Genomic DNA, 144,179 nt, shown 5'->3' with positions numbered 1-144,179 from the left:
CTTAAAGTGTATGTAGCTGGGAGAGACCCTATGCTGGGACGGAAAGCCGTCCACCAAATTTTGAAATTTTGACCTTTTGTATTATAGACTGATATAATAGATTTTCTTTCCCAAAAACACCAAAAAAAAGGAAGTTCTTTTTTAGGGAAAATATATTTTCAATAAAATTATGAAATGTCAAGATTTTTAGTTGGTGGGCGATTATTGGCTTCTTTGACCATATTTTGACACCCCCCCCCTGTTTGCCACCCCCCAGTTCTGAGACAAAAAACCCAAATTACGCGCGGTAAATTTCCGCTTTTTGCGGTAATTTTGCACAAAATTTGTTGATTTTGCCCCTCCCCAGAAATCCACCTTATCCCCCCCCGAAAAAAAAAAAACATTCCTGGTGCCGCCACTGTTTGACTCATTTCCTATATCGTATAAATGCACGGTATGTTTTAATTAAATGACTAAAACTGGCCAAATTTAGATCTTACCATCCGACTTGCCTTAACATGCTGGAATAGTAGATATTCACTAAAAATAATTCCATACTAAGACAAAATTATGGCCCAATTAAGGGCTGGGGTATGAGCCTTTAGACAGTATTTATTGTGGGACATTAGAGCACATCATGCAGATATATCGAATTGCATTCTAAATACGAAGAATGTCTTTCTGATATCAAATAATTTTGATTTTTTGAAATTCGCAATGCAATACACATTTTATGGCAAATGATTAAAAATTGATATTTTTGCTATTTAACAGTACTCGAAGTAAACTTTATAAATCTGATAATATGTACTTAAAGTGTATGTAAGTGGGATGAAAAGCCGACGATCAATTGAACATTTTGACGTTTCGTATTGAAAACACCAAAAAAATAAGTCTTTTTGGGAAAAAAAATCCATATCTTCAATATGAAAGGTCAAAATTTTCAATTGATCGTCGGCTTTTCCTCCTAGCTACATGCACTTTAAGAATATATCATTAGATTTATAAAATTTACTTCGGGGACTGTTATAGTATATCAAAAATGTGAAAAATATCAAATTTTAATAATTTGTCATAAAATTTTTATTATATCGTGAATTTCAAGAAATGAAAATTATTTGATATCAGAAAGACATTCTTCGTATTCAGAATGCAATTCGATATGTCTGATGTGCTCTAATCTCCCACAATAAATACTGTCCATCCCTTAACATACTGGAATAGTAGATATTCACTCAAAATAATTCCATACTAAGACCAAATTATGACCCAATTAATCTTGTGTAGTATAGAATACCGACGACTATCAACTTGCACGTGCATCGGTTTTAAACAAGACAATGACATTAAATTTCATTTATTGCTGAATATTTTATTATTAATGATTTTCAAAGGTTTTCAGGTAATGAGGATTTGATGTATAATAGTGGTTTCTAAAATATTGATAGTTATGCCTGAAAAGATTTATTATGTTTGATCTATGCTCAGAGAGAAATATGAGTTCGAAGTCATACTGGAACTTTGAACAATTTGCTCCAAAAATGGTCAAAAAATGCTTAATTTTCAACAACAAAAAGTCATAAAAAAAGCACGATTTTCGCCCAAATTTAAAATATTTTTGGTTAAGTTGGTCAAAATTATAAAATAAAATTTAAAAAAAAGGTTCTTAGATATTTTTATCTAGTTTTTAAAAATTAATAAGAAAAAAATGGCTAAAGAACTTTTTGCTACGTTTAACGAAAAAGAAGTGGGCCAAAAAAAAAGACCTCACAGATGAATTTATCACGTCTTTGCTATTCTAAATATGTATACTTTTATATACTTTAGAACAGTAATTTAGCAGTTATGAGGCACGAAAGTTTCCATAGTTCCAGGGTTAAGACCAACCTTAAATCCTGTGACAATTAGGCTAATAGAACGCGCGAGTTACACATTTGACAACACAGCAAAACAATTCGTCCGACTCTTCGGAACATTTATTATGATTTGACCATTTGAAATAATTATGTCCCAAAGAAATCTGATGTTTCTCATTGTAATTCATCCTTTGCCGGTACATCCCTTTTAAAGGATTTTTATTACTATTGGACGCAGTCTCTGCTCATCATGCTCATTGTGGGTGAGTCAGGATATGACGATTTGACTGACCGTTTACCATACTGACCATATCGAATGGTGATGATTACCTGCATATCAGAATACGGTGGAAACTTATTTTCCGCTTAATTTATCAAGATTGACATGTTAAAATAACAAAACCTTGCATTTAGCGTGTTCGGCTGACCCATACCATCACTGTATGTATCGTATCTATATAGTACTATAGGAAGGTATATAAAGGTATCCTTAGCAAGGCTGCGGCCGACACCTCTTCGTTAAAGATAAATGTTCAAAATAGTACGCTATATAATATAACGGTACTAATGAAGAGCTTGTTACCAAACCATATAAGTTCACAACCACCATGACCACATGCTTCTCATTTACTTGTGTGATACAATCACAACTAGTGGCAAATGGTGGTCATAGACCACAAACCTAGCTGGGGCATGTTGGTGTTTTAGAGGTATCTGACCCCTGCAAAATGTTCCAAAAATGATCCCCTGGTCATGAGGTTTGGCGTCACCGAGTTTGAGTCCCATACTCCTTACAGATGCCCAGAAAATTAAATTCTAAGATTTGACCTAGATAACCTTTGACCTGACCCCTGCACAGCGTTCCAAAGTGTTCCCCTAGTCAGTAAGTTTCTTGTCATAAGAGTTTGAGCCCCGTATCCCTTACAGATGTCCAGAAAATGCATTTCGAAAATTTGACATCTGCATGACCTTTGACCTGACCCCTGCAAACTGTTCCCCTGTTCATGAGATTTGTTGTCACCGAGTTTGAGTCCCATACTCCTTACAGATGCCCAGAAAATTAAATTCTAAGATTTGACCCAGATAACCTTTGACCTGACCCCTGCACAGCGTTCCAAAGTGTTCCCCTAGTCAGTAAGTTTCTTGTCACAAGAGTTTGAGCCCCGTATCCCTTACAGATGTCCAGAAAATGCATTTCGAAAATTTGACCTCTGCATGACCTTTGACCTGACCCTTGTAAAATGTTCCCCTGATCATGAGATTTGTTGTCACTGATTTTGAGCCATACACCACTTACAGATGTTGAGATAAGGCAATTGTAAGATTTTACCCCCTTAATGACCTTTGACCTCAATTCTGAGTGCAAGGTATGGGCACTGGGTAAAGCCGATGCACATGTGTAAGTGACGTCATTGTGCTATGTAATATGTGGCAGAAGAAGCATTTTGAAGGTATTTGGTTATATACCGAAAATGCCCCTTTAATGACCTTAGATCCCAATTATGTTTGCACCCTATGGGCACTGGATATAGCCGATACATATGTGCAAGTTACGTAATTGTAGGGTGTAACATGTAGGAGGAGAAGCATTTTGAAGTTTGTTGGCAGAAGAAGAAGAAGAAGAAGAAGAAAGAAAGAAGAATCGGATAGCAAAACAGTACCTAGCTTGGGGGGTTGAAAACCCCCCAGCTAGGTAATTACTTTGACAAGTTTGACATTAGCAACATTGAGTTGTACCATCAACAAGACATTATTTACCACAACAATGTGCTGCTTAACAACATGCAAACTATTGTTCTCATTTGGGAATCAAAGGCCTCACACACAGTATTGTTACTGTGCATCCATCCACTGTTTGCTTTGTAATGGTGCATCCAACTGAAATTAGTCCTATAGTATCACAACCCATTGCAATATCGCATAGGTAAATCAGAAACATGTGTTTGTGGACTTAACATGGTTTGGAACCAAGCTCTTCATATACATAAATTAATTCTTAAATAAGTCAAGTTTTATTATCTTATCTCATGTCTCAGCAGCTGCATAAATAGTAATTCCATTTAAAAACGGAAATATACTTTTCGGCTTAATGCATACTTTTTACCATACACCGGGTTTGAACCCGGGACCACATGTTGGGCAAGTACCTACATGTATATATTACATTCTCCCTACTGCGAAAAAAAAAACCATAACTGAGCTACATAAAAGGTAAGCGCCTTATTTTCCGTAACTGAGAAATAGTACATCGTAGGTCATCATGTCAAAACCATATGGAATATAAGAAGGATTGTAATGAGGAATAGCTTTGTCATGCCCGGACAGATGAACAATGTCCTTAAATGTCCATCAAATTAATAAGAAAAGTGCAAATGAGTGCAACAAGACATGAACATTATCTTATAGCTGTTGAGGGTATGGGATGGGGCTTTGGGAAGCACTACGGTAGACTAATGGTTTAAAAGGGCACGAGCTTCATAATCGAAAGAAAGGTTGCGGGTTCGAGCCCCGCCACAGCCAGTGTGTTGCGTTCTTGGGCAAGACGGCTTAGTTTCGAATTGCTTCACTCCACCCAGATGTAAAATTGGGAGCTGTTGGGGACAATCACAATTCAAGTCGGCTTAGTAGGCCTCCCTTCGCATCAGTTGTGGACCGTGTAAGCCGAAATGATTCTGCCATATCCTAATAATCCTTACGGTAGTTTTTACGGAACAATATTGTTTCTACAACTTTTTTGCCCAAAATTTCCGTGAAATAACAGCACATTTTTAGAATGTAAATTATTTTCAATATTATCGTGATGTCATGAAGATAACACAACAACAGATTCTCTGATAAAGCATTTCGTCTCTTGTAACCAATGTTAACATTGGCCTATACCACGAATGTCCATGGCAAGGCTATAATTAAAAATATGCATTAACATCATTTATCTATTTGGGTAACGCTGTCGGGTTGGCGCAAAGATAACAATTACACTCCCACTTGAAGCCCTGCAAATTACGGTTTGAAACTACACGTTCTTGTATAGGACATTCCGTATGCTGCAGAGTATGGGAAGAATGATCTTCTTGGAGAGACCAAGTTGGGATTTTTAGCCTACAGCATGATCGTGTGAGATTTGGTGCTTCACGAGTAAATATGAAGCCCAAACAGGGAATAGGTGACTGCGGTCTCTCTCTCCTTAGCCAGCGGTCCGGTATAAGGTCGGGTAACCGGTATTTTTGCCAAATGCCGGCATTATTGCCGAATGTCGGTGCTTTTGGACATCTGAAAGTCTTCAGTTTGCAGTTAGGAACAGTCTTCTTTCCATAAGGTTTTTTTTATTTATCTCATTAATGTTATTGTAAGATTCCCTTTAATTTTATAATAGCAAACAATGATCATTCAGATGAATTAATGTAATGATGACAGCAAGCATAAACACGTTAATGAAAGATACATCATTAAAATGAGAACATTAAAACAACATTATCCACCATTACATCACCTTTGTGTGTCCTGCATGTGAGGACATAGACTTTATAATAATGTGTTTTATTACATCTGGGCATATAGTCTCCTTCACTATCTATGATCTGGGTGAAGTCTAACAATTAAAACTTCTATGCTTGAACCATGGAAGTACTAGTCTCTAGTACTTCCATGCTTGAACTAACCGTTATCCGGAATTGGGAACTTGAATCGCTACCACCAACGCGTAAAGTTCCGTGAAAGTAGCAGTTCAATATGGGGTGTTAGTAAAACGAGGCTCGAAAACTTAGGCTCGTTCAATATGCGACTCGTTAACCAAGTCACTTGTCAGGAAGACGGATACAGAATTAATTGAATTTGTCAAGCAATGGACAACGTATTTAAAAAGTATCTAAATTATAGAGTGAAGAGTTAGGATGATATGACAGGTAAATATAACTGCTGCTTAAAGCTCTGCGTGCTAGCCATAGGCTTTAACATAAAAAAAATACAAGTTTTGAGATATTTTTGCAAAATATCAAGAGCTATCTTATAACCACTGAACCAATACTAAGCTTGTTTGTACTCATTTTTATGCATTTTTTATGCTAATTCCAAATATGGTCATGAAAATTTACAATTCTGAAATTTTTGATTTTTTTTAAATTGAAACTTGTCGTCTGCAGTCGACACCCGCGTGGAGAAAGTTAAAGTCTGACAATGACGATTAGGATCAAAAACGTCACTGATCATTCAATTGGGTTTGGTGGATATCAATTGGAATACTAGACATAAACAGATGAGTAGGCTGAGATCAGAAGAGAAAGTACCGTATCTGGTTTCTATCAGGTTTTCCAGATTTAGGTCGAATTTAGGATGATATCATTTAAGGCTAGTTTAAGATAGAATTTGACCGTTATTGACGTTTGATGCCAACCCGGGCCGCAATAATTTTTTCCGTAAAACATTTGAATAGGAGAAGTATTTGTATATGTTTCCAAACCCTAACCCTATAACCCCCTAACCCTAGGGTTGTGTGGGACACCACGTATATAATACAGTTGCGACGGTTCCCTATTCAAATGTTAACTACGGGAAAATAATTCGCGCCGCAATTTATCGGCGTGTGTGCATTTAAGTTAGAAGACATCTCCCATTCACCGTGTGTGGTGAATTGACTACGTAATAATCACACACTCAGGGTATAGGCCAATAATTGCACGTATCCACTCCTTTCGAAAGTCGTATCTTGCTAAGCAAATGTATTTAGGCCAAAATATCACAATTAATATTGATTTGAATCAATTATGTTATCTTCATATTACATGCAAAAAAATTAAAAAATTAAAAAACCGAAACAGGTACCTGATGTAATTTCAACCATGCATTTCACTGTTTCGTAGTGAATGTGGATGTGGATGACGGCGTGCTGCCATTCATACTACAGTTCATTTATAAAAAATATCAAACTCACTCGATAGTATCAACCATAAAGTATATGGGCATGAAACTTGGTGGGTACAGTCACCATTTCGAGCCCAATTTTGGGAAGGTCATTTAGGGGTCATTAGGGGTCATATGAGGTCAAATAAGTACAAATTGTTGGATGGGCATGAAACTTGGTAGGTATGTACAGTCAGGTAATCGTGCCCAGCCGAGAACCGCCAAATACGGGTAACCGCCTACATGCCTAGTAAAGTATATTCTAGCCAAATTTGGACACGTTTGTTTCCTTTTTTTAATTAATTGTGCTTAAAGTTATGACCATTCAAACTAGTGAGCACTTTCTTTTTTGGAGGTGTTTATATCATAGCAAAGCAGAAGACAGAATGTAAACAACGTTTTAAATGCTGGGAATCTAATGGACCAATGTTCTCATAATAATGCACAGATAACTACGGATGGTGTTGCTGTCTTTTCACACTTCATTTAACCTGTTTAATTAAGTCTGCATATAGACAAGAATAACCAAGGTGATAAGCCTCCGACACTGTAATTATCAATAATTCTAAATAAAAATGTTGCTTCCAAAAATTATCTATTATGTCCTTAATAGTTTCCAAGTACCTCCAAATAGTCATGTTAATAGGTAACAGCCAAATGAGAGGAACACACTTCATTTAACATGTTTAATTAAGTCTACATATAGACAAGAATAACCAAGGCGATAAGCCCCGGACACTGTAATAATCAATAATTCTAAATAAAAGTTTGCTTCCAAAATTATCTATTATGTCCTTAATAGTTTCCAAGTACCTCCAAATAGTCATGTTAATAGGTAACAGCCAAATGAGAGGAACATGCAATCGTCACACTTTTCCAATATAAATAACCAAAGCTAATTGCGAAATTTAAGTTCTACGGTTACAAAGATGTTTTACTTTAGTGGACCTCTGTGACGGGTACTAACCATGCTAACTGTTCTTTATAGGCGTGATAGGGATGGTTCTAGATCTATAGGGAGCAGCATTCAAGGAATCGAACCTGTTACCTCGAGGAGTCGAGGTTGCTAATTATTAACATATTCATTCATTCATTTTTTTTTCACTCATCATCACTCATCAAATAGCAAAGAATTCATGATGCAGTCATGTCTACAGTAGAATTCACCACGACTTTTGCAGGACTTAAACCCCATTAAAAGCTATTAAACCAAGATAATAACACTCATTGAAAACAGCTCAACTATGTTACATCAGATCTTCTCTGGTTAAATCCACACTACACATGTTTCTGTTTTACCTGTGCAATGAGCAATGAGCTGGTATTATATAGTTTCAGCAATCCAATCGCAAGGTAACAATACTGTGTGGGCCTTTGTTCACGAAATGAGACAATAGTGTGCATATTTTTAATATAACCAGAATTCTTGAAAATGGGAAACATAATGGCTGTGGACCGTAACACGGTTTGGAAATAATTTCTTCATATTTTTTGGTGTTATCTGTCGTTTACATATCCTTCCTAAAACACAAAAGTGCGAATATTTCCAAACACCTAAATTAGCTAAAAATTTAGGACATGTTACAAAACTATATTTTCTAGAATTTCAGAAGAATACTTTAAATATTGGCCGGTTATTTTTCACACAGCGACGTTAACTAGGCAATTGCCTATACTTCTAACATACACTATTTGTAGAGGTTACGCGTCAATGGTGAGAGCACTGACAGTAACTGCAGTATGTAGAATACATACAAAATCATAATATATATATAAGTGAGAGTGCAGGAATCACAGGAAAAGCCAAGAAGAGGCCTGAAAGTCTGTGATCCCTTGTTTGGTTAATTCATCATATCATTCATATGACATGGCAGCAGATTTGTCATTTCAATGAAGAAGTAACAGTAAGCTGTCATATCTTACGATCATGAAAGACAAATGCTTTTGCTGAATCAAGATTCACTCCTTGATTGATAATAATTTTTGATCAAATAAAACAGAATATAAGCCTAGTTGTTACTGTAATAGGTTTAATCATAATTGTATATAGGAATGTCAATTGAACCATCTTTTTACGCGAAATGATCTGTGATTATAAAACGTTGATTTTTGTCATTGTTCCTCATTTTTTTACCAAATATCACAAACAAAGGATAAATGTACCAGAAAAACAAATATTTGACATTAAGCTTTACCCATCCCTACTATAATGTAGTAATTCTGATGTTTGATGGATTGCACAAAAAAGCAAGATTTTAGCAAGTTTAATATTTATTGGCCAGCAATCAATATCGAGGAAGAACAACTAACAATGTTTATATTTGTTAATGAATGGAGGAAAGACCTCATCATTCTTAACCTTAACAATATAGAAATGCCCCTATCATATATCAGATCACCTCGTGCTGAAATTTCTCGTGGTTTTAGAGTTGTTCAAATCCATGATCAAATGAACCATGATCCCTAATTATTGCCGCTTCTTTGGGCCCAAATTTGCCAGAAGAGCCTTGGGTTAGACTTGGGTAAAGTTTCCTATTAGTGAAGCCATGCGTTTTTAGCCCAGGTTATTATACTGCATGGAATGTAGAGGTGGTCTGAAAAGTTTTATTTTACAGGAATCATAAGAATTACCAATTACAACGTATAACACTGGTATGTCTAAATTAGAGTGCGTTATAAACACTGGGACGATAAAACAATAGCACAAGTTCTGAAATGCATGGCTAAAATTAACACAGACCATGCAGACCAACGGGATCTGAAAATAATCTTGGAGATCACCCGCTTTGTACACTCAAAATACACACATAGCTGCGGAAAAATAGAGACTGCCATAAAGGTCCAAGTTCAACTCTTCAAAGAGACAAGATATCACAGTTGTACACAATGCATACCAACATGACCGATACATACAGCCTTTGTATCAGGGCACGGAATAAGAATTCCCAATTTCTTATTCCTCTTCTTCATCTTCTTCCTTATTAGTGCCTCCCTCATATGTATGCGTATTATCGCACTGCGTACAGACAAGCTGTACACATTTTTTACGCTGGAACCTAGAGTTGATGTGAGTATTTTTGAAGTACAGTCAACAGTACCGGGATTATCCCCTGCTCTTTTCGAATAGCCTGTGACGTTCTTTAACGTGCACACCCCCGGGGTGCACACACTACATTAATGTGAGAAAATATGCATGTACACGGGACCGACAGCTTAAAAGTGCCCTCCGAAGCACTAAGCAAGTAGAGTGAAGTGCCTTGCTCAAGGACACAAAGAGCCAGCAGAGCTCAGGCGGACCCGGGATTCGAACCCTTGACCTTTGGATTCACAGTCCAACGCCTTAACCGCTAGGCCACGCTCTCCTCGACCCAAGGCTAAGAGCAAAATTTACAATTGCTTGTTGGGAGTTATTCTCTTTTCTTCGCTTTTGTCCTCGATCCTGTTTCTTCATTTTTCTTTTCATATAGGCCAGCATGCTTATACGATTTTAATACTTGTCTTAAGCATTTTGCTTGAACCTGGTCCAATCAGGACCCAAGTGCGACCTTTAACAGAATGCTTCTGTGAGATTTTGGCCCGAAATTGTGCTCCAGGAGCAGCTGCTCCAGGAGTAATCTGGAGTAATATTTGTTATATGTTCCTGGAGCACTGTGCATTCAAAACATGCTCCTGAAGCATGTAGGATATGCTCCTTGAACATTGGGCATTCAAAACATGCTCCTGGACCATGTTGGACTTAGAATATTACCCCAGTTTATTCATGCTCCAGGAGCATATGCTCCCGGAGCAGCTGCTCCTGTAGCATAATTTAGGGCCAAAATCTCACAGAAGCTAACAGAATGGCCTTTACTAATTATGTTTGTCTACAAACCTAAAACACCATGAAAATGATTCAATATGGGTTCCCTTTACACAGATCAGAATAAAACACAGATCTGGCACATTATAGAATAGATGGGGAAATGAAATTCAGAATCACGCAATGACCTAATTGATAATATATGGTTTTTTATTAAGCCCAATATTCCTTTTTAAAGTTCCAATATAGAAGGGCCGCGCAGGGCAAGAAAGCACAGTGACCTTGACACCATAGAATATATATTCTACTTTTTAAACTTCGGTATTAAAATAACAAACATTACTCCACAATGTCCGTATATCATTCATGATTCTTTCCACCAATTCCTAATATTGGCAACTTGGAATCGCGACAGAGGAGCACCGTAAAATCAAACAATAATTTGGCTAATGCTGTATGTATGTGTGTATGTAAGGGTGTGTTTATGTATTTGAAAACCATGTGATGAGGACATCATTCTATACTGTATGTACAATGTGAGGACAGTAAAAAAATGCGAGGACTATTTTGATGTCCTCACATTACTATGGTGTGAAGGTCACTGGGCTTTCTTGCCCTGCGGGGCCTTCTATATTGGAAAGTACTCGGGAGTGTTTTGATACTGGACCCCCAATATCAACAAAAAACATGAAGGCCGCAGGGCCGGCAGACCCGAGGCCGGAGACTCCCATACGGCGACTAAACACTCCGCAGGGCAAGAAAACATAGTGACCTTGACACCATAGAATATATATTCTACTTTTTACACTTTTACCCCCATAACTTTCCTCGTTTTTCAATTGTCCGACAAGGCCCGTAGAGCTGGCAAAGTATTTGTTCGCGGGCAACTCAACCCAAACCTCCACGTGGTGTCGGATGGATAACGCTAACTTGGGCTCTGGGGAACAGGCTTGGATGCGGGGAAGTCAAGCTAGCGTAGGATCATGCAAAGTAATTTGACCACGTTTTAGCCCTTCCTCGGCTGACTCAGCCTGTGGTGGCTCTGAAGAGACACTGTTTGGTTTTTTACCACGTCGACAAGGAAACAAATTTGGATTCATCGTACGAGCAAACAGCAAAAGATATACAACGAGATAGGCATGAAGAAGATAGAAATAACTAAGGTGCAGTGAAGCAGATAATTATGTATTTTGACTGAATGGAATTATACAGGTGCAACTTGACAAAGGAGTGAGTACTGGCGCAAATAACCTCAGTAGTTGCAAGCGCCATACAAATCAACCAAAAACAAACAAAAAAAAAAACTCGTTTTTCAAGCCCCGCCCTCCATCGGGGGCTAATTTATAGTTTAAGCTTCTTGGAAGTACATATTTCGCGGTTAGTGGTTCTTTGTTGCCCTGCGGGGCACTATAGTTGGATAATATCCATATTTTGCGGTTAGTGGTTCTTTTTTTAACCGATTGACCTTAAACCTGGCAAAATTCATACAGGGGGTCGAGAGAAAGTCGAGGAGTGTTATAAACTACATTTGGTGGAAATCAGAGGTCAATGGTCAAAGTTCAAACTTTGCCCGATTAGGCTAACACTTGGTGAGTGGTATCATTCGAGGTCAAAGGTCATAATGGGGCCATGCTTTGACATATTATGTCAAATCATGCCAGATTTGGGCATAAACTTGGTAAACAAAGTATAGCAAATTGAAATTTAATGTTCAATGGATGTGTGCTGCCATGAATATGGGCATATCCAAAAACATCAAAGAACGCCAAAGTGCAACCCGAAAATAATTATATGCACAATCACATATTCAACAGTGTCTGTTAGATGGATAATCTCAATAACGACCTTTCTTTTTGCCTTTTTATCAGTTATCAAAGATTCCAAAACATAGATCAAATCTCTTCCAATTTCTTCAACAAAAATTGTTAGAAATCTGTAAGCATATAAAATCATTCGCGTCATCTTCAAGTTTCTTGCAGTTTTCTTGCTTAGGTTTCTTTTTCTGCCTTTTACATTTTTTCTAGGCAGCCTTTTTTCATCGAATAGGCTTATCTAGATTCGTCCAACATATGAATGATCATGATACACTCTGTCATTTTTATTGCGGCAATATCATGACACCCTTGGTCATCCAGGAACAATGAGTAGCATCATTGTTACTATGACATTGAATGTCCACTTGTAGTAATTTAAATTATCCTTAAAGGACACATAATATAAGCATCGTATATCATTCATGTTAAATATTGGGTCCTTAGTATGATTTATACCGTAATGTTTATATAAGTAATCAGATATACCATTATACACGTTCTGTGCGAAATTTGCTGAAGACAACATGAATGTTCTGATTGTCTTCGACTGTCATGTTCGACGAATCGTTAAAACGTCAATCTCAGTCAATCTTTGCGATTTAATATACCAAAACGTGCCTTTGAAACCTAAGCCGGAAAAGCTTGTATTTAGATATAGATCAAATAAACTTGTTCAGTATAATCAAAATAATAAGAAATTTTTTTACACTTTTCGTCACATTTTCAAAAGTATCACCTCAAATTTAAAAACCAAGATATCATTTTATAGCTTGGTCTTTATTGTTTCAAGTAAAGGTAAAATCTCAATACTTTCAAAGGGATCATTAGGCACCTTTTGATATGACATGTCACTGGATGATGTTTCATTACGCATGCGTAGATGAAAACTGAAAAGCCACCTTGGTATAATGTAGGAAGTAATAGCATGTTCCAATGCAATTGGGCGTGTAACTTTCACACCGGCTGAATTCTATCAACTTCAGATCAATTACAAGCTCTTTAGATCAACGTAAAAGATCGACACACAGACAGTTTTCCACCAGTTGCGTTTTTGGCTCAAAAGAGAAACTACGTCGAAAACACACAAGAAGAGACTTGATGTATGATTTTCAGATGTAGAGAGTTTTATGAGTATACCGAGTACTAAATGTGAAAGCCTGTTGGGGCATGGTAATAAGTCATCTGAAAAAAGCAGATAGTGAAATCCAGTTATTGTGGTGTTTTATCGAGTTTATCGGCAGATGCTGACCAATCTCTCCTGAATGAGGTTGGCTTCATATTTTTGCTGCGGTACTACCATTCATTGTATGTTGTAGCTATTTACTTTGGAAGAAGTTGCGGGGAAGATTCAAGGATTATCAGTGCATTGCCCCTATTATTAGTTATCAGCAAGATGATTCTTTGCAATTATCTTACTCACAAGTAACCAACGCTGGGGCGAACGAAACGCATTTTACGTGTTTGACATAAGGACATTGAAAGTCTGGTTTTGGAACAAACATTTGTAAGTTCATCATGCTGCCCGGTAGGGACTACGCAACCATTATAAATATTAACATTAATGACGAACATGATTTTAGCCAACATGATCATGTTAAACTTGACATTGACGATGGCGAGTCAACTTCACCAACATACAGCCGAGGACGACGGAGAAACACTTCATCCAGCGGTCGCCGAAATGCGACGCGGTCACCGATAAAACCAGTGCAACGTAACGCAGCAAATGCGCGAGAACGAGCTCGAATGAGGGTGTTAAGCAAGGCTTTCTGTCGACTTAAAACAAGCTTACCGTGGGTACCACCAGATACTAAGTTATCAAAGTTGGACACTTTAAGACTTGCTTCTAGTTATATTCAACATTTAAAGAGGATATTAGACGATGATAGTTTAGAGGGACCGATGGTTCATCCTCTGAATCTGGTAAGTAAGCTTCTCATTTCAGCATGGGCAGTCAACAGAATCCGTGTGAAAAACGGTGAAAAGTGAAAAACGGTGTTTTGGGTGAAACAGCTAGAGAAAATATAGCCATTCTGAAATGGGAAACGGTCTCTCTAACTAACGATCCAAAGTGTCAGATAAAACTATGTATTTAAAACACATAAAACAATAACAATCTTTATCGCTTACCACAATATCGTTTTCATATCCATTTTCTCTCAAAAATAAAGAAAAAATACTGAGCTATAGTATAAATTATACCGTCCTGTTTAAAAATAAAATATAGGTATAACTAGTACGGGTGAACTAACAAAAGTGGTCTTACAAGACCAAAAACTCTGTGCCGAAATCTCGGGCACTTCAGCCACATATTTCCGCATTGTCGATTTGCCTAAACTAGTTTTGCCAGTTGCAATGCATCGTCAAGCCGCGTAGTTGAAGGAAAAGAAGTGACATAAATGGTTTTTTTTTTAATTTGAAAATGGTTCCAACATTCATATATGAATTTTGAAATCAAAAACGATATCAAAATCATAAAACAACATAACATATTTTGCGCAAAAATAAAAGTAAGAAACATGTTTCAAAGTTGAGCCAAATAACTATGGCACGAATAGACTTGAACAAATAACAGCGGCAAAATATTTCCTAAGTAACTTGAACATGGGAACTCTTTTTATAATTTTAATCTCACCGAGGTTGTTATTCTAAACTGATATAATTCTTCAGTTCTTTATCAATGTCACATTATGTAAACTCTAATGATCATGACTTTGAAGACCGGTATACGGTTTGTGTCTATCTCAGCTCAGACTAAACAGTATGCAACAGCTATGTTTACAAATCCATCATTATAAATGATAAAATCTTTAAATAATTCACTATTGAGAACATTATTACAAGTTAATAACATTCTTATACTTACCATTTTGGCGTGTATCTTTGCTGTAACCAATGAAAATCATGAAGTTATCAATCGTATATGCTTTCCATCTCCATAATGACGTTCTTTAGCTCGTCTTTGAGAGTCCATGTTTCGGGTCAATATTCCTGTGCATTGCGTCCATATCTTACGACCTCATCAGCCTTTTATAGATGCCATTTAAGTCATTAGATGATTTTAATTATTATTCAGTGTCCATTAGACCGAAAAATGCTCATGTATACTAATTTAGCATTGCTATAGTTATCATGATCATAATAATAACAATGATACCAGTTCATCAAATAGCTATAGTATGAACTTGATGAAAGTGAATGAGTACCGAAACCCCCAAAAGCCGGTAACAAATGAAAGCGACGCAGAAGAATTTATGTTGAGAGTATAGCTTCATCTACTAATAGCATACATGATCATCGTTTCCAAATTAATATGTTTAGAAATCTCCTTTTAATAAGTGTTTATAGTATACACATAACTTTTTAAGTGTGTCAGATACTCAGTCATTTACCCCTTTTAGAAGTTCAATTAAGACACTGGTGCACTTCGTTATCTCTCCCATTTTGGTGTTATTTGCGTGCGGTCTGACATTGACTGATTTCATGAGACATTTACGCTAGGTTTTGTTATGCTATCGGTGCAAAGAAGTCAAAAGCTAACCCTGGACTTGTGTCAATTACTACAAACTAGGGTTTAAACATGATCAAATGAAAATCCTAGTTTAGTGTTGATATGAAGGTTAATTGTACTTATTTGTCCATTGTTACCACGAACAAGATTGATTTACCAAAACTCATAATGAGGTAATTAAAATCGCACCAATCAGGTGCTAATGGTTGAGCATAAATATAAAATGGTAGAAACATGCGAATTATGATAACGGTAACTATGGTAACATATCGACAAAAATACACAATTTTCCTGAAAACAGTATAGCATTCTATTCGACCCAACATCAATACTGATGTTCTCAGCACCATTAAGTTTTTATCAAAAACTTGTATTCTTTGAATAATCAAAACAGATTTACAGAGCACAAAACAGATCCAATTATCACTATATTTGGTCGTTACTTTCTGCAGTTACACATACATTTTATCATCATCATCATCATCATACAAATTTTTGATAAACACTTGATGGTACTGAATATATCAGTATAATAATTATTGATATTGGGTAATGCTATGGAAATCGTACTGTGAAAATCGTATAAAACAGCACCGGTGTCATGCAATTAGACAGGTCATCAAAAATCTTGCCTGAAAACATGATCTATAAAGATACACTCTGTGAAGACTGTTTTGAAAATATTTTCTATTAAGGGGTACTACACCCTGGCCAATTTTGTGCCTATTTTTGCATTTTCTCAAAAATTATAGCGCATTGGTGACAAGTAAGATATGTATATTATAGGGTAAGGACTACAACTACTGCACTGGAAATTTTGTTTCAGCACCACAGACAACAGTTGTGGAGTTACAGTCAAAAATGAGGGAAAACCATTATTTCAATATTTGATCAATAAATCAATAACTACTTGTCTTGAGTTACTGAAATTCCAGTGTAGTAACTGGATTCCTTGCCCCTATAATATATCTTTTGTTACCGGTGTTTTATTTAAGCCTAGCCTATATTAGTATATGCCTATAGGCCTATATATGTGCCTATTAACGAGTTGCTCGGACAAGAACGATTTTTTCTTTTTTTTCTTTTTTAATTTACATATCTATGTTACAGATATTTCAAATCAAAAGGAAAAAATGAAAAAGTTTAACAAACTACCCTAAACATTCAGTCTGATATATCACTGTGGACCACAATGGCCTCATCCCAATGACATTGTTCAATAAACTCAATAAAACAATCATAGGGCAAAATTTGACCTTAAGTTGAAGAGTATGAGTTTTTGGACCCAAATATTCAAAGGTCATTCAATGAATGTATAAATGTATTGGGGTTAAATAAATGAGCCCTGAGAGATGACCGTGTTGTGGATCCTAGTGCATATCATGTACATGTGTATTGCATCATGCTTATCAACGAATTTTTACGGTATATACACGACATCAGTTCTGCCATGCATGAGTTATATAGACACGTCTAATATTTGAAGCAAGTTTAAAGACACGTCTTTACTTTGTGTCTCTGGTTAGACATGACTTGCTGGTAGACATGTCTTAATTCATTCAATCGAGCATGGAGGATGTCTTCACCCAAGACACGTCTTTATTTCCAAGACACTGTTTCCAAAAGCTAGATCTTTTAATGCTTACTCAAAATGTCCTGTCAGAAAATCTAACTCAAAAATTATATAAAAATTTCTTCTTTCATCCGTGTTGCTTTCTCTCGGGATCTTTTCTCTTACAAGTAAACGCGCATTTATCTGGTATCACTATGGACCACAATGGTCTCATCCCAATGACATAGTTCAATAACCTTAATTTAACACTTATAGTGCAAAATTTGACCTCAAGTTGCAGAATATGAGTTTTTGTACCCAAATTTTCAATGTCATTCAATGAATGTACAAATGTATTGGGGTTAAAGAACTGTGTCCTGATGGATGAGAATGTTGTGGATCCTAGTGTATATGTGTTATTCTTTTAAACATGGTAAATGGTTGGCATTGGAGCGTACGTAATATTTGTTTTTACATTGATAATAGGACATAAATGTTAGGGTCTGGAGTTCGATGTCTGGTAAACCTAAACATTAATAGCCTTGTTGATAAGAAATGAGTGACGGGGGTAAAAGCTTTTCTATTGCCTAAACTGAGTCTATAAACTCTCTCCATGAAACAGGAAAATTACTTGATAAGTAACGTCCGTAAGAATGTTAAAACATTTTTAATTACTGCTAATACTAATAATCATGCAGGTTTAATTTTCCTTCCGATATTATGTAAGAGTATTATTGATGTCAAGCATCAATGGTAATGTCGTCGTCCTGGTAGAATAGAGGAAAAAGAGTTCACTGCAAATATTTAAAAACGTTTTTCTTTACTTCACTTTGTAAACGGTTTTAAATACTAAACATGTCAATCGTACATGAGTATTGATGGATAATGTTTAGCCATTGAACATTGATGTTTAGAGATTTCATATGCAAGTCCTCCGATTGTCGAAAGCCGTACCCTCTTGTGGCGAGCGTTAACATCGCGATAACTTAATTGTTCAATATTTTCACAGAGCAGGGCTATATGGTGTACCGATTTTGAGGACTTACTTGACTTGACAATACCCGACAAACACCGACAAACAGAGGACTTTAGGGCTACAATATTTTTATCATTTTTCAGATCCTCGAAAATATACACAAATAGATACAAGGGGTTGGTGTGTGGGGTATGGTTTGTTTATGTGTTTGTTTGTTTGTTTGCCTGTTTATTTGTATGTAGTGGGGGTCTACACACAACACCAATACCCACCCTAAATACCTAGGGCGTACTTGCCATAACATAATTGTAAACCATCTATTTTCTGAATATGAGTAGGCCTACTAAAATATATATAGGGATGGTATTAATACAACGAAGCTTTCTTTTCCTCTTTATCATGTTTATGCGGTCATAAATATCGTCACAAACAATAATAGTTCTGCAGGTGCAGGAGCACAAGACAATAATTACAAATATTACCTAATAAATAAAATGATAGACCTACTCGGGTTGCATTATTATAGGCTCTATGAAATGATATCATGAACAAGAACCATATCGGATATGCATAATTATCGTTAAAACTAGTGAGGTTAATTTTTACAATGTTTTTCATTATCTTATAAATATTCCAAGCACACTCGCATTATATTTTCATATTAGATATAGTATAGTTCTGTTGCTTTATATCTAATAAATTTGGTTTCAATATTATAATATGAATAATATAAACATCTCAAAAAAAGCGTATTATTATTAAAAACGGGGCTATTGTATTACAAATCTGTAAAATGCGTTGGAAGCAGAATTTATTTCTGCGCATTTTGACACCTCATTTGATACGATAGCCCAGAAAACAATAAAACACCGGTTAATTTAATGTAGTGAGGTCCAGATTTGAAAGTTGCACTTACATACAATGCAAAAACACTCAGAAATCATTGCACAGATTTCCTTCCAATTATACTGAATACAAAAACAATACAATTTACTGTAACTTTCAAATCTTGGGTTACATTGATTTAAATGTACGCTGTGGCGTCAATATTTAGTCAATTGCTACAAATGAGGTGTTAAAATGTGCAGAAATAAATTCTGCTTCCAACGCATGTTACAGATTTGTAATACAATAGTCCCTTTTTGAATAATGACCATTTTTAAGGGGGGTTAGTTACTTTTTTTTGAGGTGTTTATATCAAACATATTACCATTGGTGTCCTATAGATAGAGCGATTGAAGCAAATCTAGACTCAAGAAAATTGGCGCTCCATAATTATAAGTCGCAAAAAAGTTTCGATCTTAGCTTTGCACAAAAATTTAACCTTAAGGGCTCGGATAGTGACGTTTGCACAGTATTTTTTGTGGGACCTGAGAGCACATCAGACACACCAAATTGCATTCTGAATGCAAGGAATAGCCTTCTGATATCAAATAATTTTATTTTTAATTCGCGATATACAAATTTTATGACAAATTATCCACAAAAAAATGAAGTAAACTTTATAAATCTAATGATATGTACTTAAAGTTTTTGTAGCTGGGATGAAAAGCCGTCCATCATATGAAAATTTTGACCTTTCGTATTGAAGATATAAATTTTTTTCCCAAAACGTCCTAAAAATCTTAGGTCTTTTTGGATATTTGAATGCAATTTGGTGTGTCTGATGTGCTCTCAGGTCCCACAAAAATACTGTGCAAAGGTGGGTGACCGACCCCTTAACTCTTTGTAAAAACAAATGAGTAAACTGTTTCAGATATAATTTAATCAATTTATACAATTTATTGAAAGTTGCTTTGTAATTCCAATATTGTTTGTTTATTGTGTTGCACTTTATTATGTTCCGTTTGTCTGATCATTATGATTAATGCATGGTAATGAAACACAATCATTTGATGAACGGAAACCGTAAAAATAGAACCCCATTTGTGTCATCATTCCGATCATCCGATCAATAGGGTACAGGACAACAAAAAGACGAATGCACATTGCGCAATAGTATCAATTAACCGATGGATCGATCAATCAATCAATAATATTAGGCCCTAATCAATCAATAATACCAATCAATCAATAATATCAATCAATCAATAATATCAATCAATCAATAATATCGATCAATCAATAATATCAATCAATCAATAATATCGATCAATCAATAATATCGATCAATAATATCAATCAATCAATCGATCGACCGCTAAATCAATCAATCGATCGATCGATCAATGAAAGTTTTTATAAAGTTAAAAGAAATGAACAGAGTGAAAATCACTCCTAAATGAGTGAAAATCGCTTCTATATAATTGCGAAAAGTTACCAAAGGTTTGGGGGAAAAGTATCCGTTGAAAATTATGATGTAATCTTAATTTGCAGCATTTCGTGTACTAAATAAATTAATCGTATTTCTTTTCTTTCTTTTTTCCTTCTTCTTCTTTTCTCTTTTCCAGACTTGGCCTTTTGCTATCAGTGCAAGACCACCGGCAGACGAGAACGCATCGGATGAAACGGATAGAGACCAAATATCTGAGATGGGAGATGACGGCTTGGAACAATCACCATGAAAATATCATCAGAACAGGAAATAAACAAGAAGAACATCGCCGGAACATCGCTAACAAAGATCCATTAAGATCATTTATTTTGTATTCTGTTGAACTGAAGATGTATTTTGAGATGAAGAGAACTCAAACGGTGTCTTTTAATAATGTAGATCACAAAGAAAACAAGAAGTAGAAAAAAACAAGACTTGAGAGAGACTATGACTTTTATTATATATGTTATTTATTAAGATCAAAAAATATTGAAACATTTCGCGAGCTGTATGTTCGCGATGTTGTGGGGTAATGATCACGATTTTGCATGGGATGGGAGTACATCAATGCGTCCACCGTGGCACGAAAAACTGTGTCATTTTCGATGTTGAGTTTTAATTAGTCAAGGAATATTGCTCTATGGAAACTGGGTTTTAGCGACTGAACATTGGAGTCTATATCCTCTGGTTATGAATATAACAAAATGGATGATTATTGGATGCTTGAACAAAACTTGGCAGAATGGTCGACTGCAGATCCGTCGGATAACGCTTTTTCAATGGGAAATGAACTTTGCTGCTTGGATGATGTCACGATGAGGTTAGCATTTATTCCGTATGGAAAAGCGTGTTCCGACAGATCTGCACTCGACCAGCCTCTTGGAGATCCACTTGAGAGGTATTGGAATCACCCACCATGCACAATTCCTTGTAAGGATCCATGCGATTGAACATGGACGACACTTCTTAGGTATCATGATGGTGATATGCGGGATTATTATTTTGCAAGTAGCTGTATCACAAATGCATGCATGGTGATGAATCGGTTTACATCATTTTATGCAGCATCCGTGATGATTCTCGCAATTTTATTACGCAATTAATATGTGACCTGCTACCGCGAAATGAGTATAAAGTCGCAAGTTGGTAGTTTCGAGATATCCTGGCTACTGAGTTGATGTTCTTTGTTTGCCGCACACCTGTACAGAGGGTCAGCTTGAACAGGTGTGTGTGACACAAAGAACACCAACGCAGTAGCCGAGCGTCTCGAAACTGCCAACTTGCGACTTTATACTCATTTCGTATACATCGGCAACTTTCAATTGATGATCGTTATTCCTGGCATAAGAAATTAGGCATACATCACGAAAGTGTCTTACCAAATCCAAGTCATACCACGAGAGATCACCTTGCAGAAAGTTTTGGGAGATGTCGCACAAACAGAAGTAATCGCGTATATTTATTTGTTTATTAAAAGTATTTTAAATACCGTTAATTTATTGTCGTATGTCATACTAAGGTGTAAACTATGGATGATAAATATGTTATCCAATTATTTGTAAGGGAATTTTTAGCAAGCATAATTTAATACCTGATTCGTCCCGATTTCCGCATATCAGTGAATAGCAGATTAATTGCATGGGCTGTTGAATAATCATGAGCCCTCTGGGGAGGGTAAAATAGGGGGAGCCAAAAAAGGGGCAAGCAATCTTTGGCGGATCAAAGAAGGGTTAATTTACGAAACATTCAAATGTGCAAAATTTCCTATAAATTTTATCTAACCCATTTCAGGTTTCCAAATTGGGTTCTCAAAATTTAACATGTGAAAAGAGGTTGCACTGATTCTTTGGCAGGCCGAGAGGGAGGGGGCACCCAACTTTTATAGACAACTCAGTTTCCAAACCGTGTTATGATGACTTTAGCTTCACCCGAAATAGGCCTATTAATGTAATGTACACTGTGAAAAATCAACATTACATTAATAGGCCTATTTCGGGTGAAGCTAAAGTAAAATGTCATCATGCATAACACGGTTTGGAAACTGAGTTGTCTATAAAATGAAGTAAATGAGACGGAAGAGACGCGATCAGATGATGATGATAAGTGGATGTGTCGGTAGTGGAGGACGGTCACGACCTCCGCTAGACCATTCACCTTTTTCACCTTTTCTGTAAAGGCCGCTACATAGGCCTACTTTTTGAATGTAAAATATATATGTACCCTGTAAAAATGATGTCTTGGCAAAAGACACTTTATGTGTCATCTATTGGGAGACATGTATCTATTTAGACACAAAGTCATATCTCTGTACAAGATATGTTCAAATGTAACGTCTCTTTGCAAAACATTTATTCACAAGTCATATTTTTATGCAATACACTTTGAGTTTCTAAGACGTGTCTTTTGTCATCAATTGGGAGACGTGTCTGGCTGGAAGACGTGTCTTTATTTCTTAGATTATGTTTTTATTGGTTCTATTATCTTATATTTCTATTGTTCAATACACGTCTATTGCCAAGACATGTCTTACGTATGACGCCAAGACACCATTTTTACAGTGTATACGTCGTCGTTATTCAATCTATACCCATTCTATTCCCAGTAATGTGTAACTTCTACATGTTCTAGCGAATGTTTGATGACTTTAAATCGATAATATATTTATACCAGACATTCGACATAACATAGAATTGATTTTTCGGCAGGCATTCGTTAAAAGATAAAATTGAATTGAAATAGATTTAATAACGAATACTTGTTGAACGAATACTACGCCGAATATTCTGAGTCTACATGGCCCTTAATACCGAGAACCGACCCTCTCGAACCAGTTACTTATCACACTGCATGATTTTTAACGGAAATAAATATTATGTCGAGTTTTTCTAGATTCTGATGTTAACATTGGTTAAAGGAAAGGAAAAGAGCCCCTTAATGTTCATAGTACATGAGTATTATGTCTGCTGGTGCATGGGTAACATCGACAAGACGTTTTTCGGCATGTGTCGGTAATATTTTCTCTCTGCTAAGTCCTAAGTCTTCTCTTTTCGCTAATCTTTTTTCTATTACTTTTTTCTTCTTCCATTAGTTCGTTCTTCTTCTCCTTCCTCTTCTTCCTCCTGTTGTTTCCTCTTTTCGTTCATTCTTCTTGTATTCTTCCTCTTTTTTCCGATTTTATCCTCTTGCTTCTCTTCTTTATCTTCTTCCTTTTCTTCTTCCTCTTTTCTTCATCTTCTTCTTTTTCGTCATCATTTTCTTCTTTTCCTTCTTAATTCTTCAACACAACAAACAAACGTTTGTGTCGCTTAATATTCACACATGAAAACCTGAGCGCAAGAAGACCGTAAGTCCACTTGGCCCCTCAACATGTATACACTCAAGTTCGTATAGTTTCGTATAGTTTGGTAATGTTTTATACATGTTCAGGGACCAAAACAAATCTTTCACAACCTTTCATGATGTTTTCACCCTGGAACATGTATTAAACATTATAAAACCCTAAGAAACTATATGCGTAACTTTAGTGTATACATGTTGAGGGGCCAAAACCATACATTTTATGCACTTTTGTTATCATCGTCCATGTTCGTTTTTGTGTTGTTCTTTAAACGTGATAAAGTTATGAAACAATATTTATCTTTAAAATGTATATTCATGTTGTATAAATATCCTTGCAGATATATAATATAAATAAAATATTGTAGAAAATAGTTTTCTGTTGAATTTCGTGTGAATTTATTCAGAGGTGTCCAAGAACAAAAAACATTAAGTGTTCTGAAACATTATTGTCTTATATTTAAAAATTACAAGATCACAGAATTCCAATCGTATATTAATAATATGATCCTTGGCAACACAAGATTTTTACCAAAAACCCTCAGACCTAACTCAGTGGCGTAGCGTATGTCATCATGGTGAGGGACCATGATGGGGGGGCACCGGGTCTGGGGGTGCACATGCCGTTTTCGGCAATTGTCTTATGGGATTGTTTTAAATATGTGTGCATGGGTGGTAACGTTATCAAATTTTGTTCACATATATAGTGTTACTTTGAGCAGGAAATAGTAACAATTGCGTGTACAGTTGCGCTCAAAGTTCTGAAAATTTGCACTTTTGGGGCTAAAATGGCCAAATATGAGATTAATTTGGTCAGAAACACACATAATAGGCGCAGGCGTCAACGTTGGGGGAGAGGTGATTGTATGGACCATCACCCCTGGCAAAATATTGAGGGATTTATTCCCCCCCCCCATCCCCCGGGATCTATATATGCATGGCTATGATGGCCCCGGAATATACCCCTGCCCCCCCCCCTGTGTGATTTTTGACCGCTTCCTGGATCCTACCACCGCCTGTATCAGGCTTCCTAAGCTTAGTGCGTCCCCAATCCTGGTAGCACTTATACAAAATAAATAGGCCATCAAAAGATGGCGCTAAGTAAAGTCACTTCCATTGCAGGTGGTGGCTGACACGACTATGTGCAAACAGTTTTGTCAACTCTGTCTAATACACAGTCTTATATCAGTAATTTTTAGGAAACACATTTCCGGGTCTCTTTATTAAGCAATTAATTAACATAAAAAGTATTAGATTAAGGGATCTAAAATGAGCGTTTATTGCGTTTCGACAGTATTTTTTGTGGGACATGAGACCACCTCAGACGTATCGAATTGCTTTCTGAATACGAAGAATGTCCTTCAGATATCAAATAATTTTCATTTTTGAAAATCACAATATAATACAAATTTTATGACAAATTATAAAAATTTGATATTTTTCAAATTTTTGATATATAACAGTCCTCGAAGTAAATCATATAAATCTAATGATATATTCTTAAAGTGTATGTAGCACGGAGGAAAAGCCGACGGTCAATTGAAAATTTTGACCTTTCATATTGAAGATATGGATTTTTTTCCCAAAAAGACCTAATTTTTTGGGGTGTTTTTGGGGAAAAAATCCATATCTTCAATACGAAAGGTCAAAATTTTCAATTGATCGTCGGCTTTTCATCCCACCTACATACACTTCAAGTATAAATCATCAGATTTATAAAGTTTACTTCAAGTACTGTTAAATATCAAAAATATCAATTTTCAATGATTTGCCATAAAATGTGTATTAAATTCTTCGTATTCAGAATGCAATTCGATATGTCTGATGTGCTCTAATGTCCCAAAATAAATACTGTCCAAACGTTCATACCCCAGCCCTTAAGGGATGAAATCAAAACTCCGTCCGGTTGCTATTTTTCTATGGCAACTGGATCGGAACCTGACGAACCGCCGGTCAACCGCCGGTCGAGTTTTGATTTCGTCCCTAAGATATCTGACCCTACTCAAGAAAAATGTCTATATTGGTATCATTGTCAATATTGTAAGAAAAGGAGCAGCCTTATTTTCAAAAAGTAGTAAAATATTTTAATTTGACTTTCATTACCAGTTAATTCCGACCGTAAAGGATTAGGATTGGGCTATTATGGTTAATTTGGTAAAACGCTGATGAGCCCGGGTTATATTTTTAAATCCAAAAATTAGTGCTGTGTTTTTCTGTAATTTAATTTCTAATGCTATAACTATTACATGTCGATTGCACAGTGCAATAAGTGCAATAGCTGCTATGTGTAGCTGCTATGAGTATATAGACCGTACTGTGTGTAAATTGCCAAATGTTCACGTGGTAGCTATTGCACTTACTCACTTCTCAGTGGCACTAAGCAGTCGACGTAGGCCCTATATTGAAAACTGGTTCTCGTACCCAAAGAAAAACCACAGTTGCATCAAAAAAAGGAACATATAGTTTAAACCGTTGTGTTTGTCATGCATATCAATTTTTGGTACATAACACATTTTTGGCCAAAGGTGCATGGATGTTGGCGAAAACTGCTGTATGCATGTAAAATCAGATTTGAGAAAAAAGAAGATTTATTTTGACTGAAAAAAGCGAGTGAAGCGAGTTTTGTTGAAGATATTTTTTTTGTAAATTTTGGTCATTGTCTTCCATTGTTTCTTCTGCATCGCACTATAATGAAAGACAGAGATAAAAAGACTAGTTCGCGTCTGACGTCAGGGCAAAGGTGAGCCGTGATTGGTTGTCGACCTGCGCAGTACGGCATTTTCTGTCTACTGCAGTTGTCAGAATTTCAGACGCGAACTATAATCTTTTTATCTCTGTCCTTCATTATACTTCGGCGTATTATAAATAATCGACGTGTCCTGCCCCCGGATCCCGCCTTCGTCCTGTTAATGTGGCAGTTGAATACCTCTGTGGCAGTTGAGATTGGATTAAGAATTTCCTTTCTCTTGACCCAAAAGGCTGGCAGGAAAATTTGAAACCGAAGTTCACGTGAGTTGGAAGTGACCCTTTCCCTTTGTTACTGGAAACGGCTTAGAAATGCAATTGAATGAAATGAATGAAAATCATGCAATTGTTCAAAATGAACCTCTCAAATTGAGAATTTCTGTTTTCTTGCTGGACTTTTTCGCTTTTGGACATTTGAAAGTCTGGATTTCCAACAATCGTGACTGGATTTTTAAAAAATCCCGAAATCTGAACTCCTCTATTATAATTATACTAGGCGGTTACCCGTAGGCTATTTGGTCCAGATGCACCCACCCACCCACCAAGTTTGAGGAACGTGCCACCCCTAGTCTCCGAGAAAATAGGCGGAAAACAGTTTTTACTAATTTGACCTCAGATGACCCCTGGGTGACCTTGACCCACTAACCAATACAAACTTGTTCCGTCTTAGGTCAAGATGCACCTACCCACCAAGTTGCATGCCCATATGACAGTTTTTACTAATTTGACCCCTAGATGACCTCTGGTGACCTTGACCCACTAACCAATACAAACTTGTTCTGTCCCAGGTCAAGACGCACCCACCCGTCAAGTTTGAGGAACGTGCGACCCCCAGTCTTCGAGAAAAACAGTTTTGACTAATTTGACCCCTGGATGACCTTGGGTGACCTTGACCCACTAACCAATACAAACTTGTTCTGTATGGGGTCAAACTGCACCCACCCACCAAGTTTGAGGAACGTGCGACCCCTAGTCTCCGAGAAAATAGGCGGACAGACAGACAGAGGCACAGACAGAAGCACAGAGTCACAGAAAATAGGCGGGCAGACAGACAGAGGCACAGACAGAGGCACAGAGTCACAGACTACCAGTATTATTATATAGGCCTAGATAGTGAGCCGGAGTTTGCCCCAATTTTCTAGAATAGCCTTAATTTTCTTGGAGTGTAAATCAGCCTTTATAAAGACACCCACGACCTTTAAACCGTATTCAAATTATGGCGCTTTTATATTAACAGAGTGACGGCGGAGGAGGCATGGGCCGGGTAGGGTGGGCCCCGGGGGCGGGCGAACATATTTTGTTCCGGATCTTACTGGGACTCTACAATTCAGACTATTTTCGGCAAAAATGGAAGTGAATTTTGCTATTTGATGAGTCAGTGCGTGCGACACGTCGTTTTTCGGGCTAAAAAGGAAGATGCACACTTTTACGTTTGTGATGGTAGTGCGCACTCTGAGTTATCCCCACCTCCCACCTCTCTCTCCTCTCGTTCTTATTTTTTGACCAAAATTAATATTTAAAAAAGATTTTTATTCTTAGTCTTTAATCAGGATATATTAAAATTTGGTTAATTGTGAACAAAATCGACTTTTCTCTACATTTTCATCACTATGTTTTTCGATTGAAAACCCTTCGCCGATAAACCAAGTTTTTCAATCGAAAAACTTGGTTCTTCAGTTGAAAATCCAAGTTTTTCACCGAAAAGGTTGGTGTTCGATCGAAAATCAAAGTTTTTCGAATTTGTATCGATAAACCAAGTTTTTAGATTTAAAAAAAAAACAAGATTGGATTCGATGATAAACTAAGATTTTCAATTGACAAACTTGGTTTATCGACTGAGCAATATTATTGAAAAACTTGGATTTTCGATCGCACTTGGATTTTCGATTGAAAAACTTGGTTTATCGGCGAAAAACTTTTTGGATTTTCGAATTATTGCACATTGAGCCATAGACGTCTATATAAATGTTAAGTACAATTCAGCCCTTAATATCCCCAACTTAATCATAGAACCTATTTCACTACAGCTAGCTATTTCCTGTATATTCCCATAGCAAGGAAAGCCCATGTCTTAAACGCTCTTATTTATGGTTAGCAAGCACACGTGCTATACTGATCCAAAATTGAACACCGGCGAACGAACGGAAAAATTTAATCAAAAATGGATTCAAAACTACCGACTGCCATATTCTAAATACCCAACCATGCTGACTGTCTTCTATCTTAGTATGAAATTATAACGGATTATACCGATGCAACTGGCGGAAAATGCGACGTGACTGAAGTTTTCTATGATGTCGAAAAAATCATTCCGATTCTATGACATTCACTGATCACATCCATAAGGTAAGGGATATAATCTGCACTGTAAAAGTCATAGAACACTTGGCACTAGTGTTCTGTCTCTGTTTCCAAGATTAGTTATGAAAAGATGTCTGCATATATCCATACTAAAATTTGCCTTAAATAGTGTCACCTTACCTAGCACTATCACAAAAAGGAAACATTGTTACATTAATATTATTTTGATTTTGAAAAATAAGACAACATTTTCAAAACTTAGAACACATTGTGTAACACCTTTGAACAATTGACATGTGTTTTTATTTCCTTGTGTCTTTCTTTGTTTCATTTGAACACTGGTGTTCTTGTAGTTTGAACACTGATGTTCTGAAATATGTTAGAACACTTATTACACATGTGGCATGTGTTCAACTGTATCTTATGAACACATCTCAGGTGTTCAGACTAGTGTTCTCTAAATAAGTTGAACACGTGTCATGTGTTAAAAAACCGTTACATTAATGAACGCGTTCCATGTGTTCTGGCCAATTTACAGTGATAGGCTGCTGATTTTTAGATTTTTGGATTCTGATATCTATTTCTCGACTTATACGTTCAAATTCATTTGCCCGGTAATTTTTTCTGGGACACCCTATACTTTCTCGACGAAACCATTTGGTACATTGACGGGGATATGACTAACAAATTAAACTAGATCAATTAATTTTCGACATTATGTTCTCATTAATATTCACATTATTCTGAAAATTTTACAAATCATTGGCCTTTTTTGGGGGGAAGCGGGGGTGCGGGGGGTAAACAATCGTTATCAATAAAACATTCCTCAAGGTGGCATGCTTTTTTATGCGGAATACTTGTCATTGCCATGATTGCCTTATACATGTATATTCCAGATAAATGCGAATTACGTGAATATGGATATTTATTAATAGGTATTGCTGTGGTAGGCCTATAGACCTACTTCCGTGGCAAAGGATGTAGTTAAGTGTAAAGCTTAAACGGGTTTTTTTTGGGGGGTTCTGTTCTGTAGTAGGCTATTTTGTCCATACATGTAGGCCTATATAGTAGAAGCTAGTCTACACACTTAAAACGACGGGGTTAAACTATCAACTCTTTTACGGGGTTAGTTTTATTTAACCCTATTCGGGTAATTTTCTGTTGTTCGGCATCATGTAAAATTGACCCCTAAAAGGGTCATATTTAAATGACCCCAAGTATAATCATTTTTCAACCCATGTTCTGGGGCAATTTTCTAATAATGACCCCTGAATATAGTCACTCGGGTCAAATCATCTTTTGACCCTAAATATAGTCATTTTTAACCACAATTTGGGGCAAATTGTTCGCGCTAGATCCCCAGGGTAAAATTTGACCCTTCTTTAGTCGGTTCATAATTAAAGGTCGCCTGCGGGGTCAAAAATGACCCTTTGGGGTTATTTTTGACCCCGTATTTTTAAGTGTGTATAGAGAGACGAAATTTCATCTTACAGGTTATCCCAAAAAGATCTTAACACTCAGAAATAAACGAATAACATATTTTAAAACTGTCTGTAAAGCGGAATAATCAAGTTTTAATTTAATAGTTCAGATAGTGCACGTTTGCACAGTATTTTTGTGGGACCTGAGAGCACATCAGACGCACAAAATTGCATTTAATTCTGAATTCGAGGAATATACCCTGATGATTTCAAATAAGTTTTTTCAAATGATTTTTGAAATTCGCGATATAATACAAATTTTATGACAAATTATTAATAAATTTAAAATTATATTTTTGACATTTAACAGTCCTCGAAGTAAACTTTATAAATCTAATGATATGTACTTAAAGTGTAGGCCTATGTAGCTGGGATTAAAAGCCGGCCATGATATGGAAATTTTGATCTTTCAAGAAGATATACATTGTTTCCCCCAAAATCGCCTAAAGTTTATGTCTATTGGGGGAAAATATTTGTCATCTGAGTTTTAGAACTTTTTGGGACACCCTGTATACAAGACTGATGTGCGCCAATTTGACCAGATTGGCACAGTCCGACTTTCTTGGCGAGACTATAGCAGGTTATACTTCCGATTTGCCATATAGTACAAATGCTCTGTCTGAGTGTCATCACACTTTGTCACTGAATGTTTTAAGACTTTGTCACCCAAAGTCCCAAATACGTTTTGTACAACTTTATCTGATGAACATGGCCTTTTATTATTTTTTTTTGAAGCAAAATATCCTCAGTCTCCAAATGTTTTTTAATGTGCCTGTCCAAATAAGACCATTAAGCCCGGATCCTGGTGCCCTTAGGAAGAACTGTCTGAAGAACTGTATTTTCACGTCATGTCATTTAATATCATGAGTTCACACTTCGAAAAGGTGCCAATATATTTTGATGCATGTTATAGGCTTTATTCTAATACATTTCTTTAAATTATTTTTAGAGTTTTCAAATAGGTTTATATCTATTCTAAGAACATGGATAACATGGCGGATGACGCACACCGATAGCTAATTTTACGGTCAAAAACACCAAGTTAGATTAGTGTAATAATATCTTGGCTTTGATATTAGTGACTCATCTTCAATATAATCAGACAAGTATGCTATATTTCACACCACAATATTACCTTATTTTCACGTTTCGACCTATTAGTCAGTGGTGGCCCTAGAAAAACATTTCAGGGTGTAGTGAAATGAATTTCTTTCAAGTCTGAAAATCGGCCTTAATTTTGACAATTTTGCCAAAAACTAGATACATTTTCAACCAACTTTTCTTTTCAATGCAATGGAAGACCTGGTGCTATTAATTACTGTACAAAATACTGTATAAATAATGTAAATAATATAGAATGATATGACTGCTTCTTTGGTTTTGCGCCAAGTTGACCTATATGTTTGATGTCAATTGGCAAAATACACGTAGGCCTATCACCTGACCTGCCAATGAATCAAACAGACAACCATTATATTACTTCTGATAACTGTGTTGGCCCAATGCTTCTAATAAGTATATGAAGTTGGCCCAACGTTTCTAATAACTATAAGGAGTTGGTCCAACGTTTCTAATAACTACACGCGCGTTGGCCCAATGCTTCTGATAACTATACGGCGTTGGCCCAACGCTGCTAATAACTGTACGGAGTTGGCCCAATGTTTCTAATAACTATACGGAGTTGGTCTAATGTTTCTAATAACTATGCGGAGTTTGTCCAACGCTTCTAATAACTATACGGAGCCTTGCCCAACGTTTCTAATAATTACACGGCATTGGCCTAATGCTTCTAATAACTATACGGAGTTGGCCCCTCGCTTCTAATAACTATACGGAGTTGGCCCACTGTTTATATTAACTATACGGCGCTCAGCCCAATGCTTCTTATGAATATACAGACTTGGCCCAACGCTTCTAATAACTATACGGAGTTGGCCCAATGTTTCTAATAACTATACGGAGTTTGCCCAACGCTTCTAATAACTATACGGAGTTGGTCCAACGTTTCTAATAACTACAGGATGTATCAAGATGATTGTTCTCCATCTGTTCTACGTCTATTTTGGTGTTTTTTGAAATGCTTGCATGTGCAAACGCACCATTGGATCAACTTGAAATGACTTTGAAATCATGACTTTTAAATGTTTAAAGGTTAAAGTCTGGTCATTTTGAGTGGATCAAATGGAAGGTTTGGAAGAGGCGGGCCTTTCAAAAAGACCAACAAACAGATAAAGAACAATCATATTGATATAGCCTTTATATATACGGCGTTGGTCCAACACTTCTAATAACAGTATGACGTTGGTCCAACGCTTCTAACGGCTTCTAGTAAATATACGGAGTTGACCTAATGGTAATAACTATGCGACGTCGCCCAATAACTATACAACGTTATTCCATCCTCGTACAGAAATATATGTGCAAACAGTCGGACAGTGAGCCATTATTGGCATAAACCCAACATAATTATCATCAATATTGTGCCTACCATGAGGAAGATGATATTGGGCCAATATCCCGTGCCAATATCAGCAGCCAATACTTTAGGATATTGAGTGTTATTTGGCATGTTTTGGGTAAAATTTCAGGACATGCAGGAGGACGATTTTAATTGTGATGCTTTTTACGTTAATTTTGATTATGTTATTGTTTTTACAGATACATTGACTGCAACAGCCAAGCAACTATCAATCTTCACTCAGCTTCTATATACCGAACACACCACAAGAAAACAATTAAACCAAGATGATCGGCGCGGCACCGTGGCATTGGCTAGCCCCGCTTATCGTTCTTCTCGTTCTCTTCTTGATAGCCGCAGCCTTATGCTTCTGTAAATTTCCTAGAACTAATGTACCTAAATCTCAAGATCCTCGAGTGTTCTTGAGGAATGTGGAACAAGTCGAGGTCATCAGCAATCCGAACTGCCACTTACCACTAGACAACAGAACATCGCTTCGAAGGTCTGAATTATCAGATTCTAGTGAGATGCACGCTAATGAGTTTGGCCCACCTGTTGAAGACCACAGTGAAACTGATCTCCAGATGTCAGATGGTGATTTAGGATTTGGGACAAGGAAACCTGGTAGGATCCTGCCTCACGTTGCCGCGAGACACAGAGAGAATCTTACGACAAATGGTGGGGATAATGAAGAACAGGGTCAAGAACTTTTGATCATTGATTTGAATCAGGAGGACGTGAATACTATGCAGGAATTAGAGCAAGATATCACAGACACGTCGGAAGATGCACCAATGATACCGGCAGATTCCAGATAGAAATGAGTGGCTTGATATTTTTAACTGAAATTTCTTCCATGCATTCCTGCAGTATTTTTTTTATAAACTTATTGCTTCTAATTAAATATGGAAAAAGACCTATGATTTCTCCATACTACCGAATACAAACCCCGATGGTTGGTTAGAAGCAGGAATAAACTCCAGACGCCTTTCAAAAACACCATAGATGATCATGTACCCAGGGTAGAATAGCTAGCAATTATGAAATGATGATTATTCGGTATTCTGGGGTATAATAATCATCCTAAGTTGTCAATGGAGTTCGACAGTAATAGACCATGTAATTATCCCGGTAATTATACCGTGTAAACTGTATCTAAATTGGTCGAGCTTGGGCCTACTAGGTGTCGTCTATCATTCCAAAGCCGGGAAGTCCATCCAACATGTCAACGACGCTTGATATTGGAGGGGTGATGTGCCCCAGACTGATCTCATTCACATGTGAAGGAACCTTCAAGTGGTTTCATCAAGTGGAGAGTGCGCATAAGTGCATTAAACAAATGTGCATTATATTTTTGCGGCACTTTCTTGTACCTGATTATTGTCTGAATATAGTCGATGATGAGAGCTACAATCCTTGCGAAAAATGTTGCTATATCAGAGCGTTAATTGGCCGTCATCCTTCCCCTCTCCCCTATTGCGATGTTGATTTGGACAAAATCGTCACCATTTCTACATTATATTTAAACAGTCTCCCAACATTGAAAGATGCGGGAGGGGAAGAGGGGTGAGTGTAAGCTGAATGTGCATTTGCAACTATTATACAAAGGTAATGCGGAACTATCACATAGTTAGCATTTAGTTCCGATTGCGTGTTTATAACACCAGCACGTGTTGGTGTAGCAACGAATTTCCGCCAGGATTCCGGTCCAGGATTGTAGAGATAAAACAAACACCTCTATGCTCACGCGGCCTGCAAATTATCATGGCAATCAGCACTCGGTAACCAGGTATAGTCGGGTCCAGGTGGGCTCCATTATAGGATGCCCGTGACGTTTTGGACACCGTTTTGTAAAAGCAATTTGAATTCTAAACATATATCAGATAAAAACGCCGCTATGAAAAATTTCGCATTTTATCTTATCGCAATTGGTCTATGGCAAATCGGCTTCAGATTAGCTGATTGAGATTACGATGTGGCGGCAGTGATTCTCGTTGGCAAAGATGCATGTATGGGCCACCAGCCTGCCACTGTCATGTAATTACGCGATGAATACTGAATACTTTAATAATGACGTCGATTTTAACCAATAAAAATAGAGATATTGGCACTCTGGCAATTATTGAAAGAACATAGAACATAGATTATTTTGTAAACAAGCTAACTTCGCCGTCCGTTTTTATCCTCACAAAAGAGAGATTGCGATTTCCAAACGTATACGTATCGAACGTACGTGGAATCTATTCAAAATCACTCTCCCTTGAATTTTGAATAGATTCCACGTACGTTTGATGCTACGTTTGGAAATCGCAATCTCTCTAAAATGTCAAGTGGTAGAAGTTGCACATTTCTTAGCTATAGCCACCCGTCTGCCCGTCATTTCTGACGGGGAATTAGCTCCTGGGACGGGCAAAATTAATGCCTTTGACAGATGCTACATTATAATTGTAGGTGTTGAGAAAGGTTGACTTTTTTAGTAAACCAGATTTGCAAAACAAGGCTATAGCAATACATATTTGAACCCCGATTTGAACTCTTTGAACCCCCAATGGGCTGTAGAAGTCTGGTAAATGTTTTGAAAGTCAAATTAGGACAGGCAATTTTATTCAAATGACGGACAAACGTCAATTCCTAGCTAGGGCCCTGGCCGTCCATGTTAACCAGGTTTCTTATTTTGATGACAATAAATAAGTATTGAGTCATGTTTGGTAAGAAGCCTTACAATAATTGAGTTGAACAATGATGTCACACGTTTACATTCAGAACGCCCTCTGTTGTTCACACAAGGCAAACTAATACAGCGGTTATACGGCTGACCGTGTAAAATCTTTTCAAAACCTTTGTGCACCCCGTTGTCACACTTTTCATCGAAATGCTACAAGAGGTATGATCCGGTTCCCTCTGGCGTTTAACAGGTGCCTCTCCTGCCTCTTAGATGCTTTCAAACGGCAGTAAATAGAACTCCATTAGTAAAGAACTCAGCTATGGCTAAGGCTCGGGCCTGTCGGCCCTGCGGCCTTGATGTGTTTTTGTTTTGTTGTTGATCAGTAACCTTAAAGTAACATTAACCAACAGTAACCTTAATGCAGTGGCGTAACTAGAGTTGGTAGCGCCCGGGGCAAGAAACGAAATTTGCGCCCCTACACCACCCTACGCCTCCCCCATCCCACCCCCATTTTTGAAACAAGTGGGCCCGGAGCGAAATTTTGGACAAATAGGGCCTACCCGGTTACTAAAAGTTGAATATCGGTCTTAAAATGTTTTTAACAATTGATTTTGTGCTGAATGCGCGATAAGCGTGCGAAAATTTTGACTTTCATCGCTTGGAGGGGCGCAGAATCGATGCTGAATTGTTCAATTTTACCCTGCCCCCTAGTTACGCCACTGACCAACAGAGGGGGTACAGAAGGTGCTTTGGCACCGCTTGCTAACGTCTTTGCCAGCACCTTTTAAAAATGCTTATAAGCGAACTAATGTAAGACAGCGGCCTGTTCCTCCATGCAGACTATAGGCTAGTTTATTTTGAAACGGGTTGCTACAAATTTGCTACAAAACAAAGATGTCGATAATGACGTCACTCAAGAGCTTAGGCAGGATAATAGGAAATCGCGTGACCAAAACAAAAAGTAAAACTCATTATTTGAAATGACCGAATGTTTAAATCAACATATTATTGAAAAATAACACCTTAACACCTTAATGTTTTGCAGAAGTTCAGCCTACAAATCATATACTTTGAAAACTTGCTTCATTTATTTAAAGGGCGTCCCAAATGTGAACATATTTCAACTCACACATAATATTAAATAACAGTCAGATCTTCAATGATAACAGGATCCTTGCCACCACTAATCGTTAAAGAAATATAAAACAGTTGTCCCTGTGTATCATATGGGACTCTCAAATGGAGCTCCACAGATACACTATCATTCACATCTTCACCCTCACATGTAGCAGTTGTGTTTTTGTTTTGTTGTTGATCAGTAACCTTAACGTAACATTAACAAACAGTAACCTTAATGCAGTGGCGTAACTAGAGTTGGTAGCGCCCGGGGCAAGAAACAAAATTGGTGCCCCTACCACCCCATGCGAAAATGTTGACTTTCATCGCTTCGAGGGGCGCAGAATCAATGCTGAATTGTTCAATTTGGCGCCGCCCCCTAAAGGTGGCGCCCGGGGCATGTTGCCCCCTGCCCCCTAGTTACGCCACTGCCTTAATGTAACATTGACCAACATAGGGGTACAGAAGGTGCTTTGGCACCGCTTGCGAACGTCTTTGCCAGCACCTTTTAAAAAATGCTTACAAGCGAACTAATGTAAGACAGCGGCCTGTTCCTCCATGCAGACTATAGGCTAGTTTATTTTGAAACGGGTTGCTACAAATTTGCTACAAAACAAAGATGTCGATAATGACGTCACTCAAGAGCTTAGGCAGGATAATAGGAAATCGCGTGACCAAAACAAAAAAGTAAAACTCATTATTTGAAATGACCGAATGTTTAAATCAACATATTATTGAAAAATAACACCTTAACACCTTAATGTGTTGCAGAAGTTCAGCCTACAAATCATATACTTTGAAAACTTGCTTCATTTATTTAAAGGGCGTCCCAAATGTGAACATATTTCAACTCACACATACTATTAAATAACAGTCAGATCTTCAATGATAACAGGATCCTTGCCACCACTTATTGTTAAAGAAATATAAAACAGTTGTCCCTGTGTATCATATGGGACTCTCAAATGGAGCTCCACAGATACACTATCATTCACATCTTCACCCTCACATGTAGCAGTCCTGATCTCACAGTACACTGGAAAACCATCCCCTTTGTCAACTAATCTGAACGTGTAACAGTCTGTTTGGGGAAGTTTGGCACTGGTTTGCATACCATACGCACCTGCGCGTATCAGATTCTCTGCCGACAGACTTAAAGTTCCATCGTCAGTTATTGTTAATCGCACGCCTTGAACTTTGCTCTCGGGAGGCGGGTTTACACCAGAACTACGAATAAATAATTGAAATCTTGTTTCTACTGCTACAAGAGCAATGGGTCTTAGAAACTGAATTTTCCCGCTAACGACAGTAGTTCTTGTTCTTTGCAGTTCCGGTTGATACGGTATTCTAGATACTAGCCAGCTTCCAGGCCCGTCAATGACTACTTGTTCAGACCCCATGAAGGCTAGAGAGGCTGACTGTAACAGCATTGGCTGCCATATTGTGCGATCCCATTTGGCGATTCGACCTTGTTTACCGGTATCTTTCTCTTGTTCCGCAGAAACTTTTCTCAACCCCTCAACCATATTCAACGGTAGATTATAATAAACTTTCTTTGGATCCATATTCTTACGAAAATGATATAATTCCGGAATGGCTAAAATATCGTATTTGTTCGCCCAAACGGTAATTGTAAACCGGTTTGTTAGACTTAGAATCCATTTAAGTTGGCGAATAGAGCGTACTGCGAAAACGGCTCTTACTGCGAACGAAACGTGTTGGCGAATCGGGGCGCAAACTTTCGCCATGTTTATTACTTCTCGCCAGGTGTAACTAAATTGATGGCCATCGGGATCCCATTCTGTGCTCCATCCCAAAGACAAAGTTACTTTTGGAAACTCTTTGATGATATCAAGAAGGTTCTTTGCATGCACGGTGACCTTTGGATTGTTCGGGCCTGCCACAACATCCGCATGGATCCATATCGGCGCATGGAGAGTTTCTTTCATTGTGTACAGTAAGGGAAAGGCAACTCGCAGAGCTTCGTCGTCCTTGAAATTTAATTTCATTCCTTTGTTGGAGTACTTGGATATTTTGGACATCCATTCGACCATTGTCATGTCTCCAGAGAAATCACCCGGCTTAGTCTCGCTGTTGATTATTATGGGAGTCTTCGTCTTCTTGTCACTGGACGTTATAAAATCAATGTCTGCTTCCAGCATCATCACCAGGAAATCTGAAAAAGATCAGCAAACAAGATAAATGCATAAAAATATTAGAACGTGGTTCACTTTATATACATGTTATATATAGTAAAACAAAGTCGGAAACTCTAAAAAAGAAAGTAAAATAGGGATGGAGGCCGAGGATCAATTGAATTATTGAATGCGCGGAGGAGGACTCATGGTTTCTCGTGCGCAGTTGAGCATCATTTGACTCCAAAAAGCTTAAAGGCATGACAGGGGCCGACAACTAAAACCTGCTCCGATTTTAACGAAACTAGCCTCAATTAATGTTTTGTAATGTAAAAATAAACCAAAATAAGGAATGGTTTGCACTGTTTAAAACTTTTGACTTAATAAGAACACTTTGTTGCTGAAGTGAATCCGCAAATGTAATCAAACCCATGCTTTGAACCCTAGTTTTGACCATTGACTAATAATTAACCACGACAAACTTAGTGGTGTCTCCCCAATAAAGAAATATTCTAGATAAAAGATAGTGCAAACTATTTATACAGGACGAACAATTTGAGAGCAGTTTCGTTAAAATCGGAGCAGTTTTCACTCTTTGGACCCTGTGGAGCCTACTTTATCGCATCTATACGTCACATGCGCACGAAAAACGTAACCTTGATGAGATGAGATGAATTAAGGAGGGAGAGAGAGAAACAGAAAAAAGATGGGTCAGGAGTATCATCATGATCATTTGATAATGTTCAACATTCTGTGATCTTTAAGTCCAACTGTTTGGATCCATCAATATGGCTACCATCCTCGACTCCGATGGCATAAACATGATAAATCAGATTACAATGCATACCTTTCATAACTTCTAATAATGTGTCTCTTGTGTTTACTCCCGAGGCCCACGAAATCTCTATTCCATCCATATACATGGTCATATAGTAGTTGAGGAGCGTGTCCCCCGTGTGAGATTTTGGTGCTTCTTCCATGGTTTCTATAGACGGAGGCAGTCGAGATTTTCCTGACAAAAAATAGTAGATAGAAATTCTGTTGTTAATCTTGAACTTCTACAAATTAATGGTTGTTGTAATTATTTATTGCTAGATTCATTTCAAAGACAAGTCTTAAAGGAAGTCTCGGGCAATCACAACATTATGCCTTATTATGTTGGAAAAATAATTATCAAGCACGAATCACATGGTTTTATTTAAAACAAACTCATATTTTTTGACCATAAAAACGAATAAAAACAGCCGACTCTCAACACGCGATTCAAAATTCCCGCGCTGAAATTGTTTAGGGCAATGACGTCATGGTTATTTGTGCTCAATTGCCGTCAGCTTTTATAGTATTACTGTGACGTCATTGCCCCTCACAATGTCGGTGCGCGGAATTTTTTTTCAAAACCATTGTTTCTCCAATTTGAAACCAGGTTTATCAATTAAAAAAGCAAGGTTTTTGATCAACCAGAAACCTGGGTTTTTGATCAAAAAAATCCGTTCTTCGGTTTCCGTCCTTATTATAATAAAAATTCCTTTAAAAAGACTTTTTGATAAGAAACCATGTTTATCGATGAAGTTCCTGGTTCCTTGATCGACAAAGCAGCTTTTTGGACCAATGCCGCATCAAATCAAATCAAGTCGCTCTTCACCTGGACCTACTCTGCGATCGTAATAGCGCCATCTCTTCAAAAACGTTTTTAAAAGACATAAAGGCATTACCTAGCTGGGGGGTTTTCAACCCCCCGAGCTAGGTACTGTTTTGCTATCCGATTCTTCTTTACCTAGCTGGGGGGTTTACACCCCCCCAGCTAGGTATTCTAATGCTATCCGATTCTGCTTTCTTCTGGCAACAAACTTCAAAATTCTTCTCCTCCTACATGTTACACCCTACAATTACGTAACTTGCACATATGTATCGGCTATATCCAGTGCCCATAGGGTGCAAACAGAATTGGGGTCAAAGGTCATTAAGGGGGCATTACCGGTATATAACCAAATACCTTCAAAATGCTTCTTCTGCCACATATTACATAGCACAATGACGTCACTTACACATTTGCATCAGCTTTACCCAGTGCCCATACCTTGCACACAGAATTGGGGTCAAAGGTCATTAAGGGGGCATTACCGGTATATAACCAAATACCTTCAAAATGCTTCTTCTGCCATATTACATAGCACAATGACGTCACTTACACATGTGCATCAGCTTTACCCACTGGCCATACTTTGCACACAGAATTGGGGTCAAAGGTCATTAAGGGGGTAAAATCTTACAATTGCCTTATCTCGACATCTGTAAGGGGTGTGGGGCTCAAACTCAGTGACAACAAATCTCATGACCAGGGGAACATTTTACAGGGTCAGGTCAAAGGTCATGCAGAGGTCAAATTTTAGAAATGCATTTTCTGGACATCTGTAAGGGATACAGGGCTCAAACTTTGTGACAACAGACGTAATGACCAGGGGAATATTTTGGAACACTTTGCAGGGGTCATGTCAAAGGTTAACTGGGGTCAAATCATATAATTTCATTTTCTGGATATATGTATGGGGTATGGGGCTCAAACTCAGTGACAACAAATCTCATGAACAAGGGAACAGTTTGCAGGGGTCAGGTCAAAGGTCATGCAGAGGCCAAATTTTCGAAATGCATTTTCTGGACATAGTAAGGGTTACGGGGCTCAAACTCTGTGACAACAAAAGTATTGACCAGGGGAACACTTTGGAACGCTGTGCAGGGAGGGGTCAGGTCAAAGGTTATCTGGGTCAAATCGTAGAATTTAATTTTCTGCACATCTGTAAGGAGTATGGTGCTCAAATTCTGTGACAACAAACCTCGTGACCAGGGGAACATTTTGCAGGGGCCAGATACCTCCAAAACACCAACATGCCCCAGCTAGGTCTTCTTCTTCTTCTTCTGGCAACAAACTTCAAAATGCTTCTCCTCCTACATGTTACACCCTACAATTACATAACTTGCACATATGTATCGGCTATATCCAGTGCTCATAGAGTGCAAACAGAATTGGGATCAAAGGTCATTAAAGGGGCATTTTCGGTATATAACCAAATACCTTCAAAATGCTTCTTCTGCCACATATTACATAGCACAATGACATCACTTACACATGTGCAATTGTGCATCGGCTTTACCCAGTGCCCATACCTTGCACTCAGAATTGGGGTCAAAGGTCATTAAGGGGGTAAAATCTTACAATTGCCTTATCTCAACATCTGTAAGGGTGTGGGGCTCAAAATCAGTGACAACAAATCTCATGATCAGGGGAACATTTTACAGGGGTCAGGTCAAAGGTCATGCAGAGGTCAAATTTTTGAAATGCATTTTCTGGACATCTGTAAGGGGTACGGGGTTCAAACTCATTGACAAAAACTTAATGACCAGGGGAACATTTTGGAACATTTTGCAGGGGTCAGGTCAAAGGTTATCTGGGGTCAAATCTTATAATGTCATTTTCTGGACATATGTAAGGGGTATGGGACTAAAACTCAGTGACGACAAAAACTTAATGACCAGGGGAACATGTTGGAACATTTTGCAGGGGTCAGGTCAAAGGTTATCTGGGGTCAAATCTTATAATGTCATTTTCTGGACATCTGTAAGGGGTATGGGACTAAAACTCAGTGACAACAAATCTCATGAACAGGGGAACAGTTTGCAGGGGTCAGGTCAAAGGTCATGCAGAGGTCAAATTTTCGAAATGCATTTTCTGGACATCTGTAAGGGGTATGGTTCAAACTCTGTGACAACAAACTTACTGACCAGGGGAACACTTTGGAACGCTGTGCAGGGGTCAGGTCAAAGGTTATCTGGGTCAAATCTTATTAATTTAATTTTCTAGGCATCTGTAAGGAGTATATGGGACTCAAACTCGGTGACAACAAACCTCATGACCAGGGGAACATTTTGCACGGGTCAGATACCTCCAAAACACCAACATGCCCCAGCTAGGTTTGTGGTCTATGACCACCATTTGCCACTAGTTTTTATTAATTTCTTATTTCAAGCGTTAATTCCCGCTGTATATAGAACTACTTTACTTGCATTCAATGCATATTAGTAAACAGTAATAAACTCAAAATCAAAACCAAGCAAGTTGTGCTTTTATTTCTAAGCTGGGCATACTTTTAAGCAAAACAGTTGCGAAGTAAATCTAGCAAGACCGAAATTAGAAGCTTTTTACAAAGTCATGCTAAAACATCATGTCGTTCGCTGTCTTATAACAACAACAACAACAAGCAGCTTTTATATAGCGCCGTAACATGAGCAAACACGACCTCGGCGCTTTACAAAAAATATCTTATACTACACATCTTACATTACTAATAAACAAAATTAAAAAAAAGCAGCATGAAACATGGTGGAAGAATTAGTCCGGGAATAAATGAGTTTTTATTTGGCTCTTGAAAGAAGCAACTGTGATAGAGTTTCTGATGATATTTGGTAAAGTGTTCCATAACATTAGGGCAGCATTTGTGAAAGCGCGATCCCCTTGAGCTGTGAACGTTCTGTTGACAACAAGGCGAGGTTGGTCGTGTCCGGAACGCAGGTTGACAGATGGAATGTAGATGTGAAGGAGTTCAGTGAGGTAAATGGGGGCTTGATTGTGCAGGCACTTGTAAACAAGCAGGATGGTCTTGAAGATGATTCGCTGTTTGACCGGCAACCAGTGCAACTCTTGAATCAGAGGGGAAGTGTTCTCACGTCTGCTTGCCCGGAAAATGAGACGTGCAGAGCGGTTCTGGATCTTTTGAAGCTTTTGTATGTCTTTGGCTGTGATGTTAATAAGCAGAGAGTTGCAGTAGTCCAATCTGGATGGTATTAGCGCTCTGACTACTTGCTTGCAAGTGTCTTTGTCAATGAAACGACGGATTCTGTTGATATTGCGGAGATGGTATAGTTAGTGGAGCTGAGATATGGAAGCAACCTGAACAGTCATTGACATGTCAGACTCGAACTTGACACCGAGGTTCTTAATGACAGTTGAAGGGATGATGGTGGTGTTATCCAAATTCAATGTGACAGTAGAAAGGTCTTTCAGGTTGTGTTTTGAAGCTAACACCAGTGCTCATCCATATCTTAAGTTCTGCAATACAAGCTTGGAGCTTAAAAGCTGCAACAGCAGCATCACCCGGAATTTTAGGGTCATATTCAATATAAAGTTGCACATCATCCGCGTAAAGGTGGTAATTGATGTTATAATGGCGGATGATTGCTCCCATTGGATGAGTGTACATTGTAAAAAATCCCGGGCTGATGCACGACCCCTGTGGAAGTCCATAAAGCAGAGGAAGGCTTTCAGACATGGCTCCAGACACACAAACTTGGTGATCTCTCTTGGTGAGATAGGAGGCAAGCCATGCCTGCGCTGTTTCAGTAATGCCATAAACGCTGGTTAGTCTGTTGATAAGAGTAGGGTATAGTCCACAGTGTCGAAAGCCGCGCTTAGGTCCAGGAGGACCAGGAAGACGGCATGCTTTCTGTCGATGGCATTCAGAATATCGCTCCTTACTCCTGAGTAGGGCTGTTTCAAAAATCGCATTGGTGATAAATCGTTTTATGTTTCGGCACCCACACTCTGGAACAGCCTCCCAAGAACCATCAGGGAGGCATGCACACTGCCTAGTTTCAAGGAAGTTTTGAAGTCTCATTTTTATCCATCGTATTGACTCTGTTTTTGTTATTGCTTTGTTTTTACGGCGCTTTGATCAAGTTGGAAAGGCGCCCTATTAAATGTTGTTTATTATGTATGTATATATGTATATAAGGGGCCCGCCGTAGCGGGCGCCCCGAAAACTTACCGCCAAATGCTCTTTCATATGGATCGTTGCTTCGTTGATGTTGACCATCTTTACCAAAGAAGAACCCCGCTACTGAAACAAATAAGACGGAAGTAATTACTATATATCTGCCTCATCCCCGCTATACAAAGTTCATGCTACATGTACTAGTGTCGGAATTGAAGAAAAAAGCGTGATAGACCATTTTGGTAAACCAGAATGTCTTTGCGAAAGTAGCCTAAGGCTACTTTCGTTTTGCAAAGGCATTCTGGATTTAGGACTTCGGCTATGTACATCACGCCCATGCACACATCGCCATGATCGTATAGGCAATGGAGCCACATTTGTTTGATATTTCGATCGACCATCGATGCTTAGTCTATCCTTATTATGTACTGCGCACAAAAAGTATCTGTACACTTAAAACAAAAATAATATCTTAAAGTCACTAAACCTGAATCACCAAATGAATTGATCATATATAGATAATTAGTTCTGGGTATTTTGATATACCTCATTCGGCAAGATGAGGCTTTCTTTCCCGAATCAGGGCGATTCCTATACTTACCGCCTAAAAGTAACGGGTTCATTACAGCGTTGCAGATCAACACTCCCGCCCGGGCACTCCTGGTGCTCATAAGGAACGTATTTCAAGAGCAAAGTCTATGCAAATTCTTGTCACTTTCGAAATGCTCTCTTAATTCAAATTGGTATAAGTTGAGAAAATAATCGTCATGCCGAATGAGGTATCAAAATACGCAGAATAAATTCTCTATCTATTGACTATACTCTATTTTGGTAATTTGTGATTTAAAATATTGGAGCCAAATACGGATATTTTTTGTGCGCAGTATATGAATTATCAAATAATTGACTGATGTTAACGTGCGCACAGAAGCTGTTCGCATCGATGTGCGCAACGTCGACAACGGGATCAAAGAGCACATGAGCGCCTCAAATTTGGCACTTATCAAATAAGAGAGTCATAAGGGGTGGTTCAATAATTATGTTTACCCCGGGGTGGTGAATTCTCAAAATGGTCGGCCAAAAATCGCTTCCCCCACTACAAATCTTTGACTCCCCTCCCCCCTATAATTCACCACCCAGGGGTACACATACTTATTGCATTGCCCCTAAACGAACCGGGAAAGTTGTAATGAGGCTGACACGAATTTTTAGTACTGTTAAGAAAGTCTCAACAAATATTAGTCTGTAACCTAATTATTAGTCCGTAGCTAGCCTTGCCTCTGACAAACTTCGACAAAGAAACACGATTCTTATTCGAAACGTCTTCTTCATAATTCGAAACGTCTTCTTCGAACACCCCACTCGGGCTTAGAACCCCTATCCAAAAAAGCGTACTAGTCTTGAGATAGAGGTATATCAAATCCACCGTAGCCTCTTCCAGTCCAACTAGGGATATCAAATTCACTTCTTCTCCAAAGTGACATGGAATTGAGAAGGTTCGGGCTTAAAAAGTCGGGCCTAATTGAAATCCAGTTCATTTTAGTATAATTAAATAACACGGTCGATAATCCAACATTTAAATGTTATTAAAACACAGAGAAGACCTAAACTAAAAACACATTATATACACACGTTTATAACGTTTTGAAAAAAAAACATGGTTGTGTTTACTGGGTTCGGTGCAGTGCCCCCCCCTCCCCCGCTCGTCATGGCCGTCGGTTCATGTAAGGCCGTCGGTAGACTGAAGGCGTTGGTGAAAAAAATTGGGTTAACAATAGACTATTTTTTACCCACTGGTTCGGTGCAGTGGTTTGTCGCTGAAATTACCTTGATTAAGGGCTGGGGTATGAACGTTTGGACAGTATTTATTTTGGGACATTAGAGCACATCAGACATATCGAATTGCATTCTGAATACGAAGAAAGTCATTCTGATATCAAATAATTTTGATTTTTGAAATTCGCAATTTAATACACATTTTATGGCAAATCATTAAAATTGATATTTTTGATATTTAACAGTACTTGAAGTAAACTTTATAAATCTGATGATTTATACTTAATGTAATGTATGTAGGTGGGATGAAAAGCCGACGATCAATTGAAAATTTTGACCTTTCGTATTGAAGATATGGATTTTTTTCCTAAAACACCAAAAAAAATTAGGTCTTTTTGGGAAAAAAATCCATATCTTCAATATGAAAGGTCAACATTTTCAATTGACCGTCGGCATTTCCCCTGCTACATACACTTTAAGAATATATCATTAGATTTATATAATTTACTTCGAGGACTGTTATATATCAAAAATTTGAAAAATATCAATTTTTATAATTTGTCATAAAATTTGTATTATATTGTGATTTTCAAAAAATGAAAATTATTTGATATCAGAAAGACATGCTTCGTATTCAGAATGCAATTCGATAGGTCTGAGGTGCTCTCATGTCCCACAAAAATACTGTCGAAACACAATAAACGCTCATTTTAGATCCCTTAAGTACAATTTGAGCTGTTCATGAAATTTGTGAGCAACATGTGTGCAATATCATTATAGTTTGCAACGTGTAAATGGTCATTACTATCACAGAGTAAAAGAGGCGTGAAAACTGAATTTTCAGTGAAATGAACCAATTTTCAATCAGATCAATATTTGCATGTTAAAAATAAAAAAAAAAAAAAAAATGAAAACGGGTATATGAGCTAATATGGATGGATTAGACGTTATAAATGCGTTAGGATGATGACAGTGATCAACTATAATGCACTATTAGAGTCACGCGGTAGCCGTGACCAGCAAGTTTTAAAAAAAAGACTGATAAAGAAGACTAATAACAGATGCTCCCGCGAGACTATATTTACACCTAACATTAAAACACTTGACTTCTATTGTTCGATGTTATTTTTCGCTGAGTACAAAATGTATCTAAAACCATGCTAAATGTTATTTGCAGTCCCAGGTGTAATATCTTGACAACTCATTAATTCCAAAAGGGCCACCAATCCTACAGTCAATCATTGTTCGTAATAAACAAATATTTTTGCTTCCATTTCACGCGGTATTTCATAGCGAAAATTAGTTGCAAATCATACTGATCCAGAATTTTTTGGACACTGCTACAGGTCTACCTGGTTATCACCTTCACACTACTTTTTCAGAGTCACTTCCAAATATACCCTAGCAGATTCTGAGATACCCTACATACAAATTCTGAGCCCCATTCGCCAAAAAAATCAAGTTTTTAACAATTCTTTTGTTCTTATCGGACGACGCATCCATTTATATAATAAATGCTGTATTTCGACACAGTAATTTATAGCTGAGGCCCGTGGCCTAATGGTTAGGGCGCTTGACTCCTGATACGCTATCCCGAGTTCGAAACCCGGTGACCAAAATAATTTTTTTTCAATGTTTTATTAAACAATTTATTGTCATTAACAAGGATAACATAATTTTAAACATCCAGTGCTATTGTGATATTATTTTTCTTTATTAAAGCAAGTTGTTTGATTCTCAGGGAAATTGTTTATTGTGTTAAGGGCCTATTTAAAAACACAGCATAGTGTGATACAACACCATCAAGGATCAAAAGAAATCTGAATAACACGAGAAACTAGATCAGGTATTATAGGGTATGCAATACGACGTTACTCATTGTTATTCTCATTTAAATATATTTTGTCCTACCACGGGCAAATTCGCATGATAATAGGACAATAAAACATGAATATGAATGGTTGTTGAATCGATTTAGAGACCTGACTCTCTGTCATCTTCAGTTATCGTAGAACATGACAATTGTCATACCGTCCCGGTAGGTTGATTACTACACGGTTGATTACAAACACTCTGTAGGTGTGGAAAATTGTTCCACTAGTTTGGAAGGCCAGCAGGAAAAAATAATATCCAAATAACATTTATCAAGCATATATAGTACGGAAGCGTCTATGTGACACAACTTGACAAGATAATTATCTTGCCATGTCGACTTATTATCAGCATTATGTCAACATGACGATATAAAATATCTCGCCAAGACAACTGAACAAACAAGTCAATATGGCAAGATAAATTATCATGCTAAGTCGACATACCAAAAATGGATGTCGTCTTCGCGAAATAAATTATTATGCCAAGTCAATTTAGCAACAAATTAATGTCTACATAGCAGGATATTTTGTCACGTCCAGTTGACTTAACAAACAATATAAGTCAACATGGTAAGATAAATTATCATACCAAGGAATAGGAGTTTTTGACACCGTATAATTTAAATTATTGAAAAGCATCCTCGGGATGTAGAGGAGGGGGCACCCGAAATTAAAGTGAAAATTAAATCTCAAAAGACCGCCGACAACCGCCGCTCAATAGGGATATCCAACTAGATTGCCCTGCAGGGCTACAAAGAACCACAAACCGCGAAATTTGGATATCCAGCTACATTGCCCCGCAGGACTCAGGAACCGCAAATCTGGAAATATGGATATCCTTCAAATTAAAAACACAAACCGCGATAAACCGCCAACAACTGCCGCTCAATAGAAATATTCAACTATATTGCCCCGCAGGGCTACAAAGGACCACAAACCGCGAAATTTGGATATCCAAGTAGATTCCCGCAGGGCTATAAAGAACCACACACCGCGAAATATGGATGTCCAACAAGTTTTAACTATAAATTAGCCCTCGATAGAGGGCAAGGCTTGAAGGATTAGGGAAATTATAACCACAAACCGCGAAAGTTGCCTTAACAAACAATATAAGTCAACATGGTAAGATAAATTATCATACCAAGTAATAGTAATTTTTGACACCGTATAATTTAAATTATTGAAAAGCATCCTCGGGATGTAGAGGATGGGGTGGCCCGAAATTAAAGGGAAAATTAAAACCACAAATCTCAAAAGACCGCCGACAACCGCCGCTCAATAGGGATATCCAACTAGATTGCCCCGCAGGGCTACAAAGAACCACAAACCGCTATATTGCCCCGCAGGACTCAGGAACCACAAATCTTGAAATATGGATATCCTACAAATTAAAACCACAAACCGCGAAAAGCCGCCAACAACTGCCGCTCAATAGAAATGTCCAACTAGATTGCCCCGCAGGGCTACAAAGAACCACAAACCGCGAAATTTGGATATCCAACTAGATTGCCCGCAGGGCTATAAAGAACCACACACCGCGAAATATGGATGTCCAACAAGTTTTAACTATAAATTAGCCCTCGATAGAGGGCAAGGCTTGAAGGATAAGGAAAATTATAACCACGAACCGCGAAAGACCTCCAACAACCGCCGCTCAATAGAGATATCCAACTAGATTGCCTGCAGGGCTACAAAGAACCACAAACGGCAAAATGTGGATATCCAACTAGATTGCCCCGCAGGACTACAAAGAACCACACACTGCGAAATATGGATATCCAACAAGCTTAAACAATAAATTAACCCCGGTAGAGGACAGGGCTTGAAGAATAAAGGAATGCCACGAACCGCGAAAGACCGCAAACAACCGCCGCTCAATAGAGATATCCAACTAGATTGCCTTCAGGGCTACAAAGAACCACAAACGGCGAAATTTGGATATCCAACTAGATTGCCCAAGGGCTACAAAGAACCACGTACATTTTAGTTATAGGTCTAGCTACATTATAGACCTACTCGTATTTTTTATTGTCAGAAATCAAGGATAATATTATTCAAACTTCTATTTTTCGCTTTATTCGTCTTATGGAGTACTTCGTAACCGGATGACTTTTCAAGCTTGGAGCTACTCGGCTTCATTCATAAAAAGAAAGGAAATCTACCAAAAAACGTTGACAACGTAAAGAAAGCAGCAAGTTTAAAAAGCCCCACCTCGGCTCACTTTTTGAAACTTGGTCCCATTTTGAACATCAACAGGAAAATCGGCGTTTTTATTTTATTTTTTTTAAAACAAAATACAGCGTTTCCAACAAGTTATAACGTTTTAATAATAGCATGACTGGCATTATATGCCTACTTGTTATTCATTTAATTCGATCATTAATCAAGAAATTAATATTATAAAACAAAACATATATAGGATGTTGGCTTACCATGCAAGAGCAAGATTATAACCTTTCTGATCTTACAAATTAATATCGCATCGGCACATTAAAGACACATAACACATCTGGAAATGTTTGAAGTTGATAATATTATGATAAAGTTTAAATCAGTCCCAAGAAATCAGTACGTTTTACAAATGGGACCAAGTTTCAAAAAGTGAGCCGAGGTGGGGCTTTTTAAACTTGCTGCTTTCTTTACGTTGTCAACGTTTTTTTGGTAGATTATACTATACTCTACTATTTCCCGCTGTTGTCGAGTAGAATTTCCATTGTCGACAATCGTCAAATCTCAAGATCCGACGTCGACAAGTTGTCGACAAAGCAATACATCAATAAAGTCAAAATATTAAGTTCAGAGACCACGTCACCCATACAAGCTGTATCAAAATGTTTGGTATCCATCATTTTTTATATTGATTGAAAGGCCTGTCTCTTTGAAATGTAACATTGGATCTTGATATTATTACAAATTACCGTTTGATGACTCTTAATAACTTTTATCTACAAATGAGAGGGGTCTGATGTTTTCATATGACAGCTTTGTCCATAATCACTGGAAACTGATGGGTACCAATCATTTTGATACAGTCTGTATACGCAAATACGTATCATCAGAACATTGGAATGTGATGTAATGAAAAGAAATAGAAGACCGATGCAATTATTTCATGGCAAATTATGGCAATGTTAAGTATATCTTAAGCTTTTCTCATTTTTTTATGATTAGTTTTTATCGACAATTGATCCATGCTTGTCGACAATCGGGAAATTGCTTTGTCGACAACAGTCTTGTCGACAACAGCCCTACACTACACTAATTAATATCTATAGGCTATTCTATAATGCATAAACACGTAAGAAATGACATGCAATGGTGATGATCCTGTCTTACCCATGCCTCCTTCTCCCTGCTCATTTAAATCTGAAAATATAAATATGCATATCAATTTGAACTTAATATTAACTTGCACACCCCCTATAAAGGAGATTTTTGTTGGAAAAGTGCCCAAAGGAGAACAAATCCAGCAAAAAAAATTGTTCAATATCAGAAATCCTCAATTTGAGAGCTCATTTTGATTTTCATTCATTTATATAATTGCAATTCCAAGCCTTTTCAAGTAACATTGGCAAATAGTATTCGTTTCAGTCGTTTTCAGAAAGCAAATTTAGAAATCCAGACATTTATTTTATTGAAAAGTGAGGTAGGCCAACTGAATTAAACGAGTGCTCAGATGATGCAAATGATTAAACTTCTAAATTAAAATATTCAAAACAATTTGTTTTAATAAATATTCACGCGCCCCAACTACAACAGGTGTACTTTGTATTTATACTGCGCAAATAAAGTATCCTTACACTTGGATAAATAATCACAATTTCCAAACTGTACAATATTGGGGTAAATTTGTTTTTTAATAGATGCACTCTATAATGCTGCACATTATGACACCCCATTGAATCCAATGTGACTTCGAGAAGCAAAGTTACAAGCATTTGATTAGACGAAGGTCCAGTTTTGAAAGTGACAAACTGGCCTATTGAAAACTCCACAGACTAGACATCTGATTTGAGAGTGGTGAATGGCTAATTTATGCGTTTGGCTTTGATTTAAAACAAAAGGAACAAAAGAAAACTGAAAAAAAAGAACTGACAAATAAAATGAAAGTTATGAAAAGTACAGAGAAGTAAAAACTGAAATAAAAACTGCTTTAAATAACGCTTCATTGAAGAAACTGTGTTGTCTTTTTGTTTCGCTTGTTGGGAATCTTTTTGCGCCTTGTATAGGCCAGTTTGTCACTTTTAAAACTGGACCTTCGTCTATTCAATTGCTTGTAACTTTATTTCTTGAGGTCACATTGGATTCAATGTGGTGTCATAATGTGCAGGATTAGATAGTGCATCTATTACAAAAACAAATTTACCCCAATATTGTTCAGTTTTGAAATTGTGATTATTTTTCCAAGTGTAAGGATACTTTATTGGCGCAGTATAGTAAAGACAGGTTATGTGACGGGACTTCTGACGATGATGCTTACCGCACGTAGCAAGCTGGTCTTCTACCAACTATGAGTATAATAAGCACATTGTTTGTCCAAGCTTCCAAGAAGAAAGAATTAAGAGATCTTTTTGTCCCCTAATACTAGAAGAATGATACATAGAGTCTGAGAGTCCATTGGAAGCAAATCCAGTACAATGACAGATACTAGCAATGGCAACGCAACTTTCACAGGTGCCGATTATGCCGTTTTTGCCGTCATACTTAGCATATCAGCAGGAATAGGAGGCTTCTTTGCTCTGACAGGTGGGCGTCAGAAAACAACCAGAGAATTTCTTATGGCAGATAGATCGATGCGGCCTTTTCCTGTAGCCATGAGTTTAGTGGCGAGCTTCATATCGGCAATAACTTTTCTTGGGACTCCAGCAGAAAACTACATATACGGAGTAGGATTCTGGTTTTATGGTTTTGCGTATTTGTTAACAGGTTTCGCTACATATAGATTTTTCATGCCTCTGTTCTTCAGGTTACAAGTTACAAGTGCAAATGAGGTGAGTACATACGAAGCCACACTTTAGGCATACGTCAATTAGCTTCAATTAATTTAGGCCTACTGGTTAAAAAAAGGGAGCAAAGCGGATTTGGCCTCGGAAACTGGATTCGAACCGGCGACCCTCTGGATTGCGATTTCAGTGCTCTACCATCTGGGCATCCAGTACAATACAATATGGACATCCCCGTCTCCCCGAGGACGATTTTCGTGATATCATAATTATTAAACGGTGCATGCTGACCCGATTGACAGCCTCATCCCCCCGTTTAAATTGTCTCTGATTGTGAAATGTAAAGTCCGATCCTGTCTCCACTTCACAGCGCGATGCGATGCTACGATGCTTTTCAAACATCGCAGCATAGCGCGATGAAAATGAAATTAAAATGTACATTTTAATTTCATCTCGCAATGTTTGAAAAGCATGTGGGTCTGCGTTGACAGGGGCGTATCACCTTTCGGCAAAATGGCTCTATTTTTGTCCTTTTCAGCCACTTTTTGATAATTCAGGCCGAGTGTCCCCCCCCCCCGCTATATTTCAAGCCGGATTGGCGCTTATGGCTCTGGGGGATGTTAAATTTGGGGGGGGGGGGGTTTGGCCGGGGGGGGGGGGGGGGAGCAATTTTGGCAGGCCGAGGGGGTGGCAATTTTTTGGCACACATTTACAAGACACCTTTTAAATAACACGCTACACAGGCTTTAGGAAAACAGTACAGAAACGTTCAATAAAGTAATATGCGAAATACTACTCTCGCACCATACTCCACCCCTTGATAAATTTGTGACTATATTAAAAATAATAACACACTGGTAACAAAAGATATGTATATTATAGGGGCACGGAATCCAGTAACTACACTGGAATTTCAGTGACAAGCGGTACGTACTTATTTATGATAAGAAAAGAGGTACCGCTAGAATGTACCTCATTTCTATTATATAATGAACCACTTGTCTTGAATCACTGAAATTTCAGTGAAGTAATTGGATTCCTTGCCCCTATAATATACATAACTTTTGTTACCAGTGAATATTTATTTTTTGAGAAAAATGCAAAATTAGTCACAAAATTTATCAGGGGGTGTAATATACCACCTCATCAAGGTTTGCAAATTGGGAACCCATAAATTTGGCATATGCAAAGGGGGAGGGGGAATAATTTTGGCTGGCCGGGCCGAGAGGGGGAAAGCGATTTTTGGCAGGCCGAGACTGGGGGGCAAGCGATTTTTGGCACGTCATTTGGAAATTTTACCCCCCCCCCCCGGGTTCATTATTATCACGCAGCCCCTAATTTAAAAATAAATAATAAATTTGACGCCGTGTCGGAAAATAAATGCGGTGTATTTTTTTTTTACAAATATACAAATGCGCTTACCTGAAAATACAATCAATTACTATACTTTTGTGCGCGGCATTCATTTGTACAGTGGGAAACAAACATACATGTATTCAGCAACAGATGCCTGTAATTAATATGCTAATTTATTTTACCATTTTTATCTAGTATTATTATCATGGTTATGTAAAATAATATGTCGGGTGCGTTTGGTAGTATACTATTACAGAGTAGTGCCATCAAATGGATTGAAATACCATTTGAAATACAAAATTGGCTTTTCATGGCTTTGAATTTGTATTCAAGAAGTAAAAAAAAAAAAACATCTATTTATTTTTATTTTTTGAAAAAAATTAAAACAAATAATACAGATCATTATAAATGGCTGGTGTGGTGTAGCAAATGTACAGATTAAAGGTTAGTGTAGGGCCATGGTATATTTTATTTCCCAAGTTTTCTCAGACTTTAGAGAAGAAACTATTAATAAAAGAAATCTTAATTTGCTCCTTTGAACAGGCTAAATTTGAGTAAATTTCAACCCGAGAATAATGATTTAAGGTGGTACTACACCCCCTGATCAATTTTGTGACTAATTTTGCGTTTTTCTTAAAAAATAACTATACATTGGTAACAAATGTTATGCCATTATATAGGGCGAGGAATCTAATTACTTCACTGAAATTTCAGTGATTCAAGACAAGCGGTTCATTATATATGTTAAGAAATGAGGTACATTTTAGCGGTACCTCTTTTCTTATCATAAATAACGTACCGCTTGTCTTGAGTTACCGAAATTCCAGTGTAGTAACTGGATTCCTTGCCCCTATAATATACATAACTTTTGTTGCCAGTGTGTTTAATATTATTTTTTTAAGAAAAATGCAAAAATAGTCACAAATTTATGAAAGGGTGTAGTACCACCTTATTAAGCATTGCTATCTGGTCCTTTACGATGACAAAATGTCATGCAGTTAAATATATTAGGGACCGTTCACAAACACTTGTAAGGGGGGCCTGATGCAAAAAATGTCATCGCGAAAATGTTCAGGCCCCCCGAGTTTACTCCCTCTGGAAATTGGGTGTGCCAAATGAAGCATTTTGCCCTCAAATTGGCCCAATTTTGGCTAGTATTATAATTCCTCATATTGACTAATTCTAATAAAGCATTGCAAGTTTGTGTGTGCCAAATCTAATTTTCACTGGGCCAAAATTGCGACATACAGCCTCTGAGTAAACACTGCCCCCCCCTTTTACAGACCTCAAAATTTCAGCCCCCCCCTTTTTTTTGACATATGCATAGAAAAGCATATAAACTTAATTTTTCCAGGAAAATTTGTGGTCATTTTTTCAGGCCCCCCCCTTAGGAGGGTCAAATTTTTTCAGGGCCCCATTTTTGCATCAGGCCCCCAACAAGTGTTTGTGAACGGTCCGTTATACATGTTCAGTATGCAAAATATAATTACATCTATTTAATTTAATCATAACAGCTCCAAATTCAGCTAAATAGGCCTTCATATTATTCTCAATCCAGTAACATTTGCGAGACTTCATGTGCAACACACCCAAAGCGTTCTGACGATCGAGATACATTATTTTGTGAGTGTATTATACTTATAGACATTATAATATAGGCCTGAAATTATTTTGAAAAAGTCTACTTACATTGAGAAGACGAACTCTTGCCCAGATTTAGTGCTTTAAAAAACACCATAAACGTAATTAAAACACAGGCACAAATACATCCCAGTATAATATATCGCCAATGTCGGCCCAACCTCCGACGAATCAGCATCCTCCGTGGCAACATCAGCCTGATGCTCCGAACTGGTTTTGCATACAGTGGAGATGGCGCAGACAGCCTCCCGAATTTCATACCGGCTCTCCTATAATATTTTGGGGTAGGCCTATAGTTATCCGTATCATATAATTCTATTTATGGGTATAGACCGAGTGAGAACTTTGACACAAAAGAATATATCTATATTTCAATATATGATATTGATTCTACATTTGGAATTATGATTGCAAACATGAACAACACATCGCATGCAAGCCGCGAGCCGTGCGTTAGTTCTCCAATATCGAATTCAACATGTGCTACGCAAAACGTTATCGGTTATTATCATTTTATTTTGATTAATTGCGCTTTTCTTTATGTCTTAGGGACTGGTCAATTATATAGCGATTATTATATAAGTGCAATTAATTCCAAATTTTGAGAATAGGATGAATGATGCATATTGACGAGCTCTGAACACTATAGTGAACACAGTGCCCCCCCCCCCCTGACAAAAAATAAACAAGACGACAAGTGCCCCGCTGATAAAAAATGAAAGAGAAAATCTGGAAGGTAAAACAAAAGAAGGGAAAGGAGCACGCAAGGGTTTCTGTGAAATTTGTTTTAAAAAATAGAATCCAAAAATCAATTGCAGAGGGGATACAGGTCTACTTTTGGGCAGAATGAAGATTTCTCTTGAAAAGGTGTGCATTTGGAAAATCCGCACCCCCCCTTCGAAAAGATTCTGGCTACGGGCCTGGGAACCCACTTCAAAACAAAATTCACCCGATCACGGAACGTTTAAAATTGCTATAGGTGGAATATCCAGTGCTGAACACGCTATAAATATTGAGTATATAGTGTTGAAGTTAAACCAGTCCATGGTTAAACTCTTCAATTATCCTTAGTTCAATTCAAACATGTAAAAATACACCATTAACTGTTGTTCTGTGTAGCCTAGTGTTTAGTTTCAAATGTTATGATGAAGTTTCATCCTTTATAAAAGCCATTTTCATTGGCAGCTAATAGCTCCTTCTATCTAAAGAGAGTTTTGGGATCACCGGGTTGGATAGCTTCCTAATTCAGATGTCGCGTCGGCGGTTCGAATCCATATTATGCAACCAATTTTTCTTTGCTCCACGGCGCAAAGAAAGAAAGCTGAATGAAAACTGATGCAGCAAATGGCTTCAATTGGGGTTTCATTTTGCACAATTTTCCAACCCCCCTGTGTATAAACAAATCCCTCTTTTCGCTTCTGGAAGTTTGGAAACCCCACACTATTGGTTACGTTAAAGCAATAATTTATACAACTAAATAGTGACAACTAGTCCACGAATAGCTTCAATTTGGGTCTTCATATATTTAAACCATTTTCGGATTTTTCAAACTAAATTTTTACAATAGTCCAACAATGGCTTCAACTGGGCCTTCAGTTTGCAAAAAGTTTCTCATCACCACATTCTGATAATGATTGGCTGCCGTCTTGCCCATGAAAAATCTACTTTTAACAAACAAATGTGAAGAAATTTCGGATAATTCACTTCAGGTACCGCCTGTGTAAATTTAGACAGCGTCAATACGCCCTCCACAAAACAAAAATGCTTTAGCGTGGCGTTTGTTGTTATGCAAAGCATTGAAGCAGAAACAGCGTCCCTTTGCATCTGTAAACATCGCTTGCCTTTTTCGCAGAATACTTTGTTTGAGCTGCTGTTTTCAAGAAAATTCAAATTTGTTCAAATATAGTTACATTAATTTTGTTCATTTTGCGCTTCGGGTTTGCACCCGAACCACAGATCCTCATATGCCTACTTCGCTGGTGTTGCAGGTATAAAGGGCTGACTTCGAGCAACGACCTTTATTTACCAATTTGCGTTTCAATTCTGTGCTATTTGCAACAACCTGCAACACTCTTTACATTGTTAACTGATTGGGTCACTCTGTGGAGTTCTTCGAAATACTTTGGAAACACTATGACTGTTTTAGGAAGGATTACATCTGCATTTTACCATGTTTACCAAGTTACGAGATCTGCAAGGGTCATATATTTGTGTCATCAATAGCAGCCGCTGACCTCTACCAAGTCCCCGGGCAGGCTAGCCGAAGACCAAGCAAATACTGACCCAGTTTATTCACTGGCTGACCAATAACAGTGCTGCATTACGTTGACAATCTGCATAAGAGCTCAGTGCGTTTGGGTTTAGATCCTTTTGGATTAGGCAAATCTATGCAAACCACCATTTGAAGAAACGTCGTAACAAATTTAGCACGCTCTGTTTGTTTCTTGACATAAAAAGGTGGACTGTTTGCAGAGGAATCATGATTTGAAAAGGAGTGGATTTACTTTGCATGCAGTCTTTCATTTTGAATTGGATATTAAGATTTTGAGTATTTCACAGTGTAACTTCTGGACTATCTACCTCGTTCGCAACCTCAGGACTATTAAGTATTATCTACATCGCTCTTGTATTGTTGCTTGTATAAAACTTGACCAAACCTACCTCAAAATGGTGGAATACATAAATCCAGTTACAACAACATTTTCAGTCCCTGACTACATAGTCTTTGCCCTTATGTTGGGTATATCTTGTGGTATAGGTGTGTCCATGCCGTTACGGGTGGCCGTCAGAAGACAACCCTTGAATTCTTGATGGCTAACAGGAACATGAATCCTATACCAGTTGGAATGAGTCTTGTCGCCAGTTTCATCTCTGCGATCACCTTTTTAGGTACACCAGCGGATAATTACAAATATGGAGTTGGGTATTGGCTGTATTCTATCGCTTATGTCTTGGTTGGATTAGCCTGTTGGCGATTTTATATCCCTATCTTTTATCGGCTCAAATTGACCAGTGCGAATGAGGTGAGAGGATTTAATTTGTCCATTAATAATTTAATTAACTTCTATTACCATGATTACTTCATTTGTGCTCACTGAGCAATGGTTGTGGGGGTACAGGTTCATGTGAATTATACTATACAAGTTACTAGTAGTCAAATCGGACTAACAGCCTTTTTGCTTTTCGGAATTTCGGAATAAAACTTAAAAAGCTCATTTGAATAATGCCCTTTCAGAATATAATTTGGTATACGGGGGCCCGCCCGGACTAGACTCCAAACATAGACCCTAGAAAGCTCCAAACATCTAAATCTAAATGTGTTTGGTTATCTACGTCTTGCTGGTCTATTTTGATCTATAGCCGGGTCTATAGCTAGTAGCTACTGTTTGGAAAAGATAAAAACTACCTTGAATTAAGTTAACTTCTTCAGTTACTTGGGACGAAGTTGTATACTTGTGTCTTGAGTAGGCCTATAGCCTTTACATGCATCTATTTTCTATTTATATCTACTAAATGTAACTTTATTAATAATTCAAGATGCATTAAACTTTATTGATTGTACTTATACTAACCCTGAGTAATTATGGGCCCCCCCCCCCCACACACATCGTGCAAAACACCCCCTCGGTCTGCCAAAAACCCCCACCCCCCCTTCGCTTGCCAAAATAAATCCTGCCCCCCCCCCCCAGTTTCTCCCGCTCCAGACATATGATTATTTATACACAAGCCTGTTGTTTCCAATATCTGTGGTTGTTTACTTTTTGTTCGACGTATAATTATTCAATGAAACTGTTGCAGCATGTCATTGTTATTTTAATCTATTCCCATTCTATAGCTATTCTAACGAATGTTTGATGAAGTAAAATCGAAATGGAATAATATAATTGATAGTCCGTCAACAAACATTCGTTAGTAAATTATATAGGGCCTACATCAAAATACTTTGAATATTTATAACGAATATTAAGGGGTACTACACCCTTGATAAATTTAGTCCATTTTGCATTCTTCTCAAAAACTAATAACACAGTGGTAACAAAAGTTATGTATATTATAGGGGCAAGGAATCTAATTACTACACTGGAATTTCAGTGAACCAAGACAAGTGGTTCGTTATTTATGATAAGAAATAAGGTACCGCTAGGATGTACCACTTTTCTTATCATAAATAACGAACCGCTTGTCTTGAGTCACTGAAATTCCAGTGTAGTAATTGGATTACTTGCCCCAATAATATACATAGCTTTTGCCAGTGTGTTATTATTTTTTGAGAAAAATGCAAAAATAGTCACAAATTTACCACAAGGGTGTAGTACCCCCTTAAAGTAGGCCTACTTCCATGGTTGAACCAATTTGTATAATATTTGTGTAATGCGTAGGCCTACATAGGCTTTCAATTATCATGTTTTGCTTCTGGTTCTGCCTGGTGCATGGTGTAGGTTTTGTGGTTCTATTTTTACAATCAATATCATCTGTAATTTGAGACCAGAACAATTGTAAAGTTTCCATTGTATAAGAGTGCTTTTCAAGCGTGTATAAATGCATGGACGAATGACATCTGCCACGAGTTCAAGGTTACAGGTCTGTAAAAAACAGGGACATTGTAATTAAATAATATCATTTTATTGTATTGGACCCTGGGAATTGATAATTTTTCCCTGGGCCCTAAAATTGCATGTTTTGCAATATGCCCTATACCTGTATTATAATAATTAGTATACCATATATGTATTAAGGTTATTAATTATTTGAAACTGTTGTGATTTGGTAGTTCACAGCATCTTACGAATGGTAGTGAGCTTTGGCAAAAACTGCATTGCGCAATTCATAGCGAGCGTGTAGAAGAAATAAAATATCACAGATATATTTTTATATGTGCTGCGGTTCTTGAGTTACGTTGTAAAGAGGGCTGAAACAACAACACTTTAGTAAAACGTACATAACTCATTAACAACAATAAATTAAGCAAGTTTGCAAAGTATACGATTTGTAGAATGATCTTTTGCAAAACATCAAGGTGTTATTTTCGCCAGCCCATTCGGGGCTGGTACCTGTTTCAGGTTTGGGGTCAGTTTACTCAAGAGATTATATTTTAGTGGTATTGGAATGATTTTTAAAAAAAACTTTTTGTGGTTCAATTTTTTTTTAAATATTTTAATTCGATTTGTTAGGAAAAGTAAGTATGTTTTGCCGTTTCAACGAACGAAAACGAGTGAGTATTACCAAAGTTATGTTTGAACTAATTAATTATGACTTTAAAATTTTAAAGGCCTAAATGTAACAATAATAGTTAATATATATAGCATCATATGGTCAGCAGAAGAAAATCTGACATCACCTATGATGTCATATCAGTGTCCTTGACCGGGGTCCTTACTCCTTGACCACTGAACAGCGTGATATCATGTTGATAACAGATCTATAGAATCAAAATCTTCATCATATCCCCGGATCATATCACAGATTCTCAACAATCTGTGATCATATGGACCATATTGATGTGAAAGTAGTTATCTATCATATCCTGTGTCGTTTTATGGATAAAATGACTCAAAATGTTATTGATGAAATGGTTGCTATCATAAACATCAGTTTTGTCTTTTCAACGGGAAAAATCCGATGCAAAATAAAGTTTTTAGGGCCTAGCTATAATATGGGCATAATTTATGCATATAGTATTGAACAATGTACCCCATTTGACATGCACTTATAGATAAATAAATTGTCTTACTTTATTAATTTAATAACTTCTTTATTATAAATAAAATGACACATAACTATTTGATTCATAAAATTACATTCAACAAAATGATTGAAGAGAAAACACACAAGGCACTAGGCAGACTGTTATAGAATGGAGTATGTAAGATGCCATGTCCATAGCTTCGCAGGAGTTTCCGACTAGCAATCAACATGATCAGCACATTAAGAAAAACACAGTTTAAGAGTGAAGATTGTAGTGAGTAACCAGTCCTTTATAAATGTGCTGGCCACTATCTATTATAATATAGTAGGCTTAAACTATACATTGCGAATTAATTAAGTTATTTTAAAATAAAATGTACATGTAAGTTAACTCAAACCGGCAGTGTATATATCGAAAGCAGTGAAATCGGACATTCCTAAGCGAAGATATTGAGTTCGTAAGTTCTGGTATTACAAAATTGGAAATTGAGATATCGTGGGTAAAAAGCTGAAAAGACAAAAAAAACCAACGACAACAACAACAACAACAACAACAAAACAAACAGACCAGAACAATTTGGAGTACATGTAATGAATTAAAAGAGTTGACATGAGATTAGGAATTAATGTTTTCTGCTGTTTCAGTGTGCATGTTCTCATCGTTGATGGTTTGGTGGACTGTCATGTAGATGTAAGCGTGATCCTAAAAATGCCTTTCACATTGACCAAAACTAATTACAAGACCTCTTCTACATTGAGGCTGGCTTTCCCTTTTAAAGGGAATTTTTATTCAGGTTGCTTCGACTAACAATACCTCGTCTACCCTTAAAGCTTGTCGTTTTGTCAAAATCAAAATTGTCACAACTTTCATAAGTTTTGTCAATGCATGCACAGATATTGAATTCCAATATCTGTGATGCATGTGAAGTCAAGAAAAGGACATCATAAATCAAAAAGTGTGAACGAAACCCTTAATTTTCGTATACCATGTAATACCATCGACTCTTCAGGTCAAAGCTATTTATTTCGAACAAAATTCGTTATTTTGCTTTTCTGCTTATTCTGGATAAAAAATATGATTCAATTGGGGCAAAAGCATAAGCCTATTATACCGATGCGTCATTCGGACCAGCTTTCTTTCTCTGACAGGTCTACTCTACATACCCTATACGGATGGAACATGAATGTTGTTTAGCGCCAGCATTAACCGGGTTACCGGTACGCCAATTGCTTTCCAAATGAATGTGTTTTCATGCATATGCTTCACATTCAGCCTAAGAAGTAGTGAGTACAACCATTCGCGCGCGTCATCCACAACGCACACATTCCCACACTACCCCCCCCCCCCTCACACACACACACCCACATATTATCGCACCCCACCCCTGCACCCCTATCGCACACACCCACCCCACACATTCTACCAGAAACGTTTTCATGAGATGATAGAGAATGACATTACATTACCTATCATGAAAAGGTCTGTTAACTCGTACGAAGACCAAAATGGCATATTAAGTATATCACCTGGTGGCATTGTTCTTTGAATTAACGTCTACTGAACAAATGAATCATAATGAATGACAATTAATAGTTTGTGCCAAGTTTAGGTAACCTGGAATATTCCGTCAGAGACCCAGAACTAATGACCTGCCACCACTATGAGTATGATCCACAACATGCTCATCTATCACGGCACAGTTCTTTAACCCCAATACATTTGTACATTCATTGAATGACCTTTTGAAGATTTGGGTACAAAAACATATACTCTGCAACTTGAGGTCAAATTTTGCACTATGATTATGTAATTGAGGTTATTGGACTATGCCATTGGGATGAGGCTCTATAGTGCACGGATCGCTATCAGAGCATGACAAAAGCCATTAACACTCGACGTTGGTAACTTTTGAACATGCAACACATACAAAAAACCTAGTTTGAGGGATCGTGCAATTCACAGCAATAACGAGGAGAATTTATTTAGCTGTGCAGTATGATACCAAACTTGGGCAAAACCAAATTAGAATGGTCGGTATGGTATGAAATTAACTATATCAAAGAATACTAGTACTTTGCTATATCCTAGCATGTTCCACTTACCTAAAATGAGGGGCGATCTGCGTGTGCCTAGTCTAACGAATAGGACTTGTTTTTTTCGCTACCAACTATACTCATGAGTTGTGGGATAGGCTTTTACGACGGGAATTCATAACAATTAGTGGGTTTTTAGCGGGTTCGCCGTCGGACAAGTTTAGAATAGTCTCTTCTAAACTTGAGTAGCTCTGACATCTTCAGGACAAAGTACCTAAGAATGAGACATGTAGACCACCCCTTGCTTACTGATGGCTCTGAAAAGAGCCGTTCGCTGAAAACTGCCCCTTGTCAACAGAGAACAAGCAGATCTCACCTGTCTGCTAATTTTAAAGGTTTTGGTGGCTCTGAAAAGAGCAGTTCACTGAAGATTGCCCCTTGTCAACAGAAACAAGCAGACTCGCTTATCTGCTAAATTTTAAAGGTTTGTTGGCTCTGAAAAAGAGCTGTTCACTGAAGACTGTCCCTTGAACTAACGCTGACCGGTCTTTTCGATTATGAGAGCGGTGTGCATGGTTTACCCTTAACATGCTTAAAGGTGGACAGAATCAGCTTGACATAAACAGTGTTTCAAAGTTATGGCCACCCAAACTAGTGGGGTGAGGGGTCTGTCTTTTTTGATGTGTTTATAACTCTACATGCAATGCATAGATGATTTTGTTTAGGAGAGAGGGGTATATGAGGGACCTAGAACGGCCACTATCCCTACACGAATCAACATACGGCCTCCTTCCAAGAGCTCAGCTGGATGAACAGAATGAATGCGAGCCAAATCCTAATGCCAAGGCGAAGTGGTTTTTCTGGCTTACGAGAGTTGATTTAGGCTACCAAATATCGTGATAATGTTCTTGTGTCTAGACGACATTAACTCTCAGGAATTCTACATATATATCAATTTATTTCATGTATAAAATGTTATCCCTGCTGACGACTTGGAAAAGGGCAATCATGTGCTAATGGTGTTATACCGATTTCAAGCTTTTAGTGTTTTACAGAAACAACCAAAAAAGCACAAATTTCCGTATATTTAAAGGAATGAGGTGTCAATATTGAAAAGTATCGCAATCTCAAACAATGATTTGGTCACGGCCACGGAACATTAGTCCTGTTCCTGAAATGAAAGTTAACTATAGATCTTGTATGTGTAAGTTGCAACTCATTGTGCAAATGTGGAATTTAATGTATCAGGCCAATTTCGAACAAGTCGCTTTGTACAAATGGACAAATATCTGTAGCACAGAGGGACAAAGTCGTGAGGCGAATTATCTGTAACATAGCGAATGACGTAGTAAAAACAGGTTTAATGTGATTTTGACGATGATGCTTACCGCACGAAGCAAGCTGGTCTTTTTAACTATGAGCATATATGTAATATTGTTTGTCCAAGAAGAGAGGAATTACAGGGCGCTTTTGTCCCACTGGAAGAGTGGTACCTATAGACGTAGGCCTACATGTAGAGTGTGTCACGGCTTCTTCTGAGAGTCCATCGGAAACCAATCCATGCATCACAATGGCAGATACTAGCAATGGCAACGCAACTTTCACAGGTGCCGATTATGCCGTTTTTGCCTTTATGCTCAGCATATCAGCAGGAATAGGAGTCTTCTTTGCTCTGACAGGTGGGCGTCAGAAAACAACCAGAGAGTTTCTTATGGCAGATAGATCGATGCGGCCTTTTCCGGTAGCCATGAGTTTAGTGGCGAGTTTCATTTCGGCCATAACTTTTCTTGGAACTCCAGCAGAAAACTACATATATGGAGTAGGGTTCTGGTTGTATGGGTTTGCATATTTGTTAACAGGTTTCGCTACATATAGATTTTTCATGCCTCTGTTCTTCAGATTACAAGTTACAAGTGCAAATGAGGTGAGTACGAAGCCACACTTTAGGCATACGATGGTAGTAGGCTTTAGTTCTTATTGTTAATTATTTGTGGGCTTACTGATTAAGAAAGAGAGCAAAGCGGATTTGGCCTCGGAAACTGGATTCGAACCGGCGACCTCTGGATTGTGAGTCCAGTGCTCTACCATCTATCGGCATCATACAACCGGCGTCCCTGAGGACGATTTTCGTGATATCATATTAAAAGGTTGGTGACCCGATTGACAGCCTCATCCCCAGTTTAAGTTGTCTCTGATTGTGAAGTGTAACATGTGTAACGTGGTAATCATGGTAATGAGGCGCGAGTAGTGTGTGAAGGGAGAGTAAAGTACAGCGTGCATGTTAATGATTAACATGATTTGACAAGTATTTTTATTACTTTCCCATTTTTATCAATTTACAAATTTGAACGTGAGTGGTACAATTTGGTATTCTTTCAACATGTTCAAGGGCATCTCTTCTTTGCAGCTGATTATCTCGGTCAATGTCAAAAGGGCAATACAATACATTAATGTTACCCTCTAGTCACAGTATGACGCTTGCATCTCATTGGTCTACCATTGGTGTACGTGTATTTATGAACCCCGGGAAATTACATTGTAGTTTCAGTTTGTACGTTTAGTCAGTATGTTTATTCCTTTGGAATAGCAATCTTTATGCATGTTACTTTCCATGTTTATAGTTGGTGTTTTGTACCAAAGCTGGAACTTCTTGGGTGAAAAAAGGATCGATATGGTGAAATTCTGAATAATTCAACGTTTACTTTATCAGATGCAACAACTCAACTTCAGCTCAGGCATGCATATTCGGATGAGGAAAACTTTGAGCTGACCCAGAAATATTGTGATGAACTTCTGCATGCTGCATTGGTGTGGTGTATGCGTATTTTGTTCAGGTCGGAACACCCGTCGGAGCATAACCGTATATATTTGCTTTAATCGAAAATTTTGCATTATTGATGCAATTTGGTAGCTGTGTAAAGTGTAACTTTTAATTGTATCAAAGATCTGAAGATTTTTGGCCTATTTACTATTGGATTATATTGGAAGATAGTACTTCTGTACCTCAATAATCATGTCGTCAGCACCTGTGGACGCAAGATTCAGCGGACCAGATTATGCGGTCTTTGCCTGCATGTTGACCATTTCAGCAGGAATCGGCGTGTTTTTCGCTGTTACAGGGGCCGTCAGAAGACTACTCAGGAATTTCTAATGGCAGACAGAAGCATGCACCCGGCTCCCGTTGCTATGAGTTTAGTGGCGAGTTTCATTTCGGCAATCACATTTTTGGGAACTCCTGCCGAAAACTATATTTATGGGGTGGGATATTGGTTGTATGCGATTGCGTATCTCTTTGTAGGGTTAGCTGTGTCAAGATCTTATATGCCCGTGTTCTTCAGGTTGGATTTAACAAGTGCAAATGAGGTGAGTATAGGAATCAAACACAGTGGTGTCAGAGAAGAGATACCTTACCCTTCCTAGAACATCCCCGGGGTCGGGCACTCCCACTTTGGAGGTGACGCGTATGTAGGGCTGTTAAAACCCCCTTTTTCAGCGTCGCTGTCACCCAAAGACCCCATATTTCTTTACGATCACATGCTCTGCCACCCAAAGACCCCCTATTTTGGCAGGCCGAGGGGGGGGGGGGCAAGTATTTTTGGCAGGTCATTTTGAAATTTTTCAAAATAATACAGATAATTATTGCACATCACCCATACAACTTACGGTGCGCATTGCACTATTATGAAAAACAGCGTCAGTTGGTATATTTAATGTGTATGGGGCCCACGCCATACAGGTACATGTTAATTGATTGTGTGCATTAAATGTCATCCTTGCCCTTGCATGGATACGTGTGACATGGCTGCAACATTCACTATGGACCACAATGGCCTCATCCCAATGGCATAGTTCAATAACCTCAAATAAACAAGAAAAGTGCAAAATTTTACCTCAAGTTAGAGAGTATGAGTTTTTGTACCCAAATTGTCTAAGGTCATTCAATGAATGTACAATTGTATTGAGTTTTAAAAACTGTTTCCCTGATAGATGAACATGTTGTGGATCCTAGTGAGTAATAATTGGACACGAGTAGTTCGTGGAATCTGCAATGTTTGGGGTGCTGATTTCTGGACTCCTACCTATAAACCAGAATAGTCATGCGATATACGTGTGTAGTGGCACCAAGCCCGATTGAGGGAGATTCTTCAAGTTTCTTCAGCGTTATCTTTCTCTCTCGACCCATCTTGTTATCTCAGCAAGCTAATTAATGTCAAAGGCAAGGTAACCGAAGCTGGGAACCGATGCCCTTGAAATAACATACACCTTGAAACCCAGGGTAAACTTTAATCATTTAATGAAGGTGTTCATCGACTTACAAATTATACGATCTACCATGGGCCGGGGGCACTCGACTTTGGAAGTGATGGGGATGTATGGACAGCAGTTCGAAACTAGGGGTCTTTCGATGAGAGCCCAGACACCGAAAAAGGGGGGGGGGGTCTTTCAGTGAGAAGTTCCGAGAGAGTGTGGGAAAATCTGCCCAAAAAAGGGGGTTTGCCTGAGTTCTAAATGCATGGTAAGGGCAAATGACCATGATGACGTTAAACTTGTATTCTTTTAATTTAAGGCTATATCAAAGGAGACCGAATCGAGATTCAATCATTCTTCATTTAACATTAATATGGTTCAATATCATTTGTTCTGCCAGTTAATATTTATCATCATTTGACTTCATCACTCACTCATGAGCCTCAACCCAATTTCACGATCATTTACTGCACTATTTAATATATATATATAGGTTAAGCCCTCTGAACTAAAAATAAACTGGTTTATGTAGTTCAATGTCATTTTTATGTTGACCTTCAAACTAAAGTGACATATGCATTGTTTAATGACCGTACGTAATTGTTGTATGACATTCCATTATTAAAAGCTTGCGCTTGTTCCATCTTTAGTGCATCTTCGCGAAAGCATCGATCAGTGTGCATACTGTAAAACCTCGTCTACAAGCATAATATATAGTATTTTTGATGAAAGCTTACTTAAATACGAACCAGCCGTAAATATGCCAAAACAATAGATTGATCTTACAATAGTATTTGTTTGTATATTTATGCCTGTGTAGGTAATTTATTTGCTTAAACCGGGGCTTAAACTCAATAATGATATATATTTGTCGCTGGATGGCGCCTGGATTAATTTAGCTTTCATCGTGAGCATTCTATATGCTTGTAGACGAGGTTTTACGGTATTTCAAGTAGATCCTGATTGCAAACATGACACAAACCTTCAATTATCTTTGCTTAAAAGCCAAACTTCTCACCACCTCCTTATCTTTAACATGAACTTGCTGAACTACCTATCTTCAATCTTGGCATACTCATTAGGCCTTATGGCGCAATCTAGATCATGTTCAAGACTATATAACTTTTCTTACTTTTTGAAACGTGAGATCCAAATCCAACCAGAACAAAGATGTACATTATCATGTTCGAGTGTCACTCCAAGAAATTGCTGCAATAAGGGAACATACTACCATTTTGTACAAAGAAACATATTTCCTCTTGTAGAACTGGAAAGAAAGCAGCTTGCAGATCAATTTTGCTCTGGAATACCTGCTGAAGATGACAAGTCCAACCAAAGCCAGATTTTCTTCTGCTGATTATGGCGTGTTTGCCGCGATGTTGTCAGTATCAGCTGGAATTGGAGTTTTCTTTGCTCTCACAGGAGGCCGTCAGAAAACAACCCGTGAATTCCTAATGGCGGATAGGAGTATGGGTCCTTTCCCTGTTGCAATGAGTTTAGTCGCCAGTTTCATTTCGGCAATAACATTTTTAGGAACACCTGCCGAAAACTACATCTACGGGATTAGTTTTGTGTTTTATGGTATTGCTTACATCCTGACTGGGTTGGCTGTTTCAAGATCTTTTATGCCAGTATTGTTCAGAATAGGTTTGACAAGTGCAAATGAGGTGAGGGTGAGATATTTGTCTGATGATTAGGCCAACAAAAAAAAGGTTTGTCTCAAAGCTCACGAGTGGTTTGAAAACAAATGCGAAGCGCGATTTTTTTTTTTTTTTTTTTTTTTTTTTTTTTTTTTTATTCCCAACTTTTTTTTATGGTAGGCCTATTTTGAGAAAAAAAGTCCGATTTTCGCCCAATTTTTCTGGAAAAAACTATAAAAAAAAAATTCTTGAAATAAACAAAATTTCCGCATTTCTTTTTTTGTCAAATCGGGTGATTTTACAAATGCGCGCGCGAGCTTTGAGACAAACCTTTTTTTTTTTGGCCTTATTGATGATTATTTTAATGTTGTTTATTCTGATGTTGATGATGTCGAATAACACATTAGCAGATGATGACCGTGCGACGTTGATGATGTTGATTTCGAGGATGTTGACGATGATGATGATAATAATAATGATGATGATGATGAATGATTCATGATGATGATGATGATCATACTGATTATGATCGTATTGTTGATGTTGTTATTACTGTTATTTTTTGTGCTCTGACTTCTGCTTATGATTTTGGTTGATGATAAACATGGCTCAAAAAAGTGGGACATTTGGGAAGCTCCTTCCCAGCAGGAAACGTTGGTGTTTTGAGGGAAATTCTGGTATTTGGAGGGAAATTGTATCTGTTTTTGTATATAAAAACATTCTTTAAATTGTGGGAAATTTAGCTTGCTTCCCGGGAAATAAACGTTTCTTTAGATGAATCATTGATGGTTAAATCAGAATATGAGACATAGCCCTGGTTAATTAAATTTACCAGTTTGATTTTCGACCTCGTGTTCCACCAGTTTCAGATCACTAAATTGACTTGTGAACACCTGATGCAGTACCGTGAAACAAGTTTTGTCAAAAGTACAATAGTAGTCCTCTGTCACCCTGGGTAAACCAAACCACCCGAAGCGTTTGAGTGTCAATGCATTATTGTTTCCTTGGTTCCAGATCAGCTGATTTCCCAAACTCAATACAAAATTGGTACAATTGGTTTATGTTGCCTGTTTTGGTGGAAGTAATTCAATTCTGATGCCCTTAATATTGACACTCAATTCTATAGCCTGTTACCAATAATTATGCAACTTAAAATACTTGAATCCATAAATAGGCTAAGTATAATTGTTTTTATCATGCTATTAAAGAAACCCATCTTTCCAGAATTTTATGTGTAATAATATATCGTTGAGATATACGTCAGGTGCTTCCGCCATCACTGTCGGCATAGTTTATTTAGCATGATATGCATGCCTACATGATAACAGCAAACAGTATTCAAATGCATTTACTTTTAACATGTTTGTGGGCACAAGAATAGATTTACTGTTGATTTTCAAAACCATGGCACCCAAAAAGGGGTCTGAAAAATGCAATAGAACAACAAAAGGAAGCTATTTACACAATAAAGTGTTCGAAAATTCGATTGACATCTTTCATCAACGACAACACTAAGAGTACTTGAAATTTTTGGTTGCACCATTTTTCTGAGACAGGATCAGAGACTTTCCTCAATGGAGTAGATACTTCAACATTGTTATTCATGCATCTACCCTTTGATAAAGTGTAAGAGGAAATAGTTTATGGTAATTCATTTGTTTATTTGTTTGAAGAAATATATAGGAAAAAGAGGGATTTAAGGCGATGAATATGATGAATTAGGATCAAAATATAATCTGTATTTAATGTGGACAAAAGGAGATGTGGACAATTCTGCACTTTTCTGCATAATCTGCTCCAGAGTTATATCACCATTGAAAAGTATACCGGTATACACCTGCACACGGAAAATAGTTATTGTTGAATAGAGCAAACACAATCTGACAATTGTATTTTTTTTAAACCTACGTTATAAAAGTGTTTTTGGTTTGGTCAAAACTTTTATTAACTTAATTAATTGTCGGTTTATATGAAGGTCATAAAAACGTTTTCAAAATGTTTTTTATTAAAAAAAATTACAACAACATTTTTAAAATGACGTCAATTGTTAAGTTGTGAAATGTTGTTATGCATTTAAAAAACATTAAGCTATGTTAGACTATATAACCCGGCATTTGAAACCTTTGCTGTCAGTGTAAACTATAAAACGTTTTGTGTTTGTTGGGTCTCAACACTGTTCAACTTTCAGCACAATGTCGTTTTACCAATTCCCGGGTTACCTTTGTGCAGCGTACCGTGTCGGTGAAACGTCGCGATCTATCCCAGATAATTAGATAGACATGCCCTTTTCACTGGTGTATATTACAAGAACAACAGAGAGACATAACTTACATCACACCCGTTCCCCACCCGGGCCCCACCACCCTGCCCCTCCTGCCCTCCCCTGACACCCCGTCTTCCCGAGAGAGGTGGTCCCACAAAAAAGTCATGTCATAAACAGCCACAGAGCTAAATTATTGCATTTAAAAATATGCAACTTCAAAATAAAGCCATGACCCTATAATAGTCATTGATAGTCGTCATTTTCATTCTCTGTATAGGCCTAGATGTGCTTTGTACCTTCCAATTGTCGTGCTTTGTTTAAAAACGAACTTTTTAACTAGTACAACATCAACAACAGAATGAATCCAGATATCTGCTTGTTAAAGCCCATTCAGTGATTTGCTCATCCGGACGATCGTAAAAATTATCACAATTCAGATTTTGTTACCTTTGTCATTGTCATAGGTGTGCTAAAATAGGCTGCTAATAGACAAAATGTAGTACTACTAGTAGTACAGCCGAAAGCCGTGTATGAAAGACAAAATAAGACCTTTTACGTGAATCTATAATTTATATATGCTGACAGTATATAAATTAGCTAGGCCTATACATATGTATGGGCTTCAACTTTGTCAATAATGCTATTTCCTTGTTTTTTTGTTGTTGTTTTTTTGCCCAAATTTTTCATTTCAAAAATATCAATCCTTCTCTTTGCGGGATTTATACACAATGTTAATTTTTTTTATACTTTCGTTGGGGGCCATGTGTTTTGAGTTGGTAGATTTTTCGGTGCTGAAAATGTTCAATTTTTTTCCTCTTTGAAAATGCACGCTTTTTGATACAAATATAATTGTTAGTTTTAACTAAACCCATAAGTACAAGAAAAGTATACATTTTCTGACAGGAAATTAAACAGGGAATCCAAAAATGATATTAGTTTTCCAGTAGGAAGATTGGTTAGGGAGGTAGTGGACTTTGAATAGCAACATTTTCCATAAAAAATGTTCGATCTTCAGTGAGATATAATTTTTACATATTATACCCTATGCTGAAAAGAACATCATATTCGAGTTCCTTGGCTCAAGAGCTTTAAAAAAATGTATACTTTTATTGTGATACCTGCTACAGGTTTCGCTGTGTGCGAACATATTTGAAACACACATTTGAGGCATTCCGAATAGGGATTTACACACAAACAGTACAATTCAAGGCATTTTCTGTAATCAAGTGATTTGCACTAGAAATTCACTAAATTTAAAGACAGAGTTACCTTTTTTAGTTTCTAAATGATTGTTCTTAAGTCTTTACAACATAAAACCAATTAAAAGAAGCAAATATATCAATTTACACCCATTTTGTTGAAATTTTTAGTTAAATTTACATATCAATCCTCCATATCAATCCTTGGCTCCACCCTGTCATGTTTTCACTAAAATCAAAATAACTTTAAAATGGAATATACTACATAAATTGTTGTGGTATCAATACAAAGGTCTCATCAAAAGCTTTAAATTGATAGGTAATTTGTCTAGGTAGGTGACATCCTTGACCTAAAAATACTAAGAATTAGCACAAAAACCTCGCTCAAAAGTACTGCTCCACCCTATTGGTGTACCCAGTTTAAAATGCATGGCCTGGGATCACTGAATGGGACTTTAAATAGAGAAAAATTAATTACAAAAATATTACAATAAAGTATTATTATACATGTTATAAGGACGTGCATTGCAAGTAACGGACAATATAGCGCAGTCTTATTATTTTATACTCATTTGTCTTGCTAATATTTTAGTAATCATTTTTTCCTCATCCATTTTTGTTGTCCACAGTATCTGGAACGCAGATTCAACAAAGTCATACGTATTGCTGGAATGCTGACGTTCTTTTTACAGATGGTAAGTTTGTTGCTGGTACCTCGAGATGCAAAAAAAAAAATCCTCATCAGAGATCAAAATAATTAAATAAAAATGACCTTGACGTTTTATATAGTTACCTTCTGTTTCTTCCAGTATCCATGGTAATCTGGTAATGATGATAACCATGAATGAGCCTATAGCATTTAGCTTTAGGTCCAGGGACACTCCAAACTCGAAAAAATAAATAACCTATAAATAACTTAACCTAAACCTATCCTATATAACCTTTCAATTTCGGGTACCCGATTACCCGCCCGAAAAATGCGTCGAGTACCCGGGTACAAAATTACCCGAAAATCCCTGCCTTAGAATCGACACACATATCGATACGATCATATTTAGAAAGGTAGTTGACCCTACTGAGAACATTAAAAGGTTTCTCCCCGTTGATATGAAACCAAAGCGTCTAACTAGGATATTCACCTGTGCTGTTCGGCAATAGCACTAGGGTTCATGTCATTTACAATGTTTATCAGGGGTCATGTCGTTATTCCGAAGGACCGTTATTCCGAAGGGTCATTACTCCGAATTTACAACAAGGCTCATTATTCCGAAGGGTCATTACTCCGAAGGTTCACTATTCCGAAGGGTCATTACTCCGAAGGGTCATTATTCGAAGGGTCGTTATTCCGAAGGGTCGTTATTCCGAAGGGTCATTACTCCGAATTTAAAACAGGGCTCGTTATTCCGAATTTACAACTAGGCTCGTTATTCCGAATTTAAAACAAGGCTCGTTATTCCGAATTTAAAACAAGGCTCGTTATTCCGAAGGGTCATTACTCCGAATTTAAAACAGGGCTCGTTATTCCGAATTTACAAGTAGGCTCATTATTCCGAATTTAAAATAAGGCTCGTTATTCCGAATTTAAAACTAGGCTCGTTATTCCGAAGGGTCATTACTCCGAATTTAAAACCACGCTCGTTATTCCGAATTTAAAACAAGGGTCGTTATTCCGAAGGGTTATTACTCCGAATTTAAAGCAAGGTTCGATATTCCGAATTTAAAATAAGGCTCGTTATTCCGAATTTAAAACAAGGGTCGTTATTCCGAATTTAAAATAAGGCTCGTTATTCCGAATTTAAAACTAGGCTCGTTATTCCAAAGGGTCATTACTCCGAATTTAAAACCACGCTCGTTATTCCGAATTTAAAACAAGGGTCGTTATTCCGAAGGGTTATTACTCCGAATTTAAAGCAAGGTTCGATATTCCGAATTTAAAATAAGGCTCGTTATTCCGAATTTAAAACAAGGGTCGTTATTCCGAAGGGTCATTACTCCGAATTTAAAGCAAGGTTCGATATTCCGAATTTAAAACCACGCTCGTTATTCCGAATTTAAAACAAGGGTCGTTATTCCGAAGGGTCATTACTCGAATTTAAAGCAAGGTTCGATATTCCGAATTTAAAATAAGGCTCGTTATTCCGAATTTAAAACAAGGGTCGTTATTCCGAAGGGTCATTACTCCGAATTTAAAACCAGGCTCGTTATTCCGAATTTAAAACCATGCTCGTTATTCCGAATTTAAAACAAGGCTCGTTATTCCGAAGGGTCATTACTCCGAATTTAAAACCAGGCTCGTTATTCCGAATTTAAAACCATGCTCGTTATTCCGAATTTAAAACAAGGGTCGTTATTCCGAAGGGTCATTACTCCGAATTTTGGAGTAATGACCCTTCGGAGTATTGACCCTTCGGAATAACGAACCTGGTTGTAAATTAACCAAATTAAACAGTAAATTAAACAGTCACGTAAATACTCAAAAACACTTAAGGGCTAACTATAGCCCCTAGGTCTATGGCCTAACGATAAACACATTTAAAGCAATAATGTGTGATTTGCATAAAGAATAGATTCCTATTTAAATGTTTGTTTTCGCTTTTAATTCCCCTATAACACATTCAAGATGTTAACAAAAATATGTCCCGGCACTCCGGCCATATTCAAGGTTAAAGGTCAACACAGTGGTCAAATTTCAAAGTTGCTCAAATCTGGTTAACAAATTATTCCTCTCATTGCAAGGATTCAGAAAAAGTATAGTTTGACCTACCTGCGACTTACCGTTCCAAAAATTAAAAATGCTCCGATTTCAACGCAAATTGTCTCAAATTGCTCGTCATGCAAAAGCAAGTCAAAGAAGGATTTGTTTGCACTGTCTAAAATGCTTCGTTATTGACAAAATTGGCCATAAAGTAATTTTTGGCCCCTATGTGGCCAAAAACCTGGAAAAGCGTTCATTTTCTAAACATGTATGCCCTACTGAACTCGGGGGGGGGGGGGGATGGTTGGGGTATAGTGCCGACAGGCGTTGGGTAGTAGGGGCCTGTCGGTAATAAATGGTGATTAAAAGGGTTTATTGGGTATTATAAAAATGAAAAAAGGGTAATTGCGTGTAAATTTTTGACAAAATGGGTTTATTGGGTATAAGACTTGAAAAAGGGAGTTATCGGGTAGAGAAATTTCAATAAATATGGAACAAATTTCAAAAGTTTTAATTTTTTGCAAATTTGCAATAGAAATATAGATGCCAATAGTTTGATTTTAAGTTTCTTCATTAATTACTTCATGGCATTTTTATGATAAAATTGGGTAAAAAAGAAGGAGGGTCTCATCTAGCATATTGACTTTAAAAAAGGGGTCTTTTCTTATTATTCGGCTAATTCCAATCAGCCGGAATTAGCGGACCGGAAAACTGGATGGCGCCTCTGCCGAACTAAATTTCCTTTTTTTTTTCATTTCATATTATGTTAGGGAAATGTGGCTGGGAGAATGTATGTATGGCGAAGAGTGGTGTGAGATCTAGCTATCTCGCTGGCAGTTTTCCGGTCCGCTAATTCCAGCTGATTGGAGTTAGTCGAGCCAAATACGCCCAAAACGCCATCAACGTCAGGATGGGTGCCAGTTATAAGATAACTCTTGACAGGCACATTATACCCGTCTATTCAAAAGTTGAGTGCTCTCACTGAACTTTTAGGGTTGAAATCCATGAACACGAAGACAGAGTAGGCCTATTAATCAACTGATGACACAATCTTAGAAACAAACAGGTTGTAGGGGTTCTACATACAGGACAACTAGGGGTTCTAGGAAATTGCAAGAACTCAAAATGGTTCCTTCTGGCTTTAACAGAACCTGGCTTCTCATGCCTAAAATGGTTCTTTCTGGCCCTTGCATAACCCTTTTTATTATAGTTCTACGTACATGACATTCTAAGTATAGGTTATCTCGAAAGTCTCTTTACCATTTCGAGCCTTTATATCTCTCACATGTATTATCGTAAGGGAAATCCAAATACATATTTGAAAAGAGCACACTTGTACAATTATTCTCAAACTCAGGTGCCCTTTTTAAACCATGGATATCAACTTTTAGATATTCAAGTCAGGAATGTTTGCTAATGATGTTTACCAACTGTAGATATTTGATTTTGGACTTCAGAAGTTTAAATTCTGTCACTACGCAGCAAACACAAAAACGTTTTAAAAACGTTTTAAATAAGTTATATTTTGGCTTTTGGTTTAGTTAAAAACGTTTTAATAACATTAAAATGTCGGGTTATATAAAAGTCATGATAACGTTTTAAAACGTTTGGTATGAAAACACACTACAACAATATTTTTAAATGTTTTCAAAAAATGTTATTGTAAACTATTTTTGCAAACATTTTTGCCAAATATTGTGTCAATACTTAAATAACATTATGTTAAAATATTTGAACCCAGCAAACACAGAAATGTTCTTAAAATGTTTTTTCAAAACCTTTTAATAACATTTAAATGTCGGGTTATATAAAGCTCATGAAAACGTTTTTAAAACGTTATTGAAAATATTTTGGGCAAACATTTTTCTCAAAATATTTTTTCAAACCCCCAAAAACATTCTGTTTAGAATGTTTTTTGTATCAAGTTTTCAAGAATGTTTTTGGAATGTTATTAAAACGTTTTTATACCCTTTATATAACCCGACATTTAAACGTTTTCTGTCAAACATTTTTGTTTGCGGAGCAGTAGATTATCAAAAAATGTTTTTTAAGGTTATGAAAACGTTTTATACTCTTAATATACCCTTTATATAACCCGACATTTAAATGTTTTCTGACAACCTTTTATAACCTTTTGCGAATGATGTCGAAAACGTTCTGTGTTTGCTGGGTAGAAGCTACTGGACCTTTCAAAACAAGAAAATACCTGGTTAAGTTTCAGCTAGATTACCATTATGTCATCAAAAGCTGCTTGAAATGGCAAAGCCGATGTAAGCTTTCATGTTGGATCCCTCGTATAGGCCCCGGTATAGGCCTACACTTTAAAGGCTACGTTCTACATTCAGTTTGGATATGTTAAGAAATTTCATGTGAGACCAAGGAAAAGTCAGTAATAATATATCTTAGTAAATGATTTCATTTTACTCAGTACTTGATATGTTTTTCCCGGGGGTTTACCCTTTAATGACGCATTTTTGATGCAATGAAAGTTGCCCTGAATTTTCCGGTCCACTGATTCCGGCTGATTAGAGTTAGCCGAGCCAAAGCGCCCAAAACTGTATCAAAATATGTCAATCGCTCCCTCAAAACCAGGAACATGGTATTGGCAAACTATGATCTTTGAGAATGTGATATAGGCCTATTTAAAAATGAGAAAATATGTTTGAAAATGTTATCAAAAGTTTGATAATACGGTGAGATTTTCAATGTTTTTAGATAAAAGGATTTGGTATTGTTAGTGTCACTTTTTGGTCCACGTCGAATATTCGATGCAACAAGTTTTTGCTATTCAATATTAATATAATATGTCTATTATACAGGGTGTCCCAAAAAAAAAGAGGCCCCTCGTTGCGCCCTATTGTTCTACTATTTCTAAAAAGTTGATCAAAAATAATTTGGTATGTAAAGAAACCTTGAGTCGTTAGCTTTAATAAACTAAAACAATTATATCAATCGGCTCACAACTTTTGAAGATATGCTCTTTTAAAGAAATCTACCCGTTTTTCACTCTGTCCACGGAGAAGGTTTGGCTACTTCAAAGATTGAAAAGGAGTACACATACCATGCATGAATATCAAACATTCCGCAATGATAACTTTGTAAAATAACTTTATTTATGGAATGGGCTTTACCGGTGGGTTTATGGGCAATGGATTTTGGGTAAAATGGATGCCGAATGGGACTTCTTTTGCTTTATTTGCAATTACTTATTTTTGCTTGGTTATTTATGCCTTTTGGTTTAATTATGTTTTTTACTTTCTTACTTTGTTGTTCTTGCTTTCTTTCTTTTAATTTACAACATAAGTCATTTCTCTTTTTAGGGTAAAAGGTAGCCCTAAAAGGCTGTTTGGTTTGTCTTTGGTTCTTCTGAAGTGAGTTTACTGTGCTGCTCTGCCCTCTACCTGGTTGCCTCCTTGGCGAATACAGGTTTCAGCTCTGGTCCTCATTGCACATCCAGATCTTGCAAATATATTTATTTCTTGACTATATATACACTTCTAGTACATCACTCCATTGTTTATTATCCATTGTTGTCCAGTGCATTATATTTTACGAATCACTCTTCAGCGAGGTTATCTTCGCGGCAGAAGTACATTAGTCAAGATAATCGCACTTGACCGTAGAGTTATTGCATTTAGCTCACGAGCCGTTGACTAATGCACTCTGCTCAGTGAATTCTTCTTATCAAAAACAAAGGATATCTGTATAAAGAAGTAATAGCTAGCGTGCGTCATTGTTGAAATGAGGGGATGTGTTATGTTGAAAAGGATTCTGGGAAAGGTAAGATATCTTTTCTGGGGTTTGAGGTGAAAAATTGAGCCAAAACCAAGTTTTATTACTGCTTCTTGATAAACATGGGGAACCGTGCCCTTATTTACTGCATATACCAAATATGGTCTGAACCCTTTTGAATAGTTTTACAGGATTTTGCGCAGACGGGAGCTTTGTGCACGCGAGCGAAGCAAGTTTCTAAACCAGCCTGTCAGATTTTATTTTTTCTTGATTTTCTTTAAAATTCGGCCACCATTTCGGGTAAATTTTACAGGATTATTACCTACCGTATATATTACACCAAATCTAATTTGAAAAAACTGGAGAAATTTGTTGAAAACTAATTATTATGTAACAAAAAATATTTCTGACTGTAGGCCTAATAAGGCCAGATTTTGCAATTATATATAAGTATAAGAAATTAAAGGCATTGGGTGTCATTGCTCACAAGTGCACTTCACTGAAATGTGTCATCATATCAAATGAGACAAAAAATGTGTTGAATGATTCATTATAACTTAAGTTGTGTGGTACTGTTTATGAGCTTTCTTTGTTACTTTTTAATTTTTGTCTGTCTTTTTTTTTTGCAAGTTTTGGCCATTCTTTTTTTTTCTTTCTTTCTTATTTACTTGCTTACTTATTTTCTTTCTTCTCATTCTTTCTTTTTTTCTTTCTTTCGTTCTTTCTTTCTTTCTTTCTGTGTCTGTGTGTCTGTATGTCTTTCTTTCTTTTTTTATATGTCTGTCTGTCTTCCTCTCTCTCTCTCCCTATCCGTCATTTTTTTTAATTTTGTATTTCTTTATGTTTTGTCTGTCTGCCTGCCTTTCTGACTTTCGTCATTTTTTTCTTTAATTCTTTTTTCTGTCTGTCTCTTTCTTTCTTTCTTTCCTTCTTTCTTTTAATACTTTCTTTTATTACTTTCTTTTATTACTTTCTTTATTTTTTGTCTGCTTTTTGTCTTTTTTCTATTTGTCTTTCTTTGTCTCTCTTCTCTCTCTCGCCCTCCCCTTTCTTCGTTCTTTCTTTTATTCCTCTCTTTATATCCTTTCATTTTTTGTCTATATTTTTATCTCTCTCTCTCTCTCCATTCCTCTTCTTTCTTTCTTTGTTTGTTTGTTTGTTTGTTTGTTTCTTTCTTTCTTTCTTTTTTACCTATAAGGCCCATTATTGTCATTTCGGAGTAATGACCCTTCGGAATAACGAACCCTATTGAATCGAAATTACAACCAGGTTCGTTATTCCGAAGAATCAATATCTCGAAGATCATTACTCCGAAATTCGGAGTAATGACCCTTCGAATAACGACCCTTGTTTAAAATTCGGAATAACGAGCCTAATTTTAAATTCGGAATAATGACCCTTCGGAATAACGACCCTTGTTTTAAATTCGGAATAACGAGCCTTCTTTTAAATTCGGAATAATGACCCTTCGGAATAACGACCCTTGTTTTAAATTCGGAATAACGAACCTAGTTTTAAATTCGGAATAACGAGCCTACTTTTTTAATTCGGAGTAATGACCCTTCGGAATAACGAGTCTCATATTAAATTCGGAGTAACGACCCTTCGGAATAATGAACCTTAATATAAATTCGGAGTAATGACCCTTCGGAATAACGACCCTTGTTTTAAATTCGGAATAACGAGCCTGGTTTTAAATTCGGAGTAATGACCCTTCGGAATAACGACCCTTGTTTTAAATTCGGAATAACGAGCCTTATTTTCAATTCGGAATATCGAACCTTGCTTTAAATTCGGAGTAATGACCCTTCGGAAAAACGACCCTTGTTTTAAATTCGGAATAACGAGCATGGTTTTTAATTCGGAATAACGAGCCTGGTTTTAAATTCGGAGTAATGACCCTTCGGAATAACGACCCTTGTTTTAAATTCGGAATAACGAGCCTTATTTTAAATTCGGAATATCGAACCTTGCTTTAAATTCGGAGTAATGACCCTTCGGAATAACGACCCTTGTTTTAAATTCGGAATAACGAGCGTGGTTTTAAATTCGGAGTAATGACCCTTCGGAATAACGAGCCTAGTTTTAAATTCGGAATAACGAGCCTAGTTTTAAATTCGGAATAACGAGCCTTATTTTAAATTCGGAATAACGAGCCTAGTTGTAAATTCGGAATAACGAGCCCTGTTTTAAATTCGGAGTAATGACCCTTCGGAATAACGAGCCTTGCTTTAAATTCGGAATAACGAGCCTGGTTTTAAATTCGGAATAACGAGCCTAGATGTAAATTCGGAATAACGAGCCCTGTTTTAAATTCGGAGTAATGACCCTTCGGAATAACGAGCCTTGTTTTAAATTCGGAATAACGAGCCTGGTTTTAAATTCGGAATAACGAGCCTAGTTGTAAATTCGGAATAACGAGCCCTGTTTTAAATTCGGAGTAATGACCCTTCGGAATAACGACCCTTCGGAATAATGACCCTTCGGAATACCGAACCTTGTTGTAGATTCGGAGTAATGACCCTTCGGAATAACGGTCCTTCGGAATAACGAACCTTATCGTTAATTCGGAGTAATGAACCTTCGGAATAACGACCCTTCGGAATAACGAAGCGAAACCGTTTATCAAGATCATGTTCTTATGGTTCCAAGAAAGCATCGTGTAGCTTCTTGTGTTCACATTTAAAGCTAGAGGAGATTTGGAGATATCGTCAAGTCGTTGTCGTATAGTTCAAGTAAACATCTCAAAAAAAGTAACTAACCCCCCTTAAATAATGGCCATTATTCAAAAAGGGGCTATTGTATTACAAATCTGTAAAATGCGTTGGAAGCCAAATTAATTTTTTGCGCATTTTGACACCTCATTTGATACGATAGCCCAGAAAACAATAAAACAACGGTCAATTTAATGTAGTGAGGTCCAGATTTGAAAGTTGCACTTACATACAATGTTTTACAATACAAAAACACCCAGATATCATTGCACAGATTTCTTTCCATTACACTGAATACAAAATCAATACAATTTACTGCAATTTTCAAATCTTGGGTTACATTGATTTAAATGTACGCTGTGACGTCAATATTTAGTCAATTGCTGCAAATGAGGTGTCAAAATGTGCAGAAATAAATTCTGCTTCCAACGCATTTTACAGATTTGTAATACAATCACCCGTTTTTGAATAATGGTCATTATTTAAGGGGGGTTAGTTACTTTTTTTGAGATGTTTATTATTAGTATGAGCATGATGAGCAGGGCTGTTGAAAGCTAGCTGCAATATTATGCTAGCTGTAATATTATGATTTTGAAATACAGAGTGCAAAAATAAAGTCGATCCATTTTGTATTTCTATTATGTTGAATCATCTGTCACATATTTAGATGCATTTCATTTTTGGGTAACATTAAATTGATGTAAAATCTCTTTAAAATGGTTTATGTCCTTCTGTCCAGTTCACTGTTCCAGAAGTACACCAACTCAACCCTAACATAACCCTAAACCCCGCCCTAAACCTATAACCCTAACATTTTTTCGAACTATACCGAACCTTATTTTCGGAATAACGAACCCTACTTTCGGACTAGCGACCCCTATTTTCGGACTAGCGAACCATATTTTTGCACTAACGAACCTTATTTTCGGACTAACGAACCTCATTTTCGGACTATCGAACCTTATTTTTGGACTATCGAACCTTATTTTCGGACTAACGAACCATATTTTTGTACTATCGAACCTTATTTACGGACTATCGAACCTCATTTTCGGACTAACGAACCATACTTTGGGACAAATGAACCTTATTTTGGGACTTTCAAACCTTATTTTCGGACTAACGAACCATATTTTTGGACTATCGAACCTTATTTACGGACTATCGAACCTCATTTTCGGACTAACGAACCATATTTTTGGACTAATGAACCTTATTTTGGGACTAACGAACCATATTTTCGGACTAACGAACCATATTTCTGGACTATCGAACCATATTTTCGGACTAACGAACCATATTTTTGGACTAACGAACCATATTTTTGGACTAACGAACCTTATTTTCGGATTTCCGGAACCTTATTTTCGGATTACCGAAGCATATTTTCGGACTAACGAACCTTATTTTCGAAATTAGTGAGCCATATTTTCGGATAACGAACCTTATTTTTGGACTAGTGAACATTACAGGTCCAGCGAATCTTAGAACTAGAGAGAAGTCACCTTTAATTAAAACTCTGATATCTTATCCTAGAGCGTGATTAATTAACAGCAACAGGAATAGTGAAACACACTCATGAATATTGGGATATATGAAAATGTCAGCGTGTATCTGCCGCAAGAGGATTTAAGTGACTTGTAGGGTAATACTCATATCATCATGATCATGTTTGAGTTTCTGGTCTTATAACAATATGGGCGTCATTAAGGTTATTAATCAACCCATCTATGATCAACCGCACTTAAATTAAAAATCGAGGGCACTTAACCTTAACCAGAGAGGAGGGCTCTGTCATAACCATAACTAAAGTGCATCCCTGATTGTCATGCTTGTGTTAATAATCCATCTGACCAGGTCAATGATATTTTTCGCCATGCATACAATGGTTGTTTTTTGTAATTAATAATTTAGGATTATTTATCATGTTTTGTGCAAAAAATATATAATTTAAAAAATGGAAATACGTTTATTAATTGAACTTATTTAAATAGGGCCTATCTTATTTTTCTCATGAACTTGTTTGGTGTGTATTATTTTATTTTATATATAAGTTTGCAAACTTTGCTTATATATAATACAATCAAATGTTGGGCATATAAATTCTGGCTTCATTATATAAGTGGAATTTTTAAATCCACAATAAGTCATCGATTCATATTCAAAAGAAGATGAACGAGTGATCTACATGTCTACGAGCACTTCAATTATTTATAAGGAGACATTTTATTTTGTAAATGTTTTTTAAAAGTTGAAAGCCCTCTCAAGCCTTTTACTGTGCTGTTGATGACCTCAGGAAACAGTATTATAATCATGTTTATAATATTTTATACGAAAATATAAGATTAATGATTTTTTTTCTCCATGCACAGGTTATCTACATGGGGATAGTTATTTACGCACCAGCCCTTGCGCTTAGTGCAGGTAAGAGAAGAAATCTTAACCTTCCCAGAATCCTTTGCAGTATATGTATCGCCTCATTTCATCAAATGATAGGCCTACTCCCATCATGGGAGAAATGAATTGTGGGAAGTGTAAGATATCTTTGGGTAAGAGGACACCGTTTTCATATTTTTAGGGCACTGCTATTTTTAGGTGATTTCAGGAAACAGAAAGGCATTATGACACTGATCAGATACTAGTATTCGTTTTCCTTATATTTTATATAGGATTGGTGGGAATCGAGCTTATTAAAAAATGCTTTGTGGGGATAAACAAGAAATGCATTTAAAAAGCCACCGCGATAGGCGGAATGTTGGGAAAACAGGAATTTGTTTGGAATCTGGTGAAGAGTATCCCATTTGAAAAACAAACAAACAAACGGGATGTTCAATAAACATCAACTGATATTGACAGGTACCAATCATTTTGATACAGGCCTGTACTATTATGGATACTCATCATTAGTTCCCATTGATATATTATTATGTGCAGCAGAATAATATAAAGGTTTGAAAAGTGAATATAGGGCAATAACCAACAACTGCCATCGAGGCATGGAAAAATCATAGCCTCAGAAGCGAATTACATTGGTGTCTTTGGTTATTTTTATCCCTGCTGCGTAGAAGATATTGACATTCGACATGCACAGATTGCTTTAAATAGCAATGTTGATGATTACAAATTATACCAACGTTCGTGTCGGCGTTAGTGACATTTATTCATCATGACTGTGACAAGTATATTTGGTTCATCCCGGTTCATCCCCCACTTGCATCACATCTGCCAAGATAAAGATTTTCGCTCAAAGCAAAATACTGTAGTAGCTCTGTAGTAAGTCAGAGTAAGTTCACTCATATAGACCCTGAAGATGCTTCACTTTAACACTTCTGTGTGCTAATTTTATCTAACGCAATATTCCATTCATCAGATTGTGATAGGGACACTCTTAAAAATATTTTACTCAACTTGAGTAATTTCAGTAAAAAATACTCAAATTGAGTAAATAATACACCATATAGCATTGAGCTTATATATTAATAAATAATACCATGAATGTTTGGTACCATTTATCAAAAGGAGGTCAATGTTGGCAATTTGAATATTGTTTTACTCATTTTGTTGAGTTGTGACCTTTTTACTCAAGTTGAGTAAAATATTTTAAAGAGTGGACTTGAAATATGGTAGAAAAGTCAACATTATGAGATTCAAAATATATACAATAAAATGAGCAAAACTTGACATCCTTCCAATTATTTGTCTCTCCCCTATTATGATTTTGTAATTTGGTACAATATACGCCTCAATATTTTACTTTATTTTATTTTAATATCTGAATTTTGAATTTTAAATATTATTTTTGATATGTCCACATTTTACAAACCGATAAAGTTATGGGGACAAAAAGCAGGAAGTTCGTATCAGTTACTGTAGTTCATACTTTTAAGTACTAGTACATCATTAATTAATTCTAATGAATAGCTATTGTTTTCTAATAATTTCAGTTACTGGTCTGCATTTGTGGGGCTCCGTTATAGCCATTGGTGTTGTGTGTACATTCTATACCACAATTGTAAGTATGATAATATATATTTTTAAAATAAGTATTTAAAATAATATGTGACCATCCAGCACAACTGAGCCCTGAAGTCGCCAATCATCATTTTTGAGATATTCAACCAAAATATTCTGCTTGAAATTAGCTTTAAAATGATGTATATATTATCATGTCTATAGTACTTGACATTTAAGTAGTGAAAAATCAATAAAACAGTCAATAAATCCTGTGTTTCCTATTGTTTATTGTTAAGTTCAATGGAGCATATCTCAATAGTGGCACTGGAGACATCCGGGCTCAGTTGTGGTGGATGGTCACATATGACCCAGGCCTATATTTTGTAGTTTATATCGTTCGGGAATGGCTTCCAAATTATGGTTAATGTTCACTAGTTCCAAATAATTATCATGCACCACCATTATTTGCTCCTAGATTTTGAGGAAACTAAAAAGACACTACAAACATGATAGTGACAACCGAACCAGTCATTTTGTTTTTGGATAAATATGATTTGTTGTCTATGCCAATTTCTTTCACCTGTTCTACGTATGTACGAAGGTGATCCGTCTTCATGATCATAAAGTCTTCTTCTGAATCCATTTTTTTCATCCTGACCTTAGTAATTCCGAGCACTGTTGGGTCTTGTGAGAGAAAAGAACTGCAATACACTAACTTATAATCTTGCAATGTTCATGTGGCGGCATATATGCATCATTTATGTCTGAGAAATTTTAGAATTTCTATACTTTTACAGATTTCTCAGTAGATTATGTATGAGCTAAAAATATAAAGTGACCAAAAGGACATGGCTCGGGGTCGTTATAGCTTTTTTTGTAAGAACTATTGGGACCTTATCGTTTTATCAGATAAGTTAGCCCAACAATTCAATGAAACCTTTACACAGTACGGTAAGGTATTTTGCATTGTGGAGATATATAAATAAGATCCGACTTTCTTTGGACTGTTAAGGTTACACGCTATATGTCACATTAAAAACCGGGTAAATCCAATCGTAATCCTCCTCGTTTATGGATTGCCTACTTTTTTGATTGCTCAGTGAGTGAAAATTAACTCTTTTGACTTGAGAGTGAATTAATACACCCTCTCTTTCCAGGGTGAATTCCTTTTAAGTTATATATTACACTCTTTTCAGAGTGAAACTGAAACGTACTAAATTGTCACTCGTGCATGTCTTTCAGCGTGAAATGCCGTCTATAACTACCTGTCAAATACCGTAGTGGATGAATTGAGTCACGACAGAAGACACAGACATGTCTTAATGCATGACATGTCCAGCAAAGTCATCGATCCATTTTGCATGTTTTTCTGTCACACCATTTGCTAAAATGTTAAAGACATGTAGGCTATATCATTTGAATTAAAGTCATTTTGGAGACACGATTGTGTGTTTCATGTTGAAGAACATGTCTAAGTTATTGGTTGAGAAGATGTGTCATGTGTCTTATATTGTTTCTATCTTCAGGCAAGAAGACTAAAGGCTAAAGATGGCCATATGCATATGCAAATGCAAGACTCAAGTTGCCTAAAGTTACCAAAATACTTTTTATAGTGAGCGGTAACGTAAAATAATCCATTTTGCGATCATTACACATGCACTTGCAAGCGAGACCTGTCCCATCATATTATATACCTTCGAGACAGTCTGGTCCGCCGCCTATACACTCTTGGAAAACACGGTTCTAGAAGAACATAAAATGGTTCTTGAGCTGTCCTGTATGTGGAACCTTAAATAGTTCTACATAGAACCGAAAAAGGTTCTGGAAAGGGTAGAAAGAACTATTTTAGACCTGACGGGTTCTGGAAAGCCCAGCAGAAAGAACCATTTTGTGGTTCTTTCAATTTTCAATAACACTTTAAACTTCAGGGTTTTACATTATACAGGACAGCCAAGAACCGGTTTTTTTCTACAGTGTAACATCCGAAAGTGTTTTGTAAGAAATGTAATCCGGCCAAAAAATTCTGAAATCGAGCCATGAAGAAGTAGTCTATGCACTTACTATACCGTATTACCGATCATGAAAATAAAGTGCAGAAGTTGGCCTACTTAAAGTTCAAGTGCATGAGTAAATTCACTCATAAGTTGTACATTTTGTATTTTAAACTGAGGCTATACATGATGTATGTGACGGCAGGATCGGTGGCTATACGTAAAGTTCGTAAACCCTATCCAGTCAAAATAGTTTTCTAAATTGAAATAACCGATAAAACACTGAAGTTGAAGTTCATGGATTATGTTAAGGTGTCAGGTATTCAAGCGGGCAAGTAAAGAATTCTATAACCCCTCTCCGTGCGATAATTAAACCTGTGCATATAATATCTTAATTTTTAAAACCTTAAAAAAATGTCCGTATTTTGCGTGTTTGCGTTTGGAAATTGCGTGTAGCCTACTGGGTCAAAGTATCTTTAACAGTGTAACATTGTCTTTGTCTGGCTTTTGGTTCAGTGGTTCGTGAGATATAATGTACCCTTTGATATTCTTATTTTCTAAGATTGAGGAATGTAGGGAACTTATAGGCTGGTGCAAATGTGTAGTTCCCATACAACTTCATAACCACGATGCTATAATAGTCCTATTCATCTGATATCAAAAACAGGTGGTAGAAAAGACACATAGCCATGGGGGAAGTTCAAGTTCACCCTCCTGTGCACTGCACTGCATACAAACATAGTATACATGTACAAAATACAGAAACTTGCACTTTGACTTATATAACTTTGTAAATTTACTGATCAAAGTTCACTTTCAATTCAAAGCTGAAGAATAAAATGACTGAATTTGTTGATGAGTTGAGCAAATAGAAACATGCTGCGCATCTCCTCCAAGATATCAACTGACGCATCAAACTGCTGCATTGTCAGGTCAAAAGGGATCAAGCATTTCATTTTTGGGAATAGCAAAAGGGAGGCCAGGTGATTTTGGCACAAATGTTTGAGGCATCTTAGGTGTAGAAAAACAATATGAAAACGTTCGATGTCTTGCTCGCGGTTTCAATGGGGTTCTCCCAAAATGTAGGCCTATAACATGTAAAAGGGGGACCAAAAATTTATTTGGAACGTCAAAAGCAAGCCCAAAGATATTTTGGCACGTCGAAACGGAAGGGGGGGACGACTTTGGGCAGGCTCGCCATTCGCCACAGCTCCTTGAACGCGCACAAAAACCACAATCTCTCGTTTTGTACATCAGCTTAGGCCTACACATCTTTTGAATGAGTGATGTCATTTATAGCTGTAAGAACGTGATACATGTACATTGAATTAAAGATGCGATTTAACTCAAATACTACAGGGAGAAATAAGTGTGTCTTCGACATCATCTCGTCAAATTATAAACTTTAAAATAGATTCCACAGTCGCAAACATTGAGATATTAACGAGGGCACTAGTACCAGACTAAGCTCTTACGTTATCTAGCACTTTCTCACTATAGGATCCACAACATGCTCATTTATCAGGGCACAGTTCTTTAACCCCAATACATTTTGTACATTTATTGAATGACCTTTGAATAGGTGCGAAAACTCATACTCTGCAACTTGAGGTCAAAGTTTGCAGTATGATTGTTTAATTTAGGTTATTGAACTATGCAACTGGGATGAGGCCATTGTGGTCCATATAGTGTCTGCCATATTAACACACAACAATAATGTCATAATATTTAACAAAATATCCTGCAGATTTGCATTATTTCTTGCACTCTAGAAAGTGCTTATAGCCTTCCAAAATAAATTGTACGTTTGACCTTTAAAGATGCATCTTAACTATGTTAACACTCGCGATGAGGCATCTATTTTCGTCAAACAGTTAAATATACTTCGGAGTAAAACGCTGAATTATGAGGTCATTTCAGGCATTCAGCAGTGCGTTCTAAATCTTCATTTGAACTTCTTTGTATCTTCGTGCATCTTCCCTATATGACACTATGGACCACAATAGCCTCATCCCAATGGCATAGTCCAATAACCTCAATTACATAATCATAGTGCAAAATTTGACCTCAAGTTGCAGAGTATGAATTTTTGTACCCAAATTTTCAAAGGTCATTCAATGAATGTGTTGAATGGGGTGTAAGAACTGTGCCTCTGATAGATGAGCATGTTGTGGGTCCTATAGTGTGACATCTTTCCCTTCAAGATGAGCGCGTGCTTGCGTTTTCGTTAATCTGATCTGATGGACAACGCCCTTGGCTCTGATTTTGGTTTATGATAAAACCAGATATATCTATATGAAGGGATTATGATGATGAGCAGCAGGAGATGCTGACCCCATTTTCAGAGCAAAGTGAAATTTTTAGTACATGTCATGATAAATCCAGATTCGGGATTGTTTTGATTTTTAATTCAAATGAATATACCCAACGTTCAATCAATGTTCAAATAAATATAACTATTTTTTAAAGAAATCGGAAAAATAGAAAAATGCAGCATATAAATCTCAATCTTTTATATCGACATAAAATACGATGCAATGGTATTGCTATGGACTGGTATGGTATCGTTGAATCGCTATATTTTTATGCGGCTATGAATTATGATGCGACATAAAAAAAAAAGCCCAATTGTTCCTATATCAACCACATGCCTACATCTGTAGCTATTTATTGAGGCCTTTTCCTAGGTCATTCGTATTTTACATTTGCAACACTCGATTATAATATTGTGATCATCAATTGTAATCATAGACAGTAGGCCTATATTACTCGAAACTCGAAATTTGAGACTCGATACTCGAAACTCGAAATTTGAGACTTGAAACTCTAAAATAGAGACTCGAAACTCGATATTATAAACTCGAAATTTGACACTCGATACTCGAATTTATAGACTCAAAACTAGATATATGACACTCGAAACTCGAAATATAAAACTCGAAACTCGATATATTAGACTCGAGACTCGAAAATTTGACTCGAGACTCGAAGACACTAGTATAAAGCAACACCCGCTGCAGATAGCCTACGGACCCAGTTTGGCAGAATTATTGGATACCCAAAAACGGATGCCCAAAACTAGAAGTGAAACATCTCTCCTTCCTGGCGCCCTGATATGATATCCATTTATTCAAGCTTTTACAGCTCGATAAAATAACTTTTATTGGGTTCTCATAATAATTTTTATGTGAACTTGTGTAAATGTTTTGAAATATGACGCTCTCATTTGTGTCCCAGATGTCAGCTACAGAAATTGTAAACAAATGCGCGTGTTGATAAGGGAGTCTATTGACCTACAACATATACTCATCTAGGCCTATCTGGGGCACAGTTCTTTAATCCCATACATCTGTACACTCATTAAATGACCTTTGAAAATTTGGGTACAAAAACTCATACTCTGCAACTTGAAGTTAAATTTTGAACTATGGATGCTTAATTGAGGTTATTGAACTATGCTATTGGGATGAGGCTATTGTGGTCCATAGTGTAATTTAAGGCCACGGTTAATATCAAATATGTTAAGGGAGCGCAACACTAATTCAGCGTCCCATAGAAACACGTGTGAATTCGGCTTACTTCAAGCGCCATTTTTGGCGTCCCTGCAATACTTAAATTAAAGCTCTGTTTCTGTAGATTCCAAAACTTTTGTCGGCATATCGATTACCATTGACTTTTTTTCGCTATTTCGCGGTGCAAAAAATAATGGCTAAAAATATTTTCCTCAAGTGCAAGGAACAAAATCTAGTTTCTTTAAACTAAATAAATTACGGGAAATATTCATTTTTCTATCCCGGTATCCAAAGATTTATCGTCTGAATATCAAATCGTGCATAGCACATTCACGTGTATCGATCCCGGGTATTCATTTCAGTGTCTCTGCTGTATCATGTAGGCCTAATTATTAACCGGGCGATGTCGGTGTGCGGGAGATATGGTCGCTACAATCCCATATCATATTCACTGTGGACTATGTTAGCCGAATTTCGTTGTTACATAAAATGCATCGTGATTTAGTGTTGCACCTCTTAATAAAGAGGTTTTCAGACATTTCCTGGACCCCCGGGGAGCACATGAAAAAAATGTTGATGGGTATGTCCCCCGAAATTTTGAGGTGATGGGTTTTTGGGTGGGAGCTGACGGCGTACCGGTAAAAAGGGGTCTTTTGGAGCTGCGAACCGGGCTGCGAACAAGTGAAATTGGGCCTTTTGGAGCTGCGAACAGTCAAAATCACTCGGGTCTTTCTTGGATTTTTGGTTGAAAATCGCCTGAAAAAAACACCACAGAAATATGAGGAATGAGCAATTTTGGGGCCTTTTAGAGCTGAAATTATCAAATCAAAGGTCTTTCGCAGCTCTATTTTGGTTAAATATAGGGGGTCTTTCGGAGCTGCGAAATCCAAAAAGGGGGTCTTTCCGAGGGAGCATACCCGTATGGTCATTTGAGTTAAGTGCCCCCCCCACCGGGTCCTGGACCACCAACCGATCAGCAATATAGGCCTTACATTATCCCTTTTATCAAATAAAACGTATAAATAAACGCCACTCTATTATAATATAGGCCTACTTCTAAACGCCACTTTATTATAATATAGGCCTACTTCTAAACGCCACTCTATTATAATATACTTCTAAATTATGCATTTCATACCGAATAGGCCTACAAATGCATATCAATGGTAAAAAATAACAAAGCAATGAAAATGGTGAGATTGACACACATTTTAATTAAATTTTAGCAATTTTGACGGTACAAGCATAATTAAATAGCCCTGGGAGGGAATCATTTTTGCAGAATTATTAAAATAATTCTGCAAAATGGTGTTTTATAGATACACGTACGCTAATCAATGTCTTTTAATAATCCAGCATTTTGTTCATCAGATAACCCAGGGTCAGAACGGTTCAAGTTATATGCCAGTCAAATTATGAAATCACCCGCCACTAATTACAACAGAATCCATTTCACATGCGTCCATCTCCCAAAAGCTCACAAAACATATCAAAAGTCGCGGGAAATCCATGTAGTGGAACAGTGTCTAATTAGCATAAATCCAAAATGGGCGCTTATGCAGGGGTTATTTCCTATACAATAGTGTATAGCAGGTAGCTCACTATACCTTAATAATTAAACAGTACTGTACTTATTTGATAACAGCCTTACAGGTACCTCATTTCCTAAACAGTAGTGTACTTATTTGATAACAGGTACCTCACTTCCTAAACAGTACATTACTTGTTTGATAACAGCTACCTCACTTCCATCACAGTACATTACTTGTTTGATAACAGGTACCTCACTTCCTACACAGTACATTACTTGTTTGATAACAGGTACCTCACTTCCTACACAGTACATTACTTATTTGATAACAGGTACCTCACTTCCTTCACAGTACATTGCTCATTTGATAACAGGTACTTCACTTCCTACATAGTACATTATTTATTCGATAACAGGTATCTCACTTCCTTCACAGTACATTACTTGTTTGATAACAGGTACCTCACTTCCTTCACAGTACTTTGCTTTATTTGATAACAGGTACCTCACTTCCTACACAGTACATTACTTATTTGATAACAGGTACCACACTTCCTTCACAGTACATTTTGATAACAGGTACCTCACTTCCTACACAGTACTTTGCTTTATTTGATAACAGGTACCTCACTTCCTACACAGTACTTTTTGCTTTATTTGATAACAGGTACCTCACTTCCTTCACAGTACATTACTTGTTTGATAACAGGTACCTCACTTCCTTCACAGTACTTTGCTTTATTTGATAACAGGTACCTCACTTCCTACACAGTACATTACTTATTTGATAACAGGTACCTCACTTCCTTCACAGTACATTACTTGTTTGATAACAGGTACCTCACTTCCTTCACAGTACTTTGCTTTATTTGATAACAGGTATCTCACTTCATAAATAGTACGTTACTTACTGATGACAGGTACCTCACTCCCGACCTCACTTCCTTCACAGTACATTACTTATAACAGGTACCTCATTTCCTAAACAGTACTTTGCTTATTTGATAACAGGTACCTCACTTCCTAAACAGTACTCTACTTATTGATAACGGGTACCTGACTCTCGACCTCACTTCCTAAACAAAACAGTACTTTACTTATATTGATAACAGGTACCTCATTTCCTAAACAGTAATTTACTTGCTAACAGGTATCTCACTTCCTAAACAGTACATAACTTATTTGAAAACAGGTACCTCACTTCCTAAATAGTACTTTACTTAATGTGATTAAGGGATCTAAAATGAGCGTTTATTGCGTTTCGACAGTATTTTTTGTGGAACATGAGAGCACCTCAGACCTATCGAATTGCATTCTGAATACGAAGCATGTCTTTCTGATATCAAATAATTTTCATTTTTATGACAAATTATAAAAATTTGATATTTTTCAAATTTTTGATATATAGCAGTCCTCGAAGTAAATTATATAAATCTAATGACATATTCTTAAAGTGTATGTAGCAGGAGGAAAAAAAGCCGACAGTCAATTGAAAATTTTGACCTTTCATATTGAAGATATGGATTTTTTCCCCAAAAGACCTAATTTTTTTTGGTGTTTTGGGGAAAAAATCCATATCTTCAATACGAAAGGTCAAAATTTTCAATTGATCGTCGGCTTTTCATCCCACCTACATACACTTTGAGTATAAATCATCAGATTTATAAAGTTTACTTCAAGTACTGTTAAATATCAAAAATATCAATTTTTAATGATTTGCCATAAAATGTGTATTAAATTGCGAATTTCAAAAATCAAAATTATTTGATATCAGAATGACATTCTTCGTATTCAGAATGCAATTCGATATGCCTGATGTGCTATAATGTCCCACAATAAATACTGTCCTAACGTTCATACCCCAGCCCTTAAGCGGATCTCACTTTCTTTGCCGTACCTTACTTGCGTATAGCAGGCATCTCAGGTTGTTTACCGTTCTTCTCTCCTCCTTATACATACAGTACTTTGCCTATGTAATTAAGGGACCTCGCTTTCTTATGTTTGGAAATAAGATGAGGCGTTCGTCTGCCTTTTGGAAGGGTGAAAGTCCTCATACATAAATGTCGTTACTAAATAGTTCGTGTTTTATAAGATGCTAGTATAGTAATGAGTATCTTATTCTTTTTTCACTACAGGGTGGCATGAAAGCCGTATTATGGACCGATGTCTTCCAAGTGACTGTGATGATGATGGGCTTCCTCGCTGTGATCATACAAGGTTCAATTAATGTCGGTGGAATTGGAAGGGTGTTTGATATAGCTAGAGACTCAGGAAGACTTGACGTCTGGGAGTAAGTATAATAGAAATAACAGCAGGATAACTTAATTGGGGATGTTAACTCCGACTCTGACCCATATCAGTGATCACAGTTAGCGAATAAGGGAAAAATTGGTTTGGATTCCACAGGTATCCGAAGAAACCGAAGAAAGTGGCTCGATCTCTGTTGTCAATAAGATTTACCCATAAATGAGATTTAGAGTCCGATTTTTTAATATGTGGACACCAAAGACCCTTATTCGTTCATTAATGAGGCAGATAACTTGTTTCCCACGCATTTTCATTTGGAGTTCAGTCCTGAGCGCTGGTCGCTCTTAGACATGCTAGATTCGAACCCGAGTCTGGCTCGAACCCGATCCACAATCCAAAATTTCCGTAAAGGTATCTTCCGTGTCTATCATTTGTCATCAAACACCTAAATAGCCCTCTAAACCTTTTGATTGTAAATATTCATGTACTATATTATAGTTTCGAATAGGTAAAGTGTTTCACCTCCTAAATTTCTACATGTACATGTACTTGCTTCAACCATTGTCAACTGAATAGTACATGTCACGGCCCTGCAAGGTGCTAACACTTCAAAGTGTTCATAGTTGTGGTCGCTAGGGTTCAAATCCCCGCACAGGCATGGAATCCTACGTAATATGTATCATGTTCGCTTCCATCTAGCGATCAATAACCTGAATAACCATTGTGTAATTCAATTCAATGGACAAGCTCATACACATGTGGTTCTTTGATGTCAATCGCATACAATATAACCCGTGATCAATAATGAACGTTGGTCAAAAGACGAGCTTACTGAAGTGATAAATTATGTACATGCAGATTCATCATTTATGCATATTGCCTTGAAAATCATAAAAAGCAACTGCTTGATCAACCCAAATGATTTTATTAGCGTTATTTCTAAACCAAATTTCAAAACCACAAAGTGTTTTACCTGACTTTTGACCCAGAAATGTATGAATTTGATGAGAAATTGTGATGAAAAATAATATTTTACAAGTCAGATTCAGAAAGAGAAAATCTCATTACACACGTTAATTACATCACAATCCAAACATAGATGGTTAAGTTCATGGAGAATGTTACAAACTGTTGATTGTTTTGCCATATTGTTTTTCTATAGGGAATAATGTTTTATCGTTAAAATCGGACATGAAAACCTATCAAAAACACAACAAAAACGTGCATCGCTATTTGTATGCATGAAACAAATTATAAGAATTGTACAGAAGTGACCTAACACTTATGAAGGCTGTATCTTGAGAACGCGCATGGTCTGGTGCTAGAATCTTGGCAAGGACACTCTGGTGAAATAAAGAAAAATATATGTGATTGATTTTGTGTGACTTTTGAGCGTTAAATGTTTTAAAATTTAAAAATGAACAAAATGCGAGTAACTATGATGTCATCAACATGACCATTATATTCATGATAAATAATTATTGCGCCCTAAAAAAGAAATGGTTAACAAATGGTTTGAATACATCGCACGACCTTATAGTAACTTTATCTAGAAATTTGTGCAAGTTACTTGTCAATTTTCGCCAGAAACGATCTTTTTCCTAAGGTTACTGCCCGGCTCATTAGCGCGATATGGGATATTCTTTACCTCGAGTTTACTGCCCTCTGTTGACGACAGGGCTTCGAACTCTTATCAAGGCGATCTAAGAAGTGCAGGGCCGTGATGTATGAGTATGTAGGCCTACTAGTACTACATTTAATTGGTAACGTCTGTTATATAAGTATCTGCACATGCACTACACCGATTGAATCAACGGGATCATATCAGATGTTTTTCTCAAGCAAGGGGTCAGACGTGGGGTCATGGGGCACCCTTGGCGTGCATGCTGGAGATGTATGGAATACTCCTGATAAAAATTTTACTTCGATATGGATAAAGATACGAGTATCACAGACATGTATGTCACATGGAGTCATGTTTCTATGAATTTCCCAAAGGGTTATATTCGAGACCAAAAGGTCGTGACTCCAGAAGAATACTAAATTGATTTCTCTGCTTTGATTCGTGGAGATTTCTTGATTACATTTTCTGGAAAGGTCGGAAAGGGCCATTTTAGACCTGAAAAGGGTTCCGGAAAAGCCAGGAAGAACCATTTTTGGTTCTTTAAACTTTCAAGAGCCCTTTTCTTTTCATACCATACAGGACAGCAAAGAACCCTTTTTTTTAAGTGAAGAAAATGACGAAACGGCGTTTCTCGGGCTATAAAAGGAAGACACAATTATTGCTTTATTTTTTCTTCTATATTTAGGATTCTTAGGGTTTTCCCCATAAAAAAGTTAAGGTGACACCCCCACCACACACACACCCCTCCGACTCTAAATGAATTTCGCTATACAAATAACACATTTGGCTCGACGTTTTTACATAACCCTACTCCCTAGAACTACCGAGCCATATATTTTGTATGAACTACGAGGGTGGGTGTTGGAAATGAGCGCAATTAGCTTAGGTCGTTTGGGCGTAAAGGCACTCATTTTTTATGACGGATAAAAAATCTTATAGGGGGTGGCCCAACACCCCTTCGTACCGTAGTTCTAGGGTTAATGAAGATGCTACAAGCATCTAGCATAGAGCATAGGCGTAAATATAATCGAACAACAGTAACAGGGCATCTGTCAATCAGTTCTGCATTGTCAGTGTTTACCCCACTGAAACACGGTATGCCACGCCGCTGAGACTGACATTTAAATACATCACGGTTAATGTATGAAATTATGATTTGATTTGATAATTGATGGCTTTACTGTCGCGAACTTGTCACGTTAGATAGGCTTCTTGGAGCTCTACTTGTGTAATATTAACTTGAATTATGCACATAAACAGCTGATCAGCTGTGTCATGTACGGGGATATCAAGATGTCTCAGGCTGATACCAAGAATAAAAGTAAATAAAAAATTTTGGCTTGGTTTTAAATGTATTGTAAAGAGATCATGAGGATGCGTGCATCCAGCTTACCATCTGTGAAGCCAATAGGCCTCATAAGTTTAATCAGCTCGTATTAAGCGGTGGGAATTGTAAGGTTTGGTGGCTCTGAAAAGAGCCCTTCACTGAAAACTGCCCCTTGTCAAAAGAAAACCAAACCTTTAAATTTAGCAGATAGGCGAGATCTGCTTCTTCTATGTTGACAATGGGCCCTCTTCAGTGAACGGCTCTTTTGAGAGCCACCAAACCTTTTACATTAGCAGATAGGCGATGTGTACTTGTTCTTTGTTGACAAGAGGCAGTCTTCGGTGAACGGCTCTTTTCAGAGCCACCAGTAGGCAAGGGCGGCTTACATGTCTCATTCTTAATTTGCCCTGACGAAGTCAGAGCTACTCCTGCTGACGAAAGCTTAACAGTTCTTAATTTGTCCGACGGCGAACCCGCTAAAAACTTACCAATTGTTATGAACTCCCGTCGTAAAAGCCTATCCATAATTTATAGGACTTCCATGCAAATAATAATTCGTGATACTTCTGGCGAGATATCATACCGTATTAAATACAAATTCTGATTGAACCGCGCTGTTATAAGGCCCGCCGATTACTAGTACTAGATAATAAAATGGAAGCAGCAATACTATAAGCTATTGTGTGTTCTATATGAAGACTATATTATTTCATCATTATTACACTGCATCGTAAAGGTTGTTATCCTTTGGGAGTAAAAGGATATTTAAAAAAAGATGTTTTTCAAGTATCTTTTCTGCCTATTGACATTTCAAATCAAATGATATTACAACACGTATGTTTGAAAACCCGATGTTTACTTGCTAAAACACTTGACCCCTTCACTTCCCAATTCTTGAATATTATACACTTATATATACACTAGGATCCACAACATGCTCATCTAATCAGGGCACAGTTCTTTAACCCCAATACATTTGCACATTCATTGAATGACCTTTGAAATTTTGGGTACAAAAACCCATACTCTGAAACTTGAGGTCACATTTTGCATTACGATTGTTTAATTGAGGTTATTGAACTATGCCGTTGGGATGAGGCCATCGTGGTCCATGATAGTGATATGTATTTATTGTTCAAACGTTTGAGATTTTTAAATCTCAAGTGATTGATGTGTTGACCAATGGGCTGAATCGTATTTTTCGGTACAAGAGATAACAATACTTCTCATTGGTCAGTCTTTATTCACTTGTTGCTATACAGATTCTGCAAATTATTTTCAAGATCTCTACTATCACACTTCTAGCGTCATTTCTGAAATATCGTTGGCCATACGAGTCATAACAGCAGAATTTCTCCTAGGAGAAATTTTATCCAAACAGATTTAATCTGTTAGAAATTAGATCTTTATGGAGCGCACACCTTTGTTTCATAACCACTAAGGTATAGGACTTTTTTTGTTTTAGCAGATAGGCCCCTCTCCAGAAGTATTTAATTATATTTGTACCGTGCTCAAGTAGCATTTTGTGCAAATTTTATTACACAATTTGTTGCCGTACTTTTTTTATGAGCATTTGAGTGCCTAAAATGGCCTTAAATGAGGTTATAGCGCCCTTTCCAGCCTTCTCTAATATTAATCTCCATAGACTTTATATGTAAAATGAAAAGGTCTATAAAAAAAAGAACGGCAAAAAATTGTGTAATCAAATTTGCACAAAATGCTAATTGAGCACGAATGCAATGCACTAGTTTTCGTGAGGGTGCTATACTAAATATTTTTTTAAGTATTGTATGTATGGTCTTTTCAAAAATAAAATGTCCATCTGAAACATAGGTGCGTTGTCACTGGCTGGGATATCTCCTATAGGAGAAATTCTGGTAGTTATGACTCGTATGGCCAATGATACTGTAAACAGAGAGTTTTAGCTGTATGCACCGATCTGGAGGCGATTCGCCTTCAGATAGAAGCATACGGTATACTTAAAAGCGTTAGTTCATGCATGCGGTGATATTTTATTGCAACTGAAAATTGAAATATAAAAATATATTGTAGGTCCTATGTTTTGACTTGTCGACATTGATTGTGTCATCGAACTTCGTCATATGAAATTAAATTTATGTGAATTGACTAAAATTGAATTTGTGTGAATTGACTTGTGTTTGAACACAAGTTAATTCACACAAATTCAATTTCATGTGATGAGCCCATTTTTCCTACGTGATACGAAAATACTATCCAACGTAACAAATTTAATTTGCTACTCTCAGGGGTTGTCCAATTACTATCATGTATACATGAAATTGAACTCAAATATACTTTCTAATGTTGTGGCGTTTACTTTCAATATACAGTTCGTATGTCTATATTATAGTGTGCACCATGTTCGCGGTCATATACGATTTAAAGGAGTTATTTTCTGATAGTCAGAACTGATCTAGCATTTCATCGCCCACTTTAACTTCCCTTGTTGGACTTTTGCCACATTAAAGCTGAAAACATTTTTAAATTAACCCTATATCATAGTTTACAACTTGGGGTTTAACCTAAGTTGTAACCCTATATAGGGCAGTGGCGTAGCCAATGGGGGATGGGGGAAACTTCCCCCTGTGAGAAGTCTTGCCCCACCCCTGTAGGGTGCTGACCGCCCGCCCTGATATGTAAGATTTGTAGCCCTTTTTGTTCTTTTTAGCCATTTTAGCCCATTTCGTCAAAGTTTGACCCCTCCTTAAAAGTTGGCTTACCCCTCCCATGAAAAAGGGCCTTTCTTTATTGTGCTTGGAAATGAAGTCTGAATTGTCGTGTTGAACTTTTGCCATAACAAAACAAAAACATTTTAAAATTAACCCTATTATAATGGTTGATAGGTTTAAAAACCTAAGTTGTAACCCATATAGGGTTAATTGAAAATGTTTTTGAATCTCATCATGTCATACACTTGCATGTGAATATCACTGAATTTCTATCTCAATCTACTGTTAAATTAAGTGCCAAAGAAAGAATGTTGGTTGTTGGCATACTAATATTTGAAAGGTATTTTGGTGCAGAAATGCCAAAAAGCCAAAGACACTAACATAATATTTTTTCTATAATATTAAAATAGCCTATTCCATAACGACTCATGTGTGGCGTGTATGGATGGCGGATACCTTCTAAAGACGCCTAAGATAATACGCCTAACCTTACACGTCCAAGATGCAATCTTAAGGTATCCGCCTTCCATAGGAGTGGGTGATAAGGATGAGAATGAATAGATGAAGAAAACAAACCACCATTAGATTAACGACGACAACGATGATGAAGATGATCATCATCATGAATGGAGAGAAGAAAAAGAACGAGGAGAAGCCAGCAGAACTCTTGGCATAATTTTTAACAATACTAACATTTCTTTTTTCTTTTCAGTTTCCGTGTAGATCCTACGATCAGACATAGTTTTTGGTCGGTAACTATCGGTGGTTTCTTCACATGGCTCGCCGTCTATGCAGTCAACCAGGCACAGGTTCAGAGATATCTAACATGCGGCAAAGAAAGGGTGGCACAAAAGTAAGAAATGATAGTGTCTTTGTTTATATAAATTAATTAGTATAATTACGAGGGTCGATCAGATGTTTTGGTATAGCTTCCATGCATGCAGCAATTGATTTGTCGAATATGATCAAAATTATAAAGAACAAACTCTTATCTTATCTGACAAATAAGTGTCCCTGATTAAGTGTAGTATTAAGTTAATAATATATTAGAGGGGTTGCGATTTCCAAACGCACGTATCATACGCCCGTAGCCATATATCTGTTCAAAATCACTCTCCTGTGACGGGATTTTGAATAGATGTAATATATACGGGCGTACGTGTACTATATACGGGCGAACGTGTACTATATACGGGCATACGTGTACTATATACGGACGAACGTCGGGACGAACGTATACGTTTGCAAATCGCAACCTCTCTAATACATATTGCAAAATCGTAAAAACTGCGGGAACTTTAAATCATAGTGAAAACACGTGGTTAAAAACTTATAGGAGAACAGAGAATCTGTATATACGTTGAACATGATGTCTGTGTTTTGGAATCAAGACACTTGGGTTCTGGTGTGCCTTTGGTAAACTCAGCGGCAACGGTCAAAAAACGTATATGGCAATGGGACGTTCCAATCCTGGGGACAAAATGTAGAGGTTAAATTGAGGTTAAATATGGGCTTAACATTGCAAGAACACTGCAGTATGGAAATACGCATATTCCCACGTCTATCATCAGCTCATGATCTTTAACCTGCTATAGTTTAAACTGCATGGTAGGCTCTTACTTTATTATATAATACACTAAAGAATACCAAAATACAAATAAATGTCCCAAACTATGTAGGAGGCATAGAGTTGAGTTCTCTCTCAATTAATACAACTTTTGACATTTATATATAGTCGCATGTCATAAGGTGGTGTAATTTGTGTTACATGGTCAAAATTGACAAAAAAACGTATTTTTTGATATGTTGTAGGCAATGTTATCCTCTAATCATTCAAACCAATTTTTAGTTACAAATGCTTTTCGGTTTGGCATAATTGCCCAATTAATGATTAATTAGTGTATAGGCGGCAATGTAAATCTGATATTTCAAATGCGTTTTTCTCAAATTGGACCTTCTTCACATAAAATACCCCACAACAAATGTCTGAAGTTGGATTTTGTCCAATGTGCCAGGATATGTTCACAACATAGTGATGCACCAGTCACACCCTTCAAAAAAAAATTATGTAATCATGTTCACGATATACAGGGTGTTACCATTTTCAAAATGCAAAAATTAGTTTCCTTGTGCAATTTCCTTTCAGAAAATGTATACATTTATTATGATACAGTGAATATTAAAGGAGATATGGACCATTGCAGCGTTTGCACGTGATTGCATTGACTTCTGTGCATTGAGAGGCAACCCGTGACTACAAAATGTAATGGGAACTTCAGAAGCTAATGTGGAATATGAAATTGATCAATTTTGAAGTACATATTGTTTCTTTGAGTAATTGGCTCTAAAATGAGACATTGGACAGCTCCATAGGACAAGGGGTTATGAAGATACAATAATTTATTCCAACTAACACTATCTCACAATTACTTCAGAATTGGTAACTTTGGTAATAACCAATGGTATCGTTGGCCAGAGCCAGAGCGTTGGCATGCTGTGTGATTTACCACCCTAATAATGTTGTTGTATAAGCATGTGTGGATTTAGCATGAGTCATGAGGAACATGATGAAGATGCAACACGAAAGATGGTTCCTGAAAAACATACCACAAACGCCATTGGTTTCCGCCCGGGGTTTCCCTATAGGTTCCCGGCATTTAATTTGCTAATTATTTGACCAATGTAACCTCTGATTTGCGTGCATTTCATCCGCGTTTGGTGTTGATGTGAACTTAGCTGAATAAACCGTCTTCTCCTGTTTGAAACCACATTTCACATTATCATTTTCGAAAAGGAAGGACCTAAGCTGCCAATGTTTCCTTAAATAACATACATTTTTTTAAATCAAAATTCTGTTTTTTCTTCTTGATTGAAAAACAAACAAATTAAACTTAATATTAAATTTAAATCATAACGCTTATTTAAATCATCAATCATTTTGATATAGCCTAGGTACTCCCACTACACGTAATTTTAGTTTTAAGTTTCTTGTGTATTCTTTAATTTCACTTTGCAGGGCCTTGTTGCTGGCTATTATTGGCATGTTGGTGGTTGTATGTTGTGCTTGTTTAGCAGGGATTGTCATGTATGCCAACTATAAGGATTGCGACCCTGTCAATGCCGGATACATCAAATTTAGTGATCAGGTAAGTAGATAAAAATTTAAACTAAACTGTACTCCCTACCACCCCCACACGCACCTCCCCTACACACACCCCCCACCACATCCCCATACCCCCTGTTTGTAAATACTTCCAAACGAGGACCTCGATTTAACGAGGATCTAACCGAGGACTCAAACACACGTTTTTATCGACGCACCGACGCGTGGACCTCACACAGACACACCAGACAACTTACTATCCAACTGTGACCCGTCCTAAGGGGGACCTATCTTATATACATGTACTATCTTATATGCATTTTTGCATCATTTACGTCATCCTGGTTATGGTATCAAACCGAGGACGTCCTCGTTTGGAGGCGTGTCCTCGTTTTATGGTGTGTATCCATATGTAGGAGGTATTTATAAACGCCGCGGCACACCCACCCTCATCATACCCACAAGGTCCCACACTTAACAACCACCAGCCCACCACTCCCCCTCCTCCCTACGTACCCCACACCCGAAAATAAACGTGATAAAATTAAAGAATTTCCACTCAGCCCAAGTTTCGAGATATGGTTAAGCCCAAAATAAACGTATCATAGTGCCGCTGCATAGCATTGTATGTGAGTTCCATCTGACCTGGTAGTATTCGGATAGCCATATTAAAGGGACTTTCATAAATCCGTCAAGGACCAAAACAAATCTGTAAAATCTGCTGAAGTCAATTAAAATTATTAATAAATCAGAGAAATACCCTTGACCACTTTTCTTTTCAGAAATATCGACAAACAATGAAGAAACTGTCAGGTTACGCCTTTGATTTCACGTTGCCTATTATTGGGTTGCCCTCAGTGGCGTAACCAGTGGGGTGGCCGGGGGGGCAAGCTGCCCCCCCGGACACAAAAAAACTGGGAAGAAGAGCAAAAATTGGGAAGGGAAAAGGGGGGAAGGAGAGAAAAAGAGGAAGAAAAAAGGGGAAGGAGAAGAGAAAAAAAAGGGAAGAAGAGGGAAGAAGAGAAAGGAAAGAAGAAAGAAAAAGAGGGGGGAAAAGGGGGAAGGAGAAGAGAAAAGGGAACGAAAGGGGGAATTTGAAATTTGTACTCTGAAACACTGATTTTTTAGCTTCTAATATGCCAAAAACCAGGAGCTTCAGGGGGCTCCGCCCCCTTGACCCCCGCCGGGGCTTTAACCCTGGACCCCACCAGGGCCCCTAAGGCGGGCCCCTGGACCCCACCCGTTTAACGCTCCGCGGCAAGCCACTCGCGACTTTTGGTCAAGAATTGGGAAATTTTTCAATCTTGCCCCCCCGGAAGGTCAGGTCTGGTTACGCCCCTGGTTGCCCTTGCCCTTGCAACTCATAAAAATGCGATGTCTATAGTTTATTCATTTTGTAGGGATTAGTTACTACCAAAGATACTAAAAGTATCTGAAAGTATCTTTGTTACTACAAAAACAAATATTTTAACTGCACAAAAACATTACAGGTTCTGAGAATAGCGTACAGACAGCAACAAAATTAAGATACCAGTTATTTCCATCCCTGTATATCCTAACAAAGACATGTATACTGCGCCAATAAAGTATCCTTACATTTGGAAAAAATAATCACAATTTCAAAACTGAACAATATTGAGGTAAATTTGTTTTTTTAATAGATGCACTATCTAATCCTGCACATTATGACACCACGTTGAATCCAATGTGACCTCAAGAAGTAAAGTTACAAGCAATTGAATAGACGATGGTCCCGTTTTAAAAGTGACAAACTGGCCTATACAAGGCGCAAAAAGATTCCAACAAGCAAAATAAAGAGACAACACAGTTTCTTCAATGAAGCGTTAATTAAAGCAGTTTTTATTTCAGTTTTTACTTCTCTGTACTTTTCATAACTTTCATTTTATTTGTCAGTTCTTTTGTTTCAGTTTTCTTTTGTTCCTTTTGTTTTAAATTAAAGCCAAACGCATAAATTAGCCATTCACCACTCTCAAACCAGATGGCTAGTCTGTGGAGTTTTGAATATAGGCCAGTTTGTCACTTTTAAAACTGGACCTTCGTCTAATCAAATGCTTGTAACTTTGCTTCTTGAAGTCACATTGGATTCAATGTGGTGTCAAAATGGGCAGGATTAGATAGTGCATCTATTGAAAAAACAAATTTACCCCAATATTGTTTAGTTTGGAAATTGTGATTATTTTTCCAAGTGTAAGGATACTTTATTGGCGCAGTATATAATTAGAACCAGCAACCAATACCTGCATCTTTTAGCTCGGATTTAAAGACCTCATTCATTGAAATCTGCCAAGAAATAAAGACACGGTTATCACAAATCCCCAATATGCAGGCATGAGAATTTTCAGTTTTAAAACTAAATTCATTTTTATTTTTAGTCAAAATTTTCGCAGCTTTATTTAATTTTAGCCTGTTTTTGGTACTTTTTGCCCAATTTCACGCACATTTTCAGTTTTTTCAGATTTTTTTTAGGAAAGTGCAGTCTCGTGCTGAATATGATGATGTAAATTCAAAAGTTGCAGTGCTCCATTGATTTGTCGTTCTTGAACAAGAGAACTAGCATCGTGTTTTCCATTGATTAGAATATTAAAACTTTTAATTGCGTTCTTCCCTTGGGTTTTCGATCACCGTTTCTTCAAACCTCTACCGCGATTAATGAGGTCTTAAGTAGGTACTACACACCCTGATAAATTTTGTGACTAATTTTGCATTTTCTCAAAAAATAACTACACACTGGTAACAAAAGTTATATATATTACAGGGGCAAGGAAACTGCACTGAAATTTCAGTGATTCAAGACAAGTGGTTCATATTATACTCGTATGTTAAAAAATGAGGTACATTCTAGGGGTACCTCTTTTCTTATCATAAATAACGTACCACTTGTCTTGAGTCGCCGAAATTCAAGTGTAGTAACTAGATTCCTTACCCCTAACCCCTATATTAAATATACGTAACTTTCGTTACCAGTGTCTTATTATTTTTTGAGAAAAATGCAAAAATAATCACAAATTTATCAAAGGGTGTAGTACCACCTTAAATCAGAGCTGATTTAAGGTGGTACTCAGGTGGTGGCCGCATTGCATTCTCGAAATTCAGTAAATTTCCATCGGGAATGGGATTATTTTGAAATTTTAAAACGCGTGTAATTGAATGGGATTATTTTGAAATTTTAAAACGCTTGAAATATCACAAACAAATAGGCCTATGTTGATAAATAATATAAATACAAGCTAAAACCGTTGGGGTTCGATAATGAACCCCACAAAACTAACTGAGTATAATTATTGGAAAATGCCATACGGCCGTGCGGTTTCACAAGTTGCCGGCTCGATCATGTCATCCGCCGCCTGGTGGTACTACACCCCTTGATAAATTTGTGATTATTTTTGCATTTTTTTCTCAAAAAATAATATTGGTATTTGGCTGCTGGTTTTAATAAATAACATAATGTTTAGGATACAGGGGTGAACATAACTGGCACCTTAACTCTTTTGCGGTCTATAGTTTGGGATTGGATGTATCTCTGATTGTTCCTTTAAATTAAGGGATGGGGTATGAACGTTTGGACAGTATTTATTGTGGGACATTGGAGCACATCAGACATATCGAATTGCATTCTGAATACGAAGAATGACCTTCTGATATCAAATAATTTTGATATTTTGAAATTGGCAAATGATTAAAAATTGATATTTGGATATTTAACAGTATTCGAAGTAAACTTTATAAATCTGATGATTTATACTTAAAGTGTATGTAGGTGGGATGAAAAGCCGACGATCAATTGAAAATTTTGACCTTTTCAAATTGAAGATATGGATTTTTTTTCCCAAAACACCAAAAAATGTTTTTGGGGGAAAATCCATATCTTCAATATGAAAACGACGATCAATTGAAAATTTTGACCTTTCAAATTGAAGATATGGATTTTTCCCCAAAACACCAAAAAATTCCATATCTTCAATATGAAAGGTCAAATTTTTCAATTGATCGTCGGCTTTTCATCCCACCTACATACACTTTAAGTATAAATCATCAGCTTTATAAAGTTTACTTCGAATACTGTTAACTATCAAAAATATCAATTTTTAATCATTTGCCATAAAATGTGTATTACACTGTTAAAATAAAATTAAACAAGTTGTTTAAAATTTTAAACAACCACAAGTTACCAGGTGAATCGCTCAATAGTTGTTTAAAAATTAAACAACTCAAAATTGTTTAATTATTAAACAGTTTGTTGTTTAAAATGTTGACCAAGATTTAAACAACTGTTGTTTAGTGGTATAATTAAACAACTTAGTTGTGTAAGCCTTCAGATTAAACAACAGTGTTTAAATTGTAAACGGTTGTTTAAAGAAGGTTGTTTAAAAATATGTTTTATTCACTGAATGTTGTTTACGTTTTATCAAACATTTTACTTGTATGTGTACACGTTTTACATTGAAATCGTTCGCTATTCTATGTATACATGCTGCTGCTAAAACTGAATGTGATTTTGAGATCTGTGTGGTAAAAAACTGAGCATAATATTGCTGATGTTAACTATAAGCTTACCTGTACAAGCATACTGTATCTTACAACACAGTAAGCTTACAGGCATAGTATCAATTTTTTTAACCACATGTGGATCACAAAATTGCTTCCAGTTTGTGCACAGCAAACATTTACATAAATAGAGAGCGATACAGGCCTAAAACGTGTACACTTGCTGTATAAAGTTCAATAAAATTCCTTCGCTTCTCTCCACACATGCATGCTTGTCAAAACGGCCATCTTGGATTATGCAAATAATATTAAACAACTCGATGTTTAAAATGCCGATTTGGCGGTAAATTAGCATTTTTAAACAACTCTGTTTAAATTGATTATTTTGCCTTTTCATTTGTTGTTGTTTAAAACAATCAAGCTCCAATTTTTTGATTTTGAACAACTCTGTTTACTTTTCTGAACAACATTCTTTTAAACAGCAAAATTTTAAACAGTGTTCTAATCGTGTACATTGCGAATTTCGAAATATCAAAATTATTTGATATCAGAAGGACATTCTTCGTATTCAGAATGCAATTCGATATGTCTGATGTGCTCCAATGTCCCACAATAAATACTGTCCAAACGTTCATACCCCATCCCTTAATTTAAAGGAAAACAGTAAACCCGTCCAATATGTCGAATTACGTGAATGAATTCATGGGTAGTTCAAGTTCACCTGTTGTGTATTTTGTTGAGAAAAATTCCATTAAACTGATATACTAACGGTAAAAAAAAAATAAGATTGCATAAATACATTGCATACGATTCTTGAATGAACTACAGTTTCCATTAAAATTGTAATCTTGATTTCTATAATTATACGCATTCTTTCTCTTTTTCATGCAGCTTATCCCGTACTTTGTGATGGATATATTCGGACATATGCCCGGGTTACCTGGATTACTTGTGTCCGCTGTATTCAGTGCGGCTCTAAGGTGAGACTTAGGTTACATCTCGTTCTTGATTTCTGGTGGGAATTATATACTGCGCCAATAAAGTATCCTTACACTTGGAAAAATAATCACAATTTCAAAACTGAACGATATTGGGATACATTTGTTTTTATAATAGATGCACTATCTAATCCTGCACATAATGACACCACATTGAATCCAATGTGACCTCAAGAAGTAAAGTTACAAGCAATTGAATAGACGAAGGTCCAGTTTTAAAAGTGACAAACTGTCCTATACAAGGCGCAAAAATATTCCAACAAGCGCAATAAAGAGACAACGCAGTTTCTTCAATGAAGCGTTATTTAAAGCAATTTTTATTTCAGTTTTTCCTTCTCTTTACTTTTCATAACTTTCATTTTATTTGTCAGTTCTTTTTTTTCAGTTTCTTTTGTTCCTTTTGTTTTAAATTAAACCAAACGCATAAATTAGCCATTCATCGCTCTCAAACCAGATTTGTGCTGTGGAGTTTTGAATAGGCCAGATTGTCACTTTTAAAACTGGACCTTCGTCTAATCAAATGCTTGTAACTTTACTTCTTGAAGTCACATTGGATTCAATATGGTGTCATAATGTGCAGGATTAGATAGTGCATCTATTAAAAAAATAATTTTACCCCAATATTGTTCAGTTTGGAAATTGTGATTATTTTTCCAAGTGTAAGGATACTTAATTGACGCAGTATATAATTGTGTGTTGACCTGCTTCTGGCGTATTAAAGGGACAGAAATACTTGCAATCTGCAATTGCCTACAAAATTGGCTACTAAATTTGCGGTGATATTAATGCTTCTCGCATACTTTAGTTGATAGAGGTCATTTAGAGAAATATGGCCATGGCTTTGAACAGAGTAGCCTGTATGATTTCACACCACCAAATAGAATTATGGTTGTGCGCCCTTAATTTCAATTCTCAGAAAAACACATGGACAGCTAAATTAAACATTAAAATGCGCAGAAATTTGCATAATTTTGGCAAAATTTGGATTGGTCATGATTAGTAATGTTAAATACTGCAAGTGTACCACAGATGGGAGAGCTCGAATAATTTTTAATGATTTTAAGCAGCCTTTTCTTTACAGAAACACTGGCATGATTTTAAATGTAAATTAGGCGATTCCCGGACATCGTAGACTTCGTGGGCCAGTCGTAAAATATAATGACGGTCAACCTATATTTTTCCCAGCCAGAGGAATCAGGCAAGCACTGATTTCAACCATCATATAGCTGTCGCTTAAAATTGAGTCGCTCCTGTGAAGAAAAAAATGACGTTTTCTTAAGGCAAATTTAGCACATATCTCTATGGGACTCTGATTTGGTTGTGTGAGATTATGAGATAACAAATGTTCATGAAAGTCCATCTTATACTGGACCAACTATATCTAGTTGACTATTAATAAAGGTCATATGCCCCTTAAACAGCCCAGAAACCTCATTCCGTGAATAGACAACAATGCTTACTCCCCCTGCCGATGGCAAAATTGTATAATGCTGACCTTTCAGATTTAATACAACACAAAAACAGCGTTTTTGGCTTTTGCATTGCAAGGGGAAATGGCTGAACTTTGATTGTAATAGTTTGAAATGGAAAGTGTGGGAAAAGCATTGGCGTTGGCTATTAACTATGATGTGTTGCGCGATGATGAGCGTTGATAGTATTGTATAGTCTGTCCACTATAAGATGGCACATGACCTTTGGAAAAGTACACAGGTCCCCAAGGGAGACAAAGATCAAAAAATGGTATACAAAACTTTTGGAAAATGTGTGGTAGCTTTAGTGAATGTTGCCACAACTTGAACATTGACATTTAGGTGAAAAATGAACCAGGTCATGTGCCATCTTATACTGAACACACTATAGCGTAGAAGCTACTATATTTGGCTCATATTCAGAAAATAAACAGGTTTCCCTTTTTTAAAGGGTTTGACAGTTTACAACGCCTTTAAGTTTTATAACCCACCTTTGATTCTCTAAATAAAGTCAAATTTTAGAATATTTGTGTGTCGTATGCACATCATAGGGGAACCTTTACATAATGTAAGCCTTTTGCCGAACCTAAAATGTCTTGAAATGCAAGTTATATTGCACAACTATTATTTATAAATGTCGTTGGCCGTCTCCGTTTTGAGCTATTTTGTTTCAATGGCATAAAAACGTTGGCAACAACCCAACAAAGGATTTTCTTCAAAGTTCAAGTACAAAAACATGACCGGAGGCAAGACATTATGTCAGCAGTCCAGCGCATACCAGCTCATACCTACATCAAGGAATACATGTAGGTTCACGGCCATATTGTGTAGAGATTTCTAAGGGGTCCCCAACTTCTATAAGTTCATTCGTATGGTGTTTATAAAGGTTTTTAATAACAGAGGGCGCTGTTGCCTGATACTGTTATAAAATATGACATAATTATTCTTGGCAGCTGTTCAGTAGCGAGTATTCAGTAGCGTAGCCGGGATTGGGTTTTTTTAAGGGGGTGCGTAGGGGACATGGGGAACTTTTAAGAGGGAAATGTTTGAGTGTCCAAAATGGGCTACAACGTACAAAAAGGGCCTACAAATCTTAAATACCGCAGCATCAGCAGTCCCACAGGGAGGCAAGATCGAGGGTCCGGCAAAAGGCGGCAAGGGGTCGCTCACAGTGTGCAGCTGCCTCCTCCTCCTCCCCCTCCCTTGGCTATAGGGAGTTATATAATAATTGGAAATTAAACCTCCACCAAACCATTAGTAGCCAAGTCCAGTGGGAGTCGCACCCGTCCTTGTGCATCATGTTTAACTTATGATAAAGATAATAAAACATTGATTGATTGATCGATTGATTGATTGATAGATATGTTGATTGATTGATTGGTTGATTGATTGATTAATAGATTGATTGATTGATTTATTTATTTATTTATTGATTGATTGATTGATTGATTGATTGATCGATTGATATGTTCATTGATTGATATGTTGATTGATTGATGGTTGATGATTGGTTGGTTTTTGATTGATTTATTGATTGATTGATTTGTGGAATGATTAATGATATGATTGATTGCTTGCTTGATATTGGGATTGATTGATTGATTGATGATTAATTGATTGATTGATTACAGCACAGTGTCATCAGGATTGAATTCTTTAGCAGCTGTAACTGGTGAAGACATTGTGAAAACAATCTCCCCAGATATTGAGGAATTTAAATACACCGTAATCACTAAATTATTAGGTAAGTGGGAAACTGTACTGTTTTACAAAGATCTTTTGCACTGACCAACCGATCGCGAAAAAAGAACTCGATCACGCCTGCGTCTCGCGATGCTAAGCTTATTGATCGGCGAATGAGGTGCTGCGGACCGGGGCTGTGGATGTAATGATGACGTGATTCAATGAGCCAATCAGAACCACACTTCGCGTATACGCCAAATCGGGCAGTGCGAAATGTCTTTGCAAATAGGTGTAAGAGGGGAATACAGTAGGCCTACACTTTTAATACCCTTCACATAAACTTTATACCTTTAGCCGATTCCACAAACAGGTAATAAGGCACCGCGTCTTATTTGGTCCTATGCACTATCGGTGCCCAGTTCAAGGTACTGATGACTCTTTTTTGTCATACCCTGTTGATGTAATTCAATTGTATTAAGCATAATAATTAACATTTGCATAGTGTTATCGTTTTTCATGTAAATAAAAAACGAAAGCATTGCGCAAATGTTCAGGGTACGATAGAAAGAGCCGTCGGTATCCATCGGGGTACCGATAATGCTATAGGACCAAACTATACGGGGTGCCTACATGTAAGTTATAGCAATGTTTAGGGACGCACCATTAGACTTCAAGGGGGGGGGGGGGCTAGGAAGTTTTGAAAAAAAAATCCCCACTACATGAGCAAAAAAAAAAACTTTCCCCGCCAACACTAAAAAAAAAAACCTGTCCCCAGCTAAGTGTGTATAAATGCATGAAATCAACAACAAAAAACTTCGCCGCAAAAACAAATTTTTCCCCGGATTTCTGACCAAATTAACCTCATATTTGGTCATTTTAGCTACTTATTCTGTCGCAAAAAGGTGCTGGATTCACATACTTCAAGAAATGTTTTCCACCCCCCCCCCCCAATGTTAAAAAGAAATCTACGCCACTGGACCCATAAAGACTTATCCTTATGGTCACCATGCTCGCCCTGTATAGTGCCTACTTCTAATCCAGACTTCTCCTCTACCTGTCCTTATACGCCCAATCCCAAATCTCAAGTTGGCAACACGATTAGCGAGTTTTCGTTCTGGACGACGTATAATTCTGTGACGGTATTGAATTGATTTAGGACATTACTTGGGGCAAATCTGCGTTTTTGTGAAAACGTCAACTTTTTGACGACCGTCGTGGTAATTCATTTTTACCGTCGCAGAACCCACCGTCGTCACAAAATGAAAACTCACTATCATATCGCCTAAATGCCGAGTAAGCATGGTAAGAGGTGCTTCCGAATTCGGAATATCTTGGTTCAGTTTTAATTTCTCAATTAATGGAAGCAATTCTTGTTCTTTTCAGCCGCGTTTTACGGGATTATAGCCATTTGCATGGCTTTCGTAGCTTCAACACTTGGAGACATCCTACAGGTAAATGAGCAATGGCATGATAAAAAAATTCCTTTAAAAGGCAAAAGCCAGCTTCAATGTAGAAGGGTCTTGTAAGTAGTTTGGGTAGAAGGCATATTTAGGATTAAAAGTACGGGTTGGACGAAGGCTGGAGGATTTTTGGCACCCTGAAGCAGGTCTGGAAAAAGATGGAAAGCTGAATTTATACTACATCGCTGAGCGATTGCGATTTGCTTTTAACCAATGAGATAGCACGATGTTTGTTGCGTTGGGAAAAGTGTGCTACCTTATTGGTCAAATACCAATCGCTCGTCGGTATGCGATGGAGTATAAATTCAGTTTTATTGTATGGAATGTAAGAAATGAATTATGGGGAATATTGCTATCTTTCATTACTGATTTTCCACACCCAATCATTTATGCCTTAGTGGAATACCAATATTAATCAATATACAACATGTCTTGTTTGTGCTAACCAAGTATTGCTGTAAATTTCAGGTTGCCTTGAGTATATTTGGAATGGTAGGCGGTCCGTTGCTGGGATTATTTAGTCTAGGTATCTTTTTTCCATGGGCGAACTCCAAGGTAAGGAAACCCAACGCCTTAATTAAATGAAGTCTCCAGCAATCACAACATTATGGCTATATGTAAGAAAAATAATTATCAAGTACAAATGACGTCCCAGTATACAATGAAGGCTGACGACAATTGAGCACAAATAACCATGACATCATTGCACCAGACAGTCGACGCCCGGGAATTTTGAATATATCGCGTGCTGAGGAACTGCTGCTTTTATTAGTTTTTTATGGACAATATGAGTTAGTTTTGAATAAAACCACGTGATTCGTGTTTGATAATTATTTTCTAACATAAGGCATAAATGTTGTGATTGCCGGAGACTTCCTTTAAATGGGCAGTAACCGCTTAAAATTGCGATTGCTAAGACTCCCATAATGTGATGAAAATTTGATCATTCAAATCAAATGCTTTACGTAAAGCGGTAAAACTAATCCCATGCACAACATAATATATTATTAATGCACTTTTTAAAACTCTGGTAAATTCGAAATGGTATTACCACACAAGCTCACTAGTGTCGAACAAACGAATTCATCAGGCGAAGATCTATACAAAAGAGGGTGAGCAAATAAACAGTAAGAAATTTTGCATAGTTACAGAAACGACTATAATCGGAGATCTTATAAGAGGGTGTTGACGATTAAGAACGATGGCAAACAATTTAAGAACAATGCTTAATTGTATGATCAAAAGTATAATGATTTTGATTTTGATTATCTAAATCAATATATTATTGAAAAATAAGTTCATTCTTCAAATGATATACTTTGAAAACTTGCTTGATTTATTGTTGTTAATGAGTTATGTACGTTTTACAAAAGTGATGTTGTTTCAGCCCTCTTGACAACATAACTCAAGAACCACAGGACCTACAATGTATATGTGTGATATTTGAATTCTTTTACACACTCGCTATGAAATGATCAATGCAATTTTTACCAAAGCTCACTGCCATTCGCAAGATGCTGTGAACTACCAAATCTCAACAGTCATTGCTAACCATTTTTGTATACCTCATAGGGTGCTCTAGTTGGTCTTATCAGTGGTCTCATTTGGTCCTTCTGGATTGGGATTGGTGCTCAAATCTACCCACCCGAAGTGTTTAAACCACCCAGGAGTACACGATTATGTCCTACTGCCAATAGCACCATGAATAGCACCATGGATTATGATGAAATGATGAATGAAATGACCACAACAATGATGTATACTACAGCAGCAGCAAATGTCACAGTAGCAGCAGCTAGGTAAACTATGAAATGCCGTATTTTCGGGTATTTAAGCCGCGGTATACTATACTTACTCCCGATTCCAGAAAATACATTACTAATTTTGGGGAGATAAAAAAATTATCCAGTTTTACAAATTGAAACATAGCAAAATCCTGATTAGTTCTAATTGGCAAATAATATTTGGCGCCAAGAATAATACGTTTTTCCCTGTTTTTAATTGTGAACTTGACTTACTCATTCTTTCATTTCTCTTGACAATTTTTCATTTGCCCACCCTATTCCTTTTAAAGGAATTTTTATTTCGTAAGCTGTGACAATCAAGCCCAAAGACTTGTTGTACTGAGACCAATTTCAGGTTATGCACTCTAATTTTTGGAAATCGCATTACCTAATATAACCAGTTATCAAAATTACCTACTTTCACATTTCCTAAGGGGCATCAAAATTACATAATATACTGCGCCAATAAAGTATCCTTACACTTGGAAAAATTATCACAATTCCCAAACTGAACAATATTGGGGAAAAGTTGTTTTTTTAATAGATGCACTATCTAATCCTGCACATTATGACACCACATTGAATCCGATGTGACTTCAAGAAGCAAAGTTACAAGCATTTGATTAGACGAGGGTCCAGTTTTAAAAGTGACAAACTAGCCTATTCAAAACTCCACAGACTAGACATCTGGTTTAAGTGTGGTGAATGGCTAATTTATGCATTTGGCTTTAATTTAAAACAAAAGGAACAAACGAAAACTGAAACAAAAGAACTGACAAATAAAATGAATAGTACTGAGAAGTAAAAACTGAAATAAAAACTGCTTTAAATAACGCTTCATTGAAGAAACTGTGTTGTCTCTTTGTTGCGCTTGTTGGGATCTTTTTGCGCCTTGTATAGGCCAGTTTGTCACTTTTAAAACTGGACCTTCGTCTATTCAATTGCTTGTAACTTTACTTCTTGAGGTCACATTGGATTCCATGTGGTGTCATAATGTGCAGGATTAGATAGTGCATCTATTGAAAAACAAATTTACCCCAGTATTGTTCAGTTTTGAAATTGTGATTATTTTTCCAAGTGTAAGGATATTTTATTGGTGCAGTATATTTTTCATACACATGTTCATAATATTATCTCTTCAAGCACATAATCTTCCTAATTTACCACAAATGGCCTCTATACCGATAAATTATACGCCAAATAAATATCCGATGTTGTTAACGTCATGCAACACGCGCCCGTAAATCTCTTTTTAATCTGCCTCTTCCACAGACCAGCCATTGCACAACTATATGCTCTATCTTACGCATGGTACAGCGCAGCAGCATGGATGGTGACATGGGGAGTTGGTCTCATTGTCAGTTTTATGACAGGTAAATAGTTCATGTGACAAAATGAATGGGGAAATGGTATTAATGGTGTGACATTCAACGTGCCGAGGAATGCGATGGAGTCAAGAGGTGTAGGCCCTACTAAGAATTAATTACAGATTGTTTTTACAAAACCAATAGATTGTGGTGAATAGATGGTAATAACTCACCAGCTGACGTTTCATCCGTCTTGTTCAGTCGGATTTCTTCAGAGTTGTGATGAAGCTCTGCTACTGTACGACCTGGTGTTGCCAGTTCTTGAGTCGCTTTGTAGTGCCCTCATCTCTCCGAGACGAGGGCACATACAACCTGAGCAATCTCTACAACCCTCTGCTACAAAGCGACTCAAGAACTGGCAACACCAGGTCGTACAGTAGCAGAGCTTCATCACAACTCTGAAGAAATCCGACTGGACAAGACGGATGAAACGTCAGCTGGTGAGTTATTACCATCTATTCACCACAATCTATTGGTTTTGTAAAACAATCTGTAATTATTTGAACAATAACAAACCTGATGAATCTCTACAGTAACCTACTAAGAAATATTTCACACGTGGTGTAGTACAGCAGCATACCAAAACTAATCTTACACTGAACTGTTCAGTTTATTGCCTTTTTTTCTCTCGTTCTTTCTTCTTTAAGATTTGACTTAGCGTATAAGTTCAGCTTTGTACAATAATGCAGTCGGCTTGAAAACATGGCATTATGACCTAAAGATAAATAGATTATCAAACCTTATGTTGTCTACAAATTGCAGACATGACTAAATCTTATCAATACTTTTTTTTTCGACCGTACACCACGAATGTGAAGTACGTCTCCGGTCTATTTTGTTTTTTTTCGTGTTTAGAAAATATATATCATAAGCTTTAAAATGGCATATCATTTGACTTTAAACGATATCCAGAAGCGGGGTTATGGTTTGTTGAACTTTGCTCCTTCAACAAAATGGTATACCTTTTTCGGTTCTACATGTGTCTCTTTTCCATAAATATCAAACAGTCATAACTGGCGGTCATTTCAAATCATCCCAAGTCAACGAGGTTCAGGAATGTCCTCTCATTGTTAATTGTTGGTTATACATATCCTACCTTGACAAAATACAATGCTTTGTAACCCACCACTTGAACATGATTTGGCCAAAGCAAACAAAGACTAGAGATATTTAAGAATTCTATAGACGTAATTGGAAGCTTATTATCCTCTTCAATAATAGGATTATTGTTTGGTTTAAAAGGTGTTTGACTAGTGCTACCAAAATGAGATACATGTAGGACTAACTTGAGGTACCTATGAATACGACCTTCGTGCACATTTTACACTAACTCAGAATACAATTTAGGGCTAATTCGTGGTGTACGGTCACATTTGTTCCGATGTTTTACATATTTTATTTGAATAACAAGTTGTTTTCTTTTATTTGCGCGTGGGTTGAAACTGGAATATATGTTTATCACACTCAAGAAAAGTAAAGAAAAAAAACAAAGCTTAATGAGAGTTCAATCGCCTGCGATGAACAAGTAAATTTTTCGCTAATGAAGTGAATGTTATTTTACTGCACAAGAAGTATCAAGCTATCTCATTGGTCAATGATCAATTGCTGTAGCAATTATAAATTTATATTAATACTTATGTGTTGCACGACGCTTGTTTTGAAAATCTTGACAGTCACTTATAACAAGAAAATATATGCTTTTCTGATTGTAACATGTAATATCGCTTAGGTTAAGTTCAGTACCAATTAGAATAGTTGTTAATATTGTCAATACTTACATGTATATTTCATGACATGGATATCGTTAATTCCTATTGAATTTTGAGTTATAAATATTAAAAGGTCAACAATTTCTAGACACTGATAGTCATGGAGTCAAACTTACAGCGTGTTCTTTTTTCTCTGGTTGTAAAACCCAAGCAATTTCAGCTACAACCAAGCCAAGACAAATGTAAAGCATACATTTATGCTATAAGGCTTTATTTATATAATCGAGTTATTTTGATTGTTGTCATTTCAGTTTCTTTCTAATATCAATAGTTTGCCAAACTTGGAGGAAGTTTTGGTTTTGACTTTTCTCCATGTTCTTTAAATTTGATTCGTAGGGTACACTAAACCACACGAGGTGGACCCAATGCTTATCTGTTCCGTCGTCGATGGTATGTACTGCTGTCTACCAGAGCGATGGAAGAAACATATGAGATGCGGCGTTGCTAAGTACGAGCGACCAGATGATGAAGAAAAGGCTTACGAGGTAAGGAAGAATGCTTTCAGGATCCACAACATATTCATCTATCAGGGCACAGTTCTTTAACCCCAATACATTTGTACATTCATTGAGTGACCTTTGACAATTTGGGTACTAAAACTCATACTCTGCAACTTGAGGTCAAATTTTGTATTATGATTATGTAATTGAGGTTATTGGACTATGCCATTCGGATGAGGCTGTTGTGGTCCATAGTGTTTGTGGTCTCAAATATCGCAGTAGATAATACCGTAAAACCTCGTCCAAAGCATATCGAGTGCTTTTGATGAAAGCTAACTTAATCCAGGCGCCATCCTTCGACAAAGTTATAACATGATGGAGTTTGAGCAAATAAATTACCGCTAAAAGCATTATACAATTAACAAGTACTATTGTAAAACCAATCTTTTGTATTGGCATATTTACGACTGCCTCGTATTAATTTAGCTTTCATCAAAAACACTATATGCTTGTAGACGAGGTTTTACGGTACATGACAGTACTGAGGCAAATTCATCAACCTTATTCAGTGAGAGTAATCTATTACTTAAAGCAATATTATAACATTTTCAAACAAAATAGATTAGCATTTCTTTGCCATAAAATGTTAGCTTTTACTGTCAGATATATCCCTTTTATTTTTGAGCCGAACAACTACGGCAAAGCAAAGAAAATTGGAATTTACTACCAGCGCACATGTCGCCAATACGTACCACTCCTTCGGTCATGTTGTGGTGCGACCCTTTGTTGTGTATATCACCGTCCCGCACGCCGTGACGTACTGTGTGTTATGAACATCGTGTATGCGTTCGACTAATAATTCCATCGTAATAATAAAGCGCTGAATCAGCCTTTAATTCAAAATCACGGATTTTGACAAAACTACAGCACTTAGAGTCTTGATTTTTGCAGGGTATATTGGTTTAATTGTGTCAAAAAAGGAATTTTAAAAATTCAATGAGGGCGTCTTCCTCAGCAAATGTTATAATATGGCTTTAATTGGTTTGGCATCTAGGTCTAGTCTTTAAACAATAAATGTGTTTGATTTTGAAGCAAATTATATCAATTATGTAGACATCAGTCGCGTCGTCAAGTTATACTTATTTATTAAGTTCTCTTTTTTGTAACTAATAGTCAGCGAACTTCATCCCTAAAACTTTGATACTAAAATAAACCCCCTGTACAACGCATTCTATTTATTTTAAGGTTCATGAATTTGCCCTAAATATATAAACAGATCACTTCTGAAAACTCATGCTCTATTCGCTGTAGAAGTGACGTAATAATCGGATTAACTACCATAGCAATATAATTTTTGACTATATCTCCCTGCACTACAACGTTCACGCGGTACCTATGCATTGAACCATATCATGCTGATCACTCGCACCTGTAAGATTAGTATCTTTGAAAAGAGCGGTATTGTATTCAATCTATGATTGCAGACATACACAGGTGATGAGTGCAACCTGCTTGTAGTGCAGGGCGATATAGTCAAAATTGTATTCATCTATTGCTAAGGTGGTTAATCCGATTTACTACGTCACTTCTACCGCGAATAATAGTAACCATATTTATCTGATCATTGTGTCCGAAGCTGTTGTTTCTTCTTATTGTCTATGTCGATTTACAAATTAATTTATAATTAGAACTTGTCATGTATCATTATTAGCATTAGATAAGAGATTGATAGATTTATTGTACTTCTGCTTATTTACATTCTATTATACACATTTTTAAATGTAACAATATCATAATGCATAACAATATTCATTTCTTTATATTAAATGCAATGATCAATGTATCGTCATGTATCAATTATATAATTTTGTACAAATCATAATCCATAGTCATGTTAGTTCGAGTGTATGCAACTTAAAAACCTTAGAACTTCTTAGAAGTATTTTATTATGTATACTGACGATTCCGGATTACTGTAAACCGACCTATAACTCGTGAATCAATCATGGCAAAATCGACTGTGACGCCCTCTATAATTGTTATATTTATAAAGGAACGGTTCATCGTTGTATAGGGTTCGTCACTATGCAAACAATCACGACGCTGTTCGCTATACTTGCATTAGGCATTATGTGTGGGGAGAGCCTCGAACTGGCAGCATATATCGAATGGGAATTGAACTATAGTCATATAACATTCTGTGCAAGGTTACGTAATTCTTCCTCTCATGTATGTTGCCAGTTCGAGGCTCTCCCCGCATATATAGTGCATAATGGCGGAACCATGCAAGTAGCGAATAATATTTTATCAATACAATTCTCGCTATTCGCAATAAGGGCGCCGCCAGCGGTTTGCGATGTAATCGTGATGTATCATGGGAAAAGGTCGACATCCAAGTCCGCGCAATACGAATATTACCATGCTATTACATAGGAACATGTGACAATATTTTTTAGTTTGTCAAAATAAAGGTGTTACACGCGAATCGATACTCAATAATACTTAATAATGTGATTTGAAATGTGCACAATTAATTTTTCTCTATCGATTTGCGTGTAATACCGTTATATTGACAAACTAAAAGTATTGTCACGTGTTCCTATGTAATAGCATGGTAATATTCGTATTGCGCGGACTTGATGTCGACCTTTCCCATGATACATCACGATTTTCCCATGATACATCACGATTACATCGCAAACCGCTGGCGGCGCCCTTATTGCGAATAGCGAGAATTCCTGGACCCAATGTGGTTATGGTGTATATAATTGCTATAACTTTTTAACAATTTACAGATGAAATGATGACTCAGGTTGAAGGTAATGTAATATGTTATGCTAGCCTGAGCATTCAGCTACCCTTAGCCCCCTGATTTCTAGAGTTTAGTGATTGAAGACAAGCCTCGTGTCTGCCTTAGATAGAAGATTTGCATTATATCCATTAACGCATACACCTGCCGAGTTCTTCATTCATAATCATCCCATTAACACCCCTGACATTCTGGACCACGCCGAAAATACGTTCGTGAAGGATACCCGTCAAAATATGGTAAAATTTGACTCTTTAGCCATATCGTAATGCTTTTTGAGCATGTTGAATGTCGCAAACGTTCTCCAAATGCGAAAAATACCCCCAGCAAACATGCTACACCTTGAAATCCCATGCACAATACAACAGGAAACCATCATCGATGGCGCTTACCCGTCAATTTCACTCGGGAATGAACGTAATTTCGTCGCGGACTAGACTGATTAAATTATTGATTTGAAAAGTATGAATTTGTTTTGAGTTTCTGAAATCATGTTGATATTAGTTTGGGAATGTATTGTGGTTTTTTAATTTGACGTATGCCTAAAGCGAGATGTTAGGAAGAATTTGATCGAATACAACTACTACTATACTAACACACTGTCTGTGCATGCGTCTGGAGAGTAGGGCATGAAGAGTGTGGATTAATCAGACACCAAGTAGAGCTTTATGAATAGAGGTCTCCAAGATGACAAGATATAATAGTATACTGCAGATTTACCACTTTTGAAGCCATAGTTGAGCACAAGGTGATACATCTGTCTACGATATATCATTCCACATTTGGACACCACACGAGTTAAAATAGAAAATTTCCTCAGATTTTGATGTACGGAAATGAAAAACTGTGGACCCAAAGTAGAGCCCTGTGGTACACCGACATGACGCATCTATCAAATGTCATTAATCTGTTAATGTTTGCAAACTAAGAACTTGAGGTAATGGTACTCTGATAAACGTGGGGGTACATGACTTTGTGTCAAAAGCATTCATTAGTTAGGAAAAACAGTAGGGTTGTCACCATTACTCCATTATAGTACGGAGTTTGAATGAATATAATTCGTTCTAAGCGTTCTTCAAGTAAGATTCTATGAATGAGGGATATCTTACGATTGCAATGCATGGTCGGGTATATGAATATGGAAGCAAGATGGCAACTTTTAAGTACGAAGATTGTGATTTATTCTGCATGAACCTAATAATATTGACTACAACCTCCCTTAACATCATTTTCCAGTCATTTTCATATTCAGTCAAATAAAAGCTTCAATCATACGCTTTACCTCCGGGCTTTACCTCACAATATCAAAGGCCCACTCATTGACAAAATCGAGCTATATTATCTTGAAATGATTTTATGAAATTGGTTTTAATGATGGGAAGTCATTAATGTAAACTTGTTCAGAGGTTAATATGTTGGTCAATAGTCATATCGATATCTTGTGCTCGAGTCGCCTCGCATTTAAAACCTAGCTTTGCCCCTGGACTACAACATTGCAGCTTACCCCTTCACCATGATTGCGTCCCCTTATGGAAGATCTAGGATGAAATATACCACGTTGTGTCAAAGACGACGTGTCATCCAGTCCATTTCAAACCAATTACTAACTATCTTTCACCCTTAATAACACAACCATGAATATGGTAATTTTGCTTTGCGAAAATTACACAGAAAAGGTATTTCATAAAATTTGATAAGATCAAGCCGCTTTAGAAATCATTCATTGCAAATTTAACCAAAATGTTTACCTTGCTGTAGATTTTCGATTGACGTAAATAAAAACAAAAATAAAGGCATAATTGCACAAAAAGTAAGAACCAGGGAAAAAGCGTTGAAGCACAAAAGCACTCGCAAGTGTGAAGCACTGAAACTCGCATTCCGTTTCTGCTACAGCATGTACATTCTGTTTTGTTTGTCAATATTACAAATATAAAATTAAAATATTCTTGCAGTGTGTCGTATGCTATAAAATGCTAAGGTAAACGAAGTGTAAATTTACAAAATGCTCTGTACAAGAAACAATTCGATTTTTTTTGTAAAAAAATTAGCTTTTAGCTGTGAAATGCTCATCTTTATGCTTTGACAAATTTTACCTTTTATTTTGCCTTACATACGGGGTGGTGAAATTTCAAATTTGTATCAGAATGTTAACTTTCTCTTCTTGTCAGTCTTTCGACTGCTTAAAGTAGGCAATATTTTCGAATACTGTTTGCGCTCTCGGCAACCTGCAATGATTTAAGGGACTGACCGTTGTATGCACTGTAGCTTATCGTCAGGTATTTACGGTATTTGACACTTGATCGCGAATGTGTTCGTGGAATCGTCCTTGATAGTGACATGAATGGTGAAAACTCCAATTTAGGGGATAAATTCCAGATTTTTTGTTCAGTTTATAGATATAAATCATACTTATTTTGAAAATGAAATGTTTGGTTATTCCAAAATAGTTAATTGTATAAATTATGGTTGTGTTGAATTTCGGTATATTATGAACCTGTAAATCAATTGATGTGATTTTTTTTTCATTTTTAGGGTTTCACAACTCATCTGACCCCCGAGAACTGACCATTTACAAAATACAAGCTTGTCTTCATAAAAGTTCGTATATTCCTTTTATAAAGGAGCACCGATAAAAAGCCGGTATTTTCGGCATCTGAAGGCGAATCAATCCAACGTAAAGAATGACCGTATGTCTTTCATGTGATTCAAGATTGCAGATTAGTTACTGCATGCGGCGGTTGCCTTGACATCAAGTGATGTCACATGTTCCCGTACCGCGACCACGTGGGAAAATCTAATTCTGTTTAACAAGTTCATAAACAGGGCCGGATTTTCGGGGGCCCTGGGCCAGGCCAAAATTTGGAGGCCCCAAACTCACCGTGAAGAAGGCATGTGCATGCAAGTGGCCAAGTTTGGTATAAGATCGACAGTGGTGGTAGGGGCATTACAATATATTGGTAGACAGTCATAGATTTTACCATTTGCGCGCGAAGCCCGCGAAAAAATGTCAATTTCATACTATTTTAGCCCACAATGAAGGTGAATTTTGCTATATAACAGGAAAGTGCGCGCGAAGCATGCACAAATTTGCAATTTTACTCTATTTTTTCCAAAAACATGGTGTTTTTCTGTCTAAAAATGGACGCACAGGGCAATTTTGGGGGCCCCCAAAATTTGGGGGCCCTGGGCCCGGGCCCTTCTGACCCAATGGTAAATCCGGCCCTGTTTTTACCAACTCAATTACAGTTTATACCCAACATATCAACAATCAGTGAGTGAGCTAATGCGATATCATTATTGATGAATTGATTATTAGGCCTATATAGTAACATGTCTTTATTTCTTCTCGTTTTTAACCAGGACGGATCGCCCGGTAAATACCATCCAGTGGACATCAAGGATGGTGATAACCAGGACGGAGCGCCCGGTAAATACCGTGCATTGGACAAGGACGGCGACGCACCTGTAAGGGAAAATGGGGAACGGGATACAATGATGTAATGTTAACAACAGTGCCAAAAATGTATGTGTAAAGAAAAAGATTGAAACAGTCCATCTGTCATGACTGACTGCTGAAGCAAGAATTATGAAGCACTTTGCGCTGGAAAAGGCGCTTCCACTGTAATTGTGAATGTTTAACAACATCAAAACATTAGTTTTGGAAGAGTGCCATTGCTTCATACTTCAAAACAGAGCGTATTATTGATCTGAGGCTAAGTTTGTAGTAGATGTGCTATTTAACACATTCTAGAACTGAGACGAACATTTGCGTATTTTCGTCTCAGTTCTAGAAATTCTCTTTGCTATATAATCTTTGGTCAAATCAAATCAAGATTTAAAGGAAGTGTCCGGCAATCACAACATTATGTCTTATATGTTAGAAAAATGATTGCTCTAGACAATTTCGGCGCGGGAATTTTGAATATCGCGTGTTGAGAGATGGTTGCTTTTATTCGTTTTTATGGTTAATATGAGTTTGTTTTAAATAAAACCATGTGATTCGTGCTTGATAATTATCTTTTTAACATAAGACATGTTGTGGTTGCCGGACACTTCCTTTAAGGAAAGCAGAAGCAAGTACTTGATGGTTGGTGTGGTCAACCAACCATTCATCCAAATGTAGTCATGTCATTTGAATTACAGCGAGTTATTTGTTCATAAGTAGCAGTATTTGAACTATTCGATGTCGTAGTGCACGTTAGTAACCACTGGTTACTGCTCCAAGCCTGGGCCCATACACCTGTTCCGAATTTGGATATGCCATAGGATTTGTGTTGTGATCATTTCGATCAGTGGTTCGTAACAAAGAAAGCGTGATCCAGTTGACCCAGCAACGGTCATATTCTAACGTGCACTACGACAGCGAATAGAATCAAGATCAATTTGGTCGCATCCGACAGCAGGAAATTCGCTGTCGTAGTGCACGTTAGTAACCATTGGTTACTGGTCCAAGCCTGGGCCCATACACCTGTTCCGAATTTTGATATGCCATAGGCTTTGTGTTGTGATCATTTCGATCAGTGGTTCGTAACAAAGAAAGCGTGATCCAGTTGACCTAGCAACGGTCATATTCTAACGTGCACTACGACAGCGAATAGAATCAAGATTAATTTGGTCGCATCTGACAGCAGGAAATTGCTAGCGAGTGTTCCATGTCTATGTCGACTGCAGTACTGGATTATGATTACCATCAGCCGACCGGACCTAACCGCCAGGAACCCGTCGGTCGAGTTTTGATATCATCCCTTATTTAACGTCATTTGCGGCCTTCAGTACTCGGTGGTGCAAGTGTGTAATAACTTGAACATTACTGAATGAAATAAGACATGATTTACAACGTTAATGCGGTTTGGGGAAAAAACAAAGTGATCCTTTAAAAAATATTTGAGTAGTGTAAGAGACCGTTCATAAACTGAGCTCAAAAAGAAACATAATTTTTTACAACTTGTGAATCACAAGGTCATATCCTAAAATACTGTCAATCAAAATGAACCAAAATTACACACAGGATTACCTTAATACTCTACTCAAAACACATGTCAGTAAACAAGCAGTTGTCCAACTGACACAACAGCAAAATGCACGGTCATGGGACAGCTTCCTGGACTTCCTTCACTTTCACAGCCCAACATTTGGCATCCCAGGACAAAAAATCTGTGAGAATGCACACAAGATCCTTGCACAGATGATAAAACGGTGCTGCTTTCTGCTTTTCATACACTTTTTTCATGAAACAGTGCTGGGCTGTGAATGTGGTCCAGGAAGCTGTCCCATGTCAGTGCATTTTGCTGTTGTGTCAGTTGGATAACTGCTTGGTTACTGACATGTGTTAAGAGTAGAGTATTGAAGTAAATCTGTGTGTAATTTTGGTTCAATTTGATGGACAGGATTTCAAGATATGACCTTGTGAAAAATTATAAGTTTCTTTTGAGCTCAGTTTACTTCATAAACACTTAGGGGGGCTGATGCAAAAGGGGCCTTAAAAGTTTTGACCCTCCTAAGGGGGCCCTGAAAAAATGACCACAAATTGTCCTGGGAAATTGGGTTTACATGTATATGCTTTTCTATGGGGTTGACCCACAAATTTCATGTCAAAAAGGAGAGGGCCCTGAAAAGGGGGACCCCGGCAAATTTTCGCGATGATTTTTTTTGCATCAGGCCCCCAACAAGAGTTTGTGAACGGTCTCTACCATTTATTGAAAATGATTCGGTGTGATCTATGTACAAACATCGTGACATTTGTATTTTAGTTGGGTTTTTAAACTTATGAACGTAATATTTTTAATATTTAATTACAAAAAATGGAACTTGTAATAAGTTTTGATCATAATGGCTTCAAAAATCAATTTCAATATTATTGTCCTGTGTATGTCGTGCGAAATGATGCCCGAGTCCATATCAGTACATCAACTGTAAGCACGCATGGTATAAGGTATTATAACTTTAACAGGGTGAGTTGGTCTGACTTGACAGAGCAGCTTTGTATATTTTTTTCTGGACGCACTATATCATGAACGATTTAACATTAATGGCCTTAAAAGACCATTGTAATTCGGAAATTAAATACCTTTTTTATATATAAATGTATTGCATGCTAGCGACTGTAAATATTTTATCAGGTTTTATTCCTTTTTTTATAGACAAATTGTAAAAAAAATATCTGATTTAGCAACATTAGACAATCAAATCGTGAACAAATCGATTAAAAATTGTCGACAGAACAAGTATTAACATCATGTTTTTGGATTCCAACGGTAGATTGCTTGACTTTCTCTCCGCATTTGTGAGAAATCTAGCATTTGAAGTAATTCCCAACTATCAGCACTTGATGTTCCCAATGATTTGTATTAAAAATTCAGTCCTTCATATTGAATACGCCCTTGTTTATCATGTTTATAGTGCGCGATTTATAGGCTTCCAGATTTTGATGTTGAACAAAATGTGTATTTTTATATGAATATGTTCCGTTTACTCTTCCGACTAGCAGTCTGGAAGACTGAATCCCAGCGCGAACTAAATAGACTATTAGTCTCGGTACTTTTCGAGTATAAGTAAATCGCCTTTTGTCAAGATCTACCTCACATGTGGGGGGGGGGGTATTTGTAAGTAGTAGGCCCTGGATCGCACCAAGCACCACGGCACTAGAAATCCAAGACGTAAAGACAAGGGGATGACGAAGTGGTAAGGTTGGACGCGCTGTCGAGAGTATACTTCCAAAAGGACTACCGAAGTTCGGATAATAGGCCCTAAAACAGAATTTGCCGTGCGTTACATTTGGCATCTATTGCGACTTCCATACAGCATTTTGAATAATAAAAACTATCAAAATGTTTTTTATAACGTTGACGAAGTATTACTGAAAACTATTTTTGCAAACCGTTTTGAAAGAAAACTTTATCAAATTAGCGGTGCTTCGTGGTATCGGGCGTGGTATAGTATTGTATATTTTAAACGTTGTAAAGCGTGAATGTTATTGGAGTAGTCAAAAAAGTTAAAATGTTTCCTATTCGCTACTTGCACGGTTCCGCCATTATGCATTATATCACTCATACATAAATTCTAGACAGTTCATTGGTTGATTACCATTTGCTACCATTTGCCATTTTTACTATCACCCACTCCGTGTGATAGTCTTTACCATCATGTGCTTTGCCGTAGTGCGCCTGCGCCGAGCCGTGCGCTGACTCTTGGACTCGCCGATTTAGTTATGGGGTGGGTCCCAAAATGCGAAGTATATCACCGCAAAACATGGTGTTATGTTGCTCCTTAAATAGTATTTTAGTAATAGAATTTATGCATGAGTGATATAAAACAAATATTAACTGTCTTAAATTCGTGTAATGGTCGAAATATAATCACTCGGTGAAAGATGGATTGTTCCATTCCACTCGCCGTTCCGGCTCGTGGAATGGAACAATCCATCTTTCACCTCGTGATTATATTTCGACCATCACACTCATAGACAGTTAATATTTGTATACTATGTGCGGGGAGAGCCTCGAACTGGCAGCATACATGAAAGGAAGAATCATGTAACCTTACACAGAACGTTATGACTAGTTCAATTCCCATTCATGTATGCTGCCAGTTCGAGGCTCTCCCCGCACATAGTGCATAATGGCGGAACCGTGCAAGTAGCGAATGGTTATCGATTTCGAGATATGTTCGATTTGGCTAGATTCCTATTTTTAATTAACATAAATCATTATGTTGAAGATGTTTCAATGTTACAATTATTTGGTGTGCGATACATTGCTGCAGCGACATCTAGAAACACTTGAAATTACTTCAAAGAATAATAAAACTCAATTAAAATGTGCTCTTTTTGGGTAATTCGGGTTTTTATTACATAGAGAAGAGCATAAGATAACATTGTCCCAAAATAACCTAGCCTAAATCCTAGCCTCTAATGGCGGCGCCTTCTTTACCCACAATCCTTCACGTTACCTCATTAATACAGCCGGAGCGGCCGTGCGCAAGTATTCGAGGTCTGGAGGATCTACACTATTAAATATAACCTATAAATAGCATTATACGATTCGCTCAGCATGGGTAGCGTCATTGGCGAATCGCGGCTTTGTACTACAAAAGAGTCGATATGTCGCCCTCATCGGGCGATGTACGACAAGGGGACAGTTTATGGTATCTAGATTCGTTACTATGAAAACATACAGAACAGGACATAAGAGAATTTTGGAAGAACAATTGATACTATAGACGAATCCAATTTCACGCATTCCTACACCTAAAATGCGAAATGATGCGGTCTTGGAGGGCATTTTAAACTGCATTCTATTACCCGTGTTACACGTAGACAAAAGAATGATGACAGTTCACAACACAAAAGAATCCAACATCGAATTTTAAGCGGCTTTAATCCACCCAATTGGGCAGTCAGAACAACAGTTTGGTGCTGCGGAGACCCAATAATGGCCGACCAAATCCTGACCATGACTTGGCTCGTTGGATTCGTCTATAGCTAGTATTATTAGGTAGACGGTGTTATACATGTACTATATGTAAATACTTAAGTTGTAACTGGAATAATTCAGGGTATTCTAGATTACTCTTGCCTAGTTTTGTTCGTTCACTAATGTACTATGGAGTAGTTAAATTGTAGAAATAGTGCCTATAGGGTACCTTTGTTTATGTTATGTAAATAATTGTGCATTTGAATGCATTACTCAATCCTTTTGATTTGTAATTTTGTTTTTACTAGTTTTGTGGTGCGAAGTTTTTATTGTTGACTTGTTATAAACTTACTTGGAAGTTTATATCGTCAACATTATTTGTGCATTTGGTTCATTTGTTGCCGTCGTAAATCGCTCAAAAGTATTGTGTAGCCTAGCCCATGTCGACTGCTTAGTGCCAGAAATGGGCAAGTGCTATAGCTGCCATGTGTAGACGAGTACAATATACGGTGTGTAAATTGCCAAATATTCACATGGCAGCTATTGCTCTTGCCCTGAGCAGTCGATGTGTATATTTTTTATGCGCATGGGCATCTTTTTGCAAATCGCAATGAGGTGTGAATGTGCATCATCACTAACCTAATGGTCAGTTTTCTCAACATTTGTAGAGTATTATTTTAAGGAGTCGCTCATGCTATATCGTTTACTTATTTTATTTTATTTATTTATTAGACTCTATACACTGGAGATTGCACAATATCATAATAACAGTTAAATATAAAATAGCAAAATACATTCTGAAAAGATTACAATAATATACATGTTTAAAATACGAATTAATACCAGTGCAGAGAATGGGACGAACAGGTGCGTATCACCTCTAAGACCATCCCACCTCAAGACCAAAAATAAGCCGCCCTTGCCCAGTCCCCTCCCCCCTTTAAGTAGACCTGCACATAGTGCAGCTACATGAAGAAAACCACGTGCACGTACTGTTGGCTTCGAAATTTGAATCAAATTTTGAGATTAAAAAAAGAACCGCATTAGTTTTAAAAATAGAAAAAGATAAAGAAGACCTAGTACTAGGAGGAAGCCGATTCCACAAAGATACAATGCGGTTGAAAAAGATGACTTGAATGCCTCAGTCCTACAAAAGGAACCTTAAGAAGAAGAGGAGCAGTAGATGATCTAGTGGTGGGATGCCCTTGTCCAGACCCAGAGTTGCAAAATTTGACATATTTGTCAATGTCCAGGTCATACGCACCTGTAATACACTTAAAAAACAATGAAAGGTCAAGCTGTTCCCTACGCATTGTAAGAGGGAGCAAGTTCAATTGGCACAAGCGCTCCCGATAGTCCAGATCAGGATAGTGCATAATGAATTTGGTAGCTCGCCTCTGGACACCTTCCAGGCACTCAACATTGTGTCTGGAGGTACCACTCCAGAGGCAGCTACCAAACTCAAGATCACTCCTGATCAGGGCTAGATACAGGGCTTTGGTGACTTTCACAGGTGCGTTAAAACCTACAGTGCGCTTAATCAGACCCAATTTTCTATTGCACTTTTTGACTACATTGTTGATATGAGTATTCCAGTCTAGTTTTGAAGATATTTCAATACCAAGATCTTTAATGGATTTAACAGAACTAAGTTTAATGTTGTTCATGAAATAGTCAAAATGAAATGGTTTTCGTTTTCTGGTGACCGAAATAACTTGACACTTGGAGGGATGAAAATTTAACTCCCAGGTGCTGCTCCAATCAACAAGTGCATTGAGATCATTCTGGAGCAATTGGCAATCATTTAAACTGTCAATATTCAAAAACATTTAGCATCATCAGCAAAAAGGGCAACTTTGGTATTCTTGGCAACACTGGGCAAGTCATTGATATATAACACAAAGAGGAGGGGACCCAAGATGGATCCCTGCGGGACACCGGAAACCACAGGCAGCCAGTCAGAGTAAGTACCATCCACAACAACTCGTTGACGTCTGCCTGTCAGGTAAGCTTTAAACCAACAAATAAGATCGGAATGGAAACCAAAAGAACTGAGTTTGTGAACAAGGAGGTCATGAGAAACGCTATCAAAAGCTTTGGAAAAATCCAAATACACCATATCGACTTGCCCAGAGTTGTCAAGAACAGAGTTAATGTCATGGAATACCTCAATAAGCTGAGTAGCTGTGGAGCGGCCCTTAATAAACCCATGTTGGAGATGGTAAATCTGGTCTTTGACTACAGGAAAAATAATATCAAAATGGCACGCTCCATAACCTTACCACAAATACATAGTAATGAGACAGGTCTATAGTTACTGGCTTGCTGTTTGTCAGATTTCTTAAACACAGGGACAACGTTAGCATCAAGCCACTGGCTGGGGAGTTTACCCTCTGCTAGAGATACATTAAAGATATAACATAAAGGATATGCGATTTGATGGCAACATTCTTTAAGCACTCTAGGTGACAATCCATCCGGACCAAAAGCCTTTGATACATCAAGCTTTTTAAGGATTTTAAGCACCTTATCTTCCTGAATTACTGTAGTACCCAAAAGATCATGGTGACGGATGGAAACTGTAGGAAGACTAGCACGGACCCTAGGTTGAGTAAAAACAGAGAAGAAATAGTTATTGAAAAGTGTGGCTTTCTCACTGGGAGTGGAAGCTGACGTGCCATTGTGACTCACAAACTGAGGCAAGGATTTAGATCTCGTTTTGGATCGATAAAAGACCAAAAGCGCTTTGGGTTGTCAGACAGCGTTGAACTAAACCCGGCAATGTAATCATCATACTTGCGTGAGATCAGGTTTTGAGACGATTGCGCAATTTCCTAAATTTGGCCCAGTGGTTAGCCGAATCACTTTTCTTTGCACGTTTCCACGCAGTGTATTTCTTTTTCTGTAGATGCCGAACCTCTGAGTCAATCCAGGCAGGACTTGTGCTGTCTTTTACTTTGACCTTAGGTATATTCCTGTCAAGGATGGAAACAAAAATATGAATAAAGTTAGACCATGCGGAATTGATGTCAATGGCATTATAAACCTCAGAAAAATCAACACAATTCAGCTCAGCTCTAATTTTGTCAAAATTTGCCTTCTTGAAATTGTAAACATGCCTGCTTATTGGTTTTAAGCGAACAACTTTGGTTTTTATAGTAAATTCAAAAGCTTGTGATCAGTTTGAAAAAATTCACAAGAGGTTACAACATCAGACAGTTTATCAGGCGTGTTTGAAAAAATAAGATCCAAAATGTTATCACAGTCAACCCGAGATGGAATAAAATTGACTTGGGTGAGACAATATGAATTCACGGAGTCAAGAAATTGACTCTCAGCATCAGATATATTCAAATTGTTTCTACAGCCATCTATCTTTGGCAAATTAAAATCACCAAAGACATGAACAATGTCAAAACAATCAGAAACACGAGATAAAGTAAAATGGAATCTGTTTGCAAAAAGATCAAGTTTGTAGTCCTGTGAGCGATAACATAAAATCAAGGCCATCTTCTTTGATCTGTTAGGTCTTAATTCAACAACAATTATTTCAGCATCAGATGGCTCAAGATCAATCCTCCGAAGAGACATGACAGATTTGTTTACACTACAGATTACACCACCACCACGACATTTCTTTTTTCAGGTATTCTATCCTTACGATACAGTATGTAGTCTGGGTGGGAAACCTCAGCGTCAAGAATATTATCATTCAGCCATGATTCTGTGACGAGGACGATATCAAAAATCTTTTTACACAGAATAAAACCATAATCTCTTAATTTATTGCACTTTTTGTTGACAGTCTTAACACTCCTTGTGTTTATATACAGAGTTTTCAGTTCATTGTTTGAATCTGGACCAGGGTTTAGTTCGATATCACCACTGATTATGATCAAATTGATCCGAAAGGTTGCACAAGAATTTGAGTAGTACTGTAAAGGAGCTGTAAGTTTCTGTTTCTGGAAGTTCGGCATAGACTGGTATACTGCTTGAAAATCTGTTGTCCAATAGCCAATGTCGTGACTAGTATTGAAGTTGGTAGTAACAGTTGTTGATGTTGAAATGACAAGCAGTGTGATGGCGGCGAAATACATGGTGAAAAAATGGAACATGCTCACCTTAATAGACTGAAGATTCAAGAGCTTGACAGTTAGGGATGTCAGCCAGCAATTGTAGAACAACTGGTTTCAGCTCCAAGTCTGGTCTGGACCCAAAGTACTGAAGGAAGCTTAAGCTTACAGCAAATGGTGCAGAATTCGGCAGGTGTAATTTCACAAGTGCAAAATACAATTTTAGCTATCAAAATGCAACTTGCAATTCACATGACAGTTGGCATACATGTGTAATAATGGTATAAACACCCTAATTTGGTTTTAAAACTTTAGCTTCTGAATAAAAATAGTGAAAAATATTGAAAAAACAGGAGCAGTGAAAAACAAGTCATCCTCCTTCAAGCATCTCAAAAAAAAAAAAAAAAAAAAAAAAAAACTGACCAAGAAAACATCTATGCGTACAATTTGGACGTCTTTAGATCACATCTTTGCGCATATTTTGTTCAAACATCTATTTTATAAATTTACAAAAACGTATAGTGCTGTAATATACGGTTTTGATGCCGTTTATAAATAGATTAAACAATGCACATCTTTTATATTAAAATAAATATATTTTCCAACTACAAATTAGTGCTTTCGATTCGGTTGCCGTATCTTATCGAATAAACAATGCACATAAACATTTTCAGTATTTGAGGTGCTCTATAATATGATGGGTATTGACAGTGTGGCTTTAAAACATTTGTATCATTTATTTTGAGTTTTAGGTTGCCTAGTGTGAATATTAGCCTTCTCTGTACTGTGTAATTTACATTCTTAATTTTTGTGAGACTGGTTGATTTGATCAGATAAAAAAGTTGAATGAATTTTGGTCGTTAAATGTCATTTTTGTATTGTTGTAAGATGGTATTCCCCGTAGTACTACACTGTTAAGTCATAGAACACTTGACACTAGTGTTCTGTCCCCGTTTCCAAGATTAGTTATGAACAGATGTCTGCATATCCATACTAAAATTTGCCTTAAATATCGTCTCCTTACCTAGCACCATCACAAAAAGGAAACATTGTTACATTAATATTTGATTTTGAAAAATAAGACATTTTCAAAACTTAAAACACATTATGTAACACCTTTTGAACACTTGACACGTGTTCAAAATTTCCATGTCTTTGTTTCATTTGAACACTGGTTTCTTGTAGTTTGAACACCGATGTTCCGAAATATTTTGGAACTCTTATTACACATGCGTCATGTGTTCAACTGTATCTTATGAAGACGGCTCAGGTGTTCACACTAGTGTTCGCTAAACAAGTTGAACACGTGTCATGATGTGTTAAAAAAGCGTTACATTAATGAACGCGTTCCATGTGTTCTGGCCAATTTACAGTGTAGTGATGTAACAGAATTAGCATATCAATGGGTGAATACAATTTTTAAATGCATTGCCCCGCACTAGACCGACGTTTTATAGACCTAAACTCTGCATCGCACCACTATCAAGTAGGCATACAGACCCGTTTGTTGCATGTATTAGGTTCATCTAGATTGTCGGTAATAACCGTTTGACGGGAATTCATACCATCAAATCCATTTTTGGCGACATACCATGTTAGTTTCATGCTGCTACACAGTACTTCACGACTGCCAACATTGCTTCTTTCCTGAAGTTGCCGTCGCTGCTGACTAGCTTCTGGCGTCGCCAGGAAACTTCAGCAAAGCAGCAAGGTTGCCAGTCTAATGACGTGCTGCGCGGCAGCATAAAAACTAAAAAAGGTACGGTACGTCACCAAAAATGGATTTATATGGCATGAATTCCCGTCAAACGGCATGAAGACCTGGATCGCAATTCTATAGAAATTTCCAAATTATGCCGACATCATTCGCACTTGTACGATTAGCGTCTTTGAAAAGAGCGGCATTGTATTTAATCTATAGGATTGCGCACATATGGTCGAATCCAACCAAAAGTGTACACGGCATGTTCAGGGCCATAACTTAACAGTATTAATCAATTGGCATTCGTTTTTGTATTGAGTTTATTCGCCTTGATCATACGCTTCGCGCCATATATAATAAGACCCCCTTCTGTGAAAAACTTAGACACAGAAACCCCAAAACATGCTATTTTTACCCATTTTTTCAAAATATTTCTTAAAGTATTTTTAAAAACATCTAAATCAGTTATGAAAAGAAGTCATTGGATTGAATCTAAATTGATTTCCTGAAAGGTGTGTATTCAAAGATTGCCTGTTCAATTTTTCACATATTTGTACATAATTATGAATTTTTTGTGATAATTTTTTGAGTGGTATTTTTTTACATTACGTACGAATACAATTTTTCATAGCACTAGATATATCTTTAAAAATGGAAATCACTAATAAATGCGCAATTGATACAAGCTTTGATATGTCCAATACTGAAATGCATTGCATTCGGACATCTTTATTATTGTGTTTAGCTGCCAGAAATTCTAAATGGCACAAAGGTAGGTTTGGTAAAAATATGCATTACCTCCGAATACATGTTAAAAGCTGTGCCATTTCCACAAAGTCAGAGAATAGTAAACAATAGTTAAGCAATAGATGCAGGGTAATACACTCTTTATTTCTACCAAGTTTCAATAACCTGCGTTTAAATATTTCTGAGATGTCAACAATAAAAGCAAGTATTCGTAGGTAAATTTCGGTAACCGAATGTTACCTACGAATACACTTTGACATCATGACAGTATTGTGAAACACCGCCATTCATGCCAATGCCCATATTGGTACATAACGAAGGCCTGTATGTTTGCTATCAAATCATATGTCAATGAAAGTTGTGAATTCTCATACATGCCCACCATGCAAAACTAAATACGACTTAATTGGTGAAAAATATGTACTGAAATAGACGACGGTCTGGCTCATTTGAAAGAAAAATCAGATTCAAAGAAGATTAGAAGGGGATAAATACTTGGATTTGTCAACTGTCATGTGTGCTTCATTTTAAATGTTTACCGACCTTCTGGTTTCTGAGTAATTTGTGTCCAAATTGATTTATTCGAAGGTAACTTTTGACGTTTTCGCTACGGTTACCTACGAATACCATGGAAAAAACGACTGTTCTCATTGTCTCATGATCTAGACAACACATTGATGGACCCTGGTATAAAGCTAATTGTAGTTGCCCTCAAACGAAAGGCCACAAGACGTAACTGACTCCAAGATGGACTTCACAAGTCTGCAATAACGGTTTTAAGCGATTTGTGTGCAATTAAGCCACTTTAGTGCCTTTGTTTCTTACTTCAATCCTCTTTCAACCGCTGTGAACCGGCATTATTAATACATGATAGGTCTAAAGTATCAATAAACGCACATAAAGAAAATAATACATTCAAAGTGCTTTATAAAATGAAGTTTTGATTGCGATATCCACCAAAAGTCTAATTCTTACCTACAAAATACTGAAATGTTACTTACGAATACAGCATAATACATGACATGTGTAATGAAGTGTCCCTACCAATGAAAATTAATTGTCAAAAACTTTAAGCGGTACCCCAGGACACTATTATTACCCATATACGGATTCATTCAACAATTATTTATTATGTAAAATTACTGATTTACTACTTGTATATCAAAATGAAGTGGTCAAAATCTTGCTAAAAGCATCAAAAATTTTTGATCCAAGGTAAAAGCATTTATTCATTTGGACGTACCATCTGAAAGAGATCTAAAACTACCATTTTATTAATTCATTACCATAATAGCAAAATTTAAACCTATAAACTCAATATAGATATTGTTAAATCGCTCATGTTACCTACGAATACCCGGGTTTCTTCACCTTTTCATTGTATAAAGCGTTAGGTGTATGCGTACAATTCCTAATATTCTTGAAAACATATATCATACTCGACTCGTTCTTATACAATGTGTAAATTGATTCATACTCATTTGATAAATAAAATACAGAAACTGACCTAAACTTCATTTTCAAAGATAAACTAGCATAAATTGACTAAGATCATATTGATCTCGTTATAAAAATAAAAATAAATATTTTCTGGTCGAGTTAGCATTTTCCCGACACCCTGTGGTCTACATTACACGAAAAAAGCTTTAATGGGAATATTCCATTTGTTTTAGGTTGATTAGTATTGCGATAGTGAAAGCATCCTAGTGGTATTCGTAGGTAACATTGGGTTTTGATATCACATTTACTATCATACGTCCTGGATTTATTTTTCAAGATCAGTAATGGCACTTTTGGTTCCTATAAGGCCAATATGTCATCAATCAATGGGCAAAAGGAAAAAATTGTGGAGACATTTTTATTTCGGAATTTTATTTTTGGCCCGTGGACACTTTTGGTTGGATTCGACCATATACAGACATGACAGGTGATGAGCGCAGTCTGCTTGTAGTCAGTGGCGTAACTACGGGGGGTAGAGGAGGCAACGTGCCCCGGGCGCCACCCTTAGGGGACGCCAAATTGACCAATTCAGCATCTATTTTGCGCCCCTCCAAGCGAGGAAAGTCAAAATTTTCGCGCGCATTTCAGCGCAAAATCAATTGAAAGAACATTTTACGACAATATTCAACTTCTAGTAACCAAAATTAGTGGTAGGCCTTATTTGTCCAAAACTTCGCGCGCTCCGCTCGCAATTGTTTCAAGAATTGGGGGGGGGGGGGGGGACGCCCAAGATATTCTCGGGTGGGGGTAGGGGCGCCAATTTTGTTTCTTGCCCCGTGCGCTACCAACCCTATTTTCATCCATTGCTATAGTAATTAATCCCGTTGCATCACTATTCGCCGTAGAAGTGACGTCATAATCGGATTAACTACAGAGGAATACAATTTTTGAACTTGATATCGCCCTGCACTACAGGGAGGTTGCACTCATCACCTCTATGTGCAATCATAGATTGAATACAGTACCACTTTATACTAATCTCACAAGTGCGAGTTATTAACATTTTCTTTAACATCTATGGTTCAATGCATCGGTACTGCGTGAACGTTGGAGTGCAGGGCAATAGTCAAAATTGTATACATCCATTTCTATGGTAGTTCATCCGATTAACCACGTCACTTCTTACGGCGAATAGCCGCGTTATTGCCTTAAGTCCAAATTAATACATGGACTCGCCCTATGCGACACCGATTCGTGCATCTGCATGTATAAGAATTTCCAAAAAAATCAAAACGTTTTCGATGCTTGGTGAACACTCGACTTACCAACTGAATAATTACTTTTATGAAGGGTCCACTCGTTGACGGTTCTCCCTTTTATAACGTATGAAAAATTTGGAACCCTTTTATGTACAGACTGCATAAGGCAATGCTTGTAAAATGTACGACTTCACGGGTTCTTGACACGAGCCAAAGTTTAAAACAAATCTATTAAAAGCTAAAAGGCAATACACTCCAGTTAGAGTGGAGCGCACTACAATTCGCTCTCAAGAGCGAAATTTCGCTCCATCCGAGCGATTTTTCTGGACCCTCCAAATCCCAAATTTAAGGCAATCCGTAAAAGAAATTTCATTGATCGCATCGCGACCACCATTTAGATTCATAACAATCATGACCATGATGTATATATCGTGGCAAAATGCATTTTGGCCATAGACTTCAAGAGACGTTGGAAGACAAACACGAAATTAACAATCTTTTAACTCTCGGGTTTTTATTACGTGTCAATGTTAACATAAGTGCAATGTTATCTACAATCTTGTAAAAAATACTTGGAACACTTCGGAAATTCCGTACATTAAGTATTCATGATCATTTGAGTAAACCAGATATATGACAATGGCCGCATTCCTCTCTTAATGTTGGGAACACTTGGGAAAAGTGTCGAAGACGTTGGCATACCGTAAAACCCCGTCTACAAGCATAGAGTGCTTCTGATGAAAGCTACATTAATCCAGGCGCCATTATGGAGTTTGAGCAAATAAATCACGGATCCAAGCATATATAAACAAGTATTATTTTAAGACCAATCTATTGTATTGGTATATTTACGCTGGCTTCGAATTAATTTAGCTTTCATAAAAAACACTATGCTTGTAGACGGTTTTGCGGTATTTCAACATTCCACGGGAGAGGGCGTTACAGTTTTCCGTTCTTTGCATGAAAGCGTTCCAAGACTTCTTTCTTTCCAAGATTGTAGATGCAAACTTAAATACAAAACCAGTGAACCACAATAATTGAGCATCACAACTTGAGCATATTAATCGTTACTTGACATTCAGAGTTGTTCCAATTGAGAACAAACTTCCCAGGTTTGCAAGTTGACAAAACTGCTAACCGACCAAGATTTCAAAGATTATTGCGTCAATTCCAAATCTCAATTCAGTAGGTCTATATGCGTCAATTTAATTGGTCTTCTTGCTTGCTCACATGACAGTTGCAATATTCGTGTGCTATTCCAGTTGAAAGCCATACGCAAGGGCCCGGACACTTAATAACCGTCCACAACCAGAATGGGCCGCTGCAACCAGAGTGGGCAACTGCAACCATGCAGAGTGGGCAACTGCAACCAGAGTGGGCCACTACAAGAAGGGCCACTGCAGCCACGGTGGGCCGCTACAACCAGACTGGGCCACTGCAGCCACGGTGGGCCGCTACAACTAAACTGGGCCACTGCAGCCACGGTGGGCCGCTACAACCAGACTGGGCCACTGCAGCCACGGTGGGCCGCTACAACTAAACTGGGCCACTGCAGCCACGGTGGGCCGCTACAACCAAACTGGGCCACTGCAGCCACGGTGGGCCGCTACAACCAGACTGGGCCACTGCAGCCACGGTGGGCCGCTACAACTAAACTGGGCCACTGCAGCCACGGTGGGCCGCTACAACCAGACTGGGCCACTGCAGCCACGGTGGGCCGCTACAACCAAACTGGGCCACTGCAGCCACGGTGGGCCGCTACAACCAAACTGGGCCACCGCAGCCACGGTGGGCCGCTACAACCAAACTGGGCCACTGCAGCCACGGTGGGCCATTGCAACAAGACTGGGCCGCTGCAACCAGAGCGAGCCGCTGCAGCCACGGTGAGCCGCTGCAACCAGAGCGAGCCGCTGCAGCCACGGCGCGGTGGGCCGCTACAACCGGACTGCCCGCTGCAGCCACGGTGGGCCGTTACAACCAGAGTGAGCTGCTGCAACCAGAGTGGGCCGCTGCAGCCACATTATGTTTGCAGAATATAAATTCGCCCCGGGACACCCTATGAAAGACCTAATCTTCCACACAAGGTGTAGATATTAAATGGAGTCGCCCATTCAAGCAACCCCATCTGAAATTCACTCGCTGTGTGGAATATTAAGGCCATGTCTCCTATAGGGGGTGTATGGATTTCAATTGGATTACCAAAATACAAATTTGGTCGATTGCCTAAAAAATTCTCAAGAGTACGTACGATAAATACTGCAAAAAATGCAATTTTAAAAATGTCGATGGAACTTAACGGGTAGCTTCCATGTTGATGTTGTAAACAGCATGACATTCTCAGTTCAGACGTCTCGTGCGAAGTTTGCAAATCAATTATAATATCGTGCGTAATTTAACATCGACTCCCGAGCATATGTGCATAATATAAATAAATATAATTTTTTAACTTTTAGTGCGTTAAATAATTTAAATTATAAATCAAATTTGAGCCATTTGTAGAATTTTTGTTTAAACCTATTGCATTATACGTTTGTGAAAATTATCATTCATCCAGGTAGTAAACAATGATATTTGAACTATAATCTAGTCAACTGGACTTCCTTTTTTGAGAGGGAAATTATCACGACCAATCCTGAACGCATCATCAGCCCTACTGATCATCTGGCGGTATTCAGTGTCAAGACGGAGGATGTGAAGAATTGTATATAGGGAGACTAAACAAACCCTTGCCAAACGCATGTACCAGCACAGACGAGCCAGCACTGGTTGTGGCGACTTGGCCGTCTTTACGCATTTGGACAGTACTAAACACTCATTTGCCCGGCTCATTTGACATGTGAAAATCTTGGACAGAGAAAGCAGATGATATGAGCGAGGGGTCAAAGAAGCCATTTATGTGAAACGGGAGGAGCCTTCACTCAATAGGAGAGGCGGCCTACGACACAACTTGGCAGGGGCCTACAGTTCAGCGATCAGGAAGATGCCTCTCGGGTTGAACTAAAAAAAAATGGTCCAGTTGACTATTGCATTATGTTTTCTCGCCTGCTTTTCCTCACACAGACGAAGAGCAAGAGCCCAGAGTGGGCCGCTGCAGCCACATTATGTTTGCAGAATATAAATTCGCCCCGGGACACCCTATGAAAGACAATCTTCCACACAAGGTGTGGATATTAAATGGAGTCGCCCATTCAAGCAACCCCATCTGAAATTCACTCGCTGTGTGGAATGTTAAGGCCATGTCTCCTATAGGGGGTGTATGGATTTCAATTGGATTACCAAAATACAAATTTGGTAGATTGCCTAAAAAATTCCCAATGGATACGCCAACTATGACTACTAGAGTCCGTACGATAAATACTGCAAAAAATGCAATTTTAAAAATGTCGATGGAACTTGACGGGTAGCTTCCATGTTGATGTTGTAAACAGCATGACATTCTCAGTTCAGACGTCTCGTGCGAAGTTTATAAATTATAATATCGTGCGTATTAAATTTAACATCGACTCCCGAGCATATGTGCATAATATAAATAAATATAATTTAACGTTTAGTGCATTAAATAATTTAAATTATAAATCAAATTTGAGCCATTTGTAGAATTTGTTTAAACCCATTGCATTATTCGTTTGTGAAGATTATCATTCATCCAGGTAGTAAACAATAAAGATATTTGAACTATAATCTAGTCAACTGGAAGCTACTGGACTTACTTTTTTTATTTTGAGTGGGAAATTTTCACGTCCAATCCTGAACGCATCCAGGGATATAAAGGGATAGGCATCGTAGC

General features: G+C 37.3%; 4 protein-coding genes across 11 annotated transcripts; 3 read left to right on the top strand and 1 right to left on the bottom strand.

The window, feature by feature from the left end:
* Positions 1–13,326: 13,326 nt before the first annotated feature.
* On the top strand, positions 13,327–22,611 carry LOC140165321 (musculin-like). The gene is made up of 2 exons (XM_072188655.1): positions 13,327–14,267; positions 20,834–22,611. Exons 1-2 carry the CDS (start codon positions 13,860–13,862, stop codon positions 20,945–20,947), a joined length of 522 nt encoding a protein of 173 aa, XP_072044756.1. The 5' UTR covers positions 13,327–13,859; the 3' UTR covers positions 20,948–22,611.
* Positions 22,612–33,248: 10,637 nt separating this feature from the next.
* On the top strand, positions 33,249–35,156 carry LOC140165845 (uncharacterized). The gene has a single exon (XM_072189176.1). It carries the CDS (start codon positions 33,306–33,308, stop codon positions 33,834–33,836), a length of 531 nt encoding a protein of 176 aa, XP_072045277.1. The 5' UTR covers positions 33,249–33,305; the 3' UTR covers positions 33,837–35,156.
* Positions 35,157–37,126: 1,970 nt separating this feature from the next.
* LOC140165844 (uncharacterized) lies at positions 37,127–56,714 on the bottom strand. Of its 4 annotated transcripts, none has more exons than XM_072189172.1 (5): positions 56,335–56,714; positions 51,683–51,712; positions 44,751–44,822; positions 39,782–39,946; positions 37,127–38,975 (listed from the first exon to the last, which is right to left on the bottom strand). In XM_072189172.1, the coding sequence occupies exons 1-5, from the start codon at positions 56,543–56,545 to the stop codon at positions 37,663–37,665; spliced, it is 1,791 nt and encodes a 596-aa protein (XP_072045273.1). In that variant the 5' UTR covers positions 56,546–56,714; the 3' UTR covers positions 37,127–37,662. The 4 variants fall into 4 exon arrangements, with proteins under 4 accessions (XP_072045273.1, XP_072045274.1, XP_072045275.1 ...); XM_072189173.1 differs by having other exon boundaries at positions 44,751–44,819; XM_072189174.1 differs by lacking the exon at positions 51,683–51,712.
* Positions 56,715–58,916: 2,202 nt separating this feature from the next.
* On the top strand, positions 58,917–128,099 carry LOC140165842 (sodium-coupled monocarboxylate transporter 1-like). 5 transcript variants are annotated; one of them, XM_072189169.1, is made up of 16 exons: positions 65,561–65,929; positions 73,985–74,050; positions 84,869–84,920; positions 86,441–86,508; positions 95,620–95,774; positions 102,085–102,225; positions 104,389–104,518; positions 109,873–109,961; positions 113,080–113,192; positions 114,515–114,582; positions 115,060–115,146; positions 116,164–116,390; positions 117,648–117,748; positions 119,848–119,996; positions 122,747–122,770; positions 126,121–126,258. In XM_072189169.1, the coding sequence occupies exons 1-15, from the start codon at positions 65,576–65,578 to the stop codon at positions 122,753–122,755; spliced, it is 1,809 nt and encodes a 602-aa protein (XP_072045270.1). In that variant the 5' UTR covers positions 65,561–65,575; the 3' UTR covers positions 122,756–122,770; positions 126,121–126,258. The 5 variants fall into 5 exon arrangements, with proteins under 5 accessions (XP_072045272.1, XP_072045270.1, XP_072045268.1 ...); XM_072189171.1 differs by lacking the exons at positions 65,561–65,929; positions 122,747–122,770 and adding an exon at positions 58,917–59,309 and having other exon boundaries at positions 126,121–128,099; XM_072189167.1 differs by lacking the exon at positions 122,747–122,770 and having other exon boundaries at positions 126,121–128,099.
* Positions 128,100–144,179: the final 16,080 nt, after the last annotated feature.

This window comes from Amphiura filiformis, chromosome 12, assembly GCF_039555335.1.
Source record: "Amphiura filiformis chromosome 12, Afil_fr2py, whole genome shotgun sequence".
Taxonomy (NCBI): Eukaryota; Metazoa; Echinodermata; class Ophiuroidea; order Amphilepidida; family Amphiuridae; genus Amphiura; species Amphiura filiformis.
This window is presented reverse-complemented; position numbering and strand designations above follow the sequence as displayed.

What these genes read in the sequence shown, in the direction of transcription:
- LOC140165845 (XM_072189176.1), top strand. Translation starts at nt 33,306, where the DNA reads ATGATCGGCGCGGCACCGTGGCATTGGCTAGCCCCGCTTATCGTTCTT.
- LOC140165844 (XM_072189172.1), bottom strand. Translation starts at nt 56,545, where the DNA reads ATGAAATTCGGGAGGCTGTCTGCGCCATCTCCACTGTATGCAAAACCA. An exon ending in ATATGAAAGAGCATTTGGCG is followed by an intron (nt 39,947 to 44,750) that starts GTAAGTTTTCGG and finishes ATTTTTTGTCAG; the next exon opens with GAAAATCTCGACTGCCTCCG. An exon ending in ATTATTAGAAGTTATGAAAG is followed by an intron (nt 38,976 to 39,781) that starts GTATGCATTGTA and finishes GATCTTTTTCAG; the next exon opens with ATTTCCTGGTGATGATGCTG.
- LOC140165842 (XM_072189167.1), top strand. Translation starts at nt 65,576, where the DNA reads ATGGCAGATACTAGCAATGGCAACGCAACTTTCACAGGTGCCGATTAT. An exon ending in AGCCCTTGCGCTTAGTGCAG is followed by an intron (nt 84,921 to 86,440) that starts GTAAGAGAAGAA and finishes TAATAATTTCAG; the next exon opens with TTACTGGTCTGCATTTGTGG. An exon ending in ATGAAGAAAAGGCTTACGAG is followed by an intron (nt 119,997 to 126,120) that starts GTAAGGAAGAAT and finishes GTTTTTAACCAG; the next exon opens with GACGGATCGCCCGGTAAATA.
- LOC140165321 (XM_072188655.1), top strand. Translation starts at nt 13,860, where the DNA reads ATGCTGCCCGGTAGGGACTACGCAACCATTATAAATATTAACATTAAT. An exon ending in TGGTTCATCCTCTGAATCTG is followed by an intron (nt 14,268 to 20,833) that starts GTAAGTAAGCTT and finishes TCTCTTTTCCAG; the next exon opens with ACTTGGCCTTTTGCTATCAG.